Source organism: Echiichthys vipera (genome assembly GCF_963691815.1).
Source record: "Echiichthys vipera genome assembly, chromosome: 10".
Taxonomy (NCBI): domain Eukaryota; kingdom Metazoa; phylum Chordata; class Actinopteri; order Perciformes; family Trachinidae; genus Echiichthys; species Echiichthys vipera.
In genome coordinates, this window is record NC_139835.1 from 12,667,038 (window position 1) to 12,791,778 (window position 124,741).

Genomic DNA, 124,741 nt, shown 5'->3' on the forward strand with positions numbered 1-124,741 from the left:
CACTTGACAATCAGTAGAGGCACCACAAAAGACTGGAAACTGCGTCAGACTGCATGTGTCTGGATAGAAACAATACCAGTCAATGGTGTCAGTGGTGACCTAGAGAATAGAATTACTAGTCGATGTATGTGGTTGCATTCATTTCTTTGTTTTCAGTCCCAAAGTCAAGGCAAATCTTACTGTTATGAAAGATAAAAGCTGATGTGATGAAGCTCTTCTCTGTTGCTCAGATTAATGTTTAACATTCACATCTCAAAATTAAAGCCCTTGGAGGGCTCCTGATTCATCTAGCACACTACCTGAAGGAGATTCTCCAACTCTGGGAAATGTCTTCAATACTGTTTTTAACACAAGGCTTCTCCGATCAATAGTATTAACGTAGAGTGGATATTTATATGAATGATCAAAATAGTATCTCCCCACTCAAAGGTAATTTTGAGAAATCTATATATTTTATCTATTTAAACAGTAGAGGCTAGTTACTGTTGAGAATTGTAATGACAAAACGATATTGTACACAGTGAATGTGGCACTCTGCCAGGCTTCATATACAGTAGTTTAGAGAACAATATTTACATTTTTAAATAATGTTGATAGATTACTACCTAACCTAAGAAATGTATAACTCTTAGAATCTGCATATATGTTTAATACATGTTGTTCTTTCCACATAAATAAGACTGTGTAAAACAAAATAGGCTTCATTAGATTATTACAAAAGGTTCCAGAGTATATTCCCTATTGTGTAAGAGGTCCAAAAAAACCTGAAAACCTGTCCATGTAGTCTCCATGTAGTTGAATGAATGATACCCAAGCGGTTAGAAGATTTTCAGGAGAGTGGTAGGAGCTTCTGCACTTTGGCCTCTTGAAGAAACAGGAAAAACAAACCTTTGACTGAACAAACTCTCAAAAACAGTGTAAAAGGACGAGATATTTCCGCAAAAATTTTTTCAAGGTGAGTACAAATAGAGCTTTGCACTCAAGACATAGCTGTGGAATGTGGCTGTGACCTTGCTGTGAATACAGCATATCACATAAGTAGTCAATAAAATCAATATGTATTTTTATCCTGAGGTGAGACAAACCATACCATTGTGATAAGAAGGTCACTTTTCTCAGCCTCTCTTAAAAAGTCAATGGCCCTCATTTATCAAACGAACGTACGGTAGAAAAACATGCGTACAACCATTTCCTGGCAAACTTCGGCATTTATCAATTTGGACGTGAGCGGGAGCTCTGATCAAATCTCACGTCTGGTCTGAGGTCGTGTACGCAAATTTGAGCCTGTGTATTTGCGGTGCAGCACAACAAAATCTGGCTGAAAATAATTAACAAACCTCAGCTGTCATTAAGCATAAGCAGTCACATATTAAGAACAGATCAAAACGGATTCTTAAAACGAAGAAAAAAAATAAAAAATGTGGTTGGAGCAATTGATTGTACTCATGTGCGTCTGAAGGCACCATCCATGAATGATTACGCATTCATCAATCGCAAAAACTACCACCCGATAAATGTACAGGTGATGTGTGATGCCAAGCTATCGCTTTTAAACGTGGTGGCCAGGTGGACAGGGGGGGGGGGGGGGGGGGGGGGGCACACACACACGATTCTTTTATATTTCAAAACAGTTCGGCTCCAGCAGCCCCCCGCGACCCCGATGGGGACAAGCGGTTGAAGATGAATGAATGAATGAATGTGTTGGCGCGCGGTTGCAGCAAGACGCACTGCAGAGCCAAAGTCATCTCCTCGGTTAGTGGCTACCCTCGATAAATTGCATTAAATCAAACAAGGTATCAGATGATTAACATTTTGGTATGGTTCTTCTAGGTGACAAAGGTTATCCTCTTACAGAATACCTAATAACCCCGCTGGCAAACCCCGCTACAGAGCAAGAGTGCCGGTGTTGTGCCGTATTCAGCACCCCTGCCGTGAAATGCACCCCCTCGCATTATAGGTGATATTCTGGATCAGAAGGCTGTTGTTTTGACCTATAGGAGTAGTTTATATACAGGTAACCCACAACTGTCAGAACATTGGTTACTTACAGTCTTTAAACTATTTTAAAGAGTTTAAAATCACAAACTTGGGTAATAGCGAACACAAAACAACACCTTTTGTATGTTCTGTGGAAATATAAAGCAGCCATAATTACAAAATTAAATAAATGGATCTTTTGAGCAAGTTGAATGTATTTGACTAAGCGTTTCCTAAATATAATCCCAGTTTTTCTTGCAATTTATAGGTTTAAAAGTGTGTGCTCTTAATGTGGTAACCTGTGTATAAACTACTCCTATAGGTGGAAACAACAGCCTTTTGATCCACAATATCACCTATAATGCGAGGGGGTGCATTTCACGGCAGGGGTGCTGAATACGGCACAACACCTGTCCAACAGTGCGTAGTCTCAGTGGAGCGCTGCTTCGGGTTGACTGCCTCCGTTATTCTTTTCCATACAGCGTTTTTACGGCCCCTTTTATTCCACTCTTAAGACTGCCAAAAAGCACATCTTTATTTTGCTCCATGTTGGATGTCAGGATGCCGATTCTCTGTGTCGGAAAAGTTTCTTTTCTTACAAGGGTTTCGTCTCTCCGTGTTTGACCTCAGTGGGCGAGGCCTCCGAACCAGGAATATTTAAGGGCGTAACATGTTAATGACGATCGAGTTCAGCCGCCGCATTTATCAAGGCCCGCTCATTCGTACGCTGAGATTGGTCAGATACGAATGTTTCATAAATCACACGTGGGTCCTGTATTACGACCAATTCTGCGCTCAGATCTGCGCCCGTTTTCACTCAAGATTGATAAATGAGGCCCATTGTGTCTGTGAGAGTTCTTAATAAAAACTCCAACCTGCTCCCACCATGCACTCTGAATCCTGTGGTGAAGTGTGGCTACTACTTTTCAGAGGAAGCTGCAAAGCCACAGTGTCTTTTACAACGTATTGGTAGTTTAATGCTCAAAACTCAGTCTGCCCTATTTTTATTTTTTTTAATAAATCAGTTGAGTTATAACAGCTTCTACTTTGGAACAACCTGCAAGACTAATAGTGTGTTAATAATTACGATTCTGAATGTAAACCACATTGTTTCTAAGAAAAGAGTCATCCTTTAATCCGCTGACAGATATGAATTGCTGGTGTTCATTCAGAGCCATTAGTATTCATTCCATTGTACTTTTCTGAACACCACAGGTATGTTGAATATCAGCGTTTCTGAACCGCTGCAACTTTTTGATGCTCCGTGGTCAAAGTTCTAAACACGATTGACATTGTGAATTGATACAAAAACTATTAATGTTACCTGGGTTTTGGCAAATATTTAGGAAAATATGCAATTTGGGTTCAAATAAGTATATCTGTAGCTAAGTTTCCCTTTTCACATGTCTGTGATCTGAGGGGGTCATGCCCCCCCCCGTCCCTCGTGCCATCTGCGCGCATGATAGTATATAAAATGGATGTAGCCTCAGTGTCAGTTAATTCAAGTTGATCCAGTCCTTCTTGCCTATGGGAGTCGCCAACTTGTCATATTTTGACTCTGCATTATTTCCTCTTACCAAAAAAGGGCTTATCCTGACAACTAGCCTCCAAGGTGAGGGCCAGTGGCTAGCTGTCACTTAAGAGGCTGAGCCCCTAATTATTCATAAACTTTAACCTCCAATAAAATAAAATCTAGCCTGGTCCAAAAGAAAAATCATCCCCCTCATTGTTGTCATGGAGATATGACCTAAACATACAGACTAAAATGTTTTTCTGTACCAGGCCTTAAATAAGTTTAGATATGCTGTGAAAACGACCTGTTTGACATGGGAGTCAATGAGAAATCGCTCTATTATGAAACGTGCCCCTAGTGGCCACTGGATGGACTACAATTTTTGGCACTTACGCATTGGATCAAGCAGGAAATCGCTGTGGTTGGGGCTCGTTTCCAGCCCGACCTCCTGTTATACTTCGTCACCTGACTTCCTGAGCGCTTGCTTTGAACGTGTATTAATGTGGATATCAGTTGAAAGCCTCATAAGTCGTATAGACAATAAAGGGTGCCAAAAACATTAAATATCAATATCAGTATATACTGTATATCTCTGGATACCATTCTGTGCAGATACTTGATGCAGGTCTCTGTTTTGATGCTCAAGTTAACACTATTGTTCAGTCACGCTTCTTTCCAATGAAAAGAATGTCTAAATCTCTTTCTTTTCTAAAATCTTCTTTCTAAAATGTTTTGACGTTATTTTATCCTGTAATGTTGTTTATATTTTGTTCAATGGTTGTTGTATTGTTGTATTTCTGTTATGAGTGTGGCACAGAATGGAGGTGAATGAGCAGGGAGGTATAGCTGGCTGGAGCAGGTGAGCAGGGCGGATGAATGAGGGGGAATGGGCTGGCTGCAGGGAGCACGTAGTTAGTGCGTTTGAGAGCAGGCGGGCAAGTAATGGTCTTGGAGCACTGTGAAGAGAGCAGTTAGTGTGTAGAAAGCTACTAGAAAACAATCACTAGGGGTACATAAGAGACCTGAAACATCTACTACCACCGTAGCGGAAACAACAATCTGGCCATGAGTGGGTGAAGAACTGGGGTGGACATACTGCAGAGCTGATGAGCTGATGGATCCGACTGTGGAACTGTGTGGCCTAGAGCAGGTGAGGGTGAGGGCTGGACAGCAATTAAGGAAAATGCAAGAAACGCAGGGAATAACTGGAGGCACAGCCATGGCCCAGACATTTTGGCTTTTATCTGCTGTTTTTCTGCTGCACTTTGGAGACTTGTTTTAAAATAATTAATGCTGGGGCGGCCGGTGGCACATTAGTTAGAGCAGTCCCTCCATGTAAAGAGGCTGAAGGTCCTCGAGGCAGCGGCCGCATGTTCGACTCTGACCTGCCACCATTTGCTGCATGTCTCCCCGTCTCTCTCTCACCCCATTTCCTGTCCGTCCAAGGCTTGGAAAACTGCCCAAAAAATCTTTAAAAAATAAATTATTGCTATTATTATTATTATTATTGTTGTTGTTGTTCGGTGGTTGTCTGTCTCTGCATGTCTCTAAGTGCTCTGCGATAGACTAGCGTCCTGTCCAGGGTGTACCATGCCTCACGCCCGACCCCGACAGGGACAAGAGGTTGAAAATGAATGAATGATGAAATTATGTTTTTGGATAACTAAACGTTGCCTATTTCACTTTTTGATGCTCCACGGTCGCAGTGTTAAACACGTACATCACGTGACGACTAGAGCACTTGCTCCGAAGGCGCAATAATGACGTGGCTGGTTTTTCATTGGAATTAGTTGAAATCCTGTTGCGTCTCATACAGACAGAAAACGAAGTCAAAAACTGATTACTATCACCCTAAGGTACATGCCATGCGAATGCATTAGTGAGGGTAAAATCTGTCCTTTGTCACACGTCAAACAGCTGCATTTGACAACTTGGTAAAAGACATTCCTAAGAGGCGCATAAAAAAACACTGTGTTATGGCTTGAATCTGTATCCACATTTGCAACCAAATGAAAACTTCCACTGTCGAGGACAAGTCTCCTGGAGAGACAAACTGGAACGGTGAGTATTCTCATGTTAAAAATCAAATCTTCAAAGGGTGTTTAAATCATCCCCAGGCTAAACAAAGTAGCGTGAGTCTCATGCAGAGTAATAAAAAAAGCATAGTCCCTTACTCTCCTAGACAGGTGCATTTTGTTTTCTTTTAGAACAGGTTCTGACTATGAAGCTCCTTTAAAAAGAAATTAGCCCCATGCTCCACTTCTTGCCATACGTACCTTTACTGAATCGGATTTTACCATTCCTGACATACTGACTCCCTCATAGTGTTGTATTGCTTGTCATCATCCCAGTGGCAGATGTGCTGATGGCTGCTTTTTGGAAGCTGAGTAGTGGTAAGTTGAGCACAAAGTGTGTCCAAATTGGCAGACAGACTCTATGACAGCTGTTGCAGGTCTTTTCTCGAGGCGTCAAGCTCTTTCCTGAATCATCAACTTCAACACACAGCCTTGGCTTCACTGCTCCAAAGACCTGAAACCAAACAGCAGGTATCAACATAACCACATAATGCAAGTAATGCAGTAATTGCATTTTGTGGTTGATGCCTACATTTCTCTGTAAGGTTTAATTTTGCATGTACGCATTTCATATGTCTTACTTTTTTTCCTTCTTTAAGCGTGAGAAGACATTACATTTTGACAGGTTTGAAGTCAGAGCTGAGCAAAGCGGTGTGGATGATCTTTTGGAGTCACCCATGTAGATTTGATAGTTCAACAGTGGCAGATGATTCGGCAGAGTTGACGGCATCCAGGGGTTCATTATCTCCTAATTACCGAAGATAGAGCAGAGGATTTCTGAGCTGGAGCAGGAAAACACCTGGAGACTCAAGTTTGTCTCCCCAGATTCCAGCACCAAGAATGTAAAATCCTACTAACTAAGGGATTATAGGCTATAAGGGATACTGCCACGTATATTTGGAGATGAGCAAATGAGAAGAGGAGACAGGAGAAATGAAACGAACGGGAAGGTGGTATACATTCGGCCAATTAGTAATTGAATAAAAATATGTCTGTCAATTTGTTTTGTTCCCCAAAACCCAAATGTCCACCAAATAGATTCAGCCACTGCAATCATGACCATGAAACATCTGCTCCATGGTCACGGTCTTTGAGAAAGTGTTAAGACACATCTGGCACAGAAATATCCAAAGGACACAGTGAACTCTAGATGCCATGCTGCCATTGTTACCAAGGAAAGGTTGTTTGTTTCCTGAGCCAACCATGTTAAAGTAAAATGAAAACTTTTCTATTCACTCCAGCAAATTCATACAGCAGAAGCAGCTCTATTCTTTTGTGAGCGGCTGACACTACAACAAGGATAATATAATTTATTGGAGCTGAGGAAAAACAAAACAATGTAGTGGAGGCTTGTTCCAGATGTTCTGAATAAATGCACCCAGTCGCCTACAGAGAGAGCAGTGCACAAGAAAGTGCTTTCTGCATCAATCCTGCAGCGTGCACTCTGGCCTCGGTAAGAAACAGCTGTGACAGGCTCACTCTTTTCAGCTACGTAAAGTAAATCTTTAACAAAAGGAGCACAAAAGCAGAACATCTCAATCTGAGCTGACCTGAAAAGAACTGCCTCATCAGTTGTCCATTGCAATACAGGTTTGATTTATCCATTTTTAAAGTTTCATCTGGTTATGATAGAGGATGATTATTTATCCACAAGCAAGGAGGAACTAAAGTCAGCCTTATAAAAGGTTTAAAATGGGATTGCAGTGTCTCAAGGATATGGGCCAGTTCCTGGTTTGGGAGCAGCCCCTCCTGTTCTATTGCTGCATAATGAGAAGATCCTGTGCCATCTAGTGGGTGGCTGGAGAACAACACCGATACAGGAATGTATTTACCAGCCACTCCATAAAACAAATCTGCCTCTCCAAACAAGACTAAATGATGCAGCCAACTGGTAATGAGGCAGGAACACAGTGCTTAATCAGAGCATGTTATTGCCTTGGTCTTCTCGTCATTTAGAGAATTGGAAATGTGTTTTTAGTATTTTCCTGCACCTGTCTACCAAGTTAAAAGAGAAGCAGATGAAACGGTTTCCAAAGAATAGCTCCATTCATCACAGAGAAATACTTATTGGTTACCAATAAAGAATTACCTTGATCCAACACTGTCGGCCGACCTCCAGTTTTGTTGCTTTCTGCACCCCAGATACCAAGCAGTCGTGATTTGATTGTGTTTAGAGGGCTGGGTAAAGAAATTAACTTCACATTTTTTTTTCTGTACTGAAAAAGAAAACACATGAGGTTTTATACTGAGATATATGGTGAGACACTGACATAAAAATTCCTGCACCAAGGGTTGTAGAGGCAATTCGTTTGGTTCAATACCATGCTGGTTCAGAGAGGGGAATTACATACCACGCAATGCAGTGCTGTAGTGGGACATAATAAGAATATATAATTAATGAAATGCTGTTTGCTGAGTTGCAGGAGTACAGAAACATAAGCGCCACAAGTAAAGCACCAGGAGATAGCAAAAGAACTATAATAGCACACACTTCTGTCTGATCTTTCCACTCTTTTACATATTCACAGTGGATTTCATCCCATGAGATGCAAATGTAAAACAGCAGACAGACATGGGCCTGAGAAATAGACTGCGAACCCAGAATGGTCAGTGCATCCAATTAGCAATCACGGCAAGCCTCAGCCTGGGGCTAATGGAAATGTAGATAAGATCCTATGTACAATTTGGAGGTAGGATATAATAAGGGACTGGAAGACAGAGACCAGGAGCCTTCAGATGCTATCTAACACACGTGCCGGCTGGCCCTACTTCTGATGACCAAGCATTAACTGCAGCACTCACTCACAGAGCAAGACGAAAGAGAGATAATTATGTCATATAATAATGAAATACACTGGCACCAGTTCAGAGGGTTGTAGATAGATTTCGTCAGCAGCACACCAAGTGCTTTGTATGGCTTCCAATTTGGTTGAGTTAAATAAAACTCTGGAAGTGGGGAATCTATTCACATGTGCTCTTCTTTTTTCTTCACAGAAGAATGAGGAAGTCTCTGCGTGCCAACTCTTTTCCATTACAATGTCTGAATTCAAGCCACTTCAGCACTCAAGTAGAGACCAAACTTTTCGCCTTCTGTGTTGTGTCTCAGGGCAGCATGCATATTTCATGTTAATTCCTTTCTAATTGCATCAATGAGCAGTGAATGGAGAACTGCATGAGACTGGTGTGACTACAGGGCAATAATTAAAACATGCAGCGTCCCGCTCAGCAGAGTAGATCGCTGAGACCAACTTCCTGTGTGAATAAGCCCGGGGTTGGGGGGGGGCTCAGCAGGGGGAGGGTGGACTCACTCTGCATGCAGTCAAAGATGATTTGTCAGTATGGTCGAGAATGTAGGAACATAACGTAAGTGTGGGGGCGGATCGACCTCTGTCATCATCACCTCATACTATCCTTTGTGTTTTGTTTGTTTTGTTTTTGTTGTTGCTAGTAAGAAATTGATTTCCCTTTTTTATTTTAGGCTGATGAATGTTTCTTGTGTGTTTGCTTAGTTTCCAGAATGGTAAAGTGTCTTAGGAGTTTAAATTCCTTCAGTATAAAAATCACCCCTTATAAGCTGTTGTCTCATATGAATTCCAGATAATTACAGATTAATCAGGTCCAGGCATTGTTTGGAGTTACACACAACAGGAGATTGTGTGTCAGATGTGTTCTCACTAACTGGAAAAAAATATATTGTTGGGTGTAAATCACCATTCTTTTTTAACGTCATTTGTTTGTTTCCTTCCTGATTCATATCAGCTGTATGATAGAAACTTCATCAACATGCCCACTCGCTCGCCATGAATTCTCCACACAATGAGCTGCTCTATTCGCATTTGGGCTCAGTCGGAGATTATTCTGACAGGAGCTGGCAGGGAAAAGACCATTATGATGTCCAGTCCAACAGAGATTGGGACATTCTCACATACAGCTGTGTCGAATGTTTAGATAATTTCTGGATGCAGTGCATGTGTGAAAGGGACTTTAGCCAGTTTGCCAAACTCTGAATGACTGTCTGGATCTACAGTGCTACTTCTGTAATGATAAAGTTGTTGTCACTGTAACCTCAAACAAGGGAGTGAATGAGATTGCATTTCAATACACAATTAGAAACTTTTCATTTCATTTGATTGGGATAAAGTGCAAAGTAAGTGTGCTAAATCTGTTAGTGTAGGTGGAGTGTTACATCTAATGAAGGTAATTAAACAATACTGATTAAGCTTCCCAAACAAAAAGCTAATTACTTTAACTCCAGCTTCTGTGAGATAAAGCACAGTTGCTTCATCATGAGCGACTGAGGTGAGGTGGAAAGATTAGCCAATTTTTCTGGTTTGACGCAGGCTGCATATTCCACACTCAGCCGCCCGAATGCCTTATAATTAGAGAACATCACAGGGAAGACGCAGCTATGGCAGATATTTACCTCAAGCAGCTTTTCATTTAGCCATGTCTGAGCTGCATTTGAATCGTTTCAGACTCTTTGTTGCCAAGCAACATGAACCAGAGGTACTTTATGGCATTCTAGTTAGAGAGTTTTCCCTTCAGGCTTTGACAATTCATATCTGAGATATATACTGACATCCCCGTCTTTTGACCTCAACAAAGTCAGTCTTTAAAATTAGAATCCTGCCACGAGATGTGCTGCTGCTGATAATAGTGGTGCATGACTGGGAAGGATTTCCTGTGATTCTCATACGGAGGGTATCTTTTCCTTTTTCCTTTATAATTGGAAATGTATAGGACAAAGGAAAGAGGTTATGAAATAATTTTCAGCAGGAGAGTAAAAGTCAAATAAACTAGGTTGATATCCCCCAAGTAGATTGTTATATTCAAAACATCTCCATCTTTATCTGCTGTTAGAAAGATTTAAGAAAAGGCACCCGCTTTGGATGTTATCAGCTGATTGAATGGGTATTATCAGTTGTTCTTACTACTGCATGAGACGGTATGACACTACTTTACCTCCTAGTATATTAGATGCTCAGAGTAACTGCTCGACTGTAGCGTTAAAGGATCTTAGGTAAACTTAGGGTGCTGGAGGGGTCAAAGAAACACAGGACTTTCACCCGGGAGTCTAGTGATTCGTGTCCCATGACACCAAAGGTGAATGTAGATTACTTTAAATGGCCTCTGCTACTTAAGTTAGCATCATATGTAACATTGCTTAAGAAAAGTTCATAACTAGCGTCATGAAATTAAGTATTTCAACTGAAACTATGATCATTTCCTAAGCCTAATGACATAGTTTTGTTAGCATTAAAACGTGCCGCCAAGCCTTACCATGCTGATGAGAGCATTCTATTCTCTATATTTTGACCCTTGTTACCGAGGATCCTCTTGCTTTTCACTGGCATGCCACCAAACTCACGCTTAGGGAATTTGGCAGTGAGCCAAGCTGACAGGTCAGAGAGTGTGACTGTCTTCACGCTGAACTGTGCTGAAAAGTGACAGTTTGAGAGAGACTTACTCTCATGGGGTGAGAGATGAACCAGAGTGGGCCTTTAACATTGTTGGAAGCTGTCCAGATTAAATAGACAGCATCAGAAAATACAGAGAGCTGACCCCACCACATTTAGTTGCCCCCCCCACCCCCCCCCCCCTACTGTATGTGGGGATCTTTTGGAGCAGGAGAGCTGCATGATTTATCAGGCATAATTTTGCAGACTACCTACTGAATTTGTAAACAACATTGATCAATCTGCCGTATTTTTTACAAATGGCTGCAGCTTCTAAAAATGACAGATCATTACAATAAAGGTGCAAGGGCAGAAGGGTTGCTAATATGGATCATGGCCTGGAGATAAACTCAGATAGATTCTGAACAGCATCATTGATTTCCCATGCATCAAGCACTTAGATGAACAACACGTAACCTAACAAAGGGGAGAGGCTGAAAATAGGTTGTTGGAAAATACATACAGGAACAAACCACAGCCACTGTGCCGAAGATAAATAAACCTTTTATAATTAAACAGAAAACGCCTCACTCTTTGTCTTTTATAACAACGTCTCCGTGACAGGCGTCTAGCCCACTGGGCTTACGCTGAATTCTTTCCCCTGAATATCAGCTCCCTAATCTTTGAATGTGGCATTTCAATAGTGCGTTGTGTTGAAACTCAAACTCATAACATAGTCTGCACAGATACAAAGGCTGATATTTGGGGTCTCTTTTCTGCTTGAGAGAGATCGTTTGCTGAAGAAATACTTGAGTTTTTTTTCATGCTTTGATTCAGCATGGAAAATATGACCAGACGAGGCTACAGACTACGGAATATAGAATAAGGAAATCGAATAGATCCTTTTCAAGTACAATGTGTCTTCAACCTTGAACAGAGCTGAAGAGTGAGAAGTAGGGCAGTGCAGCTTGCCTTGCATGCAGCCAAATGAACTGTAATTGCCTGGGGAGCTGGGTATCAGACTCGAGGGTACAGAGAGGAAGGCAAAGCTCATTCAGTACTCTGATCGGCAGTGATGACTGGCAGGTCATTGTTAACATTCAGAAAACAAACAACTCCTGTATATAAAGAGCTTCACTGCTCAACAGGGACAACAAACAATGGGCCAGACGTCACGAGGGACCAATGATAAAACTGTGTAGGAGTAACTAAGCGATAGGCAAGAGATTTCAGATTATTTTAATAATGGAAATACTTTCGGCTTGTATTTAGAAAAACAGAAAAGGATGATATTAAAATGTACTTAGTGTGGATGATCACAGAAATATAATGGTGCTTTCTTGTTAGTTTAAAACAGTGTATATAAGATTTAGCTTGTGATCTTATAGGTAGGACAAAGACATGGTGAAATAATTAATTTATGATCTATTCAATTCCCCATTTGCTCTGTACTTACTGTTTTTAGTTCAGTGTATTTTATCTAGGTTGTAAAACAATGGTTCCTATTATATACCGCCAGCCTCTCCCACACCATATACACCCAGACTCAACCAGCAATATTTGCTTTAAAGCTGGATTTTTTGGCCACATGGGGGCAGCGCAGCAGGCTGTAAATACAAATTACGCAAACACGTTAGCAAACAGTTGCCTGCTTTATACCTCCAGCAGACATGGAGGTGGATTTGCATTCTTTTGGCAGACTGCCTTTTTCCAAAAAACTCTTATAACTCACTTATTGTTGGGCGGCGACCTCTAGTGGCCATAGCAACTATGATACAAGGCTGGGGTGGATGGATGGGTCAAACAAACATGGGACTTTTACCCAGTCACCAGCTGTTTGTGTCCTATGAGATACCAAAGGTTGCATACGTAGCATAGTTAACTTGTAACTTGAGTTGTGTAACAATCATACTTGTTTTAACCCTAAACCTATTTTAACCATATGCTAAAACAGGGATTGTTTTACAACATGCCACCTGTCTCTGGTACCTGTAAGGGTATGGGTATGGCTATGTGTCGTTTTGGGAGTAAATGGCAAACAACCTCTGTTCTTTAGGTATGAGGACGTACATGTTGCCATTTGGAGTGGTGTTTTCTGAATGTAAGTTCACCCTCCTTAGTTCTGTTTTTGTCTCCCACTCCTGAAAAATAGGCTATGTCTTGCTATCTTACGATATAACTAAATGCTCGACTGATTTCACCAGCTAGCTACCTTTATCTGTGGCTGGGAAGGTAGCATGCAGTGGGCTTGTCTATTTCACTGAAAACTGGTCCCTGCAGAAGGTCAGGTTGATAACAGTGAGCCAAAACAGAAAAAAATGGGCTGAAAGATGCTAAAACGCTCCATAGAACTGAGGAGAACTGTAGAGTCAGGTCATTCTCTGTGGGTTTGACACCTTTTGCATTACCCAGTCATTGTTTCCATAGAAAAAAAACATTGGTCAGTGCAGCTTTAAGTCAATATATTGGCATTAGAAATTGAAAAAATCTGACTGACTGTACAGTAATATGCAAAACAGGGCAAAAATCTTCTGAAAAATGTAACCACTTTTTGTCTTCTACTGTAAGTTGTAATGAGTTGAGAGGGCAATTTATGTGCTATCCTCTGAGCGAGGTCCAAGGATGCCAATATTGGTCAGTCAGCAAGTCCATTTGTTGAATTGTCCATTCATCCAATAGCCTGGTTAAGATGAAGACAGGCGTCTGGGACTTTTACCCAGTCACCAGCTGTTTGTGTCCTATGAGATACCAAAGGTTGCATACGTAGCATAGTTAACTTGTAACTTGAGTTGTGTAACAATCATACTTGTTTTAACCCTAAACCTATTTTAACCATATGCTAAAACAGGGATTGTTTTACAACATGCACCTGTCTCTGGTACCTGTAAGGGTATGGGTATGGCTATGTGTCGTTTTGGGAGTAAATGGCAAACAACCTCTGTTCTTTAGGTATGAGGACGTACATGTTGCCATTTGGAGTGGTGTTTTCTGAATGTAAGTTCACCCTCCTTAGTTCTGTTTTTGTCTCCCACTCCTGAAAAATAGGCTATGTCTTGCTATCTTACGATATAACTAAATGCTCGACTGATTTCACCAGCTAGCTACCTTTATCTGTGGCTGGGTAGGTAGCATGCAGTGGGCTTGTCTATTTCACAGAAAACTGGTCCCTGCAGAAGGTCAGGTTGATAACAGTGAGCCAAAACAGAAAAAAATGGGCTGAAAGATGCTAAAACGCTCCATAGAACTGAGGAGAACTGTAGAGTCAGGTCATTCTCTGTGGGTTTGACACCTTTTGCATTACCCAGTCATTGTTTCCATAGAAAAAAAACATTGGTCAGTGCAGCTTTAAGTCAATATATTGGCATTAGAAATTGAAAAAATCTGACTGACTGTACAGTAATATGCAAAACAGGGCAAAAATCTTCTGAAAAATGTAACCACTTTTCGTCTTCTACTGTAAGTTGTAATGAGTTGAGAGGGCAATTTATGTGCTATCCTCTGAGCGAGGTCCAAGGATGCCAATATTGGTCAGTCAGCAAGTCCATTTGTTGAATTGTCCATTCATCCAATAGCCTGGTTAAGATGAAGACATCTTAATAAGTGCCATTTACAGTACTATTATATTTGGTCCGGGCATGTTCCAAACAGGGAGATTTCTTAATGATTACACTGAATAACGGCCTTTTCCTCTGTTTCCACCCTCAAGACAAACATTCCACTTGTACACCTCTCAGAATTTAATGGGGGGATTAATACATTTTATTAAACCTTTTTCAGCCAACGAGTGTAATCAGGTGCCTCAATTAAGTAGACGGCTGGTGGCCTGGAGGTTGTGCAACGACCTCTTCAAAATGTTTTGTGTCTGTGATTCATTCATCATTTAATATGCAAAAAAACAGAAAGCTGTGTCAACGGATCTGCCTCTCCTGAGCACACATTTGTTGACCTGCTGGGGGTGTTTGTGTGTGTGTGTGTCTTTGTGTCTGGAGATCTGTTTGTGTTTGTGTGTGTGTGTGTGTGTGTCTTTGTGTCTGGAGATCTGTTTGTGTTTGTGTGTGTCTTCGCTGTGGCAAATTGTATTTGAGTTCATTTGGTTTCATTAATAAGAAGGAGGGAGGCAGTTCTTCCATTTAAATGTTAGATGTGGCTGAAAAGCTACAAAGACCATAATGAGTCCCTAGTTACCAGATACCTGTTTTTGCTGAACACAAGAAACAAACAAAGGACAAATAAAATAATCATTAAAAAAAAAAAAATCATAAACGTGTCTGCAGTGCTACATTCGGCTTCCAGTGAGCTGAACCTCCCACTCCGAGTACGGTAGAAGCTCTTTCAGCTAGTTGCCTTCTTCCTCCTACCCACACATGCAAGCTTAGCTCTCTCTTTCTCTTTCCCTCTCTCTCTCTCTCTCTCTCTCTCTCTCTCTCTCTCTCTCTCTCTCTCTCTCTCTCTCTCTCTCTCTCTCTCTCTCTCGCTGTAACCTTAGTGCAGAACAAATGGCTTCTGTAAATTACCTAAACACACACTGCCAATAATGGCAGTGTAAGCATTGCAAGAATGATTCACTGTAGCCTAAATCAATCAGAGCAATACTCATAGTGTGGCAAACTTTTCTGCAGTAAGCAGTCTATTTTTGAGCTGTACCATTCCCCCTCAGTGCTTGTCATTCATTATGTGACTTGACATACAGTGGAGGTAGTGCTGAATGCTGGCAATGCATCACCATTGTATTTGGATTTCTGACTGTTATGTTTTCCTAACCTTACCCATCTGCTTTGTGTCGCCATAAAAACCATAATCACACTGACAGCTGACAGAAGCACTACTAAAAAGCAATGAAATATATTGTCACTAAACATTCAAGATATGTCAACATCCATATCGCAACATAAGAAACACTTTTAGTAATTAACATTACATTACCGGCAAAACATCTCAGCCCATGCAAATTACGTTAAATAAAAATGTCATTTATAGAGACAGGAGAGCCTTTCACACATGCACTGAACCTGAAATTAACTGGACATTACCCGCTGGAGCTATGTGAGAATGCAAATCAGTTAGATCAGACATTTATCCTGCCAGCTTCCTGTAAAGTCTGTGTAATGTCCGATTGAGCCCATGTGTGAGAATTCACAGTGAGAGAGTGGGCGTGTTCGTGACCTTTTCTATCATGCGGCTCACGTGAAACCAGAATAAAATAAATATCCAAGGGTAGAGAAGAAGGGACATTGAGACAGAGACACCAACGAAAATGTCTAACTAGAGAGACCACGAGATTCAGGAATTCCTTTCATTAAGGGCCAGCAACAAAATTGTCAAGGAACGGCAAGAGACTCTATACTCATCACCAAATAGGAGCTGGTCAGATGGCCGCTGTTTAACCAGTGTCATGTCCTGCCTCTATCTCCAGTAAGTGAGAATGCGTCTGACACGAACAATCTCCTGTTGTGTCCATGTGTGAAAGGGGAAATTCAGACAATCTCCTGATTCGTGGGAAACTGTCCAGAGTTCATACGAGAAAACGGCTAGCGTTGCTCATTGATGGACGTACAGAAAGACCTCAGGGAATGTAGTAAGCTTTGAAAAAGAAAAGTGTAATTTTCCCAGAGTGGACCCCATCACATTTCAGGATCTCCTCTGGAATCGTTTCAACAGGAACCTCCCTCACATTCTCATCTTCTCCTACATAAATTGACTGCCAGCTAGCTGGTCTGGATCATTCAAGTCTAAATGAAGAGTGAGAGAGAATAGACGGCCTTGTCAATTTGTTCCCAATATCCTGGCTCACAGTGCTCCCCGACCTGCCCACTTCAATTCTCCACACTATTAAGGGCATCTCAATCCATGCTGAAAGGAGTGGAGCTATTAAAGCAAAGTCGTGTCAAGACGTTCAGATTTAATTATTAGCATATAAAATTAAAACCTGGTATTCTGTACCAGCAATACCCAGGTGAGAGTAATTTATTAGATGCAATGGAGTGACTTTATTATGCTGCAAACTGTGATGCATGGTTTACTACACAGTTGCTTTGGCATATACCTGTCAGGAGACTTTCCATTTCATTCAGATGAATGCTCTTGCAGCTCCTCCAGCAGCCTGTCTTCATCACTTTACTCTCCTTTTGGAGACTTTATGGCAGCTTAGCAAATGGAGGCAGCAGCCAGACAGGGTTTAGAGCAGGAGAAACAAGCACCATTTCACCAACAACAAGTGATATAAATGCTTACAATGTAATTTAAAGGCTTGTGTAACCTTTGACAAAACAGTTTGGTCAGACGAACAGTCCCCAAATAGCTTTGCTGACATTAGGAAAAACAAACTACATTTACCTTGATTTGTGTAAACCCATTCCATGGACAAACCGCCTTCACCAAGAGATTAATGAGTTAATCCAAGCCACTCTCTTGTCCCCTCTGTGACTAAAGGGAGTAAATAATCATGGATGTGGGTGTGATTGTGTACTTGGGGTCTTTAGTTCTCGGGATGCTGAGTAAAATGAGAGAACTTTATCTCAATTGTGGCTGATAAACACAAAACTGTTTGTTGAAACGAGGAAGAATGCCTCAATGAATCAGGCCGAGAAACGATTGGATTACAGAGTGTGTCAGTGGCCCACTTACAGTAGCCACTTAGGGTTTGTAGATGTTTCAGATGGAGCTGGGTGATACTTCATCACAATGTGCCGTCAATTTTTAACAAATTATGTCCACTCTTTGTTGTGCGTTGTGGAATTATAATAACGTAACCAAACCGAAACTGCCTTTCTTCTTGTGTGTGTGTGTGTGTGTGTGTTTGTGTGTGTGTGTGTGTGTGTGTGTGTGTGTGTGTGTGTGTGTGTGTGTGTGTGTGTGTGTGTGTGTGTGTGTGTGTGTGTGTGTGTGTGTGTGTGTGTGTGTGTGTGTGTGTGTGTGTGTCTGTGTGTGTGAAAATGTCAATTTCCCATTTAAGAATAAGAATTCAAATAATTCAAATAACCATGTTTTTTTCTCACAGGAGTGTCCATAATCTGATTCAGCCCGTTTATGTGAATGTTTATCCACACAGAATCCAAAATTCAAATACGAATTAAATTTTCCCTATGCATTCTTATTTTTAAACCAGAAGGTTTAGGGGAACTGGTTGGGCTGTTCAGTTCTGATCTATCCCAGACAAGACAGAGGGGTAAATACAATACAAGAAAGACAGTGACATAAAGCAGTAGTGTACATTTTACACTTTTTGAGGTTAAGCTGCAATTCAGACTTTTTCACATAAGAATATGGTGGGAGTCTATCTCTGACCCCCAACTGCTCGTGGTGCAGATCCATTTGGCAGCCCCCTTGCTCTGACATCTCTCCATTAATTGCATGTATATAGGTCCTGTTTGTACATGTGTGTGTATTCGGGCCTGTGTGTGTAACCTGAATATTATAACAGAGTGAAAAAATTGAATTAATAAAGGAACTCTTCTTCCAACTGGAGTCATACTTGTCCGCTCTGTCATTTTTAAATTGTAAGAAAGTTGTTTCCTTTAAGTTATCATTATGAAGGGAATGCTGATTGTGCAATCCTCAAAGCAATTTCAGTCAAAAAACAACTGGACTGGTTGTTTGTCTAGGAAGACGTTTCACCTCTCATCCAAGAGGCTTCATCAGTTCATGTACACATCTGACCAGGCTGGGACTGGTCCAACCGTTGGACCAGTCCCAGCGAAACGTCTTCCTAGACAAACAACTAGTCCAGTTGTTTTTTGACTGAAATTGCTTTGAGGATAACGATGACCTAGACGAATGAGAACATTCACAGGCTGATTGTGCAATGTTAATGACACAATTGACATTTCAATTATTTTCTTCCCTATAAGGTCTCTTTTACTATTCTACCGTTGGGTTTGATCTCCTGGGAAACTTAAAATGTACTTATGAAAAGAATAAAATACACAGATGATCTGTAGCCTGAACCAAGAAGGCAAACTCTTTATTGTGCATTACAGCTTCCCTACGTCTTTTCTTACGGTCAAGCCAGACCGGAAGAATGAGCAGTGCGTGGGGGATGCCTCGGAAACTGCTGCAGCTCACATGCACGTGTCCACTCCAGCTGCAGTTGCTGCTGCAGAGCTGTCTACCTTTTCTACATTGAGTTTTGCCTACGATAATTGCCATACATAATAGAATGTTTCATTTAATTGAATTACAAATGTCGTTTATATTTATTTTAGACAGAGAAGGTTGATATTCTGTTTAAAGAAATTAAGCACAAACCAAAAGCATTGAGTTAGTAGCAATATCTACATTTTGTTCATGTCTGTGGCATATTCTACATATATAGTAAACATTTGAACTGAAGTGAAAGTGCTTTTATGATGTCAATATGACTGTCAAAAGGCCATTCACCGTCTCTGTTTGCCGCGGTCGTGATAACATAGGCAACATCTCTATTCTTTTCATTTCAAAACGTGCCTTTTTTATACTTCCATTTGTTTTACTCTACCTTTACTGGGATTGGGGTTTCTAGTTTAAATTGTGATTCTTGGGTTTTTTCCTTACTTTTGACAGTATTGCCAGGCTGCTAACTGTAGCCATATTGCTAACAATATATGAACAAAAAACTAAGATCGATCCAGTTAGGCAGCCAGACTGAAATGATCTAGTTGTTCATATGAAAATGTAAAGAAAATGTGTTTGTTTGGAAACAAATGCAGTGTGTCATGTGTTGTTAGTCTCTGAGGAAAATGGAAACAGATCCGCTTGTCTTTGCGACAGTGGAACAAACAGTAATACCCCTTACAAACTCTACGGTTAGCGTTCATATTTGTAAAACTGCCTTGAGCCAGGAACAATTGTTTTAAGAACCTATGACATCATGGTAATGTAAAATCAATTGGTCATATCGGTGAGCATTTAACATTGAACTAAATAGAGGCCATCTTGGTATCTCATAATGGGCTAACTTCATGATCTCTGCTATTTTGCAAAAACACGTTTATTGAATCCAGGGCTAATCTGGCTTTGCAAGGCTAGTTAATTCTTACACCATGAAAGGCCCTACAACTAGAATAAATCATTAAAAAGACAAATCAGTGACAAAATCACAATGTTATGTCTTACACAATATGGAGCTGTATACATTCATAGGCAACAGTCAATGGCAATACGGGAAAAAATGTGATGTAAAGCGTAGTATAGTGTGGAGGATGGGACAGTGTAAAAGCTTATAAAGTGTTAGCCACCAACATCAAGGATTGTGTCCCTTTTTATATAGCTGGTGTGGAAATGTATGTACAATGACTATTCTTTTTTGAGTTCCTTATACAGCACTTATTCACCATGAGCAGATAATCGGCTGAAGTATTGAGACAGAAATCTGTTATCTGCATGTTTCCTTACAAAAATGAATTTGCTAAATTATCAACTTAGAGCCAGGGTTGCTAAGAGACATCAGCTGTGGTACTCTACTAACGTCACAGCCGTTGATGATACAAAGTTTCTTCCTTCAGTGTGTTTTTTGTCCACATTGCTATCTATAACTGGCAATTCAAACTGCATGTCCCTGACACACACAAAAAAGGCGTTTTTTTTTATACAGGTTATTTTATCACCTGCTGAGAGCCACTCTAGAGCTGGGGTTGTCTTCTATACATGTTTTATATATACAATACAAAACTACATTCATATTTTCTAAAGGCATGTTAGAATAGTGCAGTCAGATCTCTGCTAGCTAATATACGCAGAACTTCACAAGGCTCCTTAGTTTTAGTTAAACTTGTTGGTGTGAAAAATATGATTATAGCATCTTTTATTGAAATGATTCTGACATTATAATGTTTTTTTATAGATGAATAATGAAAGCTGGTGCAGTCTACCACTTGTGTTGCTCTGAGCCAATTCGATAGTATTTCTTTCCACCGTATGACACAATTCTACATGTCTTTAACAACATTTGGAGTAAAAATTGTTGCAAAAAGGGCACAAAAAAAACAGTAAGTATTTTATTTGTTTTATGCCCATCATATAATACTAGTAGTGGATATCACACTTGAGTGGCTTGGACATGTTTTCAGTTTTGGGATGGCTGATTCAAATTAAAAGTTACTGTAGTTTCCACTCAACTGCCCCCAATGCAATTTTCCTATTTATTCAACTGGAAATAGAAACTACACCAAAAAATCACTGTGCCGTGGATGAATGGCAATGTAATCTCTTAAAATACCTCAAAAATAAACTTGATTGCATCATTTATGGTGAATTCATTTTATTTTAAAATATATGTATCCACAGGAAATGTTATTCATACAACACCTCTCTCTGTATTATTCAAAGGTACACTTGATGTGCTGGATGCAATGGACTGCATGCCGCGCAATGTTTTTAATGTTTAATGTTCTTAACTAGAATTCTATCAGTTCATGTCATTGTTTCAACATTTCTTAAACAATATGGCACAAAAATTCTCAATCAAGCTAACAACCCTTTTCCACAGACTCATATATATCTGTTTTGCTTTCATCATTTCTTCCAGTTTGATATTGTGCCCAGGAGAGAGCGACAATTATGCTATTATTGGTATCCATTTAGAGCATTAACTTTACATTCACTTTAAACCCTTATGTATTTCCAACAAAAACTTAAAAACCATTATCGCCTCCAAACGCAAGTGGAAAATATTGGTGACAACAACAACAGCAACAACAACAACAATAGACTATTTGTGTACGATCACTGCTTTACAGAGGGGGTAATCTGATATAACGAATGACTGCATTTGAACAGCCATCCACATGGAGCTGTGCTGGAAAGGAAAATAAGTGACTGTGAATCTGTAATCTGGGGCAGAAACCATCTGTGTAATGACTCACGTGGTTCCACTAGATGGCCCTTGCACCCAGCTGTGCTACCCCTTCAGGAGTCATGTTGCATTAGTGCTTGATCTGACTGCTTTTGAATTGTTGCCTCAGAAAAGGAGAACAAATGACAATAATATCTAACTGTTCCATTTAGTGATCTTGAGACCATACTTTAACTTACAGCCAAACTCAAAAAGCTAGTGATTACAGGTCTAGTCCCAGGTCGAGTGACATTAACAGCCTAATATAAGTAGCACACAGAAACAGATAAGTAAAGATAAATAGATAAGTAGAAAAAGGGAGGTATAACAAGTGTAAGTATTCAGTAGAAGTAAAAAAAAAAGAAATGAACTATGCAGGAGAAAAGGAGCAGCAAGTCTAGTAAATGCTTATATGCTTGTATATGCATGTCATACATGTCCCTTTAACTTGTCACTGTAACTTTAAGTTTAATTGCTCTTGCAAAGTTAATTTATTACTACAACTTACATGGATACATGTATTCTGTATTATTCTTTATTATTACTTTAAAGTATTGATATGTTTTTTTATTCTGCTATACGCATGAAAGCATTACCAACTACGTAGTAAGTCAGAAATAGCCCTCTTCATTGAAAAACAACAACACTTATGAAGGGTACAATATGTTCTCCCCATTTGAGGAAGTGGTTTGTTCACCAGACTGTTTCACACGCAATCCTCAGTTGACTTGCAAGTCATGAGCTAAATAACCAACTGCAACTGTCCGCTCACATAAACAATGGCCTCTGTAGTGTCTGACGAATTCAATGCACTAAAGCCAGGAAAGCTTCTTTGTAGGATGGGAGATGTCAAGCACTATCTCATGTTGGACATAAATTGCTCTCTCCGCAATGATGGATTTCCGTCCCAAGGCCTCTCATAAACATCGCAGAGCTGAACGGCTTTTTTTCAGCCTGTGGGCTCTCACTCACAATATTACAAGGTTTCTTTTGTTTCTTCTGGCAGCATGGTACCCTGGGATCCATCCACACTGGCCCACATGGGGATACTGGGTGTCAGAGGACTGCTCAGCCTTGACGTGGCTTCAAGGCACAAGCTGAGCTGTACTGGTAGAGCTGGTACCATTCCTCTTTGTGATTTATGGTCCGTAGACGCCGATAAAATAACGCAGAGGCCTGGATATTCTTCTAAAGGAAACAGAAGACAGCTCTGTTTTTGAGAGGGGGAGGATAGTTAGGTGGGGGTGTTTTGTCCAAAGTCAAAAAAGTCATCGACCAGAGGGCAGGGCGTGAATGGGTGTGTGTGCAGGTGGTGTGTGTGGGCTGTCCGGCCTTCATCCTTGCTGGGTCAGTTTACCTCTCTGTCCCCACACACACTGACCCTTTAATATGGGATATACCTCCTCTCCTTTCACTCCGGCTTTTATGGCCCCATGTAAATCTCTCTCCGGTAACACAAGCTTGTCAGTCCTCCTCTAGCCCTTTCTTTTCAACACATTTATCCTCATGGAGAATTCAAAGAGACACCGCGGCAGGGAGGTGGTTTGTGGGCCTACTCGACTTGAAATAGATCGAAAAAGGCTGAGGGATGATCAAAAAGGAGAAAGTCCATGGTGAAACCTTAGACATGGGAACCGCTGGACACTAGAGTGGGCAAGAAAGCGCCAAAGATGAAAGGCAGTCGTCCATCAATAAGTCATTAAAGCAGACATGTGGACCCAGAGACAAGAACGCTGACTATCACGGTCGTCTCTGCTTCAAGTGTGAGCTTGCATGAAGGGGGATTGCAAGGTGAGACTAATGCCTGCCCTGGAATTAATAAAAGATTATATTAAAACTGAGAATGAGGCAAATGAGGAAGTGATGAGCACCATCTGGTGGACCTTGTTTTTATGGCCTAAAATGCCTTTAATTCACTCTGTGTGTGATCAGGAGAAAAAAAAAATACAAACTCCAGGGGCTCTCTATTTGTTATCAGGCTCAATTGCAACAGTGGAAAGTCAGTGCAAGGATGTCAGTAACTGCTCAGACAGGACTCCCTTTAACAACATGATGCTGGGCAATAAAATACCACCCAGAGCAGTCTGTCAGCTTTACGTCTTCAGGGCTGTTTGTGCTCTATTTATAGAAAGAGGGAAATACCTGGATGGAGAAGCAAACAAAAACACTGTACTCGTGACAGGCAGCTTTCTCCAGCTGGATTTTCTTTAAAGGGCTATAATTGTATCACTGGAGGTCCAAACAAGCATCTCTGACCCTGATCTGTCTTAGTTAACCCGTAAAAGATATAATAGTCTGACAGGGGTCACACCAGCACTAAGTCATGCTGCAATTGTCGAAACCAGGAAGCTTCTGGAGAGCAGCATTTATGAAAATTTACTAGCCAATAAATCTCGGCTGCTTTAGCCGCTGTATTGACAGCAAAATGTTGGGATTTATGCCATAATGTCTGTGCACTGGGAAGGTAAAACTATATACAGGAAAGGCGCAGCAGTTGCTACCATATAACCATATTTCATGATGTTTCTCACCTGATGTTGCATTTTCCCTGCTATTTCAGTAACAATGTGCAATGTCCTCAGGACGCCTTAATAATTTAAATAGTATTGTAGCTGCTGAGTGTTGTTCAAATCACCCATCCAAATTGCTTTGTGTTTTCTCAGTGTGACTGCCATGAGGTGTTATGCATGACTTCAAAATTACTGAGAAATAACAGCACTCAATAGGGTTGTGTGCCGAATCCTAATCATCTGGTAGACTGCAGCTCCAAGCCAAGTAACGATTTGGAATGGCTTTGTTGCACTGATTGCGTAAAAGACTCAAGACCAAACAAAGTCATAGTACAAATGTCTCTCACTTTCAGTCATTAGTTGTGTGTCACTTTAAGTACTCACTATCAGGTCTTTCATGGCTCTGTGCTTGTTAGGGCTTTAATGACTTGAAATTCCCTGAACAAACAGAAGAGTCAGGTTTGAGGTCGCACAGCTCTCCTTTCACTCTTTCACTTCGGGGTCAATTTTGTTTGTTTGTTTGAAGGGTTCTTGCCAATTTGACACAGAAACGTTGAAATCTGGATTAAGGGCCTCAATTAACAAAAAAGTCCAAAGATGCCATGCTTTTGCTTCTAAATATATTTATAGGGAAAAGGGAAACAATGATTAATGAGATGAAGCATATAATGTGGTATGTTGTACGACATTCTGTGATCATGAGAAGTTATATGATGTAGATGAAAAGACAAAGCTTAAATAAAGAAATACATTTAAATTTGAATGCCCAGGTCACTGACCTTTCACCTGTCTTTTAAAGCACCAGTCAGTATGCTTGAGACTTTGCAATACTGAGGTATTTTAACGACTGTGGCAAGCGTAGAACACAAAAACAGACAAACTAAGCAATGGTGAAATGATCGCTTGATTCTCAAACCCATTAAAATGAAAGGATCCGTACTGTAAAAAGTGAGATTTCCATTTCTTTTTAAAAAAAATTATGAAGCAGTTCAAGGAGCTATATAAATACTGTGAAACTAAGTATCAAAAGGCACAGTCCACAGAAAAATGCACACAGCCCGTATTCAGAAACTGTGTCTTTAAACGAGCCATCAGGACTTCTGTATGGTTGTGATGTCACAACTATGCTATATATATAGGTAGAAAGTGCCGTTACAGAAGAGAGAAGATCCAGAAACACCAATCGGAGCAGACTGGGCTTTTTCAGGAGACAAAATACAAAGAAAAGAGACAGGTGCTCAAACAGAGCGTACAGAAAGCATATAAACATGTCAACTTCTTACAACACTAGGCCCTGAGCTCCAACGTTTCAAACCTCACACTAACTGTAGAATTATCTTTTTTGACATTCAAAAGTAAATCACTATATGAAATATAATGACTGTCTTTGTGAGCAAAACAGCAGATCCTATCTATCTATCTGCCTAACTATCTGTCTAGTGTTGTCCTGTGTTACTCATCCTCTGTAATGGGTCAGTGTCCACTCTATTTGTCTTCCAGTTTCTATGCAGATTGTTCTATTAAATAGCAATGGCCCTTTTTATCAGCCTTACAACTAGAAAGTCGGAAGCTTTTAAAAAAATTAGCTTAATATGGGACTTTTAATGTATTCTGTGCATTGTGTTGTTGGCTATATTTGTTTGTCTTCCAAAATGGCTTGTCGCGGTGCAGATGTTATGGTCATGTGGTCTGTTTTCAAGAAATGTGGCAGTCTTGAACATTCAGTTCTTATATTCTTGGTCTAAATGAGACTTTCTGAATAAATATGGCTGAACTAAAAAATAAACTGCAATTGTAGAATCGTATCTTGGTTTAAATGGCTACCTCTCCAGGTGGCCACGGGAAATTATATTCTGCAGTTTTGTCATTTTAATGATGATGGACAACTTTCAGAGAACGAATTGTAAGCTGTAGACAGAAAGATATTTAACATGGATACAGTTCATCTATGCACATTGGTGCGGCCGCGGGCTGAGTGTGTTAAGTGATGCATCTTGAATGACTGGCAGCAGGACAGCACTGGTCTTTTCTTGCCTAGTGAGCAGCTAATGGTGCAGAGAGCATATCCCAGTGGGGGAGACAAACCGTGGCCCTGCTATGATGCCAGATGTGCTGTCAACTCAGTATTGTCCACATCAACAAAGCACACACACCAAGCTCGGCGCTCGTAGGGTATTGTCATTTGGAATGAGATACTCTGCTGTTAAAGTTTCTGCTGCTTGAGCCTGCCCGCCTACTCTGGGCACTACGAATCTGTCATTTAGTCTCATTTTCAGCATTTAACACTTATTCTTCTCAAAACAAGAATACAAATCTGTCAGTGGAGTGGCATATTTCCACATGTTTATGGTGCAGTTTCCCTCATTTCAGAAAATTACAAGAAGTGAGGATCTACAATCTTGACGGAATGTGGCAGATGAGTGCATTAGTATCAAGAAAATTACACTTAATTCGAAAACATGCTCAAAGAAGTTGATTTGTGTTGTAGACAGGTATATATTTCATCAGTTTTATTAAGAAAATCAGATCTTAGGACTCAATAATTGAACACATGTCTTGGTAAGATGGAGATTTCAAGTGACCACAGACAGAATATTTTATGAGGCATACACACAAAACATACACACAGAAACGTGAACACAGCACACCCATACACACACACACACACACACACACACACACACACACACACACACACACACACACACACACACACACACACACACACACACACACACAACACACAGATACAGACACACAAAGAAAAAGAAATACTGACACACACACACACCCTCCCCCGTTACTGAGGGAGGTGCGGCCATCTGCCCACAACAGCAGCAACACAATGAACAGATCAGAGGAATCCACTAATGAGTAAGACTTTTCTGCAGTTAAAAATTCATCTGGTGCCTCTTGTTGTCAAACAACCTGCAGCCTCTGCAGCTACACTACCATAACGCATTACACATTCATCTGAGGAGGGTGCTCTGTTTGTGTACTGGCTCAGCCCGCTGTAATGCTGATGACTTGATCACCTGTGGCTCTTTTTAAGCAACACATCGCAAAGGTCAACTCAGTGCCGGCTAAGACTTGAAATCGTTTGTTGCGTAAGATTTCATGACAAAACATTCTGTAGCCGTGTCGTCAAGAGGGAGCTGGTGTTTTGACACAGTCTGACGCCAGCATGGCAGCGTGAGGAGACAAAAACAAGCCTTTCTGCAGCGTTCGATAGTTCACTTTCCAAACCTCTCACGCAATCCGAGATGAGGGAAGTGCAACTCGGGCAGACGACGGCTGCCGTATTGTCCCCTGATCCGTGGCAGAGCGGGGGTGGAGGTGTGGGAGGATATTGATCTCACTGTGGACATCTGTGGCATCTATCAGGAGGGTTGTCAGTCATCAGAGAGGGGAAGTGAGGGCAGAGTGGAGTGGTTTTATGTGTGTGTGTGTGTGTGTGTGTGTGTGTGTGTGTGTGTGTGTGTGTGTGTGTGTGTGTGTGTGTGTGTGTGTGTGTGTGTGTGTGTGTGTGTTTGTGTATGTGTGTGCGAAGAAGCAGGCAGACAGCGGCAGCAGGACAAACAGGTTCACCCTAAGTTCATCTTGTTTCTCTACCACTCCAACATAAGCAACTTGTTTTTGTTTCCATTTCTGTATATTTCTCTCTCTCTCTCTCCATCTCTCTCTCTCCCCCCTCTCTCTCTCTCTCTCTCTCTCTCTCTCTCTCTCTCTCTCTCTCTCTCTCTCTGAAGCCATCCCTCACTACCCCCCAGCGAGAGAGTAAGAAGTGTTTACTTGCACACAAAGAGTTAAAAAAAAGTTGTTTAAAAAAAGGCAACAGCAAGAGAGATAAGAGTATCTGCAGCTTTCATTTAATTATTGAGGAAGTGGAAAATGGGCTTGCTTGGGCCAAAATTCATAGATGGTGCCAACAAATGTGGTACTGGATTGATGCTTCACATTCTTTGGAGATGCAGCCAAGCTGCAGGCTACATTTAAATTTATTTAAAAAAAAGTTTTGTGCAGACATTTGCCTGAAGTTAAAGAGATTATCTGATTATCTGAAGAGGGATATATTGCGACATCAGTAAACACCATATAGCACTGACACTCTCACAAAATACAGATTTAATAATTGTCCTCTTTGCGCAAGTTTGTGTTTGGAGACGTTTTGAGAGCTTGGAATGATAGCATCTTATTGTGAAACGACATCACATTACTAAAGGACACAAAACATACAGCTTGTAGATGGATCGAAAGCAGTTCTCGAAGATATGCGTTATAAAAACCTGATTTATGGCATTTTGCTGCCTCGGTGTTTCAAAGCCAGTGCACTATCATTATCTATGTGGGAGAAATAGAAAAGCCCCGGAGAAGATTTAGAAACTTGATGATGGAAGAAACTACCTTTCTTAACCTATTATGAAGGTAGCCAGCCGTTGGGCATTTAAACAGCAAATTTAATGAATCACAGGGGAATAAGAAAAGGAGAGTCTGTAAGGAAAAGTTGCTGTTCATGATTCTGGGAAGGTAAAAAGGTACAATGCAGTGGGTGTTGCATGAGTCACCATTACTTGAGCTCTGTCAGAGACTACAGACAATGTTGAGTAAGACTAATAATAAGTCTGAACAACAGTAAGGTGAGTGAGATCAGATTACAGGTGCAGGAGAAAGTCTGTTGCTTTATGTTTACCTTGACAATTTGAGCCTGTGAATACATGCATGGAGTAAGGTCCTGTTTAAGCTGAACTGCTTGCATGATAAAGTGTGATTACATTTCCATGTTAATGTGAACAAAACCAGTTAATATCCAGCCCAGACATAACAAAGAAACCAACACATTGTCTCTGTTAATAATACAGACTGTCCTCATTCACTGTTTGTACATACAGAATATACGAAAAGTAACGCACTGTAATTTGTAGTCGTCAACATATTTATTACTATAGAAATTACATCCAGACTAAAGAAGGAAATCAGGTGATGTGGTATAAGAAAATAGGAAAAAGGGTCGGAGTTATGGATGGGTCCTAAAACACAGGACTTGAACATCTGACTTTCACTTCTGGAAAAGCATGCAGCGAGATGAAGCTCTGCTAATGGCTGGAGAGAAGCCACTGCTGTCAAGTGCAGAGGAGACAAAAACAAACACACAAACCACTCTCCAATTATGGAGATGGGATATAATTTATAGCCACGTTTTTGAAATGCAGATTTTCAAACGCATTGGTCTCACATTACCGTTCTGTAAGTCCACAGCTCTGTCTCTGGACGCACAAGTTAACATTCTGGTGTAGGGCTGTTTGTATGTCTTTAAACCAAATCACAATCGTCTTGGGTGGCTCTACATCCCGGATGCAACGGTGCCCTTACAAAACAAATAGCGGCAGGGGAGGAGAATGCCTCGCATGCTACATGTGTTTTGTGAGCTGTTACTTGTTTGTAAATGTTAAAATGTCATATCCCAACTAAATTAAAAGTAAACACAGAAGCTATACGTTACTACCTTGGCTTTGTGATTTATTTTGTTATAATTTTCTAGAAAATGACTGTGTATAGTTTACTTAGGTTATTATGTGTGTTGATTTATGGCTAAAGACAGTATCTTTATGATCCTCTGTAAAACTGATATACGTTTATAAACATTGATATTCCAGTGAATAAAATTAACATCTAAGAACATCTAAATGTCAGATGTCATCCTATCCTGTGACGTTCTCCATTTACATGAAAAAATGTTGATGAAAGGAAACAGGAACTAGTGTTTTTGTTTAATGCGGGTCATATGTTTCACAGTTTCGTGTGACTGAAGTGTCATGTCTACAGTTTTTCCAACAGTGCAAGCTGCAAACAGCAGCAGAAGGCCCCAGAGTACAAGTCTCTTGACATTTATTTCCCCACAGTCACTCAGGAAATTTAAAGCATCTCCAGAGCATCCTGTCTCAACATCTGCTGATACATATATATATATATCAAAGTCTCCTAATTTTGTCAGATAACATAAAACCAGATGGAAAGCTCCCAAGGGGGACAGGGGTCCTCTTTAATTCTGTTACTCTATGGACAGACAAACACACACACACACACACACACACACACACACACACACACACACACACACACACACACACACACACACACACACACACTCATGCACAAAAACACACACATCAGTCCAAGATATAAGCAGCTCGTATATACCACAGAGAGTAGTTCTTACAGATCCAAAGCTGCCCTGAAGGCAAGAGGCCCATGATGGATCAGACATTGATTTGATTTGAAGTGAGTGTGAAAGCCACCGTCCATGCCCTTTGCCAGAGAGGTGAACCGTGATTGAGCAATGGCTGTCTGGAGGGTTCACTCAGGAAACTGTAAGTGGACAAGCAGGACCTGCTGTTAACAATTACCTTTTGTACAAATGGGCTGGAAATGAATTGTTGATTCACAGAGTGGAAACAAAAAAACGAGTCCCAGCTGCCAGCTATTCCAACATCTCTGAGCTGTTGCTTCTTGGACAGACAAGTGGAACCACGTAATCAGCCCTGTCTCCTACAAAATGACGCTCCTTTTTCGACTAAACTACATTCTCAATTACATGTCGAATTTCTACAAAACTACTTTGTTAGGTTCAGTAAAAGATTGTGGTTTTGGTTCAAATAAGTCAGTTGGTTACATAACAAAATATAAAAGCTTGTTAGATAACAACTTTTGGTTTCACATGGGACATGAACCACAAATCTGTGCAAAACTGGTGAATAAAACTGTGAAGTAGAAATTCTCCTGTATCTCTCAATAGTAACTAAGTACAGTGAGTCAATTTACTTAGGTACATTCAGCCACTGGCTGTAGTTCCCTGACTTTATGTAACTTCACTTTCGTGACTGTTTCTAATTTCAGTTCACTTTCTCATGCGTCCAGTTGTCGAGTTACCAAGTTCTTTTCTTTCTACAAATGAATTTGTTCATAGTTACTCTCGGTTGCCACAACAGTGATTCAGCCTGCAACCAAGCATTTACATTTACTGTTTGGATTACCTCAGGAAAACCCCTGTGACGCACATGATGTGCTTTGCACCTGCAATTTGTTTGAAACAGAGAACAACAGAAACTTGAACAAAATATTTTTTTCAACCGAAAGATGCAACACAATAAACATCCTAGAACTTTTTGCACAATATGATTGACAAGTGATCTATGGGACGGCGTGGAAACACCTCGGCGCAGAGCACTTCAAAGGCAAGTAAAGATTTTCAAGGACTAGCACATGGAGGAATTAGGGCATGGCAGTTACTAGTTAGTGTGCAATAAACACTTCAAAATACACAAGTTTTATCTAGGTACAAGAGGAAAGTAAACAGTGAATCACAGCACAGCATGGAGCGAACTGAAACACAAACACTGCTCTCGCTGTCATACAGATGTTATTGATGATAACCCAGAAGCTTTGTTGACACTCCTGATAATGACACATTCTGCCAGCTGCCTCGGGGCCATCCTCTCTGGCCACCACAGCTCAAAGCAAACATCCAAGTGTCTCGCTGCTTGACAGATAATAATCAGCCCAAACAATATGAGTTCATAGGAGCTGGCTCCCACCTGAGGCCTAAAGAACCTCTGCCTGTCCCCAGAAAAGCAACACATCCTGCTCCTCAAACTCAGTGTTGATAAGGCATGTGCGCTCCCTGCAAATAATTCATTAATGGATATTTCCTCTCTCAGACTCTTTGTCTGTCAGGAGAGAGTGTGTTTTGACCCATTTGGCCTGCTGAGGCTGAGGGGAGACTGCCATATCATTTCCAGAGGCATAATGAGAACAAACAGCAAGTAAGACTCAAAACAAACAGTGAAACAAACAACACCTGTCATATCCTGATCAATAGCCTTCCTGTGGGAATACAGTGCTATTGGTATGCTGACAGAGTGTCCATGCAGCACCCATCCTATTTCCTGCCATAAACAACTCAAAAGCATGTGGCTCCTAAATAATCAGAAAGTCAGAAAACCGGATGCTGGTGTAGGCACAGTAAATCCAGATGTATTATTTACTCCACATCTTTGTTTACACAAAAACACAATAATCCTTACAGATTTGGGGCAGTGGGGGTAGGAAAGGCAACACTCTGTATCAGTGGAGGGATCTACACTCTTTAGAAAAGAAAAGAATTCAATTGTGGGGAGAAAATAAACCCAAAGGGGGCCGAGTACAAAGGGCCCCGGGTCCCAAGTGAGCACCTCTAGGATTGGACCGAAGAGCTGGCTCGAGGAGGAAACTCTATCATAGGGCTGAGGGAGCACAGAGGGTTGGTTTGTTTAGCTTTAAATCCTGGTATTTTTAATTCACAGGGGGCATTCCGTCTGCCTCGATGCAAACAGGAGGAGAAACAATCTGAGACTCGTTTTGTACTTTGAAACGATACACATTTGAGAGTTTCCCTGTAGCTGAAAAAATCTCCAACATCAATGCCAAAGGTGAGGACACTCAGCAAAACAATGAGTGTACCTGCATTTACTCCAGTTGAATAGAAAGTTGGCACACAAATTGAATTGCTTCACAATAGGCTCCGGCTTGATGAGTAGACTATGATTAACTGGTGTGACTCATCAACAGAGAATAAGAGCAGAAAAACAAGATTTGTTGTGTTAAAGAGACAGTGAGGGTTTTTACCACTCATTGACCTTTCCTGCCGACTGTAGGAAGAAGAAAATAAAACGACTATTTGTTTTCTGTTAGCTTCAGGCAGTCGGTGTAGACGGTGTCATCTTTCAGACAAGGAGGCACCACAGGGGCGGTAAAGCGTCCCTCTGGTCAGGGCTGATAGATGTTCCTCCACTGGTGCTTTGTTCTGGTCTGGTGCTGGACACTCCAGACCAGAGCCTTATGTCACTCATCACAGGAAGCTCCGTCCATCAACGAGGATGCTCATATACACAAATCCAGCTCGTCTGTTTTCTATCGCAGTGTTTAAATAATGAATGAAGCCTGTCTTCTTGCGCTGAGTGGTGCTATAAATCGGCACTAAAAGCAAAGTGCAGAATTATCCTTTTTTTTAACGCACACAGCACTCTGGAAAGGTTCAAACGTTTAGGTTTACATGAATAATCTGACACTGAGGCGTAATATTCAAGCGTTGCTATGCTTCTTTACCGCAGTCTCCGACATGATAGCATGATTTTAAAGAAGAGCCGAGACTTTTGCAAAATAAATCCAAGATGAAACTAAAGCACATTATTCAAACACATATCATAACTAAAAGGATCCTCTGCAGGTTGAAATCCAGCCAACCATGTGCCTGATTTCAAATTATATTCATGATGATAAATAAAAGGTTGAGCTTAAGATATGTCGTTTTGCCCGTTTTGCTGAATTTACGCAGATCTTGGGTTACAATCTCGACATGAACTGCTGCTGACATGTCATTTTAAAAGATTCTCTGTCGAGACTCTTGATGTTGAGTAGGCAGCAGGTTTATTCAGCTCTCTCCCTCCTCTGGTCACTCGACTCTGGAAAGCTTATCTGCTGTCATCTGGCCTATTGTCCCTGTTATCTGAAGTGATCAGGGCCGAGCTGAGCCTCTGTTGAGTCTCCTCCACCATCCACAACACGCCAGATGGAGGACCTCCACCTGCAGAGAGCCTGATAGAACTCTTGCTGTGATCTTCTGTCGTATACAAATGCGGCAGAGGGATCTCCCAGTGTCTAGAAAAAAAAACAGTAACTCAAGTAACTCATTCAGAACTTGATTGAAATTCTTACAACTGCCAGTCTCTGATGTGCTGAGTTGGTGACAGATATATAACCGTGTTTCTCGGGGAAACCCTGAAAAGAACAGGTTCTTAATTGAACATTTATACTGTCGTGCAAATGAATACATTCATTCAATTATAATAATTTAAGCAGGGAAGTTTGCGTTGCATTTGTATAGTGTATACACATAAACCTCCACAGGGCACAGGAGGCCATTTGGCAGTGTTTTAATACTGTTGCAAGGCAAAGCCACAATGGGGACGTTGGTGAAAAAGGAAAGGGAACCCCGGTTGCATTTATCATGGACTCAGAAAACACCCTTCCTATGCGACAATAAGCTGGATTTTTCAACCGGCCTTGTGGCTTGCTTTGGATCTGTGCCGCATGCAGATATAAATCCCCCCCCTAACTGCTCGAGGGCAGTGTCACCCATTTCAGTTTTTATCGGTTCTTGCCCCGTTTGCTTATTCTGCAGGGACTCCATGTCAAGACAGGCAGCAGCAGGATTCAGGGTAATCAGCGTGAAAATGTTCTGGAGGAAAAAAAAATCACCTTCTTCCAGTTGCCCACCAACGTCGTCAGACCAAGACTGAGGAAGCTTGCAAGTGTTCCAGTAAGAAGAAATGAGAATAAACTCCATAATAACTTTAGCACTACAGTTTGTCAGAATGATGCATATATTTTAAACTGACTATGGACCCTCAGAAATATTACTTTAGGTGTCAAACCTTACACATTCCTATAGGTTATGACTCTTTACACACAGAGTTGAAGTCAAACTCCCTCCAGGGAAGTGACTCAGGCACCCATCCAATTCTAATAAATTTGTCATGGAAAGAAATCACTGACAAACTTGAATGTTATTGCTTCAGAATATATTGTCAGTAATATTGAAAGTCATTTCAGCTGAGCACACAGGCTTTTTTTATGCACAGACTTTGCTTGTCACATTAACTTCGCTGGGTTATTGTGACTTTGGTTGAGGTCGAGGTTGAGGAAAGAGTTTTTAAGGGCCAACCGCACATGCAGCAGCGCAGTAGCAAAGTAGGAAGTTTAAGAGGGTGCCTTCCAAAGATAAGGAGCGAGCTTTGTTTTAAAGTGGGTCCTATTGTTCTAATACAAGCTCTTTCTTCAAACACAAACATTTTATGCAAGCATGCAAACCGGATGCTTTTACAAATATTTTTTTCTGTGTGGAAATATAATCATTAATATTTGTATGTGCTGAACTTTGTGGGGTAAAAAAAGTTCACATTGCTTCTACATGTCACTCGAATGAGATTATGGTCACGATATTTGCGTTCAAGGTTAAATTCTTGTGATAAGTATCATTTTTCTGGTGTCATGTTGTACTCGCTAAGGATTGATGCATCTGGTGCAAAAAAACCCAAACAAAGGATCGGAGAGAATGCAGGATAAATCTCTCACCTTGACTGAGGACCGCTGAGCCCCCCCACACCCCCACACACACTCACACACCCGTCCCCACCTTCTTCCCTGAAGACACTTCAAGTCAACCATGGTGAGATGGAAAAACAAAAGCACCCTGATAGAGCCTTGACTGACAGATATATAGATAAAGAAGTTATGCATTCCCGTGTGAATAATGAGCGTGACTCTATGCACAAAAATGCAGGAACATTCCGATCATCTTAAGTTATTCATAAACAACAAAATCCACACTTCGCCCTCTATTAACATTACTAACATAACAGTGGTCATAGCTTTCAATTAAAATGCATGGGGCGGGGGGGGGGGGGGGGGGGGCATTCTCAAATATTCCTACTCTGGGACCTGGTTATAAAAAAGACCATTTTTAGGCTCTGATAACGCCGGCTGCCCGTGGACGGTCGGCTAAACCGATACTAAAAAAGTGTGGTTACAGGAAAACCTGTACTCTTGTGGACGGGCCCTCAGCGTCTCTGAACCATCATTGCAGCTGGGGAATAAGTGTAGCAGCACTGTAGCCATACTTTCTACCTTTATACAGTATAGTATTGTTGTGACATCACAACAGTAAGTCCTGACGGCTTGTTTAAAGACACAGTTTGTGACTATAGCTGTGCGTTTTTCTGTGGATTGAGAATTTTGATACTTTATCATTTATATAGCACCTGCTTTATAATACAAAAAAGACATGTAAATCTCACTTTTTACCCACACCTACAGTACTACAGATTCAGAAAGAATAATAGTGTGGATGTTGCAATATGAGATAAAAACCTTTAATAAGAGGTTGTTTTTGGTGCACTAAATCAAACTGCCAGCGAAAAGGAGCACTACAAATATTGCAACAACAACAAAAACTGTTAGACTCCTACAAATATGTCTGTCTACAATACATTAGCAAGCACACACACAGTACTTCCATGTGTAGCTGAAATACACAAACCACTTTTCAGTGCTCAGACAAGAGATTAAATGTATTTAAGTTACCCAAAAGCCTTTGGTGCATTTATGGGCAACACCCAAAGTAAGTTTCAACAACAAAGGTTGTATGTTTGTTTCTTTCTTTTGTATGCTGTGATTTAAAAAAAAAAAAAATTGACAGTGATATTTGAACAGAGGTATCATTATGAAAAACGATCCCGTGCCGACTTGCTGAGGGGGCCGGGATGAGTTTGAACTGGAGGACTTGGTGTTGACTGAACAGCGCTGCTCATTCTTCTCTTTATCTCTCTGGCATTCTTCTGTCTCATTTCAATAGCCATTCTTCACTGAAGAGCCCCCTTCGCTGCCGTTCACACTTCTTGTGATTTGTATTCTAAGTAGCTCACAGATCTTTTGTATTCTTGGCTGATAGCAATCTGAATCCTCACGCTGGCAGTGGAGGCTGCAGATATCTTGCTGAAAGCCAGAAATAAAAAATAAAATAAAATCGTATTTATTATGAGGAGTGAAATCTCTTGTGTTAAAATCTTACAAAAGGATAAGCTCCATGTACACACAGACACTACAGATGATGAAAGGTGCCTTGCAAAAGCAGATTGATTGCAATGCACTGATTATACCTACAAAGCTTTGAGTTAGGACACAAATGTTGCATTGGAAATTGCTTTCTTTTTGCCCTTTTGAAATGAACGAAAACCATCGATATCCAACACATTTTAACTCCCAACTAGTCACATATGGCTGCTTGGTGAGGAGCCCTTGGTGTCACGGTTGTCAAAATCACCCAATTTAATGCTAAGAACAAGAGAAAACATTCACATTTGTGTCACTTTGTATTTTGATATTTCACTTTCAAATTCACCATTGTCATAACATCCCTTAACATCCACTTAGTTTTGATTCTCTCACTCCTCCTTGTTTAAATAAGAAAGAGAAAGGATTAATTATCCCATTGGTAATATTTTCTGATTTAAGAACAAATTTCTGTGTTAATGAATACTGAATTATTTTATTTTTTAAGTTCTGTTGTAAATATGAGACATTTCACAAATGCACATTTCATGTAAGGATGGCAAAGTGACCCAATACCATGCAACTGCTGCATCATTTCAAAGACCTCACAACTCCAACCACATGAAGCAGAACTTAAAAAACTGCCTTGGGGAATTTGAGCAAAATTTATATTTTAAAAGAAAAACGTGTGATCGCTTCAGAAGAAATACTTCTGAAAATGTAAAAAAAATAAAAATAAAAGAACAATAAAAAGAATGAGTCAGTGGAGTTCCCCTCTGTATTAAGAGGGATCTGGGGAATGTAATAACCAAAATGATGTATGTAACTCAGCACACAGATGAAGTCCAGGAGTACTGCTTGCAGACAGATAACAGAGAAACTGTCTGTGTCTGAACGACGTTGATAAGAGCATCATACCAATACAGTGGCCTTTCTCTGAGCTGCAGATTCCCCCTGTTCCTCTCCTCAGGAGTCCAACTGCAGGAGGCTCTGAAGGCAACACACACACAGGATTAGTCTACCATCTCTCTGTGAATGCTCTGTTATTGCTGATTATTAGATGATTCATTCTTTCATGTTTTAATATTGTATTGGAGTAACAATCACTTAGCTCCTAATTTGTTTTGTGTCTGCACTTCTTATATTCAGCACGCACGCTTTTTATGATTCAGCCATGACTACAACCTTTTTCTAAACTTCCTCATTTTCATATTCACCCTATTGTATTATGTTTTTCATCACAGCTCAATGCTGATGTATTGAAACTCAGCTGTGAACTGTGGTGAGTTTGTTTTTTCAGTCCGTGGGTTTAAAAAAGGAACTGTATCTTTGCTGAAGATAGTAACCCCTAAGTGTAGGCAGGATTCTCAGTTGATAGCCATATCGCACCCCTAAATCTGCTGTGACATCATCGTCAACGGGACACTCGCTTAATCCATCCATCAGCAATAACGGGGGAACGTCTGCACTTTGTCAGTTATACGGCATCAAGTACGGCTTAGGGTACGGCTAAGGGTGCGGCTTAGGGTACGGCTTAGGGTACGGCTTAGGGTACGGCTTAGGGTACGGCTTAGGGTACGGCTTAGGGTACGGCTTTGGTTCGGCTTAGGGTACGGCGTAGGGTACGGCGTAGGGTACGTCGTAGGGTACGGCGTAGGGTACGGCGTAGGGTACGGCGTAGGGTACGGCGTAGGGTACGGCGTAGGGTACGGCTTAGGGTACGGCTTAGGGTACGGCTTAGGGTACGGCTTAGGGTACGGCTTAGGGTACGGCTTAGGGTACGGCGTAGGGTGCGGCGTAGGGTAATGCCTAGGGTACGGCCTAGGGTACGGCCTAGGGTACGGCCTAGGGTACGGCCTAGGGTACAGCAAAGGGTACGTTGGAATGGACTTTGAGCAAAACATCATCTAGGGGGCGTTGTTTACATTGAAAAGTTGGTCCTATAAAGTTTGAAAAAAAAAGTTTATGACAGCAACAAACATGGCGATGACAGAGGAGATAACGATCCTGCGTCTGTTAAGAAGATGGCAAAATGGCAGGCAGCGTTGTAGACAGCAGTGATCTGTGAGACACTAAATACATTCCAGAGTGTGGACGGAGAATTCCAGACATTGGTCAGTATTTCAGGATGTCAGTCGGAGCTTTTGATGACTTACTCGCTCCTGCTATTCATGGCACTCTTTGTGTACAGCGCCCGACACTGCCCCCACGATTACCGGTGGTACTGAAAAGTTTGTTCCGGATCGGTATGCATCTGCAAGCTTGCTAGGGTACTGCTTAGGGTACGGCTTAGGGTACGGTGTAGTGTATGGCGTAGTGTACCAATTTGAGGAAAAGAAATGTGGTCGCTATTGACGGTAGCCTGGCTATTTAGGGCGCACTCACAGTTTGCCCGGTTGATCCGTGCCGTGCCTAAGCGTGATTGCCCCCCACCTTTTCTCCTTTTCAGCTGGCCAGGCCCAGCCTGCACTCACACTGCTTCAAAAGATCTGGGCCAAGGCACAATTGCTTCTTGTTTATACGTCTCTGTACCTTCTATGCAAACTATAATTTAGACTTTAGCATTTTGCGCAAGATGTCTAGTGACATGCTAGGATGATTTTCTCTGATGAATCAGTGGTCTGCAGTTTTTTAACTCCACCGCTTAGGATCAGCCCAGTTCGCTTGGACAATGAAGTAGTACCAAAAGAAAAGGACCAAGTACTATCAAAAATGTTTTTTAATGGAAAAACAAAAAAGGTCAAGCCAGTCAAGTTGAGCCGTACCAGTAGAAAAGCAGCATTAGGGTTACAAGAGGTAGCTGAGATTGTGCTGATGCACTGTGCACAATATCGAGGCTCTGTCTGATATTAAATCCAATTAAAAAGCATAATCTGCTAATGCAACATGGATGCATACAAATGCAATTTAGAGATTTTGTTTTTATATCTACATATAAAAATGTGCTGATGTCCTGATGTTTTCAGAATGGTATGTGGTCTTGCAGAGTCCCTCTTTCACACTAGTAGGAGACATCAATGGAATCAATGGTGCAGATCAACTCATTGGATCTATCACTGCTCTCATATATCAAAGAAATGAAATAGTATTTGCATGCCACACGAACGAGATTAAGTTTCAGACATAAGACAACCGTCATCTCCGTCTGAGGGGAGGGCGGGGAGTTTCTGTGGCCTGGCCCTGTCATCACTACCCTAACTGAAATCAGAGAGGCTCGGTAAATCTGTGAGAAAATGAATGTTCTACACTCTGAAGCTCGATAGCTGTTTGATATAAATCTCACATTATAGGGTGTGTGTTTCTTTCCAAATCCACTGGGGGTCATTTAGCACTTGGCAGCAAAGACATAACGGCACTTGAGAAGAGACAGGGTGTGTATAAGGTGAGGATGGATTCAGACCGCCGCTGATGAAAACTGTCATCAGACACAGTTATCAAGTGATTTGTAGAGAGAAATACAAGGGTGGGAGGAGTCCCTTAATGACCAATCTAAATGTCAGTCCTCGCCTAATGCAGAATGAGGAGGGAAGTGCGAAATGTGAGGAGCTGATGATATATTAACAGAAAAACATGTGCTATTGTAAAATTGCTCTAATTTTCCAACAGGAGTCCTTCTAATCAATAATTTGTGACAAAAGATGAATTTCTTTAGTCAGTTGTTAGAGTAATGTTTTGTTGTGGTGTTATGGGGAAGTCCTTTTTTTCAAAATACAGACTTGAGTGGATGACATCATCCTAAAACACAGGACTTTAAGCCCGGGGAGAGGGGTTCAATTCCCATCTGTACTAAGCCAATCCAATACCTTACCAAGGGTTTTTCATGTCTAACCCTAACCGTCGCCTAACCGTCACCTTTCGTTGGCTTAAATCTTTTATTTTTTTATGTGCGACCGGTCGTTTTCCGGTCTGTTGCGGCTTTTTTTCTAATCCTAACCAAGTGTTACCGTCACCTTTTGTTGGCTAAAATCGGTCACATAACGTTGTTTTTTGTGCGTTGTTGCACTTCCGGTTAAGCGTCTTTTGAATTCTGGTCCAGTCCTGCGGTCCATCAGAGTGTTTTTTTGTAAGAAATTCTGTGCGTAACTTTTCATAGAATTTGGTACGGACCAGTTCATGAGAACATGTTGGCCTGTGGCTCGGCTGTGTGGCATGAATTTGCCACCGGTTGCTTTGTGGGGCTGATGGAGTCATTTGCAAACAGCAAGCTTGCCTTATTGCACTGATGCCGGTCACATATGTTCAGTCTAACCATTTTGACCAGTACTTGCTCGCTGCAGGCGTGAGCAACAGAACGCTGACTGCAGTTCACTCAACATCAGTAACATAACAAAGGATTGTCTGAAAGTTACACAGAGAACCTTAAACCCAGACAGGGTGATAAATCCTGCATCATCCTACATTAGCCCACTTAATACACGGCTACTGAAGAATTCATTTACTTGATGCAAAAAAAATGATTTCAAATGATTTAATTTATTTAAAAATGATTTAATTCATTATTATAATGAGAGCAGAGTCATCAGAACTGTGTCTAAAGCAACGGTTCTGTTTTTCATAGCATGCTAGTTAGAAAAAACAGACCACAGAATTTTGTAACTGACCAATAAGGATCAAGAATTCAACAAAGCTGTGTAATAATAATTACATAATCCATATATGATATTATCACAATGATAATAAATAAATTTCCTATTATACTCCTGTAAAATTCTGTTTGAAACAAACTCTTTTAAGTGTGTCAAGGATCCTAGTATGGTGTCTTTGACTCCTATTCTACAATGGTGCTCCAGTTGTTGCAATGGCATAATGTGTGTGTATCAGGCTATTCGTCTAAAACAAAATATCATAGAAGTCTTGTTTGAAAAAAGGCTTTACTTCCTATTTTATGAAGAAAAAAAACGTGTCATGAAGAAAATCAATCCAAGAATAATATCCTTATGTCACTGTAGCCAAATAATATTGACATAACCTTCTTTTAAAACGAACCGTCCTTTATCCACGTTGTCCCCAGAGACTTGATTCAACTTTTTTTTAAGGTGGCGAAATAACAGACACGGTTTATGGGCCAAAAGTTTCTCAAATCGACGCCCTCACCACAAGCAGAGTAGTTGGTTTTATAGTCGATCCGTTTTTGGAGACGAGTGCATCCTGCTGCTCCTCCTCCGGCGGGGGAGGAGTCAGGAGCACCTTCGGCAGGCCTATATATCACTCTGTTTGCTTACATGCAAGCAACTGATCTCCCTGCGGCAGGCAGAAGCGCACGCACTGCTCCCGACGTGACTTTATCAACGAGTCGTAAACATGGCGGTGAGTTTTCTCTTTTTCTCAACAAATATGTGGCAATGAGGTCTGTTTTGGGTGAAGGCTGTTTAACTTCAATACATCTATTTTGTCTCATTTTCCATGTGCATAGTGGTAAACTCACCACTAGCTACTACTACTACTGCTATTCTTTTCCAATTTAAAATAATGGCATTCATTGATAAAAAATTAATTGGAGGAAAGTCCAATTTAAACTACAACAAACTTTTTTGGGGAAAAAAGAGAAATTGTGTCTAGTAATGTAAACCACTATCTCAACTGTTTCCTAATTTACGTTATTTTTTCTTTCAGTTTGACTATTCATTTGACTTTGAAAACAATACAGACAACATCTCAGAGGAGTCTGGCGACTTTGACCTGGACTTCCAGGAGCCATGTGGCAGCGCACTCAGCAGCGAATTCAACAAGATCTTCCTACCGACAGTTTACGGGATTATATTTATTCTGGGAATCGTCGGCAATGGATTAGTCGTTGTTGTGATGGGTTACCAGAAAAAGGTCAAAACGATGACAGACAAGTACCGGCTCCATCTCTCTGTGGCTGACCTCCTGTTTGTCCTCACGCTGCCCTTCTGGGCTGTGGATGCAGCCAGCTCCTGGTACTTTGGAGGATTCCTCTGTGTGTCTGTGCATGTGATCTACACATTGAACCTGTACAGCAGCGTGTTGATCCTGGCCTTCATCAGTCTAGACAGATACTTGGCAGTTGTGCGGGCCACCAACAGTCAGGCCACAAGGAAGCTGCTTGCAAGCAGAGTGATCTATGTGGGTGTGTGGCTGCCTGCCGCTGTTCTGACTGTACCTGACCTGGTGTTTGCCAGGGTGCAAAACACAGGGTCTTCAAACTTCCTCTTTTTCGATGAAAGCATGGAGAGTGCAGACTCCAGGATAATCTGCCAGCGCATCTACCCGCAGGAAACAAGTCTCACATGGACAGTTATTTTCCGCTTCCAGCACATCCTTGTGGGCTTCATACTGCCCGGGCTGGTCATCCTCATCTGCTACTGCATCATCATCACCAAGCTGTCGCGAGGCAGCAAGGGCCAGGCTCTGAAAAAGAGAGCGCTGAAGACCACGGTCATCCTCATCCTTTGTTTTTTCTCCTGCTGGTTGCCCTACTGTGTTGGCATCTTTTTGGACGCCCTGATGATGCTGAACGTGATCTCTCCCTCCTGTGAACTGCAACGAGCAGTGGAGAAGTGGATTTCTATCACAGAGGCGCTGGCCTATTTTCACTGCTGCCTAAACCCCATCCTCTATGCTTTCCTGGGAGTTAAGTTTAAGAAATCAGCCAGAAGTGCACTGACAGCCGGCAGCAAATCAAGTCAGAAAGCGACTCTCATGACCAAAAAGCGAGGGCCAATTTCATCGGTGTCAACTGAGTCTGAGTCCTCAAGTGTTTTGTCAAGTTAACAAACAGTCCAGAATCTGTGACTTGATTCCCTCAGGAGGGAAAAAAACTAAGCTTCATCTTAAAAGAACTTACTACATTTTGTACAGTTGTAAAAAAAGAGTTTTTATACTTTTCGATTTGTTTGCCTTGTTTGCTGCAATTTTGTCTCACTGAGGGTTTATTGCAATTTGTGCAACTTTTATATTTCTCAAAGCAGATTGTGCCTCATTTCCATTCATTCTGCTTTACAGTTGAGATCCATTTCCCCTGTTTTAATCTTTACAATCTGTGCTGCTGTATCAAAGCTCAGGCATACAATGTCCTATTCTGTTTTCATAGATGGTAGCTGCTGCTGGAAACCTGTACATAGTTTGTAGCATTTGCGTGTTCGCACTTAAGTTGTGTGATTATCTGAAAGCTATTATTTATTGCTGTCATTCACACTGGAAGTTTTGTAAAAGAATGAAACTGCATGCTGCTTTTTTTTTTTACCATTTTAAATGTGTTTTTATGTAAAAAATAAAAAATTCAGTGCTTCTCATTATGACTGTGTGGTGTGCATTTTCGCCTAAAACTACCTCCTCTTTCCCTCAGGGGTTGGGGGATGAGGTGTGTGTGTGCGTGTGTGTGTGTGTGTGTGTGTTGGAGGGAGGGGAAGGGGTTCTCCTAACAAATGTCTCCACCTGATCTGGCTAGAAAGCAGAAGGAGGACTGAGCAGGCAAGCCCTGTAATTGCAAGAACATCTGTGCACTTTTACATCTTAAGCAGCCATGACACAAAAGCTAAAACCTTTGGTTATAATTAGCACCCATATGGCTCCTTAACAAAGAAAATAGCATGTTAAGTTCTCCATTCACTCATTTTCTTTCTTTTCAGTTTGGCAAGATATACTGCTCCATTCTGTTTGCCTTGTAAACAAGTGTTATCATCATTCACTTCACAGAGTGGGTCAGTGGGTCAACTCAGCTATTTCCCTGCTCACAAAACAGAAATAATAGCATTCAGGAGGACAGAGGTTATTTACTCTGAAGATGCAAATAGGTAGTCTTTGTTGAGCACCCATGCAATATATCATTGGTAATAAATCTGCTGGAACTACATAGTGACAAGATGAAGGCATAAAAATGACATGTTTCGAGCAAACACGCTAACATGAATCTTTCGGTGGGCTCTTCCATAATCAGTACATACTTAATCTTTGTGGACTGAAGACAGGATGATGTTCAACATGGAGACCAAAGGAAGCTGGCAACAATTGATGGCTGCTGTGCAATGTAATGCTGACATCCCTTCAAGACTCCAATGGAGCTACATCATTTCCATTTCTTTGCATGTAAAAAAAAAGGTGTGAAGTGCCCCCATCAAGCCACAAGGTTAATGGATATTTTGGGACTTTCTCTCACAGGGAAACAGCACAAAACAAAAGGTGCGTTTTTCAATTGGAAATTTTCCCAGATGACCTGGAATTAGCATGAGAGCTGTGCCGCCTCAGTCTGTGCAGGGACTGATCTGTGATTAACACTTCAAGTGTTCAGATGAATCCTCTTCATCCGCTTCTTTCACTCAGGAAAGGTTGTTAAAGGCTTTAGGATCATATTCACCACCATACCGAATTATATTTGATGTGCACAGTTAAGGGTTAAACAGTAAACTGATAATATGGGAGGTGATAATGCACGTCAGATATCCTAAATATTTTTTTTAACCGTTTATGCCCACAAAGGGCTATATATTTTACTTTATAATAGGCTGTATTAGAATCCACAAGGAGCACAATCAAGTATTTCATGTCAACCAGTTTAATATCAACGATTAAGCACACAGTGAATCTGAATTTATAAACACAATATTAGCCTTTTTCTCCTTTTTAAAAAATATTCTGACCTTTACTATTGATAAAAGTGTGATTTTTCAAGTGATCTAAAATATTATAAGTTGTACTGTTAGTTACGTGCCCATAGTAAGTCTGTACCAGATTTCAAGACTTAAGATCACTCAGAACAAATGTTGTGGCATTTTTCTTGTCGTATTTAATATAGCTTTCGGACACTTAAACAAGAAAATGTTTTTTTTTAAAAATATGTATATTTCATAGAAAGACATTAAAAGATATGCAGCTTCAACCCTGGACCCTTCTCAACAGTTTCCCTCAGAATAAATAAAGTTTTATCTTATCTTCAATATGACTTGAGCACTTTGACACCATTTGCTCCAAACAAAGCAACTGTGTAGCTGGTCAAGACCACAGAAAGGTCATGGTTTACATACATGAGATGAATATGCATTTAATAATATGACAGTTCCTGAGAGTTCACCACAAGTCATTTGTTTCGAGGATTTTACTTTGGTTCCCATGGATGTATTGCATACCATTTTCAAAATACTTCACCATAACAAAACATAATGCTTTTATCCAAATTATCCAAAGTGCCCACTTGACTGCACAAACAGTGTTCAGGGCCCCTTCGGGAATAAACCCTTAGGTGCAATAAGGTGTCATTCATAACTGAAGCTTTTTCTCTCTGTGTGATGAGAAAATATTCACTGCTCGACAACATACACATCTCAACCCTCTTATGTACTATCAACTGAAACAATTGTTTATTTTCAATGGACTAGGCATTTCTAACATGATAATATTCTCATGATACTGGAGCCGTCATCTCATGGAGAATATCAATATCATCTTCCTGTGCATTGTTGCAATAATCCAACCTTTCTGACATCTAATATATTAGTTCAAATAAACTCATGTATGTATGTTGAAGTAGTGAAGAGTTTTTGTTTGCTTTATGGGTTAAAGGTCAAAGCTGTTGAAATGGACAGGAAATACCTTCTACTGGTGATTTATTACAAGTGTGCATCTAAGCGTCTAACTGCAACTTGAGGCTATCGACAAGTATTTCTATTTAAGTTTTTCTGTATGATTGACTGTATAAGTACTGGAGTTAGTGCAAAGGTTATTTTTAAAGAGCTGTTGCAAACTAAGGATTAGAGGAATACAAGGTTCCTTTTGGGCAGTGACCTGCTCCACTAATGGTGACATTGTTTTGGTTGGAAAGTGAGCAGCAGGAAGGCTGTTTCCTGCATCAGGAGCTCCTTTGGCCAACAGCCTGAGAAAAGCTTTGATGACGACCCCCCACCACCACCTCCACACTGTATTCAAACCCACTGTGCTCGGCCATTCCTGCAAAGGTCACTGGATACCTTGATGCACTCAGTGCACTCAACCAAAGGTGTGAGAGTAATTTCATGGAGAGTGTCACTTTGTGGACAAATAAAAACTACAACATGACCACTCATGGTGGTGTAAAAAGTGAGATTTCCGTGTCTTTTTTTATTATACAGCAGGTCGAGGGGCTTTATAAATACTGTGAAAGTATCAAAATGCTTAATCCACAGAGAAATGCTCACTTTAAATGAACCGTCAGGACTTCTGTATGTTTGTGATGTCACAACTATACTATATTTGGGCAGGAAGGGCTGCTCATGAAGGTATAAAGAGAACTGGATACATCGTTGGAGGCAGAGCCCAGTTCATTCTAATGAAAGCTGATCAGTAGAATGAAGCGAAAAAAGTTCCACTTCTGTGTCTAAAAGTACCTGAGATTTCCGGTGGTCAAGCTGACTATTTCCGTTGAGTTGAACTGGGATTCAATTATTTAATCGTGTTGCTCTTCTAGAGCTTTCTAAACTCCAAAATGTTATTGGACTGAATGAATTGAATTTTGATATTGAAATGAGTCATTTCATGGGGGTTGTGTCGTTTGAAAAAGCGTATTCACTGATTTACAGATGTCTCTATTCCCATGTAAGTCAGTTAGTGCGTTAACATGCAGTCTAAAAACCTGCTTATAATCGGGTTAAGGGCATACCGGGGTTTCTCAAACACCATGTAAACACCATATCCCAGGTAAAATCGGAGCTCTCATACCCCGGCTAACAGACCTAGATAACTCCTTTAGTAACTAGAGTTCTCTGGCATGTAAACATCTTATCGGATTTTTTATCTTTTATTCAGATTTCTCGACTGTGCATGCTCACCACTCCGCGGCAGTGGCTTTTGACCCTGAAATAGAATAAACCAGAAAGCAACGGAACCGAAAACAACGTGTTACCTTTAAACCAAAGAAAGTATTTTGCAACGGCAAGTAGCATCACTACCAAGAAGAGAAGAGAAATGTTAACGCACTGAATGAGGAAAATGTGTTTTGGGGGCCTAATGGCATCGAGTGACAAAAACAGAAGTTGTAATTCCACTGTTTGGCCACTAGGTCAAATTGTCTTAATAGATCTGCACACTTCCTTTGGGCCTGGTGCCGCTACAGCACCGTTACATTCCCCGGCTGCAGTGACAGTGCAGACGCAGAGACTGCAGATGCGGAAGAACTGCAAAAGTGGACCAATCAGAGCAGACTGAGTTTTTGCGGGAGGGGGACTTACAGAAGCATTACAGACAAAGAGTGAATATGGGTATATTCAGACAGAAAGTATGAGAAAAAAAGAATGTGTTTCTGAACAGTAAATCATGTAAACATGTTCTAGTAGAAACACAAAATACAAGTATGAGCCTAAAAATCGTAGCAGTGTTTAAGACTATGGTGAAGTTGACCCTGAGATATAGTATTTTTTATTGGTCTTTCCATTAATTTGCTTACCCCCATTGTGCAGACCTGACTAAGTGAGTCGGTCGGAACTACACTTTAGTCATTCGTTTCTAGCCGGAACCCAAAGCATCCGGTATTTGGTGCTCCGTCAAAACAAGTCCTTCCTTCCTGTGCCCGTCCATGCTGTGAACAGCTGATGTGGGGCTTCTCTGTCTGACAGCCGTAAAACTTTGTGTCCTCTATCTGCAAGAATAAAGCTCGACATGACTAAAGATGAAGTCCAGGGGTAAGAATAGTGTAATAGTGTCATAACTGACGTCGCATAGCAACGCTTTAACCAGCAATAGCGTCAGTGCGGTTAGCAACCAGCTAGCATTACTTAAATATACAGCAGATTGCATCATCTCACGGTTATAGTAAAGCCATTAACCCATGTGAACAGCATGTTACAGTAGCAGCAATATGAAGCTAAACACAAGTAACCCCCTTCTGCAGCCGGGGGTTTTTGCTCTTTGAACACCAAATGACATTAAGCAACTTGCATGTGTCGAAATGACTAAATGTTACAGGTCTCTGAGATCTCTGTCTGGTGAATTCGGCATGTAAAGTGTATTTGCATAGTTTAAATCTGTCTGCTTAAATACTGAGTCCTATTCCTTCACACATTTACTGTTTTACAACACAGTATTTACCGTGCAGTTCATAGAAAAGAGTCTGCAATTCACAACCTGTCAGGTCTAGTTCGTGCACATTCCACCGCTGCACTCCTGTCAGTTTAGCCTCTGGTCATTTCCACGTCTTTTTCAGTCTCAAAGTTGTAAAATGGAAGATATGTTTGACCATACGTTACTTTAACTTGTTGTCGAACATACACTGTGACCAAAGGAAAAATATGTATGATGCAATGCAATGTAAATGCTCTGCAGTAAATACAACATAAATATATTTAAAATGTTTAGTTTTGGTTGCGATAGCCACTTTATATATTTGTGTAGAGTTGAAATTAATGATTATTTTCATTGCGATTATTTTCTCGATTGATCGAGTAGTTGTTTGGTCTAAAATGTTTCACAAAACAGTAAAACATGTTGATCAGTGTTTCCCAAAGCCCAAGATGACGGCCTCAAATGTCTTGTTTTGTCCACAACTCAAAGATATTCAGTGTACTGTCATAGAGGAGGAAAGAAACCAGAAAATAGTTGTACTTAAGAAACTGCAATCACTGATTTTATATATATATATTTATATTTATATATATATATATATATATATATATATATATATATTGCTCTCCCATTTACTATTATTGAGGAGTATAAGTAGCCAAAACACCTTACAGTATAATGCAAACCAATACAACAACATCACAATTAGTGGATAATGTTGACCTGGACAAATGGGAACATTCACAGGCTTATTGCACATTTAGTAGAAACAACGATTGCCGGTAAATTGAATCAAACCCTGTAAAAAACGCTTAAAACATTTTGTTGTTTCACAAAAGTATGATTGTAGAACCGGACATTTGATTACAGTTTAATGTAAAGAGCTTTCAATTGTAATTGGTGTACTTTGGATGGCTAAGCCTAACACAGGGAAGGACTGATAATTTTTTATGCTCTATTCAGTTATTGGCTTTTATGAATGCATGTGTGGGACGTGCCATTGTGACATCTGTTAATCAGTAAACACAGTTTTGTCAGTTGCAAATCTGGGATTCATTGCTTCTGTTTAACTGTGCACCACATAACAATTTGTGTGTGAGGAATTGACTTTGCATTGTAAAGAATGGACAGCCACAGAGTTTGTTTGTGTATTGATCAGGCAGCAGATTGTTGCCGTTTGTAGGCAGCTGCTCCCAACAGTCATACTCATCTCAATTACCTGAGGCTAAAACAGATGTTCATTCAGTTTAACAAATCCAACTGGTTGGTGGAACATATACATACCAAACTCTGATAGTGCATCTTTATACCAGGTTCATAACACTGTGTACTTCAAGGTGGCGTTAGACTACTCATATGAATGTTTTAGGTTGTATTATCAATAGGGGCAGCACATTTGCTCTTTCAAAACCGTAAAGGAGCAGAAGCATTACGGAAAACATGACAAAATTTCTGATTACTTCTCACAGGAAATCAAAAAAAGGAGATTTGTCTGCAAGTCATTGAAATATTGTTAGTGTTATTTGGCAGTAAGGGAAGTATAAAACCTAGTGTGAGACAAGGTCATCATCTGTTGTGTTTTGTGTTTCTTGTTTTGGCTTTATTGCTATGAATAGTTGGCCGTTAGTCCTTGTTATTTCCTATGACTCAATAGGAGCAGCTCCCACTCTGCTCCCAAGCTTCCTTCAGGTCTAGACACCTGGTCATTGGCAAAACCAAACAGTGTTCCCTTTGCAATCTTAGCACCTTTTTATAACAGTGAATGCAAGTCCGATTTGGAGAAGTGCAAAGTTCAGACTGTTTATGAATCACCTTGTTTATTGTAGTTTTCTCTTTTACTGCCTTTTATTATTTGAAAAGTATTGGCACATCACTTCCTCAGTAAGCCCCAGATACTGCCCTGATGTTGAGCAGATGTAGGCCAGCAGCTTTGTACTTTTATTTTATTTTCAGTTTGCAAGGCAGTATTTTTAGTGTACTAAAATGAAAAATAAATGAAAATAAACATTAGAATCAACTCCAAAATATGACCTTGTGCTCAAGTTTGTTTCACTACTGCCTGTTTATGACAGTCGTCTAAGGTTTGCATTAGTTTGAAATGATCTACATTCATACACAAGATTCATGGTCATTTCTGTATGTTGTATTGTTTGTAGCCTAGTTGTTATCTAGATAATAATGTAGCGGTGGTGTTTTGTCTACTGACCCGCTGCCGCCCCAGAACAAACTTTACTTTATAGGCAAATGTCACACACTTATCAGCACTGACATTGTGTTGTGCTCTGTCGTGTGCCAGTGGCATTTAGCAAATAAAGACACCTGTACTTTCCGATAAGGCTAAATGTTATCATAATCTGATAATCTTTACAGATTCTATAATGGATTAGAAAGAGCTGCTGAGACTACTGTCTTCTTAAAGCTGCAGTGTTTATCTAGCTAATCTTCCTTTCTGACAACTCTGCTTTTAGCCACTCTGCAAACTCCCAACCCTCCATTCACACAGGCTACAGCTGTTTTTGTTTGAAATAACAATGGGATTAAAGGTAGCACAGTCTTAAAAGCTGGAGGTGGAGATGAAGTTTCCCAGGCAGTCAACAACTTCCTCATGGGATGCAGGAGAAATAGAAGGTGGAAGTTGACTTAAATGTTTATGTTGTGTACCTCTTCCTGTTTTAGGGCGACAGAGGAGGAGCAGCAGGCTCAGTCAAAGAAAGGCCTGAAGAAACAGCAGAAGGAAGCGGAGAAAGCTGCAAAGAAGGCTGAGAAACAAGCCAAGCTGGTAAGTGTGTTTTTTTTTTCTTCTGGTTTGTTGTTTCACATCCGTTGCCCCCTCTTACAGCTGGTAATGCTGTGACGTGCGGTTCTGCAGGGCATTGTGGGTCCAGGGGGGTCGGTTAGCCGCGGGGGGGGGGTACAAAGTATCCATTGTTTAAGTATTCCTGTCATTTTGGCTATGTTTATGTCCACCCAAACAAAGTGCTATTTTCTTCTACACTTTGTGCACGGCATCGTAGCAGTTCTTGACATGCAACTGCAGGTTCAGATGGACATTAAACATTTTCACAATAAGTACTTCAAAAAGTCTTGTGGACAGGTGTGTTGGATCATAATCTCTGATTGTGAAAGAACCAAAAGTAAAATACACAGACTAGCAGATACTTGTACTCACTTTATGAACAATGCTTCAGTTGCAAGACCTTTATCAAGTTAATTTAACGTGATTTATTAGTGTCATTAAAAAGGTGAGTAAAGGATCAAGATTGCGGAAGATGTTTTTGGTACTATATACAATAAAGCTCTCAAAGAGTCTTTTATGACCTCATGTTTAATACTCAACAGTTATTGCCAACACTATTTAAAGCTGAGCACTGTGTTTCTTTATGTGCTCAAACCCAATGCCTACTAAGTTTTTTAAAGACGTTTTTGGCTGTTTGATAGAGGATGTCTTTGAGATTGTTAATGCCTCCATTCTGTCTGGAATTTTTCCCACAGGTCTCAAACATGCCATTGTAACACCATTGTTGAAAAAGAATAATCTTGATCCATTTTGCTGGGAAGAATTCTTGAAAAGTGTTGTATTCTAACAATTGCATGTATACATTATCATATGTCAGAGTTAACCGCAGTACAGAAACTGCTCTGGACAGAGTTATTAATGATCTCAAAATTATCTCAGATAACCATAACGCTTCTATTCTGGTACTTCTTTATCTAAGTGCTGCCTTTGATCCAGTTGACCATATAAATTTTGGTCAGTGCCCTGAACACTGTTTATGCCTTAAAGGCACAGTCTCTTCATATCTGACTGGAAGATCATTCTCTGCTTCTTGATGACTTTAAATCTTAGAGAGTAAACATCTATGGAGTATGGAGTTCCTCAAGGGTCAGTTCTTGGTCCACTATTGTTCAATTTGTAAATGCTCCCATTTGGGTCCATCATTCAGCAATACATAATTTCATATCACTCATACTCTGATGACACAGAAGGTTTTTTTTTTTATAGAAAATGCATCACATTTGTGGCCGGAAAAAGGCTGCAATATGACGCCCTGTCTATGTGAAACCAACGCGTAATATTCCTCCTTTTCCAAAAGACGGTTTTCTGAGATGGGCCTAAACATGACGTGACTTGAAGCTCAAAGTTGGGCATACAGTGAGGTACAACATATGAAGAAGTTGGCCCTGTTATCTGATAATTCACGACATTCTCCTGTCTCTCGTTCCTGTGATAAGCTGTTTCCTCCTTTTAAAACTCCCAGCTGTGGGTCGCACAACAGTTCACGTCATCGACACCTACTGTGCCACCAAGCCGCATTAACTCTATTACATCTATTACATTATTACCGCCTGAGAGAGGTGGGCTTTTGTCAAGCACGTTTGCACATGTACAAGCACGAGCGTGCGCACGTGTACGAGCACGAGGCCTACGGCGGTAGCGGTATGTGCGCCTGTTTGGACATAGTAAATAGAAGGACGGACCATGCGCGGACATTTAACAACAACGACAATGGTGCTGAAAGGTTCACGTTGGTGTGATGCGGAGCTGGAGTGTTTACTGCAGATTTGGTCGGATGAAAATATTCAAAAACAGTCGACAAGACGCACAAAAACTCAGAGGTCTATGGAAAGATTTGTAAACAAAGCCACACACACGCGATCAATGCGTGTGACGTGTTACGGCGCGATGACATATGGACAGCAAGAAGCCTTTGCGCGAGGCCCAGGCAGTGTGAGTACAAACGGGGCTGGGGCGCGGGGGGGGACAAGTACCCTAAAGCCCGGGGCGCGGTGCGGAAGGACAGTGTGAGTGCGCCCTTAATGTATAATTCCAGTGAAATGCGATACCATCAGCTCTTTCAATGTCATGATTTATCATTAAGCAGAATGTGCCAGGTCAGCACAAAAAGAGTCTGCTGTTTGAATGGCACCGTCCGGCACTCCAAGGTCCAGCCGAATCTCAGTGAAACAAAGGACACCACAGCTCCCAATATTCGGCTGGAACCTGATGCGAGCACAGAGGCTGCAGAGAAGTTGCGCGAATCACAGCCAGTGTTAAAGCCTTCCACATTTGCCCCGGTGCACCATCTGATGTAGAGATGGCGATGGATGCACAGATGGTCTTGCTTGTCCACATAGTAGGGATCTTTTTTCGCAGAAATTTAGCAGCGCTGACAGAGGGCTCCAATTAATAAAATCAGAATATACTGTATATTTAAAGTCAGTATCCAGAGTATACTGCACCCCTAGATATTTCCTCAGGCAGTCTCTCAAAGTGAAATCTGAAATCAATGGCCTATCCATCATTATTGTGTCCATTAGCTTGACACTGGCTCATCCAAGACTAATTAGACACCCCGTGCATCGATGTGTCATGATTCAATGGGCTTTTACAGGTGAGAGCAACAAAGTGTCCTGTCCTCTAGCTCAATTCATTGAGTCAGCATGTTTCATGGAAGAAGCAGGTGTTGTCAGGTATTTAAAACCCCGGCTATTGCTGCCCATATCGGTGTGGAATAGTAAGCATTGCCTGGGGGAAGACCTGAAAGCTGAGTTGAATGTTCATTAAATGTGAGTGTTAGCTTTGTCATTTGCTGTTGTGCACTTTTTGTGCTGACACTTGTCACTTTAGTGGGTCTGGTGTGTGTGCGCCGGTTGCTTCACGACTATAGCAGGTCTATATCCAATTGATCATAAGCTGCAATATCATCCATCGTGTGACTGAATTATCATATCAAGGATGGGCGATTCCAATTCACTCCGCCGCCACCAGCCATTTCCATACACCAATATCAATTTGCATAGGAAATGGAATTGTAACTTTGCCAAGACCTGATCTCAATGCACTCTGGAGTCATTTGCCTAGAAGTCAGTGCAGAGATAAAGAATCTGTCCACTTACACTGTTTCTATTACAAAGCAATATCTCTTCCTGCCATTACTCATTGTCTATGATGTGTTAGGGCAATGTGTAGGAGAAGTATGCAATTCAGGGATCTGAGGCTACAGGACTGGCTATGATTTATTAATTTTATTCAAATCCCTGATGAATTGCAAGATGAAAACACAATTTACATGACTGCTGTAGCAAAACGTTTTAAGTCGCCCCATTTGAAGTCAAATGTTTTTGAAGAATTGTAATGGTTGCATTTAATAGATAGCCTTCTTGTTGTTATATCCTGGCTATTTGCGATGTCCTTCAAATCCCTGTCGCCTCTTTGTGTTTCAGGCTGCTGAACAGCAGGGCGCAGAGGAAGATGTAAGTATCCCCTACGGTCCACAGTACTCATCTTCTGAGACCAGCGCTCTTGCCTTTCCCTCAGACTTTGATTCTACCTCTCCTTTCACACATTCGCAACAGTTAAGATGCAAATACCTGCACACTGAACTCTATCTTTTTTTGTTCTACAATTTTCTGATAAGCCTCATTATCAGTTCTGTCTGTCTGTTATCTCAGATGTTGCAGACAGACTGACGCTCAAAGTGGTAGAGCTGCCTTTGAGAACAATAGAGTTGCAGGAATACGCTACAAGTGATGCAATGTTTTATTTAGCTGTTTGATGTAATGGATGATCTAGACTGCTAAGATGCGATGCTTTTAATCTTTCAGGACTTCGCCAAGGACAGATATGGTGTGTCGGCCATGGTCCAGTCTCAACAAAAACTGGGTTAGTATGAAAGTTTCTTCATCATTCATCAGCCAAACCAAACAACGACCCCCTCGTTGCTGACAGAAAAATAATAGACAGATAATGAAGATTATTTTGATATTGTTCTGCTCTTGAAGATTTGCAATGGAACAAATTACAAAGAGATCCAGCCTTTTGCTTTGCCTTGATGTGCCTATAAGTCCATGCATAGACCCATTTCTCTGTCATATGTGAGGATATACAGTATTTGGTGTTTGTTGAATAGTTGTTAGAATTAACATTTTGGCTTGCACGTCTCAATTCATTACTTGACTGAACACTCTCTTTAGATATTTTTCAGTTTAATTCATTATGTACCAGCTGTCCACATTGCCACTCTCTTCTGCAAACATTTCTGCACAATGGCAGCATAGTGAATAAAAGATGTGCAATTCAGAAAAAAATGTATTCGTCCATTATCAAATAAGTTCACAGAATACGGTTACACAGTAAACACAAAGACTTCCTATGGTTTTGACAGGCGTCTGTTTTAATATTATTTATTGTTGAAAGCTTCTTTTTTCTCTTCTTTTTGTCTTATCTGTGTGCTGCATTATTCTCAATTTCCTGTCAATCATTTGACACTCATCTGCCTCTCAAAAACTTAAAGCTCTACAAGCTGCTGTGTCTTTTCACATTTGTCTCTGCCTTACCTAGGATAGTAGTTTATGGATTCACTACAGAATGTATTTTTTTTTTTTTAAATTGGCTTAATGTCTTCAAAAAGAATGACTGGTGCAATTCAAAACTAAGCTAGAGTAGCAAGGTCGAGTCAACATGGATGGATGGATGGTTAATAGGAACTTTATTTATCCTTAGGGAAGCTTCCTTTAAGAAATACTTTTTCCAGTAGCAGCACATAACCATTTGACAAAAGAATAGGAATTTAAAAGCAAGCATAAATGTGCAAAAGTACAAAAATGCTAAAAACATATATACATGGAGATAATAAACAAGCTCACTCCTTCCTTTTTTTGTGTTAGAGGAACAAGAACATTGCAATACAAAAGTCACATATGCGTCAGCTCTGTGTAGGGAAACACAGGTTTAAATTTATACTTTGTACTTTATACTAGGGTTACACGTCATATTTCACCTTAACATCCACTCTCGAGGTGAGAAAAATTAGCATGAGGACTAAACATAGCATCCTGAAATGGAGAGCGTGCAAAAACTCAAATTATCTCTCTTGATACAAGATGACATCCTTATCCAGAACTTCTCAAATTACCTTAGCCTGACTGGCAAAAGTTGCAGATAACACGATTACAACTGATAAACATCATGAAAAATGCTTCTGGTCTCTTCTCTCAACATGTTTGCAGCAGTGATAATTGCAGTAACTAATAGTGTGTGTGTGATAGCTCCCGGATGAAAGAGGCAGCAGGCAGACCTGTCGAGGCCGTCCATCTGTCTGGATGCTCTTTCAGCTCCAGTGGCAGCAAACTAAGGGCCTCGCTCACCTGCATGCCAACCCCAGCCATTGGGGGGCGCGTGGAGGGTGAGGGCTTTCATGTGGGTTGACGCAGAGTTCTCAGCCAAAAGGGCGGCTCTGTTGTCTCTGGTGTAGCCTTCGTGTCTGCTCCTTCTGCTTGCTGATAATAAGGCGAAAGCATGCGTCTGAGTGACACAGGTGAAACTAGAGTCAATTTGTCATATAGCCCACAGAGAATGGGTGAGTTAGACAGCTTTTCAGCAGCGCTCCTAGTGTGTCTTATTTATTAGGCACGTCTGTAATTTGAGCATTTTATTGTGTGTACGTCTGCACACGCACATGCATGCTTATTCACATTTCTTTCTGCCTTTGGGAGTGTGCAGGGGGGAGTAAAAGGGGGTGTTAAATTCTTTACACAGAGGTGGGGAAATGGAGGCAGAAAGGTCCTTTGAAGTAATAAATTCTTTATGTGTGTGCGTGTGTTTTTGTGTGTGAGCCAGACAGGGTGTTGGTGCGGGTCCAAGACCTTTCTCCTGAGAAAGCTGACCAGCTGATCTGGCTGCGTGCCCGAGTCCACACCAGCAGAGCCAAAGGTGAGATCACCCCCCATCTTTGTTCACTTTTTTTCCCCCAGCTTAGAGCCACTTTCTTTGTGCAGAAGACACAAACGGCCAAGATTAGATGACCCCTGTGCTAATCTTATGTGTACTATAGTGAAATGTCTAAAACTTCTGCCCTTGGGCCAGCTCTCCACATCACTCCCTTCTCTTCAAGACCAAACCGCAATACCTGTCGCCTTTGACCTGCTTTAGATCTCGCATGACCGAAATGAGTGTCATCACTCTCTACAGGACGATCAACACTGAAGTTCAAAAACTACAAAAGAAACAGGCAGCTCTTTCTACAATATATTCCTCTGTGGGATTGTGCAGACACTTGCAGAAATGTTTTTTTTTTTTTCAATTCCTTCCTCAGTTTGACAACCTGAGGGTGTTTTTTTATATTGTCAGATATGCATGTCACTGCAAACTAGAAGCTCAAATAACCTGTATATATCGGGTTCCAGCTACTGACGTTGACTTATTTGAATGAACAATGAACCGACTCAACCTTGCCAAGCTATTACATCTTTTTATTACACATAGATGTTGATAATGAGAATCATAGACTCTGGATCTCAATTTTTTTGCGTAAAATTACTCATCTCTTTAGCCGTGTAATAAGCAGAATAACGTATAGCCCCTTCTTAGCGATTCAAGACCCCTCCACTAAGTATCGGGTTCCTGCTTCACACTGTCTGGGTTTAATTAGCTATAATGAAACGCTCGCTCTACATTATCCCTTATGTATGAAACTCCAAGCCTTTTTGCTGCTGTGCTAAATTTGTGATTGCAAACAAACTAAGGTCTCAATTATTATCTTCTAGCCATTTCCTTTTAAGATGACTTCCAGAGTCAAGAATCACTTCCCCTCCACTCATGTCTTCATTCTCTCTGTTCGCTGTAAGGATGTCCGTGTGAGCAGAATAACATCCTGATTTGATGTTGGATGAGGTGCATCTGTTGGTGGGATTTTGGCATTGCTGTTATCCCCCCCCCCCCCCCCAGGCAACATCAAAGTACCTGGGTGGTCTGACTGTCTACTGCCCTGAGTTTTTGTTGGCTAACTTGTTTACACTCTTCCTAGGTGTGTGCTTGTTAGGAAGGTAGCAATCACCCTTTCTCCACACAGTGCTCTTCAAAGAAAAGACTCCGTTGTTTGACACATTACCTGCAGATGACAAGTACAGTCCTTACAGCTAGGGGGATACCTTCTTCATTTAGAGTGACGTGTAGACTTTTGACTGAACGAAGACACAGTGATTCAAATAAGAGCACCAATGCTTTTATTGTGACAGGCTTGAATAAAAGAGCTCTTAGCAGCCTAGGTTTATCTATTATTGTTTTGTTTCCAGGGAAGCAATGCTTCTTGGTCCTGCGTCAACAGCAGTTCAACGTGCAGGCACTGGTCGCAGTGGGAGATCGTGCCAGCAAGCAGATGGTCAAGTTTGCTGCAAAGTGAGTACCAAGACTGCTTTTCCTGTCAGAGAGTGCACAAACAATGGTGGGAAAATCCTGGGCCCTAATCGTCCACCGATCCATTTTCACACATTCTGAGTGTGGTAGTGGATGGGGGGGGGGGGGTATCAATCATTTTTCACTTGACAACAAAAGCTTGCTGTTAACATGGCGGAGATACAGCAGTGTTTTAATGGAGCGGTTCCTGTCGAGATGGAATATACAGCAGCTTGGATCAGAGGAGGAAGAAATACTTAAGAGCCAAGCATCATTATTCATGTTAGCAGCCAAATTGTAGCCCATTACTGGTAGTCTGAGAAAGAACATGCCTATCAGCGGCTGAGCACTTTATCAAAAGGGCTAAAGGAGGATGGTTGATAATAATGCCACTTTAGGGGGACATCTGATGTTCACAAGGGGGCTCTAATGTGAAATAATTATTAAAATGGACTTTAGATATAATTAAAACAATGCAACAAAAGAGTGCATTCACCATTTCAGAGGGTTTACTGCCCTCGTTTGGTGAATGCAGTATATTTGTAAATGGGGAAGACCGTAATTATCATGTATTACTTAAAAGACACCTCCTCGGATATTGCTAAATTAGGCAAATGGCAACACCCACAACTGTAATCTGCCACACCAAAATGGCAGTTAAGATATTGGATAATAAAGAAGTGAAGCAATGCAGAAATTGCAGCTGTGTTTAAAACCTGCCCTCTATATATTAGCAGTTATCCCAGCCTCACTATTAAGACTGAGGACTGAACAAGTCTGTGGTGTCATCCTCCCACATAATCTAACTAAAAGTTGAAAGAAATCAATTTGATTAAAGATGCACATCGCTGATAAAGCAGTGTCAAACATCAGTAGGATCTGTCAGGCTCCTTTAGGGCGCACTCACACTGTCCTTCTGCACTGGGCCAAAACCGGTTTTTCGGCTAAAGCCTAGTGCGTTTGACCAGTGTGAGTGCACCCACTCCGCGCATAACTGCAGCCAGTGGGCCGTCAACGGCCCGCCTGAGAGAGGTGGGCTTTTGTAGAGCGCGTTTGCACATGTACGAGCGTGCGATGACGTCAATCAATGCGTGTGACGTGTTACGGCGTGATGACGTATGGAGAGCAAGATGCATTTGCGCGAGGCCCAGGCAGTGTGAGTACAAACGGGCCTGGGGCGCGGGGGGAGAGGGAGGGGTACAAGAACCCTAAAGCCCGGGGCGGGGTACGGAAGGACAGTGAGTGCGCCCTTAGTGACCTCATACCCTGCGCTGAGGCCACTCTTGGGTTGACTATAGTACAATTTCTCCCCCAAGCTTCTCACTTCCTGTGATCATTACATAATTTGAAACCAGATGTATGATAGCGTTTGCAACAAAATCCATGTAATACTCGAGATCGACAGGCTCCATATGCGAACAGCATGGTATGTCTCTGTTTGTGTGTCTATGCGTGTAACAGCGGGTACTTACTCCTCCTAAAGCAACATCACAACCTTGAAACATACAGGTACCTCAAAATTAAGAGATTTGATTGTTCTTTCATAAAGAAAAAATGTTTCAGTACCAATTGCACCTGTCCCAGCTGGCTCCACTCCGTTCTCCCCTGTCCCCAGTAAGTTGCCTAATCCTGAACCAACATCAAGCCTTTCAAAAAGAATTACGTGTCCAATTTCCATGGCTCAGATATGGTTAAACAGGCAACAGTATGCATTGCATTTAGTGCAAAGAGTGTCGGCAAAGTATGGCTGGGAACATTGCTGTTGCGGTCGGAGACTCAATGTTCTGCAACAGTAAAAAAAGCCCAAATCTCTCCAAGAAACACGTCCTGTGGCGTGACCGGTGCTTGACAGGCAGAGCAACCCTCTTCCCTGCAGCGTTTCAGCGCTGGGCAGCGGCAAACTGAAGCAGCGGGGCATTGAGAAATGATTGTGAAGTTAAATTGTTACACTGCTTATAATATAGCCAAATAAGAGCCACCTTTTACTAAATTTAAGTTCCAGATCATCAGCACTTTTAAGTTTATTTTTAAACAGTTTAGGTTATTTCAATTTCTTGTTTGTGCTGTAATTAAGATAAAGAAAAAAAAATGAATCTGCATTTTTTTCATTCCTGTTTAGAATAATTTACATAATGTGATAAGTATTCATCAATGTGTATGGGAACTGACAAAAATGTGAATATTTATAATATGTTATTGAGGCGCATTGAAACATTCTTGGAGCACCTAAATTATGTGCTAATAATGAAAACGCTACATTGATCGAACCAGTGGAACTAATGTAAAAAGTCATCCTGGAGCCCTTCTAGACTTTTATAGACATTTAGTACAGACTGAATCCTTTAAAAACATGACTCATTAACACAAAGACTTAATGAAACCCTCAACATATGTACACGCCTGCCTTAAACATATGTAAACAAGTCAGAGCTACTAAATGTTTGAGTACTTAAATAAAAATACAATCAATGACCATTTAACACATATCACTTCTACTCGTGTTACATGAATGAGAACCTAGGAGCCTGTGGGGGGTTTGTTGCAGTATGTTGAGGTCTGCCGGAAACTGAACCCAAACACAAGTACACTTTTCTAATGAGGGCGAGGTCACTGCTGATCAGACATGAGTCTTGACCTCTGCAGCCTGAACACACTGACCCCACTTTGTTAGAAGTGTCAGAATCCCTTGACCGCGCCATAATTCCCCCCAGCTGACCTGCTCTCAGCCGACTTTGAGATTCAGCTTCTGTTATCCCGCAGTGCTTTGTAGCTTCAGCACAGGCATAGAAAGGGCCAGTGATTTCAAACCGCATGTTGTTCAATATTATTTAAAAGTTACAGGATATTGTGTTTAGGACATCGTATTTACATTTCAATATATTTTTGTAACTGTCAGGTGATTTGTTTTATGTGTAGTAGTTTCTCAATCCGGTTCTGCAATGTTGCGGTTCGGCAGTTAGGTTGTTGTGCAATACATTGCCGACTAACAAAAGAGCAAGTGAAAGTGATGACACGGTTGCCAAGACAACATGGTCTTGCAACAAAATTCAAAAATAGTGCAGTCACACTAACTATAAATCAAGAGGCTTTCTGAGTGTTGCTTTAAGGATCAAAATGTTGTGTGCTTTATATATTAAAATCTTTAAGAACAGGTGGCACTATCGGTTCCTGTGGCTTTCTGGTCCACGTCTAGTTTCACACACTTTGTGTGATGATTGACAAATTGAGTAAGACCCTGGATTACAAGTAAATCTTCTCATAATCACGTCGAGGAAAGTGGCGGCATTGTTGGGGAAGTCTCTTTTCATATATTGTATGTCCAAGTCATCCTCCTCTCTCACACAATTTAATTAAGTGATCTCCAGGCTCCACAACCTTTACTCCACTCAAGTACCATAGGAGTGCCAAGTGTAGGGAACTGTGGCTGATTTGGCTTCTCATTTGAAATATATATTCAATTGTAGTACTAGTTATTATATTATTATACTGATTGGTGTATATTTTGTTAGTAGGTTTGATTCAGTCTCCCGACTTCAGTCATCTTTAAAGATCTCTGGTTTGGATAACACTTGTTTGGAATAATCATAGCATGCCACTGTAAAGTTGTGTTCACATAAGATAAAAAAATTGCATTGCATCCCATTACTTGTGCAAGTTTGATCATCAAGTTTTGATTCCTTGTATGTCTTGATCATGTGAAGAATTGACAATAAAGCTGACTTTGACTTTGAGAATCATATTGGGATATTTTCTGGGGCTTGCAATGCCCCATGTGGGCTGAAAGCATTTTGGAAAACAGATTGGTGAAAAACTCAATGTGCAGGGTCTTTCAACTTTTGAAATTGGAAAGTCAGTCGAATAAGCTCTGCACTTCTATTATGTTATTTAGGTACCTTTCAACAATGAGGCAATTCAAAGTGCTTTACATAAAAACATTAAAAGCATTGGAAAGAAGCACATGTAAAATGACATTCAAAAACAAGCAGATAAAACCAAGAATATCAAAAGAATAGAAGTTACAGTGCAGTATGAGCAGATAATAAATTGTTTTATTTACTGAAAAGCAGCAGCGAACAGAAAAGTCTTCAGTCTTGATTTAAAAGAACTGAGAGTTGCAGCAGAGCTGCAGTTTTCTGGAAGTTTGTTCCAGATTTGTGGAGCATAAAAAGTGAACGCTGCCTCTCCATGTTTAGTCCTGACTCTGAGGACACAGAGCAGACCTGTCCCATGTTTAGTCCTGACTCTGAGGACACGGAGCAGACCTGTCCCATGTTTAGTCCTGACTCTGGGGACACAGAGCAGACCTGTCCCATGTTTAGTTCTGACTCTGGGGACACAGAGCAGACCTGTCCCATGTTTAGTCCTGAATCTGAGGACACGGAGCAGACCTGGCCCATGTTTAGTCCTGACTCTGGGGACACAGAGCAGACCTGTCCCATGTTTAGTCCTGACTCTGGGGACATAGAGCAGACCTGTCCCATGTTTAGTCCTGACTCTGAGGACACAGAGCAGACCTGTCCCATGTTTAGTCCTGACTCTGGGGACACAGAGCAGACCTGTCCCATGTTTAGTCCTGACTCTGGGCACACAGAGCAGACCTGTCCCATGTTTAGTCCTGACTCTGGGGACATAGAGCAGACCTGTCCCATGTTTAGTCCTGACTCTGAGGACACAGAGCAGACCTGTCCCATGTTTAGTCCTGACTCTGGGGACACAGAGCAGACCTGTCCCATGTTTAGTCCTGACTCTGGGCACACAGAGCAGACCTGCCCCAGATGATCTGAGAGGTCTGGATGGTTCGTAGCTGAGCAGAAGATCAGAAATGTATTTTGGTCCTAAACCATTCAGTGCTTTGTAAACCAACAGAAGCACTTTGAAATCATTTTTTTGACAGACAGGAAGCCAGTGTAAAAATCTGAGGACTGGAGTGATATGATGGACTTTTTTGGTCTTAGTGAGGACTGGAGCAGCAGGTTCTGAATTAACTGCAGCTGTCTGATGGACTTTTTACGAATACCTGTAAAGTAGTCGAGCCTGCTGAAGATAAATGCATGGACACGTTTTACCAAATTCTGCTGACACATAAGTCCTTAAATCTGTGATATATTCTTTAGGTGATAATAGGCTGACCTTGTATTTGTTTTAATGTGGCTGTTTCAGGTCAGAGTCCATGATTACACCTAAGTTCCTGGCTTGGTTTGTGGTTTTTAGCATTACCATTTGAAGCTGTGTGCTAAGTTTCTAGCACTCTGCCTTGGCTCCAAAAACAATAATTTCTGTTTTTTCTTTGTTTATTTGGAGAAAATTCTGGTCCATTGAGGGATGCATTAGAATTTGCAGTAATGGTCATTTGGGTCTTTCATGGCCAGTGTTGTGTTCCTGGGGCATTGATTGAGTATGAAAGCTGTCTCTCTTCTTTTTTCTCGTATTTCTCATCTCCATGTGTTATGTCAACTCTGTCTTGTGTTAATCAGTCGGTTTCCCTCAGTGTGTGCTGAATGCGTTTCTGCTAGCCTCTTGGGGCCATGCAGCGGAGGTTATTAATGTGAGGCTTTATTTATCTAACTGATCTCTGAGACTATGGTGGCAGCTGTCGTGGGGCTGAAAGGACAGCAGTACCCCAGTGTTCAGGCCTTCATTACTGCTTTTTAATGAGGAGGAATGAAGGATTACAGCAGGTTTCCCATCTGGCTTTGTGCTACATGACAGTCAGTGTTGTTATCTACAATGATGTTCTGGGTTTTAGTGAGAAACCTGGAAAATGCTGAATTGTTTTGAAATCCCATGGTGACAAAATTTGAAATTGTCTCCCTTCAAATGCTGCAGTTTACCTTATAAACTGTATTATGGGGGAAATTCTTACCCCTGAGGTCAATATCAAACTGTTTTTCCAGTTGAGCTAGGTACTTTCCAGGTCAGAGCTTGGAAATTATGTAAGCTACAACACGTTTTCTAAGAGCTCAAGGGCTGTTCTACTAACAGACAAACAGGGTGACAGCATATGAAATGATCCAACGCGGGTTAAATGCGAATCCTCAGGTCCGCGTTACCTATAATGTCTGTATCCTCACTGTCCAGAATTCTTCTAAACTATAATATTCTTGTCATGGATCACATGTTTTGCCTGCATTCAGGGACACAAGTCACTTCCTCTTCCTCTCCTTGTGGTTGTTGCACTCATAGAATATCCAGTTAACTAGCCTTTTTTTTCTGTGACCGCAAAACATTACCAGCAAAGACGCTGGGTGTATCTTCAATTTCAGAGTAAAGGATTTTGACGTTTATTGAAACATCTGATGTCTTACGTTCTGCTGTCCGTCTGCGACAGATTTTGTTGCCACGATAGCGCCACGACCGTCCAAAATGCAGTCATTTTACATGTGTGTAGCTGAGATCAAAATGAAGGTCAAAAATGGCTGTCATCTGAGCAAGAAGCCAGAAGTATGGAAATGGCCCCACACACTTTACGCCCCTGGCCAAATAACCAAATAAAATGTATTTCTCCTCCGCCTTGAAAATGAGCTGGGGCTGGTTTAATAGTGTACAGTTCAGACAGTGAAAGGGAATCACTTAGTGCCAGAATTTATTTTGAAGTCGATACAATTGTGGTGTAATGGTGAATTTTTTGAGCTAATAGGAATGTTTACGTAATGTTTTGAAAAATGTTTGGAAACGGTGAAACATTTTCTATCCTGCGTTTATTTGAGCCTAACAAAAGTAGACACGTTTGTGTTGAACAGAGGAAGCAAGATAGCGGTTTTATTATGAAAGCCACACGCTTGTGGTACCTCAACTTAACCCCTTTCCCCCTGTTAGCTTATGTCATAGCAGCAGTTGTATTTTTAGGATTTGGGAGGGGACAAGCTTCCTGTTGTTACCCCGCCACCCAAACTCAAAATCCCTCAACCCTATTCCACACTGCCCCCTCCCTGCACATCAGAATTAGCCATGAAAAATAAAAATATTGTTCTCAGGCTGTTAGCCTCCCACACAGATGAGTTTGTTTTCTAAATGCTATCTGTGGTTTACACTCCACCCTCCCAACTGTCTCCACCAGCATCACCAAGGAAAGCATTGTTGACGTGGAGGCGTCAGTGAGAAAAGTGGAGCAGAAGATCGAAAGCTGTTCCCAGCAGGACGTGGAGCTGCACATCGAGAAGGTGGGCATACGTTTCACTGCAATTATCAAACTCACACACAGACATACACAGTTTTTACCACAGAATAAAACTCTTCACTCAACACAGTTTACAGTCATTAGTTACTCCAAAACACCACGTGTGTGTTGATGTTGTAATTGGTACACTATGTATAGTAGCTGCAATTAAGATGGTGAAAACATAACATTTGTGAGATGAGGGACAAAATATTTGGCAATATAATGCAATCCAGTGCAACACCATAAACTCTGACATTGTCTCTAATACAAAAATAACAAATGTGATGCAATATGTACAGTATTGCATGGCTCAATGGATTAAATCAGATTCTGCAGGTTTTGAATGCTTGTATCCACAACCTGTACATGATCGTTAGCACCATGGAAACCCTCTGGTTTATGACATGTAGTCAGTCACACATAGATGAGGTTTTCACAGATGAGGCTGTCAGTTTCTTTCACTTTGATTATTTGTGTCTGTGTGTGGACTCCGGGTACTTTCCATTGTCAGAACATCTAATGGAAACGTTGGTGGTTTTGTCACCCGCTGAATTATTATTCTCCTTGTTTCTCTCCCCTCTCAGATTTTTGTCATCAGCCAGGCTGAGCCTCGTCTCCCCCTGCAGTTGGAGGATGCAGTCAGGCCTGATGGAGAGGGAGAAGAGGTGAGAATGAATGTAGGGATGGATGAGAGGGCATGGAAAGCATACTCTTACTACTGACACTCCAGTGCTATTTTCTCCACTGTGCCTGCTAATGTGAAGTATTGGCTGACACCCAAGGCTGATCTTATGCCTTTTTTTCAGTGAAGCAATGCACTGCGGTTCACACAGATTGTATGACATTAGGTAGGTGATTAATGGAGGATCCACTATGTGTTGTGGTTTGGCTGAAAGACAGCGTCCAACCACCTACAATTGAGGAGACTTGGAATAGAATAGTGTGGTACAAACTCTAGGTGAAACTTTTTCTGTCAGGTGAAAAAAATCAGCATGTAATGCCAATAAGACCCCTTAATCCCTGGCCAAGAAACATCTGTAGTCTCTATTCCAGACTTTGCTTTAATTTAAAAAAATCTGACATCAACTTTTCAGTATGAGAAACAGGAACTGATTGTGAGTGCACTATCTAACAACCATGACCTGCATGGAAAGGTTTTGCTCCGACTTTACAATGACATGAACAACACATGATAACCAAATGGGCCTTAAAGGTCCCATATTGTAAAAAGTTGGATTCCAAAGTCTTTTTTTAATTATAGGTCGAGGTGCTATATAATTACTGTGAAAGTATCAAATCCCTCAATCCACAGAGAAATGCACACTGTCTGTATTCAGAAACGTCCTTTAAGCAAGGCGTCAGGACTTGTGTACAGTTGTGATGTCACAGCTACGGTATACTATATATAGGTAGAGTGTGCCGCTACAGTGCCGTTACAGTCCTTCCCTGGCTGCAATGATGGTGCAGAGACACAGAGCGCAGATGCGGACCTAGACACGCTGTCCAATCAGAGCAAACTGGAGTTTTTCAGGAGGGGGTCTTAAAGAGAGGGGCTCTAACACTTTTTAGACAGAGGGTGAATACATGTATTTGTTTTTATTTGTTTATTTAAAAAATTGCTAATAATATAAAATAATATGTGTTGGATTGTAGCCATGCGGGTAAATTGCACCCCTTGTCCCATTGGCAGGTAGAAAGGGAAGAGTGAAAGTGAGAGACATCAAAAGGTGTAAAAAATATAACAGATGAAAATATATATTGTTGCAGAATGCCAATGAATGTATACTCAGACAGTATGAGAAAAATGTGTATTTGGAACATGTCAATATGGAGAATAGAGGTTTGTGGTTTTGGCAGACTCAAGTATTGTGTAATTAAACCTGGTTAAATTAAACAAGCTGAAGAGCAGAATGGTTCGTTTTTGATTAACATCACATTCAGTGAGAAACATCACCTTGTTTGACTCATTCCTCTTAATGCAAACTGTGATTTCATCACACTGTGGAATAAGAGCCGGCAGCCAGGGTTTGGGGTGCATTCTGAATTCCAATTAAGGAGATTTTTGTATTGATGCTGAATCATTTGGGAGAATCGTGATGCATTTAAGAAGTCATTATTTTGCACGCCCACAGTTTAGGCGGTTATTAATGGTCATTAAACGTTGATGCTAATGCGGATCTCTGGCTTTACAGCAACTCAGTTGGATACAAGTGTGATTGGTTGTTGTGTCAATTCAATAAACTTTATTACGATTGTATAACCGCCAAATAACTACAGATATTTTGGATGCAAACAGCTACAGTAGGCTCTGTGTCTTGTCAAACAAATAGACAGGTTAAGAGAACAAGCCGCAGCCTCTGAAGTTGCCAGTGGAAATGAGTGCCCTACACAGGTTGTATAGTGCTTTAGTAGTGATTCTGCAGTACTTGACTCCAGGTTTTTGGAGATTACACACAGCAGACATATTATCAAGCGTCCAATTTTACTTTTGAGAATCTTTTGTATAACACTGTGAGCTAGAGCGTTTGTGCTGCATTCACATGGGGCCTGAATAATCTGAAAAATCATTTCCCCGACTGGGCAAATTCATACTGCATCAAGTGCCCTTCTAGTTCTGACTTGTGACTGGAGAACCATCCAAATTGTGTGTTTCCTCTGTGACTGACATGCTTCTGTGTGAAATACAGCATCTGTTATGTTAAATAATGGAATAGTGACCGTGTGAACAAAAACTCCTGTTGACAGAGCTATTGAGCTGCATTTCTGGGAACACAACTTTTCACATAGATTCTTCATTTGCTTAATTCAAGTGATTAACAATAAGGTTAGCCACAGCTGTTTGGAGTAAACCTTTCTGTTAACACACTGAATCAAGTTAATTTGAAATGGAGGCAGTGAAAGAATTGCCCCACCCCAATTTCTATTAATTCCCTCGATTGGTGGATCCATTTTATCCAATATCATAATCAAATGTATTGTCATATGTACAGTATATATGTGTATATTATATATGTAACACGAGCATATCAATATTACGGTCTCACTGTACCAGTGACAGTTTAGAGCCGGTTCTTGTTTATCCACTAAGCCAATTTCTGCAGCTGCGGCAGCATCCCAGGTGCTTTCTGCTGGGATTCAGCATGTCAGTCACATACTTGTAGCAGCACCTGCCTTCCCAAGAGACGCAGGCCTTAACAGCCCTGTCTATCAGACTGTATGCCCGTCTAACCTTTTGTCCCTCTGCGTGGGGCTGTTTGGAGCAGGATGTGGCTACACAGGCTATTAGCTCAAAGCCCAGCGGGTCCTGAGGAAGCCTGACATCCATGACCCTGGAAGCAGTGGTTCCTCCTGTGATGAAACATTTATTTTTTCATTTGTTTTTTTCTTTTCACTGTTATTGCCCTGCAGATTGCAGATGTCTTTTGTTGCAGTTGGCCCCCTAATAATTGGTGCCTGGAACAAAACAACTGTATATTTCTACTTGGTGGTTTCAGCTGTATCGTTGTTGTACAGTGCACAGTGAGAAATAGCACGTTGGTTATTTCTGCAGGCGGATAATCTGCTAATACCATATATGTGAACTTTTGTGAATGTGAATTTTTATACAGATAATGACTGTGACATGTATTGCATAGTTCCTTGTATTGTCTTCCAAGTGAGATTTGAAAAGCCTATAAAAAGCATCTACACATCACAGGCCACAGACGCAAAGAACAGAGCAGGAGCTGAAAAGCTACATTCTTGAATTTTTCATAGTCTGAGGGTTTTTGTTGATGTGGTGATGTTTTTTTGTTTGCCCTCAGGAAGGCAGAGCCACAGTCAACCAGGACACCAAGCTGGACAACCGGGTGATTGATCTCAGGGTGAGTTTCCACCTGAGCTAAGGAAAAACAAGCGAAAAAACACTGAATTTGTGACACAGCCTGCAGAGGATCTGTCTTGAAGTATCTAATCTTGCAAGTGACATGTTCCCATTTGAGGCTTTAGGGGTCGTCTGGTGAAATGAAAAAAGTTTAGTTTAGATATTAGAGGCCCTTTAAGTCATTCATTATTTTTTTATCAAAATAGTAAGTTTCATTAATTAAATTAGAAATGCTACAATAAAGTTCATCTTATTGTATCTTGTAATATAAGACACTTGAACACAGTAAGGAAAGCAGGCAACTTACAATACAACACACACAAATGAAAAGCAACCCACTTCAGCTCTAAAGTAAAAAAAAGAAGTAGTCTGTGATTTAGTGGGCTGATGCTATCCATCTTTTGCTAAACCTATGCCAGCAGCAGTAGAAACTGAGCCGCAAAGCGTCTCATTGTTTTGATCTGTGCCTCCCACATGTGTGATGCAGCAGGCAGGAAGACACTCACACCACACCACAGCTCACAAGCCTCACAACAACACCTGTTTCTGTAACACCGTGCTCTTTGAGCTTAGTGACTTGCGTCTGTCATCAGTTTTGCACTTTAGAGCCCAGTGAAGCTATAAAGTGGTTCCCACACCGGCAGACAGACACTCCAAAAGGGAACCATAAACCTCCCCCAATAATAATTTAGTTCCTATGGAACTCCCCTTGTAACTTGACCATCCTTAAACATAAGGCGCTTCACACTAAAACACAGTGAAGTTAGATTGAATTTGGCTTGCATAGACAGCTGGACTGACAGGTAGGCTATTTTTGGGCAGTCTGCCTGACTAGTTATTTGGTGTCGAGTAGAGTCAAGAAAATCTCCTAACAGTGGAGTCTTCGTTACCTCAACATCATAGGCATAAATAACTATAAAGCAAGGAATCTCTGTCCGTGTGTCTTTAATTTGCATGTCACCAGAAAAGTTCAGCAGATCTTCTTCACACTTGAAGGGTGTATTTTCTGGGGACCCGGCTCACATCGACGAAGCAGGCGTCAACATTGATGCTGCTATTTAATTCGTGTTGTCCAATCTAGCAAATATTTCTTTTTTAAAAGAACACCAGAGAACGGCTCTGAAGGCTTTTGTTGGTGGAAACGGTCGGCTGTTGTGTTTGGCTTTTCCCTGCGTCGCTCTCATCAGCAGCACGGGTCGGTTTCGATGTGAGTGGTTGAAGTAGCACGTCAAAACCTGTGTATGTGTATATATATTTACTGTCCTTTACATATCTTAAAAACCGTTCAACCAGTTAACGCCTGCCCAGAATGGGTACGCACTCCAAACAGGCACTGCATTGGTGTAAAAACTATTGTCACTGTATACAAGCATCAGTCCAAGCTTAAGTGTGCCATATGTTTCATGTTAGGGCTGCAACTAACAAACGTTTTTATTATTGATTAATCTGTCAGTTATTTTCTTGATTTGTCACGTAACCGTAAAATTCACCATTTTCTGAAAAGCCCATGGGGACGTTACATTTTCTCTGTGTAGCAGTCCAGAATTATTCAGTTTGATATCGTATTATAAGACAAAGAAAAATAACAAATCTTTACATTTGAGATGCTGGAACAAGTGAATATTTGGCATGTTAGAAAATAAATGAATTGATCATTAAAATAGTTTGTTATAATCATTTTCTGATTATTGCTCATGTAACAAACTTTTTTTCCACATTAGACAAACACAAGTGAAGGAGTTCAAGTACCTCGGGATCATGTTCACGAGTGAGGGGACGATGGAGCGTGAGTTTGGCCGGAGAATCGGAGCAGCGGGGGCGGTGTTGCAGTCGCTCTACCGCACCGTTGTGACGAAAAGAGAGCTGAGCCGGAAGGCAAAGCTCTCGATCTACCAGTCAATCTTCGTTCCTACCCTCACCTATGGTCATGAAAGCTGGGTCATGACCGAAAGAGCGAGATCACGGGTACAAGCGGCCAAAATGGTTTTTCTCAGGAGGGTGGCTGGAGTCTCCCTTAGAGATAGGGTGAGAGGTTCAGCCATCCGTGAGGAACTCGGAGTAGAGCCGCTGCTCCTTTGCGTTGAAAGGAGCCAGTTGAGGTGGTTAGGGCATTTAGTAAGGATGCCCCCTGGGCGCCTCCCTAGGGAGGTGTTCCAGGCACGTCCAGCTGGGAGGAGGCCTCTGGGAAGACCCAGGATTAGCTGGTTAATGTGGCCCGGGAAAGGGAAGTTTGGGGTCCCCTGCTAAAGCTGCTGCCCCCGTTACCTGACCCCGGATAAGCGGATGAAGATGAGATGAGATGAGACAAAGGCAAGCTTGACGAGTGACACTCAATTTTCCGTACACAACATTTGAGGGGTAGCAAATCTACTCGTTGAACTGTTGTTTAAAGAATATATCAACCAGCTAAATTACTAAATAGAAGAAGAAAGGTGAGGTCAGGAGTCAACCTTTGATATCAGGCATTTGAAACCTGCCTGTGGTGGACTGTTGCCACAGTCAGGTTTCAAGCCAACATGATGTGCCACGAGAGTATGTCAGGTGCAGCATCAGAAGAAGTGCCGGTTTGCAAGTACACTAACCGCTACCCACCCATCTGGATACTTTCTCACTACAGACATGCTGTAAACAGGAAGAGCTTCCTTTATTTCTAAATTTGGTCTTTTAGAGACTGGTTTTAAGTGGGTTTAACACGGGCCACAGCCCAATGTGTAATACGTGACACAAATGAGTCATATGAGTTCTGTGGTAAACACGGTTCATTTGGTTCACTGCTTTTTAAAGGTTTGGGTAAAAGTGTTTTCAAGCAGGAAAGTTTCCCGTCACTACTTATTTTTGTAAAGTATTTAGATTGGAACTGAATGAACCGGCAGACTGCCCTGAAGCACCGTCTGCAGATTAATGAGCTTGCCAATATTGGGACATTATCACCTTTCCATTGTGCAAACTGTTAGTCAGGACTTGAGGTGGGGGAAAAAAGGGAGAAATTGCACATTTTAATTAACAGACCTGTGCATCCTGTTGAAAGGGCCGAGGTCTGTCTTCTTCAAGGTGTATAATAAGTGGAGTTGAAAGCCAGTAAAGCTCAATTGTAGAAATCTTGTGGTCATTTGAGATGATTCATTCAGATTTTAGATGCTCTGTCGCCCAACTGTTGCAGTTTTGGGGGGATTTGGGACTTAGGTGTTTACAGTAATCTCATGGTTTAGTTTGAGCTGTTTTTCTCCCCGCCTTTGTTTCAGCATTTACATTTATAATGATAGGTTTCAAGCACCTGGGGCTCTAGCTGGATTTGAATGCACGTCTTTCCCGTTGCCAACAAATAAATGTTTCACCCTTCATGTCGAGAGATGTTGCATGAACAAAAAAAATTGGCAGTCTTGTTTTTCACTCATCTGTTATGATGATTGTGTAATAAATCAAGTGAATCACGCCAAGTGTGGTAACGTCTCTCTGTGTGGCTGCGTGTTTGTTTGTGTGTGTATCGCCAAAGACCACCACTAGCCAGGCCGTCTTTCGTCTGCAGTCGGGAGTGTGCCAGCTCTTCAGAGACACCCTCACCAAAAAGGGCTTTGTGGAGATCCAGACCCCTAAAATCATATCAGGTACAAACACACACTCAGTCACGTTGATGGGGAAAATAAGACTAAGATGCATTGAATAATTTTTGATTAGATGTTTCAGTAACGGCACGAAGGTTTCCATATCACCACCCACAGGTGTCCTGTGAGTCATTGTCACAGTTGTACAGTTGACTTCCTGTATGCTGTCCTTTTTTTTTTTATACTGCAACTCAAAGTACAGTTGGAGCTCACAAAACCGTTTCAGTGAGACTTTCTGAACCCAGACATAGTCATGTACATCTGTGTTCATCAAACAACAGACGAGAAGGTATAAGAAAGACTTTTATTGTCTTAGATCCATCAGGATTTTAAACCTAGCCCACTGGGAATCTTGATGCATCGACCAACTCTCACATCAACTCCTCGACTTCACATCTCCACAATATGCCTTTCTAATTTGACAGGGGAGGCCTTCCTTAAGCTCACTCCCAAAAGACATTATCCCACTTCACTGAGAGAAAGGAAGGTTAGAAAAAAAACCTTAGGATTCGCACAGAAATCTTTCCACTGACATTCAAAAGACAGCTATTTTTAAACGTTTTCCTGCACAGTGTCTCTCTCATCCTGGTATCTTTTTCTCAACATCAGGTTTGAGAGATGATTTGGTATTCTACATGTATACAATTTGCCTTATGAAAAAACTTTCCGTTCTTCCTCAGAAATAGATTAATTGTTATAAAGGCTTGAGAAAATGTTCTGTAATGTTTATATCAATTAAAACTAAAGCTTTGATCTAAAAGCATCAATTTACAGTCATTTGGAGTCAAAAGAGATAAAGATTCTTTGAATTTCTAACAACAAAGTACTTAGTCTTGTACACTGAGCTCCAGTACTCAGCCTCCCACGTGCCTCTGAAATTTGAAATGAACTGTGGCGAAACCTATGACACTCTCACTTCCTCTTTTCTTCAAGAGCCAATGATACCAGCTCAGTCTGGCATTAATACATTCAAAACTGCCGCGTTTTTTTTTGGCGGCACCTGTAAATCAACACTGTGCTTTTTTGCAAAAACCGCAGCTTCCTGCCTGCCAACACCCAAAGTACATCCATACAGTGAACAGTTTGTACGGTGTGAACCCCCACCCTTCTACTGACGACATGAGGGTATCAGATAGTGTCCTCTGATGTGCATCTGTGTGTGTTTGTGTGTGTGAAAGAGAGAGAGACATAGGGAACCACAGATGTGTTATATAAGTCTGGCCTGTAAGGCATCTGAGAAGTTTTTTATAAGATGAATGTTAAAAATCAATTGCTTTTATTGACTTTTGTCAGCATCCAATAATATCCAGTCAAAAGTCATAGTGGGGGTGTAGTTTCTGTTAGCCCAAAGCAGTCATGAATATTCTTATTTTCAGAAAAAGAGAAAGAAACTGTTCTGTAAGCTGGCTACTTGGAAATTTCTACTGAACAACTGTAAACATGTCACTAGATGGGGGATATCTGAATGTGTGAAGTGAGTGAGAAACCTCAGTTTCCTGCAAAATGTGTTTATATTATTACAATATCCAGGGTTCATAGGGGTGCTGGAAAATCTTGAAAACACTTGACTTTTATCGTGATGGTTTGTGCTTTAAACGGCTTGAAATGTCATGTTATATGTGACGGCATATATGATATAACAGAGAAAAGAAGAACCCCATATTTGAGAGACTAAAAATATTTTCTGACATTTTTGCATAAAAGATTAATGTTTTTGGACAATTAACAGATCCATTAGGTGACTCATTCTTGCAGCTCTAATGGCAAGTTTATTAAACATGAAATGGTTGGTTTTCTTTATCACCCCTCTGTAGATAGCTGTCACAAAACATAATTTTGTTTAATAGCACAATAACATCTAATTTAATGTGATGAATAAGTGCAATAATTAGTATACTGTATGTACAAATATGCAGTTTACCACAGCTGTAAGGTGCTGAAAAAGCATGAAAATGCACCTTGAAATGCTTGAAAAGTGCTTGAATTTGACTTTGGAAAAGGTGTAGGAACCCTGTATAAGAGCCCTTGCAATCCAACGTCCCATATTGTAAACAGTGAGATTTCAACGTCTTTTTTATTGTAAAGTAGGACAAGGTGCTATATAAATACTGTGAAAGTGTCAAAACAGTTTATCCACAGAAAAATGCACACAGCCCGTATTCAGAAACTCTGCCTTTTAAACGAGCTGTCAGGACTTCTGTATGGTTGTGATGTAACAACTATACATAGATAGGAAGTGCTACGACAGTGTTGTTGCAGTCATTCCCCGGCTGCAATGACAGTGCAGAGACACAAAGAGTGCACTTGAGGCTTTTTCACAAGGGGGATTTAAAGAGACATGCGCTGAAACGGAGCGTTTCAGACAGGGCATACAGAAATATTCAGACAAAATAGTATATTTTTTTTTAAAAAGCATCTAAATGTGTTCTAGTAGAAACCCCAAATACAAGTATGAACCTGAGAATGGGCAGAATATAGGACCTTTAATGACCATTTTGTGCTTTGGGGCAATAAAAACCTCACTTCAAATCTAAATGTTATCTTTGTCCACTTCTAGCTGCCAGTGAAGGCGGAGCAAATGTCTTCACCGTGTCTTACTTTAAAACCAGCGCCTACCTGGCCCAGTCTCCCCAGCTCTACAAGCAGATGTGCATCTGCGCTGACTTTGACAAGGTCTTCTGTGTGGGTCCAGGTAAGAATGCCTCCCCAATGTCCGCTCAACACATTTTCATTCACTTATGGCAAACAGCGAAATGAGCAGCAAGAGTGTCGTGAAGACCCTATTAACTGAGAGGGCCATTTGAAAATGGCTGCAAATGCATTTAGATTGTTAAACTTTAACAGACCTCCCTCTGTTGCTTTGTACTGATCAGAGCAGCTGTTAGTGACACATTGGGACTTGTAAAAAACTTTATGGTGCTGTCTTGACTTTGAGAGACCCCCCTTCACCCACCTCCGCTCTTTATGTTAGCAAACACTGCCACCATCTGATAGAATGTATGCAACAAAACACCATATTCACAACCTCCCTTTTTGATTATAAGGTGAAACCACTCTCACCACTGTTGCCTTAGTTACAGTCGCTCCAATTCAGCGAGTAAGGGAGAATTGGAATCAACTCTCCTCGAAATCCAAGCAACTTGAAGTACTGTGTTTTTAAGTAAAGCTTCCATGGCTGTGGTGCCACACTATCTCAAACAAGCTACGTAGGTCCATCAGGGAACAAACAATATAGACACAAGGCAGGTCTTTAGCATGGAGGAGCAGACGTTGTGTCAGTAAATGTATGGAGGGGTCAGATGTATAAAACTGTAGGTTCTTGACTAAAACTGTGCATACAAAAGCAGAAATATGCATGTACAGGTTTATAAATCCATATATATGCATGGTTGTGTTTTAGAAATCGTGAGATTGTGTGCATGTGCACATACCTGATTTCTACACCACTTAGCCATACGTGGGATGTAGATGCACCTTTCATCCACTGCTTGCGTGCATATGTAAAGACTGCTCTCTGGAGACCTGTCAATTAAAAGAACACAAGGAAACATTAGTAATGCTCTCCAACATTGAAAAAGCAGTCACTCTTCTGTACGGCCATAATGCTGTAGTGCTCAAAATGTCATTCATTCATCATTAAAGTGCTTCACATACAAATAAACAAAATAAAATTCTAAGTATAATGTGTGCTTTATTAATTCCTCTTGGGGATATTAAATAAAATGATAAACAGGTACTTAAAGTATGTATGTATTAGTATAATAATAGCATTTTTAATACAATTTCTTATATGCTCCCCCATACAAACAAGTATGCAAGTATCAACACATTATACTAATTTCGTGACATTTCATTGGGGAAAATACTGAATTTACTTTAAAGATTCCATATTGTTGAAAGTAAGATTTTCATATCTTTTGATTTATAAAGCAGGTACAGGTACTTTATAAACACTGTGAAAGTACCAAAACACTCCAAATCCACAGAGAAATGCTTACATCTTGTATTAATAAAACTGTTGCATTAAACGAGCCGTGAGGACTTCTGTACGGTTGTGATGTCACAACTACACTATATATAGGTAGAAAGTGCTACAGTGCTGTTAGTCATTCCTTAGCTGCAATAATGGTGCAGAGATGCAGATGTGGAAGCTCTGGAAATGCTGACCAATCAGATCAGACTGGACTTTTTCAAGAGGGAATTCTTAAAGACGAAAACATTAAAGCAGAACATTTCAGGAGGATGAATATGGGTATATTCAGACAGTATGCAAGAAAATAATGTGTTTATAGAACATTAAAGCATGTAAACATGTTCTACTAGAAACCCAAAATACAAGTATGAACCTGAAAAATTTGAATAATATGTCCCCTTTAAAGTCCTTCGGGCTTCTGCACATTCAAGGATTGAGTGCCCCCTGGATAAGATGGCACTGAATAAAAGGACATCTAGAGACTTGTCATTTTTCCTCCACTTCTGTTTACTTTGCTTAGATTTTGATATAAAATCCACATCATTTCAGTTTTCAGGGCAGAGGACTCCAACACCCACCGTCACTTGACTGAGTTTGTGGGTCTGGATATTGAAATGGCCTTCAGCTACCATTACCATGAAGTGATTGACTCCATCACTGACACCATGGTGCAGATCTTCAAGGGCTTGAGAGACAAGTAAGATTAGGATTCATACCGTTAAGCTCAAACTTTTTTGTTTTGACATGGCAAATTCTCACAGTATTTATTTTGCTCAAACTGGGGTGACTGAGGATTGCACTAGAAATCGATGCAGATTACAATCCTTAGAGACTCAAGTTTTGTTTTCCTACTTAATACAAGAGGTGCATTTTGACAGTATTGATTCCTGGTTTGGACATTCTGTGGATGGCAACAAGTCAAAACATTGTGTTTCTTAGCCAGAGTATTTTAGCTGTTCCATATTAAGTGTTGTTGTCACCCACTGCTGTCAGCTCTGGTGACAGTGTTGATGTGGCTTTATTGCCCCCTAGTGGTGTGAATCAGTGCAGCTTGTGTAGAGAGCTGTTAAAGCAGGAATGAATGGATAAATAAAAACTGTGGGTAAAGCTCTTGTGGCATGCCTGAAGTTTGTTTGGGCTTTTCCCATCCCACCATTGTGACAGCGCTGCTGAAGAACAGAATAATCTGGCATGAATGGAAGATAAACATTTCTGGGCATTTTAGCTGATGCGCTAGAACAGTTATTAGGAAAAGAAGGGGCTTTACATTGGACAGACAGCGACACAACCCAATTTCTTTACCACGCATAAAAAACATTTTGAATATTTAATTGACTAAATATAAATCTGGAAACATTGTTCCAGAGATGGGTAATTTTAGGTTTCATGCCAAACTAGGAGCAGTTGGCAGCCCCCTTTATACTGTAAATAAGTGTCAGTAACTGTTGGTTAATTTCACAGCCGGGGTTCCTCTTTCTCAGGGCACTTTGACTGTTGGGCTTCTCATGACTTCCCAGACTGTTCCTTCTTGGTGTAATAAATCATTTAGCATGTGCGTTTGACTGATGTTCCAGCACTTTAGAGCAGACAATACAGAGAAATATATCTATATGCCTTTGATATAATCATAACCCCTATTGATATTGCGACAGTATTGTAGGGCTGACTATTGTTGCTCTCAGACAATATTTATGATAATCATCCGTAATGCGATGTTCAAAATCTAAAACGGTATCTAGTATTATATCACAATATCCAAATAATATGGATATATTGCTCAACCCTGCTTCAGGTAAAGCAGACCTTGCATCTATGGAGATTTGTTAGTTGTCTAATGTTGTTCAGAAGACATACCAAAATTGTTGTGAGATGTCTGTTCAAAAATGTCAATGCTGTATTAGTGTTTTTAATTGTTATTAGCATTGTCCCTTTTACATTGAAGTGTTTTTTTCTACTTTCGCAAACTTAGTCCATTTATAGTAAGAGAGCATATATACAGTAGTTGCCAGCAGGGACAATGCTTGAAACTCAATCTCTGTAAGAGTACTGTCATATATTATCTGCGTGATACTTGTTAGGTTAATTGCCAGAGGCACACTCTGGCATGCGGCTGTGTGTGGGCGGGAATTCTGAACCATGGTTTTTAGGTTTTAATGTGTGTGTGTGCTCGTTTCTGTCTGTCTGCATCAGCTTCCAAACAGAGATCCAGACGGTGAACAAGCAGTTCCCCAGTGAGCCTTTCAAATTCCTGGAGCCCACTCTGAGGCTGGAGTACACCGAGGCCTTGGCCATGCTGCACGAGGCCGGGGTGGAGATGGGTGACGAGGAAGACCTCAGGTCAGAGTACATCCAACTCATTTTGTCAGATGATTTCATTTGATAAAAGCAGAAATACGTTTTGACACGGGTTAAGAGAAAGGAAGTGAAACAGTAACTCAGCAGTATTTTAAGTTTTATGTTACTATTTCCAGCATATCTGAGAAAATGAGAAATGCTGTACGGTGTAAAACCATTATCCTCAAAGCAATTTCAGTCAAAAGCAACTGGACTTGGTCATTTTTCTAGGAAGACGTTTCACCTCTCATCCAAGAGGCTTTATCAGTTCATGTACACATCTGAGCAGGCTGGGACTGGTCCAACTATCTGGTGTGGAGATCCAGCTATTTAACCTCTCACAAGGCCAGTCCCAGCCTGGTCAGATGCGTACATGAACAGATGAAGCAAATAACTAAGTCCAGTTGCTTTTGACTGAAATTGTTTTGGGGATAACGATGACCTGGACAAATGAGAATATTCACAGGCTTCCTGTAAAACCATTAGAAGATAATTAAATCATTAAAGTATTCACTTTCAGGAAAGTTACAGTTGAACAATTTGACACAATAAGGCAATGTTATCAGTTTTAAAGTGAATGTATTTCTGGTTGTTCTGCAGTACGCCCAATGAAAAGCTGCTTGGGCGTCTTGTCAAGGAAAAGGTTTGTTCAAATGTGTTTCTTTCATTTAAAGTTTAATTTAAGGCAAAAAATAGAATATAGTATTATTTGTTCTATTTATCTTATTAACTGTAGAAAATTGTGTCAGCCGGTTAGGGAAAAAAACGTGATTTGGATCTGTGTGGGTGGATTTAAAGGATTAAAAATCCATAATTTGATGCAGCATTAAAATCACTACTAATCAGCTGCCTTCATCAGAGTGCTCCAAATAAAACCAAGGTGATCTAATGACTGTAACAGATCATAACACCTGAGCCGCAGTGAGCATTTCCAGAATTTTTCACTTGGAGTTTGTTAAAGACAATACTAAAAAAAAGCACCACACTGCAGATGACAAAGGGGAACCAGCAGGGTTGTCAACAGGCAGAGAGATTTTCGAGAACTTTTATAAGTGACAGAAATATCATCAACCATGTATCCTGTAGTGTTGAGGAAGATGTAGTTATGATGCAGAACACAGGACTCACACTCATAACAGGAAACAACTCATGATTCAGAGTAACATTTAACATAAATTAACGGGAAAACATTGTCTTGAATCGTCCTCAGGTATCTGTTGTGTCCTGGAAGTCTCTTTGAAAAACAACTTTTGACTGTCTGCATCAACTTTTTCTTTCTCAGTATGATACTGACTTCTATGTGCTGGACAAGTACCCACTGGCTGTTAGACCCTTCTACACCATGCCTGATCCGAACAACCCTGTAAGTCTCAAAATGCAGCATACACAGCTATTGGCTACGTGGTAAGAAATGCGCACCACATGTTATGTAATTTTTTGCAAATGAGTTTTGTACTTGACCTGTAGTTAAAACTTGCAGTGGCGCCAGAGAGGAGCTTTGGACGAGCCAAAGACTCCACAGCCGTCTCTCCTCCGCTGGATGCATAAACACCACAGGGGATTTTGTTTCAAAAGTGAAGCTCATGAAAAATTTAACTTAATAGAATTTTTTTATAGCCTCGTGAGAAACCTGCAAGCAGTGTCACAGAAGAGCCACTGCATTGCCAGTTTAAGTTATTTTTTCCTTGTCTTTGTGGAACCTCTATGTGAGAAAACTCTGGTTTTGGCTTCTTTCACTAGTTTGTCAACCAGTCTAGGTGGACAGATTCAACCGTTTGATGTCTTTAACATCATCATTTGTTTTTTGACATTTCTGGAGTTCTGTCTTCTATGTTTCGACTCTGGGTCTTTCCCCCCTCTTTCATTTAATAATGGTGATAAAAAAAAACATATTTGTATAGCTCCTTTCATTCAAGAAATGCTTCACAAAGTGATTTACAATAAGGAAAAATAGACATAGAATGAACATAACGCCATAATTAATGTTTAAAAAAGATGGAAAATAAAACACACTTGATAATAGTAAAGAGGCACAACATGAGATGGAAAACAAACCCACTGAATAATGATAACAAAATAAAGTTAAAAAATATTAGAATCAGCACCCTCATTTGGGATATACACATCAATAGACACTGCGGCAGCGTCAAAATGTCTCCATTTAATAGATTCTTGACCTCTTTTTTTGTTTTTGTCCAGAAATACTCCAACTCATACGACATGTTCATGAGGGGAGAGGAGATCCTGTCAGGAGCTCAGAGAGTCCACGACGCTCAGCTGCTGACTGAAAGGGCCATCCATCACCAGATCGGTAAGAGGAGAGTGTAGAGATGGCGCTGATGAAAAGGGTATTAAGTTGTTTACATATTATGTCTGTCTCCCTCTGTTGGTGACCAGTTGGAATTACAACGCTTTGTAAAAAAAGTTCATTTTAAGGTTTTTAGCAACCCCATTTCTTTTTATGACACTACAGATCTGGAGAAGATCAAGGCATACATCGACTCCTTCCGGTACGGAGCTCCTCCACATGGTGGTGGAGGCATTGGTATGGAATATCTGTTTTTTTGGAAAACATACAGTTTTATTAAAGATCCATTTTAAAAGAGTATTATCAGAACATACTACACGTGAATATGACTCCAGGTGCTTAACGGAAAAAAATATCAGTTGAGTGACTGGACTGTCATCCCTTCCAGGCCTGGAGAGAGTCTGCATGCTGTACCTGGGTCTCCACAATGTGCGTCAGACCTCCATGTTCCCACGTGACCCTAAGCGCCTGACGCCTTGAGCCTTCAACCACGTCTACAAAGCAGATGCTGGTGATGGGGTTACAGTACTAATCCACAATCCAGAAAGGGGGAGAGTGTAGGAGGTAGTGCCACCTTGTGAATCTAACGTGCCACTATGATTAACCTTTAAGATGGGAGAAGGAAGCATTTGCAACAGCAGGGTGTACTTTATTGATTGGTGTACAACAATGATAACATACATAACAGAGAAAAGGGAGTTGGGCAGTGATTTTTAAGGTAGTTCCTGTAAAGCGTAAGCACTTGATCCGTCTACGGTGTCGGTGTTTGTCTAAGTTCTTTTCTATGGAGATTTTTTTTTAAAATGACCTTAGTACAGATCAGAGTCCCTCCTTCTACCAGCACAGACTAAGAACTAATGATTGTGGTCTCCAGCAGTACGCCTGTAACTACAGGTGTTTTGTATGTCGTTAGAGATCTGAACACAAGTAATTAAAAAAAACTTCTAAAACCATCCAACCAACCATTTTGTGAATTCTTTGTTTTGTGTGTTTGTGTACTGCTTCTGAATTCATTCCCGATACCTTTTGATCAAAGTAATAGTAATGTTCAAAAACATGCACGTTTTCTGTCCCTTCCAGTTTAGGCTACATGACACATTCATGATCTACTAAAATACCATTTTCTGAAACAAAAGACAAAATATTAAATAACAGTAAATATTAGTTTATCTCCTCATTCATAGCTGGGTGAGTGAAAGACTTAATTCACTGCCCCGCATCATACAGTGCAAGAATTAATCAAAGTGCTTCAGTATTACTGACATAAAAATACACTTTTAGACAGTATATATAAATGAAAACGTTAAAAGCTGGTACTGAAACATTCTTACTGACACACGTGTACATGTAGCGTTATGTTTAACTTCAAACACAATATCCTGTAAGTCCAAACTTGCCAACAGCCAGATGTGCGCTAACCCTATTCAGTAGCAGCTCCACTGACTTGCAGGACGAAGAGGAAGATGTGAACAATGTCAATGTAAAGAGAGAGCGCTCCATAGATGTACTCCTCTGGGCTGATGGCCAACTCTCGATTTCCAATAAGAAGCTGGGTGTTGTATACTAAAAACTAACATAGAAAGAGAAGACAGGACAAAGATGAGGCATAAAAAAGGAAGGAATGTGGTTTTGTCTGTTGTCTTTGTTGAGTTCAGGTTAGAGATACAAACCATCGCATTTGGTATATACGTTTTCCCTGTTAACCTCATACATCGCAAGCATTTAATGGCTTTCAAACATGATGATGTGTAGCTATCTTTACTGTTTTAGCTCTGTGTGTCTGTCCAACACACTGGTCCAAGACAAGATAGCTCAACACAGCTGGGGTTTTCTGTTTCCACCTGTACACAAAGCAGACTATGGGTGTGTTCCAATACCCATATTATTCATGCTATTTAGTGTGCAGGAAAAAGATTCAGTGTGTCAAATACAATATAAAAAAAAATATAAGAATTTCCTCCTCATATTATGCTGTATGCAAGTCAGTTTTTCTGGCTATTCTGACCCATAATCCTCTGCACAGTGGAAGATGCGCTATAGAGATAGATACATGAGAAATAGGAGTTCAAGGCGTAATGTTACGAAGTAGCACATCCCAATTTTATATTTACTGCATGCAATAGTACGTGCTTTGTAAGGGCGGCTGCAGTAGATACCTAAAGAACATTTGGAACACAGCAAGAGTCAACAGCCACATTAATTAAAATACATCGGTTATGTTCATCTAAGGGTGTGCTTACTAATCTACTGAGAAAAGCGCAATTTAAAATTGATCTATTATTATTTTAAATACAAAGTTTTGACGTGATGGTGGCAGAGAAACCCATTACGTGGATAAGATATTTTACTGGCCATTGAAAACTTTGATCTACTATGGTGCTAGAGCAAAAGTCAGAGGATAACTGAAGAGATTTGGGATACCCAGCACAGGACCGGAACCATGAATGTGGAAACGGCTAAAAAATATCCAAATCTAGTTGGAAATTCCCATCGCACTTACTGATCATGTTCAAACCCCCCAAAGATGAACCCTTAATATTTTGCATACACCACTCGCAGGAGAAAACACGAATTTAGCGCGGGCTCGACCTCTTTGCTAATTATTGGATTATCTGGGAGTTAGGCGGCCTCAGGCAAGATGGCAACAGCCGGAGCCACTGGGAGCCGCCCACACTGAGCTTCATTTTGGCTCTTCAGAAACCTTTGGGTGATGTCACAGAGACTATTTACATATTTTATACAGTCTATAAGACAAACCTGAGGGATATAAGGCCCTAGATATATCAAATTAGCAGCATGTTCCAGCAAACAATTATATATTTTGGGGTGTAAGGACCATTATGCCTCTTGTTATTCAACAATAACATGTATTAAATACAGGGCTCAAATTCTCTCCTTAATTCATGCGAGAGTAGACTCACCAGAGTGTAAACGATGGCTCCGATTGCAGCATAGAGCATATGCAGCCAGGGGACCTGTTGAGTGACATAAGAAAGGCCTCTGAATGTGAAATTAGTCACAGAGAGCTGCTACTCCTCACACTGAGAAGCAAACGAGTAAAACGTAATGAAGGAAATAATTCTACCAAAGGGTCCTCACATATTGGAAGGAGAGGACGATGGCGGTAACAATCCCAATGATCATGAGCACAACAGAAGCAATGCAGAGAAATCCCCCGCAGGAGGTGAAGTCTACCTGTGATGAGAAACAAGTCATTAACAGGATGAAAGTGAAGGTAATATGCGTCAAGCAACATGAAAGAGCAGTCAAGATCATTTGAAAGAGGATCAGAATGAGGTACAAAAAAAAATAATTAATAAATATTGGGTGGATGTAAGAGCCAAAAATGTGGATGTAAGAGCCAATGTAACTCATTCATCTCCAGTTGCATCAGACAGCAAAATTGGATTCAAATCTTATCCCAAACTGTTATAAATATTTAAAGGAACTCAGTGCACCATTGTAATGCGAGACAAAGGCATTCTTTTACCCTGACAACAAAGACCTTCTCTGACAAGCCATGGACCACTGAGCTACAGAGAGACGCAGTTTACATCTCTGTTTACCTTGGTTTGGAAGCAGAAGATTGTGACAGCTATACAAACTAATGCTGTTATTCCCATGGCGAGGAGCACTGCCTTTGTCTCATAATAGCTGTAAAAGATACAGAAAGTGATTAAACAAAATCATAAATAAATCATGAAATTGTACTGTATTTGTGTATTGCGGTGTAGAAAACAGACCTTGAAATTGTTCCAGACATGTAAGACAAGGCGACAGTCTGTAGGATAAAACGTGAAAACAACGAGTGGGTTTCTACCTTTTTCTCCTGTTGTTTTTCTTTCTTTCTTTCTTTGTTTTGCTTTACTATTTCAGTCACACCTCACAATATACTCTTAGTGTAGCCATATCTGGTGGATCATACCTAATATTAGCTTCTGACCTGTACTCTAACAAACATACTTACAAATATTCCCAGCAGCACAATATTCCATGGGAAACGCCTCCTGAACACAAAGGATGAATATTTTAAAATGTATGCAAACAGAAGTATTATTACTGGTTATGAATATTTAAGTAAGAAATAACATTATTAGTGTGTGACTTATTGAGCAAGGCCAGGGCCATGCTTACCTTGGCTCTTTGCAGCAGATAAGGATGCAGTAAACCATAAAATAAACCACCCTTTGGAGAGATAAATCACTGTTACTGTATATGCACAGCGTGTCATGGGAATAATCACACTAATAATATTGTTGATTCTGGAGAGTTGCTCTGTCTGTGTTTGTTTGTTTTTTTAATCCAATGGCACTGAAATGCATGTTTTTTTTATTTTATTCCTGTAGTGTAACTCACAAAGATGCCCAGTAGATGCCAGGGTATCTGATGACAAACAGCCTCACTGGGTCACTATGGAAGCACAGACATAAGGGATCACTCAGAGTAAACTGTCCCTCACCCTCCATCAGATGCATTAAGCTCTGGAATACTGAGTGGGATAAACAGGGACACTTACACAAATGTAAAGACTGCAACAACTGAAAAGGTGACGGCAAGCTGTGCTGTTAAAATTAAGTAAACCTGCCCACAAACACAAAACCAAGCACTTCTTAGGGAAACATTTCAGTGACTGTACAGGACTCTCATTGGCACTCTAAACAGCAGAAAGACGCATAGTAGATAATGTGTGACATGATCCTTACCTTTCGAATGAAGGCATGCCGAATAGATGTGCTTTCCCACTGGGTGCTCAGAAAATCCTCCATGTCTCCTGCAGAATTGGGAACAGCGAAGTGGTAATTTATACTGATTACACTTGGAAGCTAATTTCGTATAAAGCAGGGTGTGATTTACTGAAGTCCTGTATCATTTCCTCAAGACCTTGGTTGGATACAGGCACTCCGGCAGACAGAGTCGGTATTGTGGTGGGCATCCCAGATGGAGAGAAGCCAGGGGCTGCCCACATCCCATCTTGCGGGTAGACTCCCTCCTGGCCCCAGTAGCCAGGCGGGTCGGGGCCCATGCCCGAATGGCTGTAAGATGGAGGTAGTGGAAGAGAGGAGCCCTGTTGTGGCTGGTGGGAGTAGTTCCCATACTTTGGATGGTGCAGTGCATCCTCATAGGGTGGAGGATTATCCATTTTAGATGTCATGATTGCCTTGAATAGAGGATATGTGGTGATGAGCTACATCAGACATATGCAATGTACTGGTGGCATGACAGATATTGACAAGAGAATATGACACATATAAAAGGTAATAACATCCATCTCATTACTCATGTCTTGTCAGTATGATATTGTTCAATTATTATGTACATACACCTTTTTTTGTCACAATTACATATTAAAACCTGGTTGTTGTTGTTGTTATTATATGCTTGTGCTAAAACACATTTAAAACAAAGGTAACAAACCAAATGACAGTATTAGTTATCTATGATTAATACCCCATGTAAAATATACTATTTATACTGGAAAATAAAGTCTGTGAAAACAATGACACAAATGAGAACATAAACAACAACAAAAAGGAAGAAATAAATTGCACTCACCTGGTGGCTTCAGCCTGAGATGGGAGCACTGTTCCCTTCTGTCCTTTGTCTCCTTGGAGGTTTACAGACTTACACCACAGGAGGATGACATCTTCGTAATGGGATATGTCCCCTGAAACTTACACTGTTACTGTCTCAGCAAGCACGGAGACTCCGCTTGCTCAGGTTCCTATTCAAAATACAAAAAAATAAGTCTACAATTTAAAAACAAACCCCACAGACTGTTGTGTCCTTCAAATATTTAGTAAGTTGGTAGGTGCATAAAACTAACAATGCTGAGTTGAATTTTAATTATTTTAACTGTCTCCTGATATATGTTTTTTTTCCAAAGTCCTATTTTATCTCCCTTGCACTGTAGGTTGCACAAACATTATTAGCGTACTATACAGACTACTGTGTATTGTCTCACTTTGAACTATAGCCTAATGTTTCAGTGTCCCACCAGGAGCTAAATTATTTAGAAGTCGACCGAAACTTGGCTTGATTCCATATTGACGGCATATATAATTGATGAATTACGGTGAAACTACGGCAATTTTCAAAATTCACACATGCCCAAAAAAATATTAGTAAATTCTGAAAACTCTCTACCATATCCAAAAACTAGATTGCTAAAATTTTAACTTGTGATCATGTTTAAAGTGTGGGACTGCTCCATAATGAAGTGGTAAAGATGTTATATATGACATGAGAGAAACCAGAGGAATGTTCTGAGTAAACTATGTTTTCTGTTTCAGAGCTGAGAACACTGGGCTACAAAAAAATAAAGCTCATTTGGGTAGGCTATAAAAGGAAAAACAAAATCAGTCTCACATTCAATGGACAAGCGTCAGACTTTGTACTTAATGACATCACAAGTTTGAGACTTACTTCTCTGGTATAGGCTTTGACAGAGAGTAGCTCATGTTCACAAATATTGATCAAACATTCCTATGCCATGAAAATGTGTTCCCCTTTAAGTCGTACCACCAAAGATTCTCTCTGGTTGTACAACACAGAGCAGTAAATGCTAGGCTAAAGCCTTAAAATCATAACTTTGCTCTTTGAGTATGAATGTGTTTTTCTGTCATGGAACTAACTTTGAATGGGAATACTACATAAAACTAAAATTGAGTCACAACTTAAGCCATAGAAAAGCAATTTTCTTGACACAACATTACATTTCTGGTTTAAAAACAATATTGAGTTTCTAGTTATTGAGGAATTAAGACTTTTTTTTGAAGCCCAACCACATTCACAGTGGATTCAAGATTCAAGATTCAAGAAGCTTTATTTATCCCGAGGGAAATTATTGTGCCACCGTTTCAATACAAAGATGGGAAAGGATCAGAGTGACAATAAGCTAACATAATCAAATCAAAATAATTTCGTAGGAATATACAATATACAACCATACGCACTTCGCAGTTTAGCAGCATATTGAAATAAAATAAGTACAAACTAAATAAGTGATAAGGAGCACTGAATCATGGAAAGCACTGAATCATGAAAGCAATGATCATGGATGTGATGAAGAAAAAAAACAAATCTAAAATGTTATTTGTTTTTTTATAACAGTTTTTCAAATGTACATTCACTTCAAATAGATTAAAAATGTCAAAATGTTGGCACAAAAAACAACAGGATTTACACAAAAAAGTACAGGACATTAGTGCAATAATATAAAACCATAAAATAAGCTCAAGTATACACAAAATTGAACCCAATCATGAACACACACGATTAATATTTACCTAATGTGTTATAATTTGCATAAATTATTTGTTTAAATGTATGTAAGTGTAAATGAATGTCGTTAAAATGTTGTACTCTTTTTCTTTTAAATCTCCCCACTTCCGGGGTTGGCGCATACGTCATCACGTTGCTGCTCAGAGGCCATGGCGCTTCCTGACTGGCTGGTAACGCTGTTCGCCACCGCATCCTTGTTGTGTTTCTTCTGTTTATGTGTCCGCTACAGACGCAAGGTACAAGTGCTCTGCAGAAAACTGTTGAGCAAAATAATGGCCCGTACGGAGAAGCCGTTGTTCCGCATCGCGTGAGTATTATATGACCTTCCGTGAAAAAAGCAAGGTTTTGTTGTCATGGCGGTGTTGCTCGTTAGCGTACATTCTTTTGAAGAGGCCGTCCCACCAAACTATTCAAATATGCTCCAATTTGAACAAGTCCTACCACTGACATTTTGGTTTGAAGCTTTTCCCACGACGATAATAGCCACTGGCAACTAACTGTAACGTTATATATCATATATAACATTTCCTCAACACATTTCTTCTGAATGATAAATTATATTTTGTCGTATTTTGACTAATGTAGAGCATAATGGTTCAGTTGATTTAGCGTGACCCCCTTGTCTCTTTTGACTACTTATTGGGTTTTTTTTGTTGTTGTTTTGTTTTTTTACTTTGTTCAAAATGTACAAAATAGATATGGCAACATTTATATTCCTTACAAAGCATTGGCCAAATGGCACAACAGTATTGTTATCAAAGATAGACATTTTGTAATACAGGATTAGGAATGGATTACAAGGGTAGTGCTTTTAGTAATACATTCTGAACAGAATTATAATACCGATAGAAAGGAGATCAAAATTAAATTGAAATAAATCATTTTACAACTACATGTTGGAGTTAACGTTATCAACCCCTGCCACCACATGCAGTGTTTCCTAGCCTTTTGCACTGTTTTCCCCAGGTACACACTCTACACTAGGACCAGACTTGGCTACATGTACTACAAGAGACAGATGAGAAAATCCAGAGAAAATTACCCTGCTGGACACTCCTCGACTCAGCCCATGGACGTCAATGGTATGCAGCAGTCTGGATTTTTACTCTTTCCTATTCATACAGTGTTAAGTGCCATCCACAAAAACGGAGAGGCCCTGTTGTTTGGGTCAAACATAATGCGTAACGTGTACATGAATCAGGATATTACTTTAGAATACCATGTTATTGCTTACTATTGCCAGAACAAGCCTGAAATTAGTTTTGCATCACAGAAGCTCCATTTACAGCATCAAGAAAAGATGAGAGAGAGAAAAGACCATCAGCGTGCATTTAATCTGGGATTATGTGCTGTATTTAGTTTGAGGATTGATTGGTGCACAAAAGAGTGCCTCAGTCAAACCTTATTAGATTTTGGAACCCGTTACCTCCAGTTTTATGGTACCAAATTGTACTCCCTGTTCAGAACACGATTGAGGGCAGAAGAAATGTTGTTGTTGTTGAGTCATACAATTTCTGAGGTGGTTGACCTACAGTCTATGAGCAGATTTTTTAATTGTTGGAGCAGTTTTGATTTTGAGGTAGAAGCCAAACTCTCGTGCCATGTAGTGTTACAGTACCGTAAAAAACACTTATAACAGCGGTAAAAATGTGTTTACCGGCTGAGAAACGAGGGTCTTTGTTTTGTCTTATTGCAAATCATATCAAGGCTATTGATAAACCCAAGTATTGAAATGAAAATACCTGCTTTTTTTTTTTAAATAATGGATAACAAAAGAAACGTTATGACAGTCAGATGACTGTCATAAAGTTTCACCATCTTGTGAGTCAACTACAATCTCTTAGAAGTATTTTTTATTACCATCAATGCTGTCATTCCAAGACATACTATGAACATTATATGGATTCCTTTATGACCACTTGTCTACTTCTACAATCATTCTTAATAAAAGGGTTTAACATTTTCCTAAATACTTAATTTCTAACTCTTCTTCTGTCCACAGGTATTAAAATTGTTCCCATCCCAGTACTGTCTGACAACTACAGCTATCTTGTAATTGACACGGGCTCCAGTGTTGCGGTTGTTGTCGATCCTGCAGACCCTCAAACCGTTCAGGTGAGTGCCTCTGCTGTCAGTTGTGTGCATAGATATCACTGACTGATAGTTTCCTGTGCAATAAGCCTTGGCTTGCTGAACAACACATAGCCGTAGAAAAAGTTGGGACACACCACGTATTTATCACATCAATTTTACCTGAAAGACACCACATATAAACAAAAATATGTGTTAGGATTATATGAGACAATATCAGATGAGATATAGTATGGATGCTCTTAACAATTCGGTTATATTACAAAAAAAAGTTTTTTGAGAAGGACTCAGAACAGTGCATATAGATAGGTTCAATGGTAATGGGAAATTGGCGGTATGTGTGATTTTAATTCTTGAGCACACACTTTTATCAAGCTCCCAAACCCAAAATGACAACTTTGACTTTTCTTTTTTTCAATCAGGTATTGTAAAATGACTAGATTTGTCGGTGCACTTCCATTTTTGTTGTTGTCTTAGAATTGTACCTTTTACTGCAGCTAGTGGTTGTAGTGAATGAGCATGTTTGTGCATTTCCAGCAGCATCCATTTCATGCAAACCGTTTAAAGGACTAATTCCATATTGCGTCAACAGTCTGAAGTATTTTGCAGCTCTATGGGCTTTTGAATAAAATGCTGCTGAAGTGTTCTTTTATATGGTAATTGAAGGTTGTAACGGCACTTGTATTTTTTCAGGCAGTTCTCAAGGAAGAGGGAGTGACTTTAGAAGCAATACTCTGCACACACAAGCATTGGTGAGCTTTATAGTTCTTATACATGCCTACCAGTATTGTTTATTTATCTGTGGTTTGTTATTACATTTTTATCTATACAAACATTGGGAGATGAGGCTAAATATATCATGCATGACGGATTATAAAAACTCTATACTGTGTCAAGTGACTATAGGCAAACATGATGTTCTCCTGCACACAACTGCTGGTGTGATACATAATCTAAGGGAAACACCCACACTAATGTGAATATCTTTGAAAATAACATTAATACGTCAGATATTCTCCCCAGACTAAAATAAAGAGGATGTGGATGAAAATGCTGAGTGTAGATTGGAGGCCAACACAAATTCAAGTTTTTCTAGTGTGTCCACAGTACTGGCAAGCATCTGCTTTTTTGTTTCCAGGGATCACAGTGGGGGAAACAAAGAGTTGAAAAAGCTTCACAGCTCATGCAGAGTTTATGGAAATGCAGCTGATAACATTCCTGGCCTCACACAGTAAGTCCCTGCTTGCACCGCTTCCCGCAGAATCAATCTGACTGTACTGAGTTCTGTCTTGTTCCCTTTGTCAGCACTAGGAGTAGCTGACTGCACGGTACATTATCACGGTATGATGAACTGTTCTGTTATGCTGAAGAATGGGGCCATCCTTAGCTAGACATCATCCAAACCACTGAACTAAAGTCTATTTTCCAAAATGATGATGACTGACTTCACAACATCACCTAGAAAACTAGTTGTTCCCCATTTGTTAAGAATGGAAAGTACATTTGATTAAAAACATTTTCAACATTATTTCAACAGAGAGGTAACTTTTCATGTATTAGAGGTACTGCACATTTTTTAAATGTTTTTATTTGTTTAGCTATCATTTGTTCAGAATAAATAAATTGACTTGAATTTTTCTTCCCTTTCTGATTATTAGGTAACCAGTTGTCATAAAAACTCCACATCTTACATTCTCCTTAGAGCACCTCTATTTTTTCTGTGTACCCAGTCCCCTCTCTCACAAGGACTCAGTAACAGTTGGCCGTATGCACTTTAAGGCCCTCTTCACTCCTGGACACACAGTGGGCCACATGATCTACCTCCTGGATGGCCGGACAGTCGACATTCCCTCCAGCCTCTTCTCTGGTGACCTGGTGTTCCTCTCAGGCTGTGGTGAGTTACAACACAAGGGGGTCCATAGAAATAATCCTATAGAATTGACATTACCATTACATGGTTAACTGCAACTCGTGCTTTTATGTAAAACACAGCAGAGACAGAAAGTATGTAATAAAACAACGGAGACCTCTGTGATGTGTGTTTGATGATAAGTCATTCTACACATAAGGTTGGTCTTTGTACCCTCTAATGGGCCCCTGAATGTCAGTAAGTAGTGTTGTTTTTGGCGGCATGTTTTACTTTTAGTCTAGTCTAGTTTTAGTCGACTAAAACTTAAGACATTTTAGTCTAGTTTTAGTCAAATAAAATTGTATATTAGTCTCTTTTTAGTGATGCAATTATATTTAATCAATATAATAAAAGTACCTAGTAGTATTGACGAAACCAACATTTTCTTTTAGCTAAACCCATGCAGATATCTTTAGTTTAAATGCATGTACAGGTCTAGAAGAAGTAATCCAATTCATGTTGATGCTAAATTAAGTTCAGTGTGATTTGCAAATGTGTGAAATACAAAACTAGTGAAAGTATTTGGCCAACAAAGGGAAGTTTAGTGCACTTATAGAGTGAGTCAGTCAGGTAGGAACTAAAAACACACTTTACACTCTCTCACAAATAAATACACATACACACCCTAGCCGCGCGCATGCTCACACACACACACACACACACACACACACACACACACACACACACACACACACACACGCTACTCTCTCTCTCACAAACATGCTAGTCTCTCTCACACACACACACACACACACACACACACACACACACACACACACACACACACACACACGCACGCACGCACGCAAACGCGCGTGAGCACACACACCTCCAGTGGCTAACACTAAAGCTAGCGTTAAAACCCGACACATTATTTCCAGTGTTGTCCAGTGTTGCAAAACTGGACAACACCGTAGCCTCATGTCGCATGAGCTTTCTAAAACAGAACGTATCGTTACGTTACGTCTTGACTTACCTAAAGTTCATTATGGGATGCCCTGAAGTGTCTCTTAAAATCCGTGGTTCTTTAGTTTAATTAACGCTAACGATGACCCACAGCAGCGGCAGCTTCAGAATCCAAATAATGCGCGTGTGGGGATTGAGGACGTGCCGTCGCCCAGACGCGAGACTGGGAGAAAACTTCAAAATAATAATAATAACAATAACGTGACTAAACGAGACGAAACAATGTTATTTCGTCTCGCTTTCGTCAACGAAAATGAAGAGACATTTCGTCTCGTTTTTATTCGTCAACGAAATTGCATTATATATTTTGTCTTAGTCATCGTCACATGCCAGCATTTTCGTTTCGTCTCGTCTAGTTTTCGTCAGGTGATAGAGGTTCGTTGACGAAGATATTTCGTCATCATTTTCGTTGACGAAAGCAACACTATCAGTAGGGAGATAATGAATTGGCTGTTCTCTAATGCTGACCTAAATGGGCATCTAAGGGGCGCACTCACACTGTCCGTCCGTGCCGTGCCCCGGGCTTTAGGGTACTTGTGCCCCCCTCCCTCTCTCCCCGCCGGCCAGGCCCGTTTGTACTCACACTGCCTGGGCCTCGCGCGAATGCTTCTTGACTGTCCGTATGTCACACGTCACAAGCATTGATTGACGTCATCGCGATGCGTCGCTTTGTTTACAAATCCTTCCATAGACCTCAGAGTTTTTGTGGGTCTTGTCCAACTGTTTTTGAATATTTTCATCCGACCAAATCTGCAGTAATCACTCCACCTCCGCATCACACCAACGCGAACCTTTCGCCGCCATTGTTTTAAATGTCCGCGCATGGTCTTCGGACATGGTTTTTTCTATGTCCAAACAGGCGCACATAAAATGACGTCAGAGCCGCCGTAGGCCTCGTGCTCGTACATGTGTACATGCGCTTACAAAAGCCCACCTCTCCCAAATACTCAGTGGGTTGCACTCACACTGGTCAAAAGAACTAGGCTGTAACCGTAAAACTTGTATGGGCTTGGTACGGATGGACAGTGTGAGTGCGCCCTAAGCAACCTCTGGGGCTCAAAACTGAAGCCAATTTGGAAGTGACAAAAACTGCAGTTCCTTGAATGGCCACTTGAGGGCTGGCACCAAAAGCAAGTCAATCCCCTTAGACCCCCATGTTTAACTTTACAGCAGAAATACACAGCCTGGTAAATTTGTTCGCTCTCTATAGTTGCCCCATTCATGACAACTTTACTCACCCATTTGAATTACTTGGTAGCTTAGGTAAACCATAGACCTCACGACCAGTTGTTTTACACAGCTCCTGTCTGTCATGTAAAGCCAATGCATTTTGAATTCTTGGCTCTGGCTCATATGCCTATTTTTGATGCTTACGCACTTGTACATAGAAAACCTATCCGTCCAATAACAAATGCATCCATGTCACTGTCATTTCTGCCGAAAACTATTACTAGTACTTGCAAACCATACCTAATTCTATTTCGTCTAAGCATGCAAATTAGTTTTGTTTGCCAATCCCAATGCAACAGTGTTTGTTCTTAAAAATGCAAAACACTATAAACGCCCTTATGGCATGGCTAATGTTGAATATTTACCATGTTTGGTGTTTGTTTTAATCCCCTTGTTACTATTATAGTTGCTGTTTTGACTAACCTGTTACAGTACCAAGTGGCTTTAAAAAATAAATTACAGGAAGTATGAAGGTCTTTAAGACATTGTAAAAAAAAAAAGTATACAATTCTTGAAATTAAGTCTCATAAAATATGTCTTTAATATAGTTAACTAAGGTCTTGTGTTGTTCACTATAAACAGTAATACCAGAATCTTTTGTGTTAGTAGCACAGTTGCATACAGTCAGCTTTATTAAACACAACTAAATGTCCCTTTAGAAATGCATTTTCTTTTACTACCCATTTACAATAGGGATGAAAAACCTACATGACCTCTGATGAAACCCAAATGTATTTCCTTGCATTGGACCAATTAAAAGTATTTTAATTTAGTATGGCCTTCTAGAGCAGATGCAATACCTTTCTGAAACTGGCAGATGCCCTGTTTACTTGAGTGGAGTAAAATGTGTTCTTGTTGTTTTCAGGGAGGATGTTTGAAGGCAGTGCCACAACCATGCTGTCATCTCTGGACACTGTCGCCTCCTTAAGTGATGATACTCTATTATGGCCGGGTAGGAAAATCTTCTCAGGTGTCATGAGAGTCAAACAAGTGTGTTTGTGGGATGTATATGTGGTGGTGAGTTGAATGTGTTGCTGTTGCTTGATTTCTGTACTTTATAGACATTGTGTAGCAGTCATATAGAGGCTGTATGGGGACTTCTATAGGCTTTGTTTTTTTAGTGTGGTTATGCTTGAGGGTAATGTTTTTTTTATTTATGTGTCCACTCTCAGGTCATGAGTATGCAGAGGACAACCTCCTGTTTGCTGCCGAGGTTGAACCTCGTAACACTGCCAGGGAAAACAAATCTCAGTGGGTGCTGCTGCAGCGAGGCCAGAAGCTGTGCACGGTGAGAATGATATATCGTCATTGTTATGCTTCTGTAGCACAACGTTCCAGAGACGATTCATGTTGTCCAGCACCTGGGAAGAGGGGTTTATCACCTGCCTACAGTGTGTGTGCTGTCAGTGCCTAAGCGCTCCTCCTCCAGCCCCTCACAGTCGAGTCTCATCTGTGATACAGTCTGCAGAAGAGCAAAGGTTCACTGTCGAGTGAAGTGCCTGTCCAGAATTTAGACTAGTTTTTATCTGCCATCTAAACAGCATTGCACCAGAGGCGGTTTCACACATTTGCAGTAAGAGGGCCTTTTTACTGCACACATTTTGACTTGTCATATCAGGAAAAGCACAGGTGTTACTGATAACATTAACGATTGTTCTGCTCTATTTAAGTGTCTCAATAAGCTGTGACAGAGTGACAGTAAGCCAGCATGAACACTAACAGGATCATGAAACTCAAGCAGCTAAATGGAAGTCGGACATTATTCATTTTAGTATTTACACCTTTTTATGCTGTGACATGTTACAACAAATAAATACTTAATTTAATTCAATCCAAATGCTTTATTGGCATGACATATAAAAAAAGCATAGAACACAATGAAGGAAATAACAGCCATTTTTAAAATTCATACATGTTATTCCTATGTTCAGACAATGATAATATATTAGTATGAACATGAACAACTCTCTCCCAAATTCAAAAACTAGAGTATTTAAAGAGCTAACGCATACACACACATACACACACGTACACACACAGTCTGGAACCATAGACAATGTATGTAAAGGATGAGATGACTGAGATAACCCAGGGGAAGGTTCTGAGTATATGGGTACATTTTCTGTTTTACAGCCTATAACACCAAATTAGAATAAAGCTCATTTGGATATAAAAACAGAAAACAAACATTTGGTGGGTCCACAGAATCAGTCTTTTTCTTGATGACATTGTTTGAGTTTGAGACTTACTTTTCTGATTTGTGCCTTTGGAAATCAGCTCATGTTCACGGATATTGATTGAATCTTCCTTGGCCATATAACATATAATAATTATTCTTTGATGTTTACCTTTAACACAAAAATAAAGTGAATAAGAATACAGAGTCATGTAACAGAATCAAATTGTTAAGTTACTATAATAATATAGATACAATAGGTAAAGCAGTTAACACTGTTTATCGGGCTTTCTGTGATACTGCCATGGCTAGCTTTTTGACAGTGATACTTTTTTAAAGATATTTTTGGCCACTGCCAGGGACTCAACTTACATTCTACCAGCTGAGCTTGAGGTCCCCCCGACAGTACTTTTGCTGAATATCCATTAGCTACATATTTGAATTTGTTCTGTGGTGGGGAAAGAGCTTTAGGTTAAACAATATGTTAGCAGAAACTCCCACTAACTCTTGAACTCCTTGTTTTAGCTGCTTTTAACCTCTGTAATACAGGGTTTTATCATCTGGGTTGGATGAAATGGGATTTGTTGATGAGGAGATATGAATTGGGACATGGGTGCAATGCATGCAAAGATCTGTTGGTTTAAGGAGTCACTTGTTATCCACAATTCTGTTCTGCAAATGAATGAATGAATGGATGGCATGTAAATCACTGTGGCTGCTAGACTGAAACTATGTACATCAGTTTTGACAAGGACTGCTTTTTGATGGGCTCTTCATTTTCAGTGTCCCTCCACTATTGGAGAAGAGAGGCAGTACAATCCTTTCCTACGCAGCCACACTGCAGAGCTCCATCTGGCCCTGGGTATTCAGCAGTTCCAGGATGAAGACTGGACCCAGTTCAGGGCTCGAGTGCTGGAGGAGCTGCGAAAACGCAAAGACCTCTTTAACAGGAGATAGTACTTGAATCACTAAGGCCAGCTTAATACCGGCAAACAAAGGTGCAATCTCACCTATGCTGTACAGTGGTACGTTGTAGAGTAGCGATGAGCGAGGTACTGAGTGAAAGTCTGTTCAAAGAAACCGTTTTTGTACCAACCTGTATCTGAGACTGCTATGAACATAGTTATGTTGTCATTATTACATGACATTTCATTTTCAACACAATCTGGTTTTTCATTTACGCAGTCACTCATGTTAACCGATCCCATCATCATGTCTGATTGTTTGCATTTCGCCCCAGACGCAGAGCGGAACTAGATTGACTGACATGTGCGCCGAAATGAGAAGGGTGCATTTTTCTGCTCCGCAGCGGCATGAGGGAGAGCATCTGCTCTCAGAATGCGTGCATGTCCTCTGACCTTTGACACTTAAGGGAGAGCAGAACAGACCAGTGTATTTTGTTATCGCTTTAGCAACATTCCAGGCTGTCACAAAGGAATTCTGTGAACATATTATTTTGCAATTGCATTTTTAAGTAATGATTTAGATGTGATGAAAATGGTTTTGAGAATCAGAAAAATTTGGGTTACGGTACCCTGAAAGTGCTTGAAAAATGTTTAACTGTTTAAAATTAAGCTGTACGAACCCTGTTGTTTCATTTGAACTAACTGTTCCACATTTTGAATTGTATATTTCAAGTGTCAATAGTTGCACCGTGGGTACGTGAAGAGCAACACACTGTATGTGAAGGATTTGACTGTTGTGTGCTTTGTAATGTATGAAACATGACTGATTTGCTATTGAATGGGGGATGTCTAGCCTGTGGAATAGATAGAATTAAATGTACAGGGTGCTGTTGAAAGTGTAGGGAAACACTACGTTTTGCAATCACTTTCCAATTTTCTTTAAATATGTAATATTTAAGAGTAAGACGGTGATGAAAATATCTTTAATTTTCTTTCCAAAATGAGAATACAATATGACTAACTGTGGTACTCAATTTAATATTTCATAAGGAATGTTTTTCTAGCTAATTTGAAAACTTTGGAAACCAAAATTGTACATATGTTTTAATATATTGAATGATCTATTATGCTGTGACAATTCAATGGACAGAAATAATTTCAGTGTGTAATGAAAGATCTTCCAATGCAAAATATTTCAGATTTTTTTTTGTATGTCTTTTTGTAAAGGTAATGTAATGCAGGTGAGGATGAGCCAAAATGCAAAGGATCAAACCTTTACGTTTTTGAGGAGCTATGAACACTCTTCTGATTCCTGCGTTACTCCTGCAGTAGCGCTTGTATCAAAGCGTCTTTTTCCCCCGATGATTGTTGACTAAAATGTTATTCTGTTTGTTTGAAGCAGATTCACATCTTATCTGCATATGTTTGAGTTATGAATACCACCACATGGGAGACTGTTTTCCTTCAGGTTATGTTTTAATGAGGGAATATGAAAGTAAACTTTCATTCATTAGAGTTGTGTATGTGTTATTTGTTGTCTTTATGAGTGTTCCAAACTGACAGCTGAGTTTTTTTTCCCACTTCTCTAAACTCAAATAAGAGAGGAACCTACATTCTGCACACGCAAAAGATGCCCTAGAAAACAAAAAGGTGAAATTAACTTTCTGTCGACAAAGCAGTGTAATAAAACAGAACAACTTGCAGGAGGATTATAAACGAACGTGTTTTGTCTTTGTTCCAACTCTGGCGCCTCTTTCGAAGGCTTCTGTATAAATTAGAGGGACAGTGATGAAAGTAGGATCTGTAATGAAAAGTCCTGAACTTGAAAAGTGATGCACTGTCAAAAGCAGACTTGCATTTGCTCCTGAAACTCCCAGGCTCGCAACACTTTACATAAACACATAAATCAAAACATTATTTAAAGGTTCCGTATAGTGAAAAGTTAGATTTATATGTCTGTTTTATTTTAAAGTAAGTCGAGATGCTGTCAGGATTGTCAATTTCCATACTTCACTTGAAAACATCTTTAACTGAATAGACTATTTCCAGACAGAGAAAGTGCATTTATTTATCCAGTATGTTAAACAGAATCATTTTTCATCGATATTGTTGATCTGAGCGCCTTTTAAATATCAAAACAACTCAACTGTCCACTCTAATGCATGTGCATTCATTAGGTTAAGATAATTGTCTGAAGCATCAGTGGCTGAACGGTGTCAACTTTTTATAATAACCTCGGAAAGCTCGACCTACATCAGTACACAGGTATTTGCTTTCATAAATACTATGAAAGTATGAAATGAGCAATCCCCAGTGAGATGCCCGTATTCAGAAACTGTGCCTTTAAACGAGCCATCAGGACTTCTGTAAAGAACTTGTAATGTCACAACTATACTATAGAACAAATCACTGACATTAAACAAGCGGTCACTTCTGGGCAGACAGCTGGTTGATTTACATTGCGGTGATATACGAAGTGGGAAAACTTGTTGATTTCTGTTTTCAGTTTCAGCCGTGAATGTAACGTTTTAGGAGCTATAGTTAATCTGACTTTTCTGCTGGGTTATTATTTTACCCATGGTGTTGTTTGCATTTTAGATAAACCAAATCTAGCAATACGAACAGCAACATCTCACGGAATAACTGGGAGTGCTGGGGGCTGTCATTTTCTAAATGTTAAATAAAGTCTCCAACCTAACATTATTAAAGTGTTATTAATGAGATATAAAAGCATCAAACATGAATTTTAGATGAATGAGATAAGAGTATATCCAGTTGTTCCTTGTCATTGAATTATGTGTACAGGACATAGGTTTACTGCCTGGAAATTATTGTAAACAAACATTGTGATTTAATCTATATATAGGTAGAAAATATTGCTTTAGTGTCATTATAGTCATTTCCCGGCTGCACTGACCCCAAAAGTGCAGATGTGGACACCTTTGAATCACCAACCAATCAGAGCTTCAGGGGGCTTAAAGAGACAGGCACTAAAATGGAGCATTTAGACAGAGGGTGAATACAGGTATATTCAGACAGACAGTATGAGAAAAGTAATGGGTTTTTTTTAACATTAAAGCCACTGAACACACACACAGTTGTTTTCAGTTATTCTGGCTGATTAGACCTCTGCTTGGGTTAAGGGTGTGCGGGGCTTTGATGGAAATTTGATTGGAATGTATGAGGTCATAAACATCCATCTATCAATAAGAATGATAAGGGTGTCCTTTATCCCGCCTTAACAGGTGAAACAAAGCTAACAGGAGACTCAGGAAGATGTCAGTCAATCACAGTAAACACACCCACACAGTCCTGAGAAGAGGTCTAATCATCTAGTTAACTGAAAACATCTGTGCGGTCTACTTTAAAACAACTAGAAACTGCTGCCTTGACTTACACAAACTAAATTTATCACAATTTACTGTCTTCTAGGTCAATGGGTGTGATCGTTCCCATTTTATTTGATTACTATTCCTAAATTTAGGTCTTTTTCACTAAACAAATGTTGTGTGTAACAGTAATAAAAGACCAGGTATATAATAAAATAAATGATGTCTGAATTCCATTCAGCAGCTGGGGTTCGGAGCACTCATTAATGTTAACATCAACAGCTGTGCTTTCCCTGCCCGACAAGTGTGTGCTGTAAAAAAGGCCTGCAGATGCACTTTTTTTATAAATCATCATGATTATGGATAACTGTTCAGATAGGACAAACATCTGTTGACAGAAGGGCTATAAAACAATGTCAGTGACCACAACCACGAGAGGTCCTTGAGCATACGATCATGAGTGTGCACAAGAAATATTGATCTGCGATGTGTTTGCAAAACTCCTTAATTTTTTTCGGTCAGGAATTTTCCTTGAGCACGTTGAAATGATTGAGCTTTTGCAGCAGATTTCAGACAGACCGTATGCACTGTATAGCATTTTATGCTAATATCCTGAAAAATCAGTAATAAGAAACATGCTATTGCAGTTGCTTGACTATGCGGATAGTTTAATCGTGCAATTAATTCAATACTGTGAATATGAGTGATGTTATTTTTTTTTAATGATAAGCATAGGCTACACTACCTAAATCAAATGTATTCACATGCATTTGGGACGTAAATAAAAACAGAATACAATGATTTGCAAATCCTTTCCAAACTATATTCAACTACATACACCACAAAGACAAGATATTTAATGCTCAAACTGATAAACTTTATTGTTTTTTTGCAATTGAAATATTCAACATTTTGAATAATATGTTACATCACCTTTCCTTTTTACAACACTCACTAGGTGTCTGGGAACTGAGGACACTAATTGTTGAAGCTTTGTCTGTGGAATTCTTTCCCATTCTTGCATAATGAATGACTTAAGTTGTTCAGCGGTCCAGGGTCTCTAGAGAAAAAAGTGCAGGCACTTAGGTGGGTTTGAAAACGTTAAAAAGCCTTTATTTTAGTGGGTACAATTTAAAAAACACCAAAGTGTGTTGGCCTGCGCCTTCCTCAGGTGTATGAAGACAAGAGACACATCCGAGCAATTTTAGTAAAATCAAGTTCAGCTGTGAATCCTTAGATCTGTGCAGTACTCCTCCAGGCCTGCAGGAGGACCCGGCACAAACAGTCTAGAGCAGGGATGTCAAAGTCAAATACATCAGAGGGCCAAAAAAACAAATTTGCTACAAGCCGAGGGCCGGACTGGTTCAATGTTTATTAAAACATATTAAAATGATTGCATATCACCTATTGAACCAAGACCAAACACAGTGTACTGTATTTTATTTAATGATTAAATGAATAATCCAATATTTTTGTATGGCTCTGTCAGTAATTTCAAGTGAAAACATTTTTCAACAGACTCACAGGCAAAAACAAACTTCCTTCAAAGAGAAAACATATGTCCTGTACATTAAATGACTAAAGCAATATTTTCTTATGACTTTAGTGATTTCAAGGAAAATATTTTCAACAGGTAAACAGCAAAAAAGAAATTGTCCTTCAAAAATAAAATGTGTTCCTTAATATCAAGATAAAGACACACAGCTTTGTGAACATGCACTCTGCCTCCCACCGAGCTTCAAACACCCCTTCGGTTTAGCCATTATTGGGGAGGGGGGGTGCTGAAAGTTGAGGCGGCCCACTTGCGGTGCTGCAGTGAGTTCGCAGGCTACCGTTGCAATGTGGGTAATGTAGTTTTGGTGCGTGAAAAACACCAGCAGGCGGCTGTGGCGTGCGGGCCGGTTCTAATACTAATCAAACATCATCCCGGGGGCCAAGATAATTCATCCGTGGGCCGGATCTGGCCCGCGGGCCTTGACTTTGACACCCATGGTCTAGAGGCACCATCAGGGTCCACATTGAGCTGGATTGATTTTTGTATGGTCTCCATTTTGGAATCCATGGTTTATGTTAGATTGTTATATTTGTATCTTGTTAATGGTCAAATAGTCTGTCTATTGGCTCTGATTATTTCAGAGGTAGAATTTCTTCAGGACCCCGATCAGTGGCAGTTTAAGGTGGTCAGGGGCCCCTAAGCTACTGTTTGTTTGGGCCCCCCACATAATTAATCATGCGTTATCAGAAATAAACCCGCTAGAACAGAAGAAGAGTCCACACTAGAAAAATCCTGTCAATGTAGGAATTTTTTTCAGTAGATCTTGGCCTCGCTGTTCTTTCAGTCGTTGTGCTTTTTTTTTTCGTGCTCTGCTATCACATTTCCTTTCTGACATTTTGCCGCTCTACTATCTAGTAACAGTGAGTGACGTATCATTTGACAACAAAGCTGACCTTAAGAACCACATAATGGCAGCTGATTGGGTAAATGTGTCACATATCTATCCAATCAACAAATTAATTTTTTAAAAAAATTCTAAGGGCCCTTATAGGAGGCAAGTTTTTTACCCACTGTAGAAAAAAAAAAAATTTTTTTTTTAAATAGTCTGGCCAATCCTTCACACACAAGGCCCCTAGGCTGCAGCCTAGGCCAGCCTGTGCATTAATCCACCTCTGACCCCAATGGTGCTTCTAGATGCAGGAGAGATGATACAGACTGCATCATTAAACAGTCTTTACAGTCTATTGTGTGATCCCGTAGATGCTGCAGATGGTCTCTAGTTTATTTGATCTGCATTCGGATAAAAAAAAAAAAAAGAAGATTGCAATAATCTGGAAAAATGCTGAATCTCAAAGCCAATAATCTCTTAATCCTTGAAATGAAGAAGGAACTATTTGATTATGCACATAACTCAAATGTATTGAAATGAGTTGGTGCTGGTTTCAAGAAATAGTCTCTAGTAGTCATGAATAAATTCACCTGGAAAGTTTAAAGATTGTTGTTTTATGTTTTATCTACGTTTTTTCTGAATTAGGTCTCTATTATTAGCCAGTTTTTTTGTTTTTTCAGTGATGCTTTGCTGTCTCCTGATCATTAAATAGGCCCACGGATAGCGAATGTTCTTAAATAACAGCTACTATAATGAGCGTTAGGCTTCTTACTCTTTATATGCAGTCAACACCTCTCATCGTCTCCTCAAAATCCAAACGACGCGTCTTTACAAGCTCCTCCAGTCCGTTTCATTAACTGTGCTCCGCTCCTTGTTTGTACTCCGACCCCGGCGACGTCACAAGGCGGAAGTGGAGACGGAAATACTCAGTCAGCAGCTACAGGTGCAGTCTTCAGTCAGGACATGTCAGTCACAAATCACAGCCTCTCTGTCAAGATGTTGAAGGCGGTTATTTTAATCGGAGGCCCCCAGAAAGGTAAGAATATAACCGTCGTTGTCGTGTTGCAGCTGTGCTTGGTTAAAGCGAAGCTAGGTTGCTAAGGCTAACAAGTACTGTAAAGAGCCGCTGAGCTTGTTTATGACTGACGTGGCACTACACAAACAAAACAACAACATTTCACACACAAGCGGGATATTTGTAAGACCACAACACTAACTGACAACATGTAAATAACAACAGTGCAGGTAGCGTTGACAGTTAACAGCTGGAACTGCTTTATTTAACCCTACCTGCTATTGTCGCCCATTGCCTATCAGAGCCATCGTGGCAAGTGAACGTACTCCACTGAAAAAACAAACATGTATTTTATTATTTTTGTTGATTTACTATAAGAATAAGTGATGTAATGCATTCAATCGTGGTTTTAGGACACACTTCAATTCGGCATATATCAGTCCACCATGCAGTTAATAATATAAAGATGAGTTTAGTGCAAACCAAGTGCCTGGTGGTCACTTCTGTGTATCCCCAAACCCCTAAAGCTTAACACTTTATTGTCCATAAAGACGGGCATTCACAAATGCCACTATAATCCAGTTAAGGGCTCTAAGTTTTGGAGCACAGCTGACATGATGAGGGAAGAATGAACTGCATTGTAATCTGATTTGCAAGTAATCCTTGACATGGCTTTGCAGGCACCAGGTTCAGGCCGCTGTCATTTGAAGTGCCCAAACCCTTGTTTCCTGTAGCTGGTGTGCCCATGCTGCAGCATCACATTGAGGCCTGTGCCAAGGTGAGTGTCATTGCAATGCCACAGTCATGGACGGTTATGAGAGAATGGGCCCCTGGGGCACAGGCATGTAAGAGGCCCCCCCCCACACAAGACACCCACATTCAAAGAGTCTACTTTTAGTTGTATTGTAGTCATTTTTGGTCTCTTTGTGGTCATTGTGCACATATTTTGAAGTTGTTTCGTATGTCTGCGCAATTGTTTTTCATTTCTGTGATTGTTTTGCATCTTTTTGTGGCGGTATTGCATTTTACGTTTCTTTCTTTTTTCAATAATTTTGTGTGTCTTTGTCTTCATATTTTTTATCTCTATGTGGTCGTTTTTTGTCTATTTTCAGCCATTTAGCACCTCTTTGTCATTGTTTCGCATCCCTATAGTCATTTTGTCTCTATGTCAGGGGTGTCAAACTGATCCAGTAAAGGGCCTCTGTGGCTGCAGGTTTTCATTCCAACCAAGCAGGAACACACCTGACTCAACTTACTCAATCACCTGAACTGTCTTCACACAGTTAATTTGTTGGACCAGGTGTGTTTTTGATTGGTTGGAATGAAAACCTGCAGCCACACGGCCCTTTACTGGATCAGTTTGACACCCTTGCTCTATGTGGTCATTTTTGGTCATTGTGTGTATAAAGAGTCAGGGCCCCTGGGCCTTTGCCCGGTCAGCCCATTCAGTAATCCATCCATAATTATATTCATTGTGCAGCGGAGTTTTAACAAAAGTATACAATGTAGGGCGATTCTGGCAGCTAAAGTAACGCTGTAAATACCCTTTATATTCCAGTTAGAGTGTTAGTAAAGAGTTATAAATTAGGGTTAAATTAAAATAGTAAAGAGCATGTCTGCTTAGTTGCTGAGTGGTGTTAATAATTTATTTCCCTGTGGGCTGTGATGCAGCACACAGCAGCAGCCCGTAATGAAATCAGTCCAATAATAAATATCTTTTGTGTCACAAGGTACCGAATATGAAGGAGATTTTGCTCATCGGCTTTTATCAGCCCAATGAAGAACTGACCAGATTCCTATGTAATGCACAGCAGGAGTTCAAAATTTCCATCAGGTAAACAACAGAGCTCAACACAGGTAAACAACAGAGATCTTAGCTACCTCACTAAGAGAGATAGTTTCTTGCATACGGAGCATTTGTAGAAATGACTTATTAACTTCTTATGCTGTGTAAGGGGGTAGGGACAGTTTTGACAGTTTACTGCAGAACTCCTTTCTGTTTTTTAAATTACACATCATTCAGTGAAGAATAGACGCCAGTTTGAAAAATGTTTCTGTTTCTCAGAAGCTCTGAACTTTAATGGTATTTGAAAACATTTCTTTGTTTAATTGCTTCTTCTTTTTAAGTATTTAGTATATTATATTTGTACAAGTGGTGGTGCTTTCCCTGCTCTGTCCTGCTGAATGCCTGCAGGTATACTATTCTTCCTGACTCTGCACCACAGGTATTTGCAGGAGTATGCAGCCCTTGGCACCGGAGGCGGCATCTATCACTTCAGAGATCAGATTGTTTCTGGCAGTCCAGAGGCTTTCTTTGTTCTTAATGCTGATGTTTGCTCAGCGTTTCCTCTCACAGAGATGCTCAGCTTCCAGAAGGAACATGGAGAACCAAACAGCTTTGTTATCCTTGGAACAACTGTGAGATTTACTTATGGACTTATTACTTTCTTTGATAAAACTTTTATAAAATGTAGTAAAAATAACTCCTAAATCTTTTATTTCTGTTTTTATTTATTCATTGTATTTAGGTTTATAGAATGCTGAACATGAGGAAATATCATATCTCGGTTTTTAGATGTCAAAATTTGATGCATCCTTAATTTTATTCCTGTTTTTCTCTCACCAGGCAAACAGAAAGCAATCCATGAATTATGGCTGTATTGTTGAAAACGAGGAAACAAATGAGGTATTTAACCTTTCTATCTTAAATTCCTTAACAGTCACTTATTACTATTTCACCTTGAAATAACAACTACTCCTCTTTTCCATTCAGGTCTTGCATTATGTGGAAAAGCCGAGCACATTTGTGAGCGATATCATAAACTGCGGCATATACCTCTTTAACCCAGAAATCTTCCAGCACATCGGCACCGTTTTCCAGAAGAACCAACAGGACATGTTGTTGTGAGTTGAAGCTCTCCCTTATGGGGATCTGTGTGTGGGAGTGTATGAATACCATTTATTCCATTTCTTTGGTTCTCTTCATTTGTCCTTTTTCCTTCCTTTCTTCTCCCTGCTGTGATTTCTGTTTGCTCACACAATCATCAGATATCCATACGATGGGTAAGTCGGTGCATTTAGGCTGCACGGCGTAGTAATAGAGCACTTAGTGTATGGTGTGAGCTGTAGAAAGACAACTCATGATAAGGCTGGGATTGCACAGGGTGCTTTTGTGAATGTTGCCTGTGCCCTTTTTCCGTGCACTTTTTTTTCGCCAAATTATGAACTTCTCACTGTGCAAACATCTTGTTTTTTATTTAATGATGTGTTTTTTTGTGTCTTTTGGTGAATTTTGTCCTTGAAACAGGCACTACATGGTCTTTGCCTGTCAAAGCTTAAATGAATAGTTTGACATTTTGGTTAACATGCTTATTTACTTTCTATCGGCGAGGTTAGATGAGAAGATTAATGTCATATCTGTTTTGTAAACACGAAGCTATGGCCAGCAATTAGCTTAGCTTAGCACAAATACTGGAAATGGGCAACTAGCTAGCATGCCTCTGTCCAAGGGTAAAAAAAAATCTGCCTACTGGGACCATTAATTAACACTTGTTTGTTTAATCAATAGAAAACCAAAAGGGCAAAAATTGCAATTTGTTATTTTACAGTGGTTTATGTGCTGGACTATTTCTTGGTTGTCTTGCTACTGCTCAGAGTAAAGAGACAGTCTGTGACATAACCTACATACAATCTATGATTACACCTTGGTTTTTGTACAGATTCACAAACTAAGAGATATGCTTATAAGTGAACCTTAGAGGTGTTTGTAGGTGCATTTTGTTACTCTTTAATCAGTTTCTGCAAAGGAATACAGAATCTGTAAGCAACGGGACAAGATTTGGGTAGCGGAAGCAGTCTGGTTTCTATTTGTAGTTCCAAGTGATATTTAACGATCACGTCTGAGCAGGGTTTGGTTGCATGCAGGTAAACAGTCCGTGTGGGGAGCAGAAGAGGCGGAACACTGGCGGTTATGCAATCACTGAACGCACAGGCTTTTGTCTGACAATGATTTAGCTTTTCATTAGCTTTTTCTTATTATTTTTATCTGCATTCATATGCAGATTAAATAATAATCTGATGATACCATCTCTCAAAGCCAACACCATTACGGCCTCTTTAGTTGCTAATCAGACCATAAACAATTATGGCGCTCGGGGGAGGAAGTCTTGGACCAGATATCCGCTGACTACAATATGGAAATATTATTATATAATAATATCATATAAGCTCTACGAGCGGTTTCCAGTATTTGTGCTGTAGCTTTATATTTAATGGACAGATATGAGTCAAGTTGATTTATCTAGCACATTTGATACGACAGGTATAGACTCAATGTACTTTAAATAAATTGAAATAGGCTAAGATAGCGCATGACAAAATCATATAAGATTAGAACATATAGGATAAGAAATTATATATAAAAAACATAACAGATACCATAAAAACATATATAAGAAGGTTTTATAGTGAAAAGTGAATAAGATGAAGAGGTATTATTAGTATTAAAAAAAGGGAATAATAACAATTATACTGTTTTACCCATTAACCACACATTTAGTATATAGATATATGTTTTTAGTCTGCTTTTAAAAGAAGAAACTGTTGTAGCCGATCTTAGTTTGTATGGTAGAGTATTCCAGAGAGTAGGACCATAATGACTAAGAGGATCAATCTTCTCATTTCACTCTGTCAGAGAGGAAATACCATTTTACCAAAATGTCAAACTTTTGCCTTAAGTTATAGAGTAAAGACAAAATTCACTTGCGATAACATATCTGTAGGTAAAAAAGACATCCTTTGTCTGGTTTAAAAAATAACCCCATTGTAACTTGCTCTCCTGAGTATTAAACACTGCATCCTGCATTTTGCAACGGCCTGTTCATCTTCTTAAGGGCAAGCACTTAACTGACTTTCTCACTTATATTTTTATTTACTTCGAAGTTTCCTCTGTTGTTTCTTGAGGTTGGCTATCAAAGAGTAAGATAGTACATAGCTTTCAGTTAATGAAACTTTATGTTACACAGTTGCCAGTGAGAGTTATGTAATGGTCTCGTATCTGACGTTTTGCTCCATTTGTTAGTTGCTACTCTCTGAGCTGTGCTTTTCTTCTGACTTCTTGTCTAATCACAGCCTAAATGTGCATGTGGACAGACTGCACCCTGGTCCCTCACAGAAGCCATAATAAGACATGGGATCGATATATGGATGTATTTTTGATTTGACACTTGTGTTTTTTTTCACTTTTTGTGTTTGGAAATGTCCACTGTGGTGTAGCTGACCTAAACCACACTGTGCATAATTCGGCTGCTCACATCAATAGCACTTAAATCAAGCTTGTTACTGAATCAGCAAAAGTGTTGAACCCATCAGATAAACTTGATAGCAATGAGAAGGGTTATACTGCTAAATCTCTAGGGCAGCACTTTGCCTCTAACCACATCCCCTCCTTTTTGGTAAAACTTTCGATTATCGGTGCAGTCTTTTAAAATATTCTTTTCATCAATATTTAACACCCTGTTTCATCTCGGGGCTCTCACAATACACTATGCCAGAGACCCTGATTAATATGGAACATGTAGACTCTTCTACTTAAGTTTTAGATCACTAGGTAATCAACCCAGCACTGACACCATCAAAGTTAGCATCACTGATGCATTTTAATCCACGGCTCTCTTTTAATTCTATGAAGGGTTGGATTAGAGGGCAATACATTCTTGTTTTTCTTTGGCATTTAGACAACTTTGGAGGTAATGGTGCCAGTGGGTTAGTTTTGCACATAACTGGATATTTTAGAATTATATAAAAAAAAATAGAATTGTAAAGAGAAAGCAAACTCATCCTCAGTTCTTTAAGTATTGTTATTTTCTTTGCTGGCATGATTTATAGTGCAAGAAAATTATAATACAACACATATTTTATATTTAAATTGTTCATTAGATAGTCAAGAGAATGGCAGAGTTGGTCACTAGAGATTTAAAATGGGTACGTGTGGGCTGTAGAGGGAGAACCCTTGCAGTATTTCATCATTTTCTTAGTATTCTTCAAAAAAAGAGAGAAAATATCAACATAATGGCAGTGTATTTTATAAGTTAATATCTATTTTTCTTGGATTTCATTTTAACCTCTAACTTTGTGCATAAATTGTATTATAATAAATGATGCCCCTGGCTCTGGTTTGGAACTCAGTGCCATAAACTGATGCTCTGTCTCTTGCAGAGAGGAGCCAACCAACGGCTGGCACCGAGCAGAGGCCATCAGGCTGGAGCAGGACATTTTTACTGCCCTGGCAGGGCAGGGCAAGCTGTACGTCTATAAAACCCTCAGCTTCTGGAGCCAGATTAAATCTGCAGGGTGAGTGCACATGTCATACATGCTGTCACATTCAACAGGACAAAAATGTGTCTTTGTGACAACCCGGTAGCCTGTAAAAAGGTTGAAGGAAGAAACCGAAACAATGGACTGTAATACATATAGGCTTCAATAGTATCTAGAAAAAATAAATGTGTCCATTTTGAGCTCATCTCGCCACTGTATTTATATTAGCTGACATCTTCTGGTTGGTTGGTCGGTCGATTGTTTGGTCAATATTCTCTTGTCCGGCCACATTCTCATTAGACAGACAATCGCTGGTGTTACTTCTAAAAGGCCGTGTCCATGAGAGCATTTTATCCCAGCTGAAAATGCCAGACGCACTTCTGAAAAAGCCCAGCAGAGATCACAATCGTTGTTTCCAGTCAAGATCCCTTGATCCTGCGAGTCTTACAATCTTGTGCGAGATTTCCTTTGCCGTGCATCCGCGGATGTAAAAATGTCGGCACAATACAGTAAGGTAGAATACCTGCTCTAGATGAAGGGAAGGCTCGAGCTCATAGGGGGAGAGGACCGATATATACCTGAAAAAAATCCAAACGTGCACTGCTCAATGCAGAATAGATGCTCAGCAGCTTGTCACTGCTGGTGTTTGTAGCAGAGTGTAGAAGAAGAATTTAAAAAAAGAAAAAAACAGGTGAAAACGCTTTGGTGGACACAAAATGCTATGAGGTAAAGTGCTCTCAGTGCAGTGTGGGTGATTTAGTTCATCTAAAGATAAAGTGCAGGGTTTTTTCCCCCCCATCGCCCAATCGATTGGTTCAAGAGCAGCTAGAATTTCATTCCACCAAGAATTTCTTTGGTTGACTACAGCCCTATTCTTTCTGAAGCTATTAACATTTAAAATGTGTTTTGAACACCAAAACAATACATTCTTGCCCTTATCAAAAAGACACAGTGAGATATTGATGTTTGTTGTTTTTCCCAGGTCTGCAATCTATGCCAGTCGGTTGTACCTTAACCAGTATCACACTACTCATCCTGAAAGACTTACCTCAAATAAGGAGGGAGGGCCCAAAATAAGTGGTAAGATTCATCAATCATCTGTAGCTTTGTTCCTTTCTTATATTGGAGACAAATCTAATCATACCTTTTCTCATTTCGCTAGGTAATGTCTATATTCATCCTACAGCCAACATTGACCCCTCTGCTATGGTAAAATTTGACACCTTAAATACATAGAATTGAACAGGTGCCTTAAACAGGTGGCATGTCTTACTTTTGTTTTTCCTTTATTATTCCAGTTGGGTCCCAATGTCTCCATTGGCACTGGAGTGACTATTGGTGCTGGGGTCAGAGTTCGAGAATCCGTCATCCTTCATGGTGCAACTCTTCAGGTGAGCCCCTGTGAAATAGTGAAATAGACTTTGTGAGACAGCACAGAATTTACATGCCGAAGACAAAGGTAAAGCAATGTCCGCGGTCTGGACTGTTTTTCACAGTGAAAAAAGACACGGGAATTGCTAAATGCAAATATATATATATGTAAGCGCTCGGTACATAAAAAATGATATAAAGTAAAAAGATAAATTAAATTTGTGTTAAAAGAAATACTTCTGTTCTAATACTGTAATTAAGCACTATTCTATAGATGTTTTGATACAATTTGATCACTCAAATTAAGAACCGCCATCGAGAAGTTCACAAACAATACCAGGATCAATCTAACGGGCAGCCTAAACCTCAAGCTATACAACAAATGTTCGACGAAACAAGGACATTTAGCAAATACAGGGCCAAGGCCAAGTTGATCACAAGTAAATAATAGAGATAATTGCTCTCGACGATCAACAATTTTCCGGTTGATAGGGCACATTGAGCCCAAGTCCCCGCTACTTTTCCGTCCAATGCTGTATTCAAAAAGCAACATGTCCTGCTTCATTGTCCCGGCCAAAGCGGCACATAAATACCTTTTTTGGCTTCATGTACATCTGTCAATATTAAAGTCTTTTCTCTGCTGCAGCACATGTGGGCGACGAAATAGGATCCTATGCGAGAAAAAAGAAATGCTTCTAATGAAACTGCCACTAATGAAGTAAGCCTCGGTTTTAGTGTCAGATGGAAGCATCGTTTCAGTGTTAAGTACATTTGAGAACATTGAGCTGGGAAATGTGCAAAGACTACAGCGTCTGTTATAAATATTTGCAGGTTATAGTCAGAACATCCTGAACATTCCTGATATTGTTGTTGTTCAGATAGAACTTGAAATAGACTTGTGTGTCTAGTGTTGTTACTGGTTGCCTGGTGGAAACACCGTTCACTCAGTGTTTCAAATGACACTATATATAGGTATTCTGTATATACACACATTAGTTGTGACATCACAACCGTACAGCAGTGCTGACGGCTCGTTAAAAGGCACAGTTTCGGAATACGGGCTGTGTGCATTTCTCTGTGGATTGAGCGTTTTGACATTTCCACAGTATTTATATAGCACCTAGACCTGCTTTATAATCAAAAAAAGACATTGAAATCTCTCATTAATGGGAACAGCAGATTTGCTGAAAATATTAACCTCAGTCTGAGTTTCATTTTGTAATTAAACTGGAACTCAAACTGAGTGAGCTGAAGGCAAATTTATCTGCCCATTCACTGCTGCTGACATCTTAACATTTTATTAGAAACATTATCCACACTTCAGCAGTGACTTTGTCTAGAATTTATCTTTAAGCTCTTCTGTCACACCAGAAATATTGTTGCCTGTGCCTCTCACAAAGATGTCATTCTTAACGATTTGGCTGGCATAATTTAATCCCATCATGTCTCCGGTGATGACTGGGTGTCTCCAAAATGGATTTCGAATGCGGGTGACTTATTGACTTTCACTACGTACTGTCTAAAAGGACAATTTGTTAGTGGAACTATACATATAAATAAACACTACCTGTTTCTACTCTGAAATTATACGTACTCTGATTTTGCCACGCTCACTGTTTATTCACATGTAGGAACATCATCTAACACTGCACATATGGATAACTAAAACCCTTTGAATTTTTCCTGTAGGATCACTGCTGTGTTTTGAACAGCATTGTGGGATGGGACAGCACTATTGGCAAGTGGGCAAGAGTAGAAGGAACCCCAAGTGACCCAAACCCCAATGATCCCTTCGCAAAGATTGACAGCGAGACCCTCTTCAGAGATGGAAAGCTCACACCCTCAATTACAATTCTCGGTAAGCATGCTCTGACACTTGCATTCCTCCAATGCATTGTTAAATATTCATTATATTCAGTATCGTAATTGTATTTTTCTCTTGAGCATTTTTCAAAAGTTCTTTTCAGAAAGGAAAAGTTATAAGATTAATGAGGGAAATGCTTGCATTTTCTAAATTTTGGTTGCTTAGACAAGGGTTACTTCTGGGCCCAATGCTGGGATACGTCCCAGTTGTTGTCTCAAGCATGTATTTGAATAGTAATTTGACATATTTGTGTGTGCATTTCTCTTTACATTTTCTAACAATAAGTGGCCAACATGGCTCGATAAATATACAGAAAGCATTACTGAATTATACATGTCATTATCTCCACCTTAGTGCTGCTAAGTGTTTATTGTTTTTGCATTATACTTCCCAGAGGTCACCTGTCAAAACAGTGCATCCAATACTAGAGGGTCTTTGTCTATTATAGTCTATTAATATTTGATTTTCTCTGTTTTATCACAGTTCTACTCTTGAGGGTTCTTTTTCTTCATTTCAAATAAACCAGAAATATGTAATATTTATATTATATAATGTATTGTGTCATCTGTGCTGTATACACTACCCAGTTTAAATATGAATATTAATAATAGCTTTTTCCTCATCAGGTTGTAACGTGACCATCCCCTCCGAGGTGATTGTACTCAACTCTATCGTCCTCCCGCACAAAGACCTCAACCGCAGCTTCAAAAACCAAATTATTCTCTAGTTAATCTTCTTCACGCTTCTGTCCACTCACTGTCACTGATGAAGGATGCAGCTGGACGCACGCCGACACTGCCTCTGAGTTACTGTATATAAGATGTCAAAAGTGAAGATATGGGGCATTCATTATATAGTTTTGAAAGATAGATTTTTATATATTTGTCCTCGAGCCTTTATGCATCATTGGGTGTCAGCAAGAGTAGAGGGGCTAATCATGCATGTTGATTGACCTTGAAAAGTGCTGTCATGCTGGAGGTTTATATTGTTTTTTTATTAACTTTACTGAACTGTAAAATTACCGCAGACACTAGTGTAATATATTTGCTTGGATGTTATAATTTGATGTTAAAAACAAAGCTGAAAGACAACCACGCCCTGTTTTCTCAAGGGCATCCTTCACAAACTTAAGACGTGTTACTTCAGCGTGAGAAGAGGAGTTATTACAAAATAAAAAATCCTGCCTACTGACTGTGTTAATTTTTAGAGGTGATTATTTATGTGGAGCTCTGATTAAAACAGTTTAGCATTTTCTTTGTTTGTCTCAAAAATTGGCTTCCAACTAAATAAATCAGCGGGCTTGAGATTTACATTGCAATCAAGTAATGTAGCCTTTTTAAAATGTGAACTTAGCAGGGGGCCTTGAGACTCAGCTGATATAAGCAGCAACAGCAGATGCCTAAATTGTGCATCCGCAATCACTGGAGAAGCTGTTCCAATTCATGGATACAGCACATTAACATTTACTTATTAAGCCCTCGAGCACTCATGATCACTTCAGCACTTTTGTTCCAATTATTGCAAAGAGAGTGTCTATTAAGGCGCGATGTAAATTGTGATACAGGAACTACTGCATAATATATTTTAATCAAGTCTCTTCATAGTCTACCCTCCAGTGAAAGGGAAAAACAAGTGAATCTACTTTTATTTTTGATATAGTTTATTTCTGTTTTTTCATGTAGGTGCCTGTGCTTTCCATTGTTGATTCAGGTGCCTTACTGCCTTGTGCCAGTCTAGGGCCCCCCATTACAGTGTCCTTTTGGTGGGAGGTCCAACAGTCGGGCTAAAGCCCCCATGCTCTTCACATGAAAACTCATGGGATCCAATAGGCTTTCCACTCACATATTTTGGCTTCTCTGCTCCTTATGTTTTTGTGATAGATTTTTTTTGAAAAGGTTGATTTCATTCTTGATTCCCCATTTGTAGGTTGCCTGTTACATTCATTGTTAACACCTGACAGCTAGAGATTTTCTGATTAATCATTTATTAATATTACAATTTGAGAAAAACATATACTGTCTTGAATCACCCTGAAGTGGTTTAATTAGCAAAAATGACCTGCTCAGTCTACAATATCCCGCTTATTACGTAGCTACTTACTAAAGAAATCAATAATTTGACTCAAAATAGTGATTTACAAATTATTATGTTGATTAAAAAAATTGTCCTCCAGAGTCCATGGTCAAAATAGCAATGGCCTGTTTTCATAGCAGCGTTACGATATTCAGAAATAACAGGCCGTAAAATGCTCTAATTGACTGTTCAGAATCGAATATTCAACAAAGTCGTGTAATAAAACAAAACAGCGGCATTGGCAATACTAGTCTGTGCAATCTGAAGTCACAAGCTGAGAAAAATGAAGAAAATGTCATACTAGTATGCAGTGTTTACTTAAATAAACAATGTTTTACACCATATTACATCAGATTGCCTTTTTTTTCTGTCCAAGAAATGTTTGAATCCAGAGTGGGGCATATAGTAAAAGTCCAAAACCCCATTTGTGCTGCAGTTATCTATACTTTTTTTTTTGCTGGTCACTAAGCATCTCCACAGGAAACACTGCATGCACTCTATGTTTCAGTAAAATGCATGCAAACTTGTTTTTAATTCTTTTTTTCTTTAAAACAGCTGTTTGCAGGATGCATAGCATTGACGTAATGTTTCTATTTGTGAGTATGTTTTTACTGTGACTGATTGTGACTGATTAATAACTAATGTGACTATGAAAACAAAGTCAACTTTGTCATAGTGCTGTTCATACACAAGGCTACAACTAACAGCCGTAATAGTAATTTTGTTGATAAAGCTAAGTTATCAAGACCTACAATGTTATGTCTTCATAATAAAGCCGACAGCAATAACAAATTAGCTCGGTAATAAGCCAACATAAAATGTTACATAATAAGTCAGTTATCTAGCTTTGATTTGGCCACCAACATAAATTCACATATTGATGTAAAACCACGTCTTTCAATGAAGGTCAATTTCGTAAATAAAATGCAAATTTAGTACCGGTTAAGGAGAAAGAGGGCTAATTCAGGATCGGTTTTGAATGAAGGAATTAATTTTATTTTTGGTTATACATCAGATGTTAAATAAAATAAAAAATAAATAAAATGACATAATATTTTGACAATTTCAACCAAAAAAAGGATTGGGCTGAAGCAACTTGCTTTTATTAGCCCATCCTAACATCAAAGTTTTGACTGTTTAAACGCAACATATTTACTTATGATTAAACATATATTTGATTAAAAGTATATTTACTTATACTTAAATAAATGAAATAATTTACTTACTTTATATACATTTAAACATATTATACATATAAACATACACACACATACTCACAAAGCAAAAATCTAAATCTGCAAAATCAAAATACATATTTGCTTAAATAAGGTTTACTTTTTTCTCATTTCCATGTATTCAATAATCAAAATGAATAATATTTCCCTTTTTTTAAATGTATTTATTTTGCATCCGTTCAAATCCCACAATTCTCTACATCTGTTAAATGACCGACTAAGGTTGACTTTTATTTCTGCCTGTGCTCTATCACTGTTATCACCTTTTAGCTTTTTGTTCTCTGACTAATTACTTCCTTTTTCTCTTTGTTGATCCTGCCCCAGTATCCGTCATGACACCAAAGATAAAATTATCTAAAGAAAAATCTCATCCTGCTTCCTTTTAACTGGCTAACATATAACTCCCTGGGAAGCATTGCCAAGGAAAATGTAAAGTTCTTCTAGTCTGTGTGCTGTTAATCATCTGGTCTGATTTCATGGGGAATTGGACCCGGTGAAGGGTTATAAGATTAACAATACAGAAATAGTCAATCTTCTCACTGATGGTCGTGTTTGCTTTTGTAGGTCACATAGAGGCATCAGTTTTAAATTGTAGTTGTTTCATAACTAGTTAAAAGCTCCATATAGTTGCTTCTGTTTGATTAAAAAACTAGACACACAAAAGCTTCAATAAAAGTATTGTGTATAGTGTTGAAGGGCGGCTGGATCAGACTGAATTATATTGAAGGTGTTGTATTCTCATGACATATTAGCTACTTATTTCAAGCTTTTACACTGGCAGCTTCCATAACCCAACAAGTCATTGTTGTGCCAGGGGTTGTCTTTAACAAAGGGCAGTCAGGCAATAGAACAGGTCTTCTGTAAATGAAGCGTGAGGACAGCCAAAGTGTCTCTATTAGCCTCTGGCAAAGTCTCCAGTGGCTGGATGCATTCTGTTTTTAACAGGAATCTCTGGTGAGGACACATGTTAGAGTTATGAGTTGATTAGAAGGCAATAAGATGTTAGGGCATGGAACTAGCCATGCTTCTTGCACATCCCTCTCAATTATCACTTGTGACTTATTACAAGTGTGTAATGGTGTCTATCTGCAGAGACACTGCCCTCGGCCTGGATCTTCTGTTTGCTCTGACAGGGACATTTCTGGATGAAGGCCTGGCCCATGTGAGAGTTTAATCCCCAGGCAATAACTGCACAGGGTGAGCACATTCAAGCAGGGCTCTATGTATGTATGTGTGTGTGCATTACCACCGTGAAACTACCGAGAAAATAACATTTTATTGTACTGATTCTGTCCTCACGAACAGCGCTCACTCTCTTCATTCAGTCTCTCGCTTGCTCGACCAATGCTGTGCTCTCTACCTCCCTGGCCCCAGGAGAGGAGTAGAGACAGACTCTGAATGTTGTGTGTTTACTAACACTAAGCGATATTACATATTAAACCTGTAATGTTACTGTCACTTCGCAACAAGTTTTAGTTATTGTCTGCGTTTCGTGAACTGGACAGCCATCCTCAGCTTAGCTTTTACAAGTAATGTCATGTTTTTCCACACCTTCCAGCAAAAATACCTCCTCTTTTCCTCAGTGCAGTGACTATCTGATCAATTTAAGTCCATTTCACTGCCTCTGTGGACCTGTGATTAGCCAAAGTCTCCTGTCACAGGTTAGATTTTCTAAAGCCTAAAAACAGAGCCAAAAGGAGGGGCAGAACACTTGAATTACAATACAATGAAAGATTATTATGGATTTTTTTGAACATAGCAAAAAATGAACTGCCTGCCCCAGGCTTTGTGTTAGAAACTTTTAAAACCACTGTGGTGGTTCAATGTACTTGTAGGACCACCTCCCACTCTGAATAGAGGCCTTGATCCTCTGTAAAAGTCGAGGTTCCATTTGAAATGTGACCGCTGGGAAAGTTTCAGAGCACAACAAAATCCTAGTCAAACGGCCTTTAGGGGCTCACATTCAAATTAGGGGTATTTCGGCGAGGGAGACTCGCTTTATACCGGGTATTCAACTGTAATGGAAACGCCACTTTTGTTTCCATACACCTTCACCTGCATTGAGTGTTTGTGAAGATGTTTGCCATGTGTCTTTTGAAAAAGTAGTCATTTATTTATTTTATTGGGATAAGGGTGTGCTTAAGAAGGTTAATGGATAATCAAAGTCTATGTTTGGTTGATCATTATTTCAAATGTTTATGGTACTTTAAAATGGTTATACATGATTTGAGGGCTAGATTTATAATTTTTTTGGACAATATATTGTTATTTGTTTCTTCCTTTGTTTAGAACCGTGGCAATCATCATGCAATCAACAATCAAATCATTCCCTGAAAATAAACTGGTCAATTGATTGCAACCCTTGTTTCCTGGTGGTCTGTGGCTCCAGTTAGAACCTTGAATCTTAGATAAGGGTGTGTTTTTTCTTAATAGACAGCTCTCAAATTTCAGAATTCAGCTCTTTTTTTTTGGTTGTTGTTTTTTTTTGTTCACACTACAGAAATTAGTTACTGGTAGGCTTAAATTCAAGGCTACAAGTCTCATCAAAAGGTATGCAGACACTCACTTTCATTGCAGTATTTGCTTTTAAGGATTGTTTGAAATGGGTTGTGAGGAGTTCCCGTGCCACTCGTCACACTCTTCACTTGAGTGAGGTGATCTTTGAAAGCTTTAAAGCTTTTTTAATTGCGTTATCAAAATCTGTATTTCTTTGCGTGTGCTTTGACATCTTGAGGCTCCTTTTAGTTTCTCTAAAGCGATCCATGACCACAGAAAACAAAAGCCCACTTTGCTGAACATAAACAATACACCCCTTTGCCTACCTCAGCTGCTCCCCACCAGGTTCTCTGTGGAGTCGTTCCTCAAATATGAAACAGGAGATCAAACAATGGCTGTTCTCATACAAGGTAGGAATGCATGCTCTGCTTGAGGCCTGTGGCTCGAGGCTACATTACACAGCAGAACGCACCAAAATGTCCGACCAAGTTGCATTGGGGCTATATAGGTGACAGGTTAAGACAAGAAGAAAGAATAAAAAAGAGATGTCTTTATCTGACAACATTATAGGAATGCAATACCAAATCAGTGGAGTAGTCCACTCTTTTAAGTGTTGTAAACAGCCAAACAAACAGACAGGCATTCATATTTCCCTATAGCCTTTACAGCTTAAATGCAGAGATGTTGACAATGATGCATATTCAACTTAGCCATGAACATACTGATTATAATGTTTGGCTTGAAAAAATGAACCAATGTCTACACATCAATGAAATAAACTTAAAAAAAAAGAAAGAAAAACAGCTCCCCTGGTCTTTGTTTCCTCGTGTGTGTGTGTGTGTGTGTGTGTGTGTGTGTGTGTGTGTGCGTGTGTGTGTGTGTGTGTGTGTGTGTGTGTGTGTGTGTGTGTGTGTGTGTGTGTGTGTTTGTGTGTGTGTGTGTGTGTGTGTGTGTTTGTGTGTGTGTATGTGTGTAGTTCTGGAAGCACAGGCCAGACTGACTACGGGTGACAGTCCAGGGAGGTTTCAAGGTGAGGGGACAGGTGGAGGGTTTGTGTGCCCGTACACTGAAACGATGATGCTTACTAGAGGCCGAATGGACTGACAAACGAGCTGTCAAATTCAAACTGACATCTCACACTGCGGAGATTTATACAGAAAAGAAAAATAGGCCGTCATGCATCAGCAGTGAATACTAATGTGCTAAACTGTGCTCTAAAACATCCAAAAGCACCAGTTCCCTAGTTCCCCTAAAAGGTGTAAAGCATGTGTTTTTGTTGCTCACTCAGCAGATGAACTATGTTCCAGAAATTTTAAGTCAGACTTTTTAACTTCTAACTGATAAATGCAATGTAATGCCCCCTGAAACAGAAACAACAACTAGATCACAAACTTCACGAGTATACGTCAGAGCAGTTCTGTCAACACTGCAGAAATACATATTTTAACTTGTTTACAATCCTTCTTTCTTTCAATACAAGATAACTTTTACTATTGATCTAACAAGAGTGGGTTTTCTTTGCTATCTTGTCTTTATCTCGGAAGTGTCAGTTATATGTTCTGTCTGAATCTTTTTGGGGAGGGAAGATCATTGAATGGAGAACCTGTCCTGATCTTTCAATGAAACACAGTATATTGCTCAAAGAACAACTGAAGTGTATGGCTATTGCAAAATATATTGCAAACAAAGATCAACACAATAAGCAGCTTAAAGGTCCTGTATTATAAAAAGTGAGTGTTACATGTCGTGTTGATTATGAAGCAGGTTGAGGTGCTTGATAAATACTGTGACATTGTGAAAATACTCCTTCAAACCACAGAGAAATTACAGCCATATCCAGAAACTGTGCTTTTAAACGGGCTTCAGAATTTCCATGTGGTTGTGATGTCACAACTATACTATATACATGTGGGTACAAAGTGCTTCTACATTTCCTTGGCTGCAATAACAGCGCAGAGCTGCAGAGTGGAGAGAGTAGTAAACCCTGAAAGGCTGACCAACCAGAGCTGACTGGGCTTTTTCAGGAGGGGGCTTAAAGAGACAGACGCTAAAGCAGAGTGTTTCTGACAGAGAGTGAATACAGTTATATTCAGACAATATGAGGAAAATAATGTTTGTTGATAATTAAAGCTTGTAAACATATTCTAGAAGAAACCTAGAATACAAGTATGAACCTGAAATTGAGCAAAATATGGGACCTTTACATAAGTCTGAGTTCCTTGTCCAGGAATCATCTCATGTTTTTTTTTTTAATTTATTTGCAAGATGATGTGTATTAGCACCATCTGCTCATTCCAGCTATTGCAGGTCATACGGAGTTGAGGTTTAGAAAGATAAATACAGCACAGACACATTTTTGCTCAAATGTTGATAGACTGAATAACATCGTTGTGATTCATGACTTTATAGCACGAAATCCCAGCTTATTAAAAAGTCTGTGTGGTGTTAAACAGATTACACCCTATCAATTGGTCATTTCCATCTGACTTTGAATGTAGCATTAGTTATAGCTCTTGAAATATAAAGTCATGAAATCGCCATGCAGGTTTATAAAACCCAATTTTTGTGTTTTGTACATCCATGTTTTGTGTGCTTTTCACTGTATGCTTTGGCAAGTTTAATTTGAGGAGCTAAGTCAGAATTCCCACATTGAAAACAGTCTTAGTTCCACTTTCAGCAGACTGACCTTTTATAAACTCAGCTCTCCCTGTTTCTCTCTGGTCAAATATGAATGAAAAAAAAAAGGGAAATTGTGCTAACTTTTTATAATTGAAATGCACAACGCTGTGATGAACGTGTACTGTAAGGCACAACGCACTGTGGTTTTTCACCTCTGCTCCTTTTTGAAACTGCTGGTGAGGGCTACTGGAAATCTTGTACAGCAATTTATAAACAGACAACCTAATCAAGGTTTTGATACTCCCTTCCACCCAAAAACTTTACAGTAAGTCAGTCAATCAAATTAAACTTTTATTTACAACATTTAGCCACTGGCAGTGGTAAGTTTTATCTGAATAGGTGCTGTAGGCTAATGGCTGTGATTACATTATACTGCTGCTACTGAACTACAAAGTCCAGAGTAAATTATTGTCCATATTCTATACGTCTTCATGTAATAGCAATCATATGTCAATACATACAGTAACAATTGAAAACTCCTCTAAGCAATTTTTCATATAAAAATGAAATACTGGAAATCAACACCTCAGTCTGCAGCTCTGTGCAGCTCTTAATGCTGTTTAATGCATAAACAGTAGTTGATTCCCACCCTCCCCTAATATAAAAACATAGCTGCTCCTGGTAACATGTTTGTGTGCAAGCAGAGTGTACTTTCATGGGTGGAGAATAATTATATAATACAGTCTGTTGTCTCTGTGTATGTTGTAATATTTAGTGACATCCTGTGGAAAAATAAACATTTAATTAATTAATCACAAAAGACATTTGATATTTGTCTTTTGAAGAGGGCAATTGAACTATTACAGTTTACTGCTCTTGTGCAGAGTGCAATTTTATTTATTTATTTAACCATTATTAAACTTGTAGAATGATGCAAGTGTTCAAGCACACATCAAGTCTACTGCAATATAAACTTTGTCCATACATGTTTCAGCTGACTTCTTACCCCAGAGAAAAAATGCGGACTTCATATCCTTCTCTTCTTTTGATTAATAATAGATCAATGATTCTTGCCCTGCAGAAATGTCATGTAAGGGTATACAGTACAGTTGAAAACCGCAGATTTCCAGCGTTCGATCTGCGTTCTGACAGCCTCACC

General features: G+C 40.0%; 5 protein-coding genes across 6 annotated transcripts; 4 read left to right on the forward strand and 1 right to left on the reverse strand.

The window, feature by feature from the left end:
• Positions 1 to 42,162: 42,162 nt before the first annotated feature.
• LOC310952712 (C-X-C chemokine receptor type 4-like) lies at positions 42,163 to 44,185 on the forward strand. Its single transcript, XM_083921395.1, has 2 exons — positions 42,163 to 42,230; positions 42,537 to 44,185. The coding sequence occupies exons 1-2, from the start codon at positions 42,225 to 42,227 to the stop codon at positions 43,656 to 43,658; spliced, it is 1,128 nt and encodes a 375-aa protein (XP_083777521.1). The 5' UTR covers positions 42,163 to 42,224; the 3' UTR covers positions 43,659 to 44,185.
• Positions 44,186 to 48,397: 4,212 nt separating this feature from the next.
• On the forward strand, positions 48,398 to 83,281 carry dars1 (aspartyl-tRNA synthetase 1). Its single transcript, XM_083922078.1, has 18 exons — positions 48,398 to 48,532; positions 51,588 to 51,690; positions 55,137 to 55,166; positions 55,518 to 55,575; positions 57,532 to 57,624; positions 58,986 to 59,088; positions 66,143 to 66,245; positions 66,829 to 66,909; positions 70,048 to 70,107; positions 73,600 to 73,711; positions 76,266 to 76,400; positions 78,231 to 78,378; positions 79,872 to 80,018; positions 80,616 to 80,658; positions 81,298 to 81,378; positions 82,215 to 82,326; positions 82,489 to 82,560; positions 82,712 to 83,281. The coding sequence occupies exons 1-18, from the start codon at positions 48,510 to 48,512 to the stop codon at positions 82,801 to 82,803; spliced, it is 1,596 nt and encodes a 531-aa protein (XP_083778204.1). The 5' UTR covers positions 48,398 to 48,509; the 3' UTR covers positions 82,804 to 83,281.
• A 462-nt stretch (positions 83,282 to 83,743) lies between these two features.
• LOC310953330 (protein lifeguard 3) lies at positions 83,744 to 87,475 on the reverse strand (the record flags this gene model as incomplete). Its single annotated transcript, XM_083922330.1, has 11 exons — positions 83,744 to 83,893; positions 85,245 to 85,298; positions 85,423 to 85,518; positions 85,890 to 85,977; positions 86,067 to 86,104; positions 86,291 to 86,330; positions 86,458 to 86,508; positions 86,680 to 86,733; positions 86,840 to 86,904; positions 87,027 to 87,094; positions 87,205 to 87,475. The coding sequence occupies 11 exons, from the start codon at positions 87,473 to 87,475 to the stop codon at positions 83,744 to 83,746; spliced, it is 975 nt and encodes a 324-aa protein (XP_083778456.1).
• Positions 87,476 to 89,753: 2,278 nt separating this feature from the next.
• Positions 89,754 to 100,570, forward strand: pnkd (PNKD metallo-beta-lactamase domain containing; the record flags this gene model as incomplete). Its single annotated transcript, XM_083921211.1, has 9 exons — positions 89,754 to 89,911; positions 90,571 to 90,686; positions 91,607 to 91,719; positions 92,389 to 92,447; positions 92,834 to 92,926; positions 93,426 to 93,589; positions 96,666 to 96,752; positions 96,973 to 97,088; positions 98,760 to 100,570. The coding sequence occupies 9 exons, from the start codon at positions 89,754 to 89,756 to the stop codon at positions 98,931 to 98,933; spliced, it is 1,080 nt and encodes a 359-aa protein (XP_083777337.1). The 3' UTR covers positions 98,934 to 100,570.
• A 4,942-nt stretch (positions 100,571 to 105,512) lies between these two features.
• On the forward strand, positions 105,513 to 117,380 carry gmppaa (GDP-mannose pyrophosphorylase Aa). 2 transcript variants are annotated; one of them, XM_083922271.1, is made up of 13 exons: positions 105,513 to 105,630; positions 106,290 to 106,387; positions 107,340 to 107,443; positions 107,835 to 108,027; positions 108,236 to 108,295; positions 108,383 to 108,513; positions 108,658 to 108,672; positions 111,826 to 111,960; positions 112,907 to 113,004; positions 113,087 to 113,133; positions 113,223 to 113,315; positions 114,985 to 115,153; positions 115,786 to 117,380. In XM_083922271.1, the coding sequence occupies exons 1-13, from the start codon at positions 105,558 to 105,560 to the stop codon at positions 115,884 to 115,886; spliced, it is 1,317 nt and encodes a 438-aa protein (XP_083778397.1). In that variant the 5' UTR covers positions 105,513 to 105,557; the 3' UTR covers positions 115,887 to 117,380. The 2 variants fall into 2 exon arrangements, with proteins under 2 accessions (XP_083778397.1, XP_083778398.1); XM_083922272.1 differs by lacking the exon at positions 108,658 to 108,672.
• The last annotated feature ends 7,361 nt before the right edge of the window (positions 117,381 to 124,741 follow it).

Bases quoted from the DNA above. Each gene is read 5' to 3' on its own strand.
- dars1 (XM_083922078.1), top strand. From the start codon at position 48,510: ATGACTAAAGATGAAGTCCAGGG. The intron at 76,401-78,230 runs GTAAGAATGCCT...ACATCATTTCAG, and splicing joins GGTCTTCTGTGTGGGTCCAG to TTTTCAGGGCAGAGGACTCC. The intron at 82,561-82,711 runs GTATGGAATATC...CATCCCTTCCAG, and splicing joins ACATGGTGGTGGAGGCATTG to GCCTGGAGAGAGTCTGCATG.
- gmppaa (XM_083922271.1), top strand. From the start codon at position 105,558: ATGTCAGTCACAAATCACAGCCTCTCTGTCAAGATGTTGAAGGCGGTT. The intron at 107,444-107,834 runs GTAAACAACAGA...TCTGCACCACAG, and splicing joins GAGTTCAAAATTTCCATCAG to GTATTTGCAGGAGTATGCAG. The intron at 113,316-114,984 runs GTGAGCCCCTGT...TTTTTCCTGTAG, and splicing joins TTCATGGTGCAACTCTTCAG to GATCACTGCTGTGTTTTGAA.